This window comes from Mauremys mutica, chromosome 5 (genome assembly GCF_020497125.1).
Source record: "Mauremys mutica isolate MM-2020 ecotype Southern chromosome 5, ASM2049712v1, whole genome shotgun sequence".
Lineage (NCBI taxonomy): Eukaryota > Metazoa > Chordata > Testudines > Geoemydidae > Mauremys > Mauremys mutica.
The window spans coordinates 1,512,033-1,625,486 of record NC_059076.1 but is presented as its reverse complement, the minus strand read 5'-3'; the positions used below and the strand labels follow the sequence as shown (position 1 = coordinate 1,625,486).

General features: G+C 48.0%; 3 protein-coding genes across 3 annotated transcripts; all 3 read left to right on the top strand.

The window, feature by feature from the left end:
• The first annotated feature begins 17,833 nt into the window (after positions 1 to 17,833).
• LOC123371167 (deleted in malignant brain tumors 1 protein-like) lies at positions 17,834 to 47,821 on the top strand. Its single transcript, XM_045018462.1, is given in 11 exon segments — positions 17,834 to 17,860; positions 22,730 to 23,040; positions 24,834 to 24,912; positions 24,914 to 25,145; positions 33,202 to 33,516; positions 35,436 to 35,750; positions 36,829 to 37,143; positions 39,041 to 39,062; positions 44,814 to 45,112; positions 47,324 to 47,379; positions 47,798 to 47,821. Coding segments are annotated over 11 exon segments (1,995 nt in total).
• Positions 47,822 to 47,974: 153 nt separating this feature from the next.
• On the top strand, positions 47,975 to 79,780 carry LOC123371166 (deleted in malignant brain tumors 1 protein-like). The gene is made up of 6 exons (XM_045018461.1): positions 47,975 to 47,999; positions 50,777 to 51,088; positions 54,493 to 54,807; positions 74,437 to 74,751; positions 76,573 to 76,887; positions 79,383 to 79,780. Exons 1-6 carry the CDS (start codon positions 47,975 to 47,977, stop codon positions 79,385 to 79,387), a joined length of 1,287 nt encoding a protein of 428 aa, XP_044874396.1. The 3' UTR covers positions 79,388 to 79,780.
• Positions 79,781 to 86,404: 6,624 nt separating this feature from the next.
• LOC123371165 (kinesin-like protein KIF22) lies at positions 86,405 to 86,854 on the top strand (the record flags this gene model as incomplete). The annotated part of the gene is made up of 1 exon (XM_045018460.1): positions 86,405 to 86,854. A coding segment is annotated over one exon (450 nt), but the record flags the coding sequence as incomplete, so codon positions are not given.
• Positions 86,855 to 113,454: the final 26,600 nt, after the last annotated feature.

Sequence of the window (113,454 nt, the reverse complement as noted above, 5' to 3'; positions counted from 1 at the left end):
GGGAGAGTCTGATGATAGAGAATCTCCAGGTTATAGTCAGGAGCAGAGCACTGAAAAGTATAATGTAAGGGCTGGATCAGATGATAAACAGTCACATAAAAAAGAATCTGGCACATCAGAAAAAGGCAGGCTAATAAACAGGGACAAGTTTCTAAAATGCTTGTACACTAAAGCCAGAAGTCTAAATAATAAGATGAGTGAACTAGAGTGCCTTGTGATAAAGGAGGATATAGAAATAATAGGCATCACAGAAACCTGGTGGACTGAGAGCAATCAATGGGACACAATCATTCCGGGGTACAAAATATATCGGAAGGACAGAAAAGGTCGTGCAGGGGGAGGAGTGGCACTATATGTGAAAGAAAGTGTAGATTCAAATGAAATAAAAATCTTAAGCAAATCCACATGTTCCATAGAGTCTCTATGGATAGAAATTTCATGCTCTAGTAAAAATATAACATTAGGGATCTACTATCGACCACCTGACCAGGACAATAATAGTGACGATGAAATGCTAAGGGAAATTAGAGAGGCTATCAAAATTAAGAACACAATAATAGTGGGGGATTTCAATTATCCCCATATTGACTGGGAACATTTCACTTCAGGACGAAATGCAGAGATAAAATTTCTCAATACTTTAAATGACTGCTTCATGGAGCAGCTGGTACAGGAACCCAGAAGGGGAGAGGCAACTCTAGATTTAATCCTGAGTGGAGCGCAGGAGCTGGTCCAAGAGGTAACTATAGCAGGACCGCTTGGAAATAGTGACCATAATACAATAGCATTCAACATCCCTGTGGTGGGAAGAACATCTCTAAAGCCCAACACTGTGGCATTTAATTTCAAAAGGGAGAACTATGCAAAAACGAGGGGGTTAGTTAAACAGAAGTTAAAAGGTACAGTGACTAAAGTGAAATCCCTGCAAGTTGCGTGGGCCCTTTTTAAAGACACCATAATAGAGACCCAACTACAATGTATAACCCAAATTAAGAAACACAGTAAAAGAACTAAAAAAGAGCCACCGTGGCTTAACAACCCTGTAAAAGAAGCAGTGAGAGATAAAAAGACTTCCTTTAAAAAGTGGAAGTCAAATCCTAGTGAGGCAAATAGAAAGGAGCACAAACACTGCCAACTTAAGTGCAAGAGTGTAATAAGAAAAGCCAAAGAGGAGTTTGAAGAACGGCTAGCCAAAAACTCCAAAGGTAATAAAAAAATGTTTTTTAAGTACATCAGAAGCAGGAAGCCTGCTAAACAACCAGTGGGGCCCCTTGACGATCGAAATACAAAAGGAGCGCTTAAAGACGATAAAATCATTGCGGAGAAACTAAATGGATTCTTTGCTTCAGTCTTCACGGCTGAGGATGTTAGGGAGATTCCCAAACCTGAGCAGGCTTTTGTAGGTGACAAATCTGAGGAACTGTCACAGATTGAAGTGTCACTAGAGGAGGTTTTGGAATTAATTGATAAACTCAACATTAACAAGTCACCGGGACCAGATGGCATTCACCCAAGAGTTCTGAAAGAACTCAAATGTGAAGTTGCGGAACTATTAGCTAAGGTTTGTAACCTGTCCTTTAAATCGGCTTCGGTACCCAATGACTGGAAGTTAGCTAATGTAACGCCAATATTTAAAAAGGGCTCTAGGGGTGATCCCAGCAATTACAGACCGGTAAGTCTAATGTCGGTACCGGGCAAATTAGTTGAAACAATAGTAAAGAATAAAATTGTCAGACACATCGAAAAATAAACTCTTGAGTGATAGTCAACATGGTTTCTGTAAAGGGAAATCGTGTCTTACTAATCTATTAGAGTTCTTTGAAGGGGTCAACAGACATGTGGACAAGGGGGATCCGGTGGACATAGTGTACTTAGATTGCCAGAAAGCCTTTGACAAGGTCCCTCACCAAAGGCTGTTACGTAAATTAAGCTGTCATGGGATAAAAGGGAAGGTCCTTTCATGGATTGAGAACTGGTTAAAGGACAGGGAACAAAGGGTAGGAATTAATGGTAAATTCTCAGAATAGAGAGGGGTAACTAGTGGTGTTCCCCAAGGGTCAGTCCTAGGACCAATCCTATTCAATTTATTCATAAATGATCTGGATAAAAGGGTAAACAGCGAGGTGGCAAAGTTTGCAGATGATACTAAACTACTCAAGATAGTTAAGACCAAAGCAGATTGTGAAGAACTTCAAAAAGATCTCACAAAACTAAGTGATTGGGCAACAAAATGTCAAATGAAATATAATGTGGATAAATGTAAAGTAATGCACGTTGGAAAAAAAATAACCCCAACTATACCTACAACATGATGGGGGCTAATTTAGCTACAACGAGTCAGGAAAAAGATCTTGGAGTCATCGTGGATAGTTCTCTGAAGATGTCCACGCAGTGTGCAAAGGTGGTCAAAAAAGCAAACAGGATGTTAGGAATCATTAAAAAGGGGATAGAGAATAAGACAGAGAATATCTTATTGCCCTTATATAAATCCATGGTACGCCCACATCTTGAATACTGTGTACAGATGTGGTCTCCTCACCTCAAAAAAGATATTCTAGCACTAGAAAAGGTTCAGAAAAGGGCAACTAAAATGGTTAGGGGATTAGAGAGGGTCCCATACGAGGAAAGATTAAAGAGGCTAGGACTCTTCAGCTTGGAAAAGAGAAGACTAAGGGGGGACATGATAGAGGTATATAATATCATGAGTGATGTTGAGAAAGTGGATAAGGAAAAGTTATTTACTTATTCCCATAATATAAGAACTAGGGGTCACCAAATGAAATTAATAGGCAGCAGGTTTAAAACAAATAAAAGGAAGTTCTTCTTCACGCAGCGCACAGTCAACTTGTGGAACTCCTTACCTGAGGAGGTTGTGAAGGCTAGGACTATAACAATGTTTAAAAGGGGACTGGATAAATTCATGGTCACTAAGTCCATAAATGGCTATTAGCCAGGATGGGTAAGAATGGTGTCCCTAGCCTCTGTTCGTCAGAGGATGGAGATGGATGGCAGGAGAGAGATCACTTGATCATTGCCTGTTAGGTTCACTCCCTCTGGGGCACCTGGTATTGGCCACTGTCGGTAGACATATACTGGGCTAGATGGACCTTTGGTCTGACCCGGTACGGCCTTTCTTATGTTCTTATGTTCAATAGAATTGGCATCAGGCTCCCAGAGAAAATATGAAAAAGCAAATAGAAGGGAAAAAGCAGGCTGCTAAGAATGACAAAGAGCATGACTTTTTTGTTGTGCAAAAACCCTAAAACCTTGTCACAGAACTCTCACCATTGCAAACATTCAGACTCGCTTTAACCCTCTAAGTCTGAATAAGGAATGCGCTCTGTTCGGGTTAAGTATAAAGTTCGTAGGAGATAAGACCATTTGACAACTTTCAAAATCTCCACGTCGGAAACAGCACAGTCTGGAATTGCTGAGTAAGACAGTATCATTTGTTCATGTGTTTTTATTTCTGGAATTTCACAAACCTGCTTTTGTTCAATAGGAATATGACGTTAACAACTGCAATGTATCCCTACAGGAAACAGGCAGATCAGACTGGTGAATGGGTCAGATCATTGTGCCGGAAGAGTGGAGATTTATTACAATGGAACCTGGGGAACTGTCTGTGATGATTCCTGGGACCTGGCAGACTCCAATGTTATTTGTAGAGAACTGGGATGTGGACATACCATCAGTGCAACTATCTCTGCACATTCTGGGGAAGGATCTTGGCAGATCTGGCTGGATGATGTAAACTGCTCTGGGAATGAATCCAGGCTCTGGGAATGCCCATCTGGAGGATGGGGTTTGCATAACTGCAGGCACAACGAAGATGCAGGAGTTGTCTGTTCAGGTCTGTTCTGTGAATGCTCTCCTAAGCCCATTTAGCCTGGAATTAATATATGAGGGGAATGTTAACTAAGGATGCATCTACGCTGCAACCTGCAGTATAATTGGATCACAGGTAATACCTATGTTAGCTTTACCTACATAAGCAGAGTTAAAAATAGCATTGTAAATGTGGTACTATGGGCTTCAGCTTGGTTTGTATAAAGACTCTGGAGATGCTGGATAGGTACTCGCATTGCCATCCTGCACTGACCCATGCTGCCATGTCTACAGTGCTATTTTCGCTGTGCTACTGTGGGTAGAATCATAGAATATTAGGTTTGAAGGGACCTCAGGAAGTCATCTAGTCCATTCCCCTGCTCAAAGCAGGACCAATCCCCAACTAAATCATCCCAGCCAGGGCTTTGTCAAGCCTGACCTTAAAAACCTCTAAGGAAGGTGTGACGATGTGGTTCTGGCGGGACCCAACTGAGAGTGCCAATTCAGGACAAATCACTTAAACAGGGCAGTTACAGCCCAGGGGAACTGTCACAGATTGAAGTGTCACTAGAGGAGGTTTTGGAATTAATTGATAAACTCAACATTAACAAGTCACCGGGACCAGGTGGTTGGGGTTTTTCCAACTCTAAGGCAAACCAAACCAGCCAGACAAAAAGGACTTTGGTCTCACCCCACTGGCTAACCACAAGTCACACAAGCAATTTCCTTAGACACTCCAGTTTCCCAGTATCACCACCAGTGCCACTCGTCCTGGGGATGAATGGTTATGAAAACCAACACCCCAGTAAAAGAAAATAGTTCTCTCGATCCCAAAGAATCAAGCCCCAGACCCAGGTCAATATACATATCAGATCTTAACCACAAAACACGCTGTTGCCAATCCTTTAGAATCTAAAATCTATAGTTTTATTCATAAAAGGAAAGAGATATAGATGAGAGCTAGAATTGGTTAAATGGAATCAATTACATTCAGTAAAGGCAAAGTTCTTAGTTCAGGCTTGTAGCAGTGATGGAATAAACTGCAGGTTCAAATCAAGTCTCTGGAGTACATCCCCCGCTGGGATGGGTCATTCAGTCCTTTGTTCAGAGCTTCAGTTTGTAGCAAAGTCCCTCCAGAGGTAAGAAGCAGGACTGAAGACAAAATGGAGATGAGGCATCAGCCTTATATAGGCTTTTCCAGGTGTAAGAACCTCTTTGTTCTTACTGTGGAAAATTACAGCAAAATGGAGTCTGGAGTCACATGGGCAAGTCCCTGCATACTTTGCTGAGTTACAAGGCGTATCTGCCTTCTCTCAATGGGTCAATTGTGTAGCTGATGGTCCTTAATGGGCCATCAAGCAGGCTAGGCAGAGCTAACACCAACTTGTCTGGGATGTCTCCCAGAAGCACAGAACAAATTTGAAATACAGACAGTATAGAGCCAATACTTATAACTTCAACTACAAAATGATACACAGACATACAGACAGCATAATCATAATCAGCAACCCATAACCTGGTCTTAGACACCTTATATGATGCCCTTTACATAAGATTTGGTGCCACTACAGGACCTTGGTTGCAATCATGTTCTATATGGTCCCAGTTTATATCAATAACGTCACAGAAGGAGATTCCACCACCTCCCTAGGTAACCCATTCCAGTGCTTCACCACCTCCCTAGGGAACCCATTCCAATGCTTCACCACCCTCCTAGTGATATAGTGTTTCCTAATATCCAACCTAAACCTCCCCCACTACAACTTGAGACCATTACTCCTTGTTCTGTCATCAGGTACCACTGAGAATAGTCTAGATCCAGCCTCTTTGCATGTAAAACAAGTGTGGTGCAGTCACACATTGGACTGCAGCGTAGACATACCTAAGACTCCAGTTCAGCAAATTATACCCTTTTACCTAAGCACTGAAGTAGATGCTTAGGTTCCATTTAAATCAAAAGTGCACCATGATTCTTTTGAATTCTATTAATAAATAATACAGGGAGTTTATAAATATTTTATATAAAATGTGTATTAACTTATCCAGTGTCAAAACAGTTGTAAACACCAAAAGTTTTCAGAGTCATGGGAGACCACTACTGATGATCATCTCCACATCTCAGTGTTTAATTTCTCTAGAATGCCATCACTACAAAATTGCTCTTTACTGCATCTAGCTCATGAGTCAGTGATCCATCTGTATTCTGAAAAGCACTTAAGCATTTGCTTAACTGTAACTCTGTGTTTGAATTTCATTTACATCAATACGATTTAAGCTTGGGCTTAAAGTGAAACATGCTTACCAGCCTTACTGAATAGGAATAATATGTGCTTAATTTTTTTCTTGAATTAAGACCCTAATCAGATTAACCTGTTTAGCAGAAATTATAAAATGTGACTGTAATGAATTTATCATTTTCAGCATCAGTGAAATAAAACAACCAGTCTCAGAGCTCATACAATCATAGAAGATTAGGGTTGGAAGAGACCTGAGTAGGTCATCAAAGCAGGACCAAGACCAACTAAATCATCCCAGCCAGGGCTTTGTCAAGTTGAGCCTTAAAAATCTCTAAAGATGGAGATTCCACTGTTGCATCGCAGAGGAGCATGGACAGAGTCTGACAACCCATGTGATCATAAGCAGAGAGTTCTTTATTCATTTCCAGCATGCTCTTATATCCCATTATGGCAAGCAATCAGACAGTTGCTAATTGGTTAACAAAATTAACACAGCCACAGCTGTAACCCCATAGGGTAATTATCATCCTAACACCTGTTTGACTTATCATCCTATTTACAGTTAGCTGGCCGATGAGAGCGCGCCCAAGGTCAGCCCTTTATACACAATTCCCAGCGTTATCGGCTCGTCCCAGAAGCCTAAACAATCTCAGCATTTCACATTCTATTCCCAACACTTCCCCCCTCCACCCAAAATCAAAAAGGAGGGAAAGAAAAAAGGGATAAAAACATTAGCAAAACATTTCCAACTTATAACAACATAACACCACAATCTATCACAAGCCAAAATTAAAACTTTATAAAGCCAACCTATATAACCATGCAATTCTTAACATAACCCCAACAACACCAAACAAAAACAAAGCACAACAAATAAATGGTGTAAATTCTACAGGATTCCCCCCTACTCAATAGCACACCAATTTGTGGCAAACTTCTATTACCAAATCATCCCTCAGATGTCAGGCGATCAAACTGACACTGAGGGAGGGGGGGGTCCTAGAAAAAACACAACATAAACCACATAAAACGCAAAAGACAATTCTGGCCAGAAAAAAAAAAAACAAACAAACACCACAAAACAAAACATAAAACACATAACATAAATTTAACTCTGTAAATAAATGCATGGTACATAAAATGCTATGCAGCTAACACCAATTTTCTTAATATCTAAAAAACAAAACAAAACTACCCCTACTGGGCAAGCAATCATTACATACAATATACAAATACCCTTAGTACCATCAGGCAAAAAAAAAGGAAAATTACATCATCAATAAAATCATTTACAGTAATACAATTGCATCCTGACTTACTTCTAAATTCAACTGCTATTCCCTCCAGCAACCACAGAGTTAACTTTGTACTCTGCCTAACATTACTCGCTAGTAGTTAATTACCTTTTCTATCAACTACACCCTCAAGGTTATCAACCAGTATTCCAAGCTTGTTGTCTGTTGCCCGCCGCCTGGGCCCGATCCTTTTTTCCTCTTCAAGTTCTCTATCTATTACGTGCCTGCCTGGGCCCGATCCATATTTCCTCTTGCTAAACCGTACTAGCCCCTACCTTTCTGGTATCTTCTGTGAACAACTATCTGTACTTTCCCACCGTGGGGGCTACATCAAATATCAAACAATCATACAACTGCCAATAATCAGTACATAATACAAAATTTACAAAAATCTAAAAAGGCTAACAAAAGCACTTTACATAAAGGTATTTTGGGTCACATAAATTCAAAGCCATTCTCCCAAATTACCTAAATTTATGCCTACAACTCCCCCCTTCGAGAATACTCAACAAACCTTTAGGCCGAATTTTCTCAAACTTTAAAAACAAAAAACAAATAGGCTCTAAAAAACAGGGGTTAGTAATGGGGGGGGGAATATCATTTACAATCCAATTAGGGAGGGCAATACATGCTAAAAAAAAATTCCACAACACAGGGCGCAGCCTGTAAAATAAACCCCAAAATCCAATTAATACCACATTTCTCAGCAGGAGTCCCAAATTCCTTCCTGCCAGTGTGCAATTCTTCGCTTCTTTACCAGGGTCAGTTCTCAATGCCCTTTTAGTCAGGAATTTCTAGACATTGGCAATATCAATGATGTGAGTGTTTTTACTTCTGTTCCACCACCATCGTGGTTCAAGTTCTACGGGGGAAATTATCAGGACATCATCCTATACATTCAGGCAAAGCAAAAATTATCTCAGTCAATTAAATCATTCAGGGAGGATCAAACAAAAAGAATCCTGGCATAGCAAACAAGCAACTTTCCTCCAGGGGCCCAGGTTGTGTACATCGTGTGGCTCTTTCAGACATTCCATCCACCACTGCAGCAGACATCTCTGATACTAACACAGTTGCAATTGCTTCACTGCTACTGCTTGCAGCCTCAAATCCCGAATGAGCAGTGGTAACATCGTGGACTAGTTCAGGAAATAATATTTCAGGCACTGCTTCTAAAGGCTTTAAAATTTCAGCCGAGGTTTCCATAGGCGTTACAGTTTCTGCAATGATTTGTGCGTCAATTGCTGCAGCTGTAACAGGCACAAATGTTTTTTGAGCCCCAGAGCTTCCAATACTAAAAATGGGTGAGCCAGTATCTGCCAGCTGCACAGCTAAACTCTCTTGCTGCACTGGAGCTGAATAAAATTTATCACCGTTTGCAAGTTCCAATTTTCCAAATTCAAACAAATCCTTTTCCACTTCCGTCCTTAGCTCAAACTTGGTTTCCTTTCGCTGATTGTCATTTGAGCTTGTCGCAGTCAGTAGAAATGTTTGTTTTGCTTCCATAGGCTCCTCTTCGTCTCCCTTTCCACACACAGGCAGTTCTTGAGGACACATGTCGCTCTGTAGAGGGGCCCCATTTACAACTGCCCCTGGGCATTCTGATACTAGGTTAGATGGCGCATCTCCTACATCATTCTGCATGGGGGCCTCAGCTGCAACCGCTTCAGTGGGCTCTGATTCCAAGGTAAACACAGTATCTTCTACCTCTGTCGTCCCAGGTGCCTCAGTTACCCCACTCTGCATTGCATCCCCAATAAAAGCCTCCTGAGTGATTTGCTGCCCATCGGATCCCTGAAGCCGAGCAGTTCGGGTGGGCTTGCGCAAAGTGATGTCCATAGCAAAGGCAGTTTGGGGAGGGCCAGTGGATCCAAACCCTCGAGACCCGCGGTCAATCGGGGTCGATCGGGGCACACATCCCTTGAAAGGTATTAACTGAGCAAGACGTGTACCAGCAGTTATAGTCACAGGGGGACAGAGGGCACGTACCGTTATCCCAATATTCCCCGTATAGTCGGCATCAATAAGGCCAGGCAAAACAAAAATACCTTGTTTCGATGTCGACGAACGGCCAATCAAAAGGGCACTCAGTCCAAATCCTAATGGACCATCGATGTTGGAAGGAAGAACTTGAACCTCGTCAGTCTCCAAAACTACATCTGTCGCTGTGGCCAAGTCCACTCCGGCACTGCCACGGGTTGCTCCGGTGAGGTGTTCCAGGAAGCCGGGTTGGCGGGTGGAGGCACTTGTGTCGTCGCGCTCCTCCGAGGGGCGCTCCGCGATCCGTTTCCCGGCAGCGGTGTTCCATCCTTCGTGTAACGCGCCCAACAGTCGGCAGCGCGATGTCCAAACTTATCACATCGTGTGCAAGCGCCAGTTGCAGCTTCAGGTAACACATCAGAGGCCCGCTGCCCATTTTGCATAGGGCAGTCCCGCCGGAAATGCCCGGGTTTTCCGCAACCAAAACAGGGGCCGGCTGGCCGGGTCGGTCTTCTAGCCCCCCGCTGTCCCCCGAGCAGGGGTTGTAACGCCACGGCCAGTGCAGAGGCCTGTGCCTTAGCATGAATTGCCGCCTTATCCGTCTCCTCAAGCATAGCGGCCCTAGCACATGCCTCAATCATTTCCATCAGGGTCGCAGTCTTGGGCAAGGTGGCTAATATACGGCGGCAAGTGGGATTTGCATTCTGGGTGGCAAGATCAAGTCCAACTGCAGTTCTGGCTTCTGGCGTCAGATTGGGAGATCTATCAATAGCCTCTCGAAGGCGATCCAAAAAGGTGGAATACGGTTCCGATGGGCCTTGTGTAATTTTAGCATAGGGAGGGACCGGCTTTCCCATCTGGGGCACCGCTTTAAAGGCAGCCAAAGCTAGTTCCTGTGATTGCTGCAGGATCCGGGGCTCAAGGCGAGCTTGCAAGTGCGGGTCAACAAAGCGACCGGCTCCCAAAAACATATCAGCAGTGGCCACGCGCCGAGGATCACCATCCGGTAAATCCAAATTGCGGACAAGAGCCAAGTCAACTCTCTTAGCCCAATCATCTTTCCACAACAGTTTCTGTGTAGGTGTAAGAAGCATGTCAGCTAGCTTAATCGCATCGTACGGACACATTGCTTGGCCAGCAAATATCTGTTCAATGATAGACTGTACATACGGATTATCTAGTCCATAAGCCATGATCGATTTCTGTGCCTCACGGATCAACTTCCAGTCCAAAGGGGCCCACCGTCTATGATTAGGGTGTTGAGGGTCTGGCGTAATCACCGGAAAGGCCTCAGGTGTTAGACCTTCAAGGATGGCTTCTCTTAAAACCCCATGCCAGCGCTGTACCGGATCCGGAGGGTCTCCAGTTGGAGGGTCCCCGGGGCCAGGCGGGGCGGGGGGGTGAGTTGAATGAAAGCACTTGTGAAGATGCGACCGCAATGATCCAGGTGGAAAACTTTCCAATTGGTCCAACTTGTCACATATATGCTGCAGCTGTCGACCCTGGCGCTCCATCTCCTTATAGAAGGCATCAGACTGAGTAAAGTGAGTAAACTTAGTCAAATCGGGATATGGGTTCGATGGCACATGTTCCACCCGAGCCTCCTCTGTCCCCCCGCAATCGTGGCACCCCCAGGCCCCGTGGACACGGCATGGCTTTGGAGGGGGTGCATACGGCAAGGCTGTCTCCATAGGCTCGGGCGTATCGGGGGGTAACGGGACCGTAGCAGGATCAATCATGTCGGGGCCGATAGCCACATTGGAGGGTAGAGGGGCCGTAGCAGGGGCAACATCATCCATAGGGTAGGGGTTGGAAGCCAAAGGTATCACCGTGTCCTCACCACCAAAAAACTCTCTGGCTCCAACCGGCAACACAGAAGGCATTCCGGGCGTTGGGCGGCAGAGCTCAGAAAGGGCCGCCTGCACTCCTGCCTCGGCCGCGAGAGTTTCTACTATCTCCTTCGCCTTATTCCATACTGGACTCAGGGAGAAGGCCTCCTTATCGCCCCGAGCCACCGACTTCCAAAGCTCGGAGCCTAGCCGCTCCCAAACAGTTTTATCAAAAATTGTACTTGGTTGAACAGAAAGTCCCCTTCTCCGTCCCCACCGCAGCAGACGGGATAACTTATCAGAGGGGAGCTTCTCTCCCTGCCGCTTCGCGATGCGCATCAAATATTCATGCACCGTCCTTTCTTCCGCTGATGCAGCGGTTCCCATGTTAGCTGCTCACCTCTGGGCTGGGGTGTGCCTCCCTTTTCAGACGCCCTGCGGCTTGCCACTCGACACTGAGCTCAGGTGTGCCCCTCTTTTCGGACGCCCTGTGGCTCCTAGCCGCTCGACACTGAACTCAGGTGCGCCCTTCTCTTCGGACGCCCTGCGGCCGCCGCTCGACACTGAGCTCAGGTGCGTCCCTCTTTTCGGACGCCCTGCGGCTCCTAGCCGCTCGAAACTGAGCTCAGGTGCGCCTCCTTTTCTTCTTTTCAGTTCAGGCCACCAACACTATCCTCATTCGATACGAATCACGTCGGGGTCACCATTTGTTGCATCGCAGAGGAGCATGGACAGAGTCTGACAACCCATGTGATCATAAGCAGAGAGTTCTTTATTCATTTCCAGCATGCTCTTATATCCCATTATGGCAAGCAATCAGACAGTTGCTAATTGGTTAACAAAATTAACACAGCCACAGCTGTAACCCCATAGGGTAATTATCATCCTAACACCTGTTTGACTTATCATCCTATTTACAGTTAGCTGGCCGATGAGAGCGCGCCCAAGGTCAGCCCTTTATACACAATTCCCAGCGTTATCGGCTCGTCCCAGAAGCCTAAACAATCTCAGCATTTCACATTCTATTCCCAACATTCCACCACCTCCCTAGGTAACCCATTTCAGTGCTTCACCACCCTCCTAGTGAAATAGTTTTTCCTAATATCCAACCTAGATCTCCTTCACTGCAACTTGAGACCATTGTTCCTTGTACTGTCATCTACTACCACTGAGAACAGCCTAGATCCATCCTCTCTGAAACTTCCTTTCAGGTAGTTGAAGGCCGCTATCAAATCCCTCCTCATTCTTCTCTTCTGAAGACTAAAAATCCCAGTTCCCTCAGCCTCTCCTCATAAGTCGTGTGCTCCAGCCCCCTCATCATTTTTGTTGCCCTCTGCTGGACTCTTTTCAATTTTTCCACATCCTTCTTGTAGTGTGGGGCCCAAAACCGGACACAGAACTCCAGATGAGGCCTCACCAGTGCCGAATAGAGGGGAGTGATCACTTCCCTTGATCTGTTGGCAATGCCCCAACTAATACAGCCCAATATGCTGTTAGCGTTCTTGGCAACAAGGGCACTGCTGACTCATATCCAGCTTCTCGTCCACTATAATCCCCAGGTACTTTTCTGCAGAACTGCTGCTTAGCCATTCAGTCCCCAGCCTGTAGCAGTGCATGGGATTCTTCTGCTCTGAATTTAGGACTCTGCACTTGTCCTTGTTGAACCTCATCAGGTTTCTTTTGGTCCAATCCTCCCATTTGTCTAGGTCCCTCTGTATCCTATCCCTACCCTACAGCGTATCTACCTCTACCCCTAGCTTAGTGTCATCCACAAACTTGCTGAGGGTGCAGTCCACACCATCCTCCAGATCATTAATGAAGATATTGAACAAAACCGGCCCCAGTACCGACCCTGAATTTGATACCAGCTGCCAACTAGACATCGAGCCGTTAATTACTACTCGTTGAGCCTAACAATATAGCCAGCTTTCTATCCACCTTATAGTCCATTCATCCAATGCATACTTCGTTAACTTGCTGGCAAGAATACTGTGGGAGACTGTATCAAGAGCTTTGCTAAAGTCAAGGTATATCATGTCCACTGCTTTCCCCGTGTCCATAGAGCCTGTTATCTCATCATAGAAGGCAATCAGGTTGGTCAGGCATGACCTGCCCTTGCTGAATCCATGTTGACTGTTCTTGATCACCTTCCTCTCCTCCAAGTGCTTCAGAATGGATTCCTTGAGGACCTGCTCCATGATTTTTCTGGGGACTGAAGTGAGGCTGACCAGTTTGTAATTACCCGGGTTCTCCTTTTTCCCTTTTTAAAAGATGGGCACCATATTTGCCTTTTTACTATCATCCAGGACCTCCCCTGATCTCCACATGTTTTCAAAGATAATTCAAAGATCTGCTATTGTGTGGCCAGGGAGGTTGAAGTGTTCTCCTACAGGTTTTTGTATATTGCCATTCCTAATATCTGATTTGTGTCCATTTATCCTTTTCCTTAGAGACTGTCCAGTTTGGCCGATGTACATAGCATTCTTAAGGTGGCCATCCTCCAGCAAAAAAACTTCAGGACCAGACTTCTAAGAGAAACTGCTGAGCTTCAGTTCATTTGCAAATTTGACACCATCAGTTTAGGATTAAACAAAGACTGTGAATGGCTTGCCAATTACAGAACCAGTTTCTCCTCCCTTGGTTTTCACACCTCAACTGCTAGAATAGGGCCTCATCCTCCCTGATTGATCTAACCTCGTTATCTCTAGCTTGCTTCTTGCTTGCTTATATTTACCTGCCCCTGGAAATTTCCATTCTTGCATCCGACGAAGTGGGCATTCACCCACGAAAGCTCATGCTGCAAAACGTCTGTTAGTCTATAAGGTGCCACAGGATTCTTTGCTGCTTTTACAGAACCAGACTAACACGGCTACCCCTCTGATACTTGACACTACAAGAAGGATGTGGAAAAAATGGAAAGGGTCCAGGGGAGGGCAACAAAAATGATTAGGGGGCTGGAGCACATGACTTATGCGGAGAGGCTGAGGGAACTGGGATTGTTTAGTCTGCAGAAGAGAAGAATGAGGAGGGATTTGATAGCTGCTTTCAACTACCTGAAAGGGAGTTCCAAAGAGGATGGATCTAGACTGTTCTCAGTGGTACCCAATGACAGAACAAGGAGTAATGGTCTCAAGTTTCAGTGGGGGAAATTTAGGTTAGTGTAAGCGAGTGGAGCCGGGGCTCAGTCCTCTCTGGGGGGGGATGAGGGGAGCCACACTGGCTCATTACACTCCGGTTGGTCCGGGAAAATCACCCTGCAGTCCTTGTGGTAGTTGCCCGCCTGGTGGGCAAGGGGCTCAGGTCCTCCGGCAGGGCTGAGTAACAGTACAGTTAAGGCCCGGCCCTAGGTCAGGGCGGGGCAGCAAACACAGAGTCAGAAGGCTCAGGCCCTGGGGCAGGGCTGAGCCACAGTAACAGTTTTAAGGCCCTCCTCAGGCCAGGGAGAGGGGGAGTCTGCCACCCCGGGGTGGGGTGGCAGGGGGGACGCAGGCCCACCCACTCCACTGCATCCCAGCCCGGGGCCCTAGCAGCGGCCAAAGATCCGCTGCTTTGTCAGTGGGGATCCGGACCGCAACACACCGACATAGGCTCCGGTAACGCCGCAGCCTGACTGGGGTCGGCTGCCCCCGGGCTGCTTCTGTACTCCCCCTCGGGGCCTACCTGGGCCCTAACGTCGGCCTCTGGAGGGTCCACGAGCATGGGCTAGTCGCAGTCGGGGCTGGGTGGTAGGTCCGGCAGTTCCTCGGGATAGTCGGCCCAGGGTAGCTCCGGCGGCTCCTCCAGGTAGCAGCGGGCGTGGGGAAGCTCCGGCGGCTCCTCCGGGTAGCAGCGGGGGTGGGGAAGCTCCGGCGGCTCCTCCAGGTAGCAGCGGGGGCGGGGAAGCTCCGGCGGCTCCTCCAGGTAGCAGCGGGGGCGGGGAAGCTCAGGCCAGACTGGGCGGCTGCCCTGGGTCGCAGGAGTTTCCCAGTCTCAAGTTCCCTGGGGGATGTCCACTCTCTCTGATGGCTGGGGCTGGACTGAGCTCTGAGGGCCGGCTTTTATAATTCCAGGTCGCCGCCTGACCCTTTGAGGGGCGGGCCCAGAGCTCCGTAGCTCCGCCCACTCTGGCCTCCGGCTGGGCTCTCCCTCCTCTGGGCAGGAGGGGAGCCACACCTGCTCACTACAGTTAGATATTAGGAAAAAACTTTTTCACTCAGAGAGTGGTGAAACACTGGAATGGGTTCCCTAGGGAGGTGGTGGAATCTCCATCCCCAGAGGTTTTTAAGGTCAGGCTTGACAAAGCCCTGTCTGGGATGATTTAGTTGGGGTTGGTCCTGCTTTGAGCAGGGGGTTGGACTAGATGATCTCCTGAGGTCCCTTCCAACCCTAACATTCTATGATTCTAACACCTGTTGTCACTTTCAGGTGACGTGTAAACAAGAAGTGGGCAGCATTATCTCCTGCAAATGTAAACAAACTTGTTTGTCTGAGAGATTGGCTGAACAAGAAGTTGCAGGTTCTAAAATTTTACATTTGTTTTATTTTTGAATGCAGGTTTTTTGTACAAAATTCTACATTTATAAATTCAACCTTCATGATAAAATTGCACTACAGTACTTGTATTAGGTGCATTGAAAAATACTATTTCTTTTGGTTTCTTTACAGTGACAATACATGAAATCAAAAATAAATATAAATTGAGCAGTGTACACTTTGTATTCTGTGTTGTAATTGAAATCAATATATTTGAAAATGTAGAAAACATCCAAAAATGTTTAAATAAACGGTGTTCTATTATTAACAATTAATTATGTGTAATTAATTATGATTAATTTTTAATCAGTTGATAGCCCTATAAATAATGAAATGCCACTTCAGTTGAAAAGTATAATTCATCTTCCCCACTACCATCCAACAAAGAACCATCCCAACAAGAACTGCTCTTGAGGTTTTTTTGGTTTTCTTTGTCTGTTTCTTTTGTGAAAATAGACTTTGTAATAGTGAATTTCCAGTAGAGCTGTCGGAAAATAGAATTTCTCTTGGGAAATTCATATATTTCTATATTTACTTTCATTCAGAAACAGGACAAAAAGATTAAATATCAATAATTTTCATGTAAGCAAAAGTTCTAAATAGGTTCTATTCAGAAATGTTGGCATGATTTTTTTTGACATTTTTGATTGACATTAAACATTTTGTTTGAATGTGTTAAAATTTTTGACATTTTAGAATGGTGATTTGAAGCTAAATGTTTCATGTCTAAGTTTTCCATTGAGAAACTGGGAAATTTAATTGAAATTGACATTTTCCTGGGGGAGGGGGAATCAACGTTAACAAAATCACATATTTTATTGGGGAAATTTTTCTGTTAAAAAATTTCAACCAGCTTTAAGAATTTAATTAAGTAAATAATAAAATTAGACTTCAATTCAAGAGTATAATTTCCTGTCTTGGACCTCGATTCTGCAAAGTAGGCACACGTTTAATTGTTTTGCAGAATTAGATCCACACTTCATTAACTGGTGACCTGGTGACAGACGCTGCTTCTTTTATCACTGTAGCAAATTCACTACTGTAGACATTTGTTAAATAATTATAATTTCATACCTATAGAATGTATAATTTGTAGTGTACTGTATTAGTGCTATTTAACATATTCACATCACTCCAGAACTCCGGTCTGGTTTGCTCAGAGTGGTGAAAGTTGGTTTATCTCCATGGTGTTCACTGCTATATCCTGGGTGATCTGTGGAACACTAATGATGCCAGGGTGGTGTGCAGGCAGCTACAATGAGGAGATTCAGAGAATGCATACAACAAATCCTGCACGTGTGTCATAGCAAAAATCATCCTTTCAACATGTGAACATTAAGTCATGGCACAACCATTTTTGAAGCTATGTTATAATTCTGACATACTAGATTAAAACAATGTATTAAACCTATTCTGCACTGCACTGGACCTGTCAGTTTTGATCCAGAAGCCTTGTGAAGTAAATGGAAAGTGAATGGAAAGTGTCACACTGACCGCATATGGGCCCGATTGAAAGCGGGCTTAGGGATAGCCAGGTTTCTAAATTCATGGAAGAGTTTAGCTCAGTAGCTGGCTGCTACTGAGCTAAACTCAAAGAGCAGCCATTTGAGCAGTGAAGCAACTTTAAATGTCTTGAATGTTGGCCGAGGGGTTATGGCCATTATCAACATCCTGTCTCACTTACAGTCCTCCAAAGTGTGAATGAGGAATGAGCTATGTGGGAGATGGGAACCAGTCTCTTTCGCAGCACAGTAGGAAATTGCTGAGGATGTTGGTATACTTTGCTCAGCTGTTTTACTTCTGAAATCTCATAATCATCAATTGGTTCCTGTGACACATTAACAGCTGAGATTTAACCCTACAGGAAGCAAACAGATCAGACTGGTGAATGGGGCAGATCACTGTGCTGGCAGGGTGGAAATTTCTTACCAAGACACCTGGGGGACAGTCTGTGATGATTCCTGGGACCTATCGGATGCCAACGTTGTTTGCAAAGAACTGGGATGTGGACGTGCCATCAATGCATCTGTTTCTGCTCATTATGGGCAAGGATCAGGGGAGATCTGGCTGGATGACGTGAACTGCTCTGGAACTGAAACCAACCTTTGGGCATGTCCTTCCAGGGGATGGGGTCAGCACAGCTGCGGGCATCATGAAGATGCAGGAGTGCTCTGCTCAGGTGAGCTCTGTTTCTGCTCTATTTAACTGGGGTAACAGAGAATTATGAATGCACCAATCACAGTTTCATAGTAAAGGTTGAATTCTGTTTTGCACTTAAAGCAGGCATTCAACCTCTTTGTTATGTAGAAAACCTACATCACACCTGCCCCAGAGTTACTACATTTATTCTATGAGCACAGACTTAATTTTCTGAGAATTCACAAGTAAATCCAGTTTTTGAGTTAAAATATCAATTTTGAGTTAAAGTACTCATTTTAAAACAAATTGTCTATCTTTCTTTTGTCCCAAATTTTAATAATGGAATAAAACAGATTCTTCAAACTCTCCATACTGTTAAAATTTATTAAAATTTTGTGCATACACTATATTTCAAGAAATTAGGTTATAATTAAGCTAAGTTATTTTTTTTTCTTGTATCTAATTGTTATGAATATATATGCTACAGATAGGCTCAGATCAACAGCTCATGTAATTCTTTATTGGAATCATGGCAGCATCAGTGGTGACTCAATCAGTCACTGCTCTGCTTATACACCTAAACTGCATGCAATAATTCTGCTGGTTGTAGATGAGTCATTGATATAAGGTAAAATGGGCACATGTTTCTCAGTGGTTCATTACTTGACTACAACTGCCACATGCTCTGATCTATGCTTGAAAGGCTTCCCATGGGATTGCTGCCATGGACCCACTGCACACTACTATCAACACTGCCAAGAGAAATGAGGCAGGAGCATAGATCCCTTAAAGTGCAGTGATATCGGGACCCATGGGCTCCCTTCATGTAGAACCAGTCTCCCCAACATAGCCCTTTGGACTAATAAGTCAGCTGAAAATTAGAGTCCAGGTTCACTAGTACACTTTGGCTGCTTTGTCCTGCTCTTGAGGTACAAAGCAACTGTGAATCTAGATTCACTGCCCTGACTGCTTTTACTAGCCGGATGTATCAGTGAATCTGCCTTTAAAAGTAGAAATAAACAATTATTTAAAGATGATGTTATAAATCTTCAAATCATTACATATACTGAATGGTAGCATTCTCTTGTCTCATATTCTTGTATGAAATGTTTAATAAATAATAGTATTTTTCAAAGGAAATTCCAAGAAAAAAATAAAATCATAGAATCATAGCACTGGAAAGGACCTCGAGGGGCCATCAAGTCCAGTCCCCTGCTCTCATGGCAGGACCAGCACCATCTAGACCAGGGGTGGCCAACCTGGGACCCTAGAGCCACCTACGGCTCTTCAGAAGTTAATATGCGGCTCCTTGTCTAGGCACCAACTCCGGGGCTGGAGCTACAGGCGCCAACTTTCCAATGTGCCAGGGGGTGCTCACTGCTCAGCCCCTGACTCTGCCACAGGCCCTGCCCCCACTCCACCCCTTCCCTCCCCCTCCCCTGAGCCTGCCGTGCCCTCCCTCCTCCCCACCCAGAGCCTCCTGCACACCATGAAACAGCTGATGGGGAGCGGGGAGGGAGGGAAGGCGCTGATTGGTGGGGCTGCTGGTGGAGGGGAGGTGCTGGGAGTGGGGTGGGGGAGCTGATGGGGGCTGCTGACGTATTACTGTGGCTCTTTGGCAATGTACATTTGTAAATTCTGGCTCCTTCTCAGGCTCAGGTTGGCCACCCCTGATCTAGACCATTCCTGACAGGTGTTTGTCTAACCTGCTCTTAAAAATCCCCAATGATGGAGATTCCACAACCTCCCTAGGCAATTTATTCCAGTGCCTAACCACCTTGACAGTTAGGAAGTTTTTCCTAATGTCCAGTCTAAGCTTCCTTTGCTGCAATTTAAGCCCATTGCTTCTTGTCCTATCCTCAGAGGTTAAAAAAAACAATTTTTCTTCCTCCTCCTTGTAACAACCTTTTAACAACTTGAAAACTGTTCACATGTCCCCTCTCGGCCTTCTCTTTTCCAGACTAAACAAACCCAGTTTTTTCAATTTTCCCTCATAGGTCATGTTTTCCAGACCCCCAATCATCCTTGTTGCTCTTCTCTGGACTTTCTCCAATTTGTCCATATCTTTCTTGAAATGTGGCACCCAGAACTGCACACAATACGCCAGTTGAGGCCTAATCAGCACAGAATAGTGTGGAAGAATTTCTTCTCGTGTCTTGCTTTCAACACTCCTACTAATACATCCCAGAATGACGTTTGCTTTTTTTGCAACAGTGTTATATTGTTGACTCATATTTAGCTTGTGATCCACTATGACCCCCAGATCCCTTTCCGCATTACTCCTTCCTAGGCAGTCATTTCCCATTTTGTATGGTGTGCAACTGATTGTTCCTTTGAAGTGGAGTACTTTGCATTTGTCCTTATTGAATTTCATCCTATTTACTTTAGATCATTTCTCCAGTTTGTCCAGATCGTTTTTAATTTTCATCCTATCCTCCAAAGCACTTGCAACCCCTTCCAGCTTGGTTTCATCTGCAAACTTTATAAGGGTACTTTCTATGCCATGATCTAAATCGTTGATGAAAACATTGAAAAGAACTGGACCCAGAACTGATCCCTGCAGAACCTGACTCATTATGCCCTTCCAGCATGACTGTGAACCACTGGTAACTACTCTCTGGGAACGGTTTTCCAACCAGTTATGCACCCACCTTGTAGTAGCTCCATCTCGCTTGTATTTCCCTACTTTGTTAATGAGAAGGTCATGCGAGACTGTATCAAAAGCCTTATTAAAATCTATTTTAGCTTCTGAACCTACCCCATTTTCACTGTTTAAGCAGAGTTCAGGTTGAGAATACATATCAGTAAATTAAACATAAAAATCTGTAATTATCACGAAATTAAAGCATTTCAAACCCAAGAAATTCAGAATTAATTTTATGTTTCTGTCTCTATTATAAAAGTATTAAAAAGATGATACAAATGGAGAATGTACCTGCTTACACATGTCCAAAACTGTGTAAATACATACTCAAAAATTTAATATAAACTCCAAGATAAGCTGTTGGTTGCAAATTTTTCAAAAAAATAAAAAAAAGCTCTCTCCAGAAAATACCAATTTGTTGAAACTGAAACGGGTTGTGGGAAAATAGCAGTTTCAGCTTATTGATTTCACTCCAGAATTTCCAATAGCCTGATTCAGTCAAAGGACTTGAACCATGGTCACTCACATCCCAGACACATGCCCTAATCACCTTGTTACTGGCTTTCTTCATCTCTCCTTTTGGAGCTTTCCCACTTCCTATTAAATAATGAAATATTTATTGGACAAGGGACTTGAACCTGGACCACCAACATGCCCAGTGGGCACCCAAACCATTAGGCTATTGGCTGTTCTGAAGCTATTTTCTTTGTCTCACTTGCTCTCGCTCTGATTTTTCATGAAAAACTTCACAAGGTTTCTGTTTCATCCCAACACCGAATAGGAAAAATTTCAAAATCTTGAAATATTTTGTGGAAAATGGTTTCCTGCCCACACCTATTACTGAGCCAACAGAATGCAAATAATAATAAAGAAGTAATTCTAGATTTAAAAACACGAAAAGGCATGCACCCTCCCAAGAATAACTGTGCATACACTGGTACATAGATCTTAAACCACCCATGTAAATCTAAACTCCTCTTAAGCAAGACCAAAAATAGCACATAACAAAACATGTAGGATTAGGTCTACTGCCTGCCAATACATAGACAAAGATATGTCAGTCTGCACCCTCTGTAGCAACAAAAAATATACCACAGCTGCAGAACGCCTTGGGGGAAACTGGAAGCTTAAGTTCCCCTATTGCCTTCCCCACCAAGAATGTCTCCATTTTGTTCTTACTTTTTAAACAAGCACCATGATAGTGATGTTCTAGTAACAGGTGTTTAAGAATAGGGCATAAATTTGTCAGTAATTCCACTATTTCATTCTTTATTTCCTTTGGAATCCTTTGATAACAGTCATCTAGCCCTTGGAATGGACTGTACTTGAATCCCTCAACACTCAATTCAAAAGACAAATGTATACCTTGAACACCAGCCGTTCCTTTTAGTAATGCAGTGCATAGGGTACTGCAAGCTCTTGTTTAACCATTTATAATTTCATACTTCTGTATAGAACTCCTAATTTCTAAAATACCGTAGTGGGTTTTATTCAGTGGATAACATCATTCCAGAGCATAAGTGATTCTGAACTGTGGAGAGAGTTTAACTAGCATAATCCATTTAATGAGAGAGTTGAGATTTCCGCGCATGAAATGTAGGCAATGTCCCAGATAATTGGTGGGATACCAATAATACCAATTTGGTACGCAAGCAGCTGCAGTGTGGAGCTGTGGAAAAAACTTGTAACTAAGGCTAAATATTTGGAATCAGAAATACACAAAAGTAACAATTTTTGTCAAAAAAACAAAGGAAAAGGAAAAGTCATGGCACATAATATTGTATTAAATTGTTTTGGTAAATTATGAGATGGTAACTTTTTTATTTGACTAGAAAAATGGTTTAAAAGTTTTAAAAATCACTTACCACACCGCACAGAACAGGTGGAGAGCCAAAATTAAAAAAATTCATGACTAAGTCTTGCTCAGTATCAGGATGCCCAGGATGACAGAGCATTATTTATGGGGAAAAAATATCATGGATTTTGTCCCAGAAGTCACGGCCACAACAAACACATAGCGTCACTTTTAACCCCGGTCAAAGTCTGAAAGATGAACAGGCCCAAAAAGTATAAAGAAATACGACTTCTGATGGAGATGAGTCCCTGAATAACAATTTCCACATCTGAGATAGCACAGTAAGGAATTGCTGACAATGTCAGTGTCTCTTACTCTGGCATTTTATTTTTGAAATCTTACAGACATCCTTCAGTTCTATAACGATGACACATTAATAGCTGGCATTTATCTTTACACAACACAAGCAGATCAGACTGGTAAATGGTGCAGATCATTGCTCTGGGAGAGTGGAAATTTATTACAATGGTATCTGGGGAACAGTCTGTGATGATTCCTGGGATATATTGGACTCCAATGTCATTTGCAAACAACTGGGATGTGGACACGCCATCAATGCAACTGTCTCTGCTCATTATGGGGAAGGAGCTGGGCAGATCTGGCTGGACAATGTGAACTGCTCTGGAACTGAATCCAGTCTGTGGGCCTGTCCTTCCAGGGGATGGGGTCAGCATAACTGTGGACACACCAATGATGCAGGAGTTATCTGCTCAGGTAGGTTGTGCAAGTGCTCTATTTTAACCCAAACAATAGAGCAGGGGTTGACAACCTTTCAGAAGTGGTGTGCTGAGTCTTCATTTTTTCACTCTAATTTAAGATTTTGCATGCCAGTGATACATTTTAATGTTTTTAGAAGTTCTCTTTCTATAAGTCTATAGTATATAACTAAACGGTTGTTGTATATAAAGTAAATAAGGTTTTTAAAATATTTAAGAAGCTTCATTTAAAATTCAGTTAAAATGCAGAGCCTGACTGGTGGCCAGGACCCACAGTGTGAGTGCTACTGAAAATCAGCTCGTGTGTCGCCTTTGGCACACGTGCCATAGGTTGCCTACCCCTGCAATAGAGTATTGATAGAGGTGAATTTAACTAATAGAATTTTATTTAAATAAATAAAATATAAACCATAAAATAAAATTAAAAACATATAAATTATATTATAAATATTTAAATAAAGAAAATAAAATGCAGCAATAAAATGAAAGAGTAGCTGAGTATGATAAAGGATAATTCCCATGTGGGATTCATGATTTTTTCTGGCATTCAATCCTGTGGAATGATAAGTAACCTTGCGACTCCTGAGGGAGGAATTCAAATTGATATTTGGCTCAGAAGTGACTCTTTCTTTAATCCCCACTGTTCATGCCACAGATTTTACTATCAATGGCAATTTCTGTGCAAGACAGACACTGGACTAAAGCATTATGATGGCTGAGAGGTTAAATAGCAGGAGTTGTGCCAGTCTAGACAGATGTGTTAATAGAACATAGAGAGCAACAAGTTAATCAATACCTACCCACATCCTAGTTGTGCTATATTTATCCTTTGCACATGCTGAGCATCAGGCTAGCAACAATGACACAGTGCCTGACTATTTATGAGAGTCAGGGTAGGAATATCAAAGTCACAGGTTTTGTCAAGGGAACCATAGCCATGTGTGGCAAATTGCTGTCACTATTATGATGGGTCTCACGCTTTCTCTTCTTTGCGGGGGGTTCAGGGCGCCATTTCTTGCCCCTGAATTGGAATATTAATTGCCCCACTAGTGTCTTTGAGGAGGGGAGTGGAGAGGGAGGGACCTGGGCCCGCCCTCTACTCCAGGTCCCAGCCCAGGGACCCTGAGGATAGTGGTGAACCACTTGAACTGGCGGTTCCTTCCCCTGGGCTACTTCCCTCTCCTGCCCTTCAGCTTGTGGGGGGCTTCCTGCCTTCCCTCTGCACAAGCCAGGTGCCCCTTACCTAGGGTCTTGGACTTCTTAGCCCACCGCAGCACTCCTCCAAACTTTCCTCTGCTTCTCTTCAAACTGTTTTCTGCTCCAACACCAATCTTCTCTGCTCCAACTCCTTCAAACTGTTCTCTGTTCCAATCCTTTCTGCTCCAACTCCCACACTGTCTGATTGCAGCAGGGGTTTTTATCATGTGACTGACTGCAGGTGCTCTAATTGGCGTCAGGTGCTCTAGCTAATCTATAGCAAACTTTCTTCCCCTTACAGGGAATAAGGCTCCCTGCTAACACTCTCCTGCTGCCCTCTGGCCATGCTGTATCACACATGACAAATAAACACCCTCCTAAGTCTAAATAAAGAACAGGTCCTGAGAGGACTGAAAACTATGAAATATGATGGAGGTGAGATCCTGTGTACTATTCTGTGTTACGTCCAAGTCAGAGAAAATACGGTCAAGAATTGCTAAGGATGTCAGCATTATTTTCTTAGTGGTTGAATTTCTGGAACATCCTCATTTTTCAACAGTAATAGAATATATTAATAGCTGAAATTTATTTTTACAGGGAGCAAGCAAGTCAGACTCATAAATGGAGCAGACCATTGTGAAGGGAGAGTGGAAGTAAATTATAGAGGCACCTGGGGGACAGACAATCTGTGATGATTCCTGGGACCTATCAGATGCCAATGTTGTTTGCAAACACCTGGGATGTGGGCATTCCATCAATGTAACTGCTGCTCATTATGGGGAAGGATCAGGGCAGATCTGGCTGGATGAATTGAACTGCTCTGGAAATGAATCCTATCTCTTGGCATGTTATTCCAGAGGATGGGGCCAGCACAACTGTGGACACAAAGAAGATGCAGGAGTTCTCTGTTCAGGTCCGTTCTGCAAATGCTCTGTTTAACCTGATTAATCAGGAATTAATATACATTAATGTTAACAAACCCAAAAGCAACAATATGAGAAGGCTGCTGGTAATGATAAAGGAGAATCTCCCTACTGGTCACAATTCTTGGTAACTTGTCATTCAGATCCTGAGAGTAGTGTTTAAATCCAGGTTTGACTCCGAAGTGAGGAGTCTGGTGACTCTTTCACCAGAATCTCCACTGATCAAAACTACAGATTTCACCACTTAATTCTGCACAACGGCCAATTTCTGCCCAGGAGAGGCAAGAGGCTAGAACAGCATTGGGTGCTATAGATCGGGACTGAAGTGCAGTGATAGAAATGTCTGGTAACGTTAGACTGGAATAGTGTGGTGTGGTCCAGGTTTGGAATGAGGAATGCTAGCAGACCTCGGGTATAGAGAAGAGAAACTAATTAGGGCCAGATTTCCAAAGGCATTTAGGAGCCTAAAGAGGGAGATAGACACCTAGAGATGCTTTTGAAAATCCCACTCGGCACCTGTCTGCATTTTAGGTGCCTACTTGCCTTCTTCAAGTCTGGCTTTTGATGCCTTTGCATGTTTTTTTCCCATTTTAATCCGCCATAGTATAGTGGTAGAATTTATCAGATTGATAAAATAAATACCCCAAGTACTTCTACCTTGTGAAGATGGTGATCTATTTGAAAAGCTGCATGTGCAACCAATAATAGCTCTAGGAGTTGCAGAAGAGGTTAGAGTTAACTTTAATTTAATGGTCATATTCTTGAAACATGCAAAGAGTCATGTGATCATTTGCATGTTTCAAGAATATGGCCATTACATTCAGCTTTGCGAACAGGGGCTGCTAACAGAAAGTTTCGCAAGGGAGTTTGGAAGGGGAGTGGGAAGGGGGCAAGGGCCCCTTGCTGTTGTTTTCATTTTAAAACCTATAAACTAAACTTCAGTCAAAACGTCTTGCTTTTAACAACCCCTTCATTAACTAGGAGACAATGGAGGCAGAAGCCCAGCAGCAGAGTGGGGGCTATCCAGTTTATTGCACTGAGTGCAGCATGTATGGATTACCTGCCCTGTGGGCGGGTGGCGTATGTGTGCATTTGGTGCAAGGAGCTCCTGGCCCTCAGAGACCATGTACGGATTTTGGAGGCCAGAGTGGCGGAACTGGAGGAGCTAAGAGAGGCAGAGAGGTATGTTGATGAGGCTTTCTGGGAGACTGTAGAATGTCCCACCTCTGCTCAGACAGCCCCTGCGCTGTTGAGGAGGAAGAAAGGCCCAGGGAAGCAGAGCAGTCAACGGGAGCAGAGGGAAACCTTCCCATAGTTGGGACCCTCCTTCCAGATGGTGCTGGGGGTGCCTCTCACACTGAGGTTGCCTCTCCGGGGGAGGGAACTCCAGTTACTAGGAAAAGGCAGGTGTTAGTAATGGGAGATTCGATCATTAGGAACATAGATAGCTGGGTTTGTGATGACCGGGAGAACCGTATGGTGACTTGCCTGCCTGGTGCGATGGTTGTGGATCTCTCGAGGCATCTAGACAGACTTATGTGTAGTGCTAGGGAGAATCCAGTGGTCATGGTACATGTAGGTACCAGTGACATAGGGAAGGGTAGGAGTGACTTTCTGGAGGCCAAATTTAGGCTGCTAGGAAAGAGACTGAAATCCAGGACCTCTATGATGTCATTCTCAAAAATGCTCCCAGTTCCACACACAGGGCCAGGTAGGTAGGCAGAGCTTCAGAGTCTCAATGTGTGGATGAGATGATGGTGTAGAGAGGAGGGGTTTAGATTCATTAGGAACTGGGGAAACTTTTGGGATGAGGGGAGCCTATACAGGAGAGATGGGCTCCACTTAAACCAAAGTGGAACCAGACTGCTGGCACTAAACATTAAAAAGGTTGTAGAGCAGTTTTTAAACTAGGAGATGGGGGAAAGCCGACTGCTGCAGAGGAGCATGTGGATTGGACACAGACTTCTCTTAAGGGACAGTCTATTGATAGAGATTCTCTAGGTTATAGTCAGGAACAGAGGATGGAAGAGGATAATGTAAGGGCCAGATCAGATGAGAAACATTCACATAAAAAGCTATCTGACACATCAGAAAAGAGCAGACAATTAAACAGGGACAACTTTTTAAAGTGCTTGTACACAAATGCTAGAAGTCTAAATAATAAGATGGGTGAACTAGAGTGCTTTATGATAAAGAAGGATATTGATATAATAGGCATCACAGAAACCTGGTGGACTGAGGACAATCAATGGGACACAATCATTCCGGGGTATAAAATATATCGGAAGCAGGGGCGGCTCTAGGAATTTGGCCGCCCCAAGCACGGCGGCACGCCACAGGGGGTGCACTGCTGGTCGCTGGTCCTGCGGCTCCGGTGGAGCATCCGCAGGCACGCCTGTGGGAGGTCCACCCGAGCCACAGGACCAGCAGACCCTCCGCAGGCATGACAGTGGAAGGTCCGCCGGAGCCGCCTGCCGCCCTGCCGGCAAAATGCCGCCCCAAGCGCACGCTTGGCGCGCTGGGGTCTGGAGCTGGCCCTGATCGGAAGGACAGAACAGGTCGTGCAGGGGGTGGGGGGTGGGGGGAGTGGCACTATATGTGAAAGAAAATGTAGAATCAAATGAAGTAAAAATCTTAAGTGAATCCACATGTTCCATAGAATCTCTAAGGATAGTACTTTCATGCTCTAATAAGAATATAACATTAGGGATCTATTATCGACCATCTGACCAGGACAGTAATAGTGATGATGAAATGCTAAGGGAAATTAGAAAGGCTATCAAAATTAAGAATCCAATAATAGTGAGGGATTTCAATTATCCCCATATTGACTGGGAACATGTCACCTCAGGACAAAATGCAGAGACAAAATTTCTCGATACATTAAATGACTGCTTCTTGGAGCAGCTGGTATGGGAACTGACAAGGGGAGAGGCAACTCTAGATTTAGTCCTGAGTGGAGCGCAGAAGCTAGTCCAAGAGGTAACTATAGCAGGACCGCTTGGAAATAGTGACCATAATACAATAGCATTCAACATCCCTGTGGTGGGAAGAACACCGCAACTGCCCAACACTGTGGCATTTAATTTCAAAAGGGGGAACTATACAAAAATGAGGGGGTTAGTTAGACAAAAGTTAAAAGGTACAGTGACTACAGTGAAATCCCTGCAAGCTGCATGGGCGCTTTTTAAAGATACCATAAGAGGCCCAACTTAAATGTACACCCCAAATTAAGAAACACAGTAAAAGAACAAAAAAAGAGCCGCCGTGGCTTAACAACCATGTGAAAGAAGCAGTGAGAGATAAGACTTCCTTTAAAAATTGGAAGTCAAATCCTAGCGAGGTAAATAGAAAGGAGTATAAACAGTGCCAAATTAAGTGTAAAAATGTAATAAGAAAAGCCAAAGAGGACTTTGAAGAACAGCTAGCCAAACTCCAAAGGTAATAACAAAATGTTTTTTAAGTAAATCAGAAGTAGGAAGCCTGCTAAACAACCAGTGGGGCCCCTCGATGATAGAGAAAGAAAAGGAGCACTTAAAGATGATAAAGGAGAAACTAAATGGATTCTCTGCTTCAGTTTTCACAGCTGAGGATGTTAGGGAGAGTCTCAAACCTGAGCTGGCTTTTGTAGGTGACAAATCTGAGGAACTGTCACAGATTGAAGTGTCACTAGAGGAGGTTTTGGGATTGATTGATAAACTCAACATTAACAAGTCACCAAGACCAGATGGCATTCACTCAAGAGTTCTGAAAGAACTCAAATGTGAAATTACGGAACTATTAACTAAGATTCGTAACCTGTCCTTTAAATTGACTTCTGTACCCAATGACTGGAAGACAGCTAATGTAACGCCAGTATTTAAAAAGGGATCTAGAGGTGATCCAATTACAGACTGGTAAGTCTAACGTTGGTACCGGGCAAATTAGTTAAAACAATAGTAAAGAATAAAATTGGCGGACACATAGAAGATCATAAATTGTTTGGCAAAAGTCAACATGGTTTCTGTAAAGGGAAATGGTGTCTTACTAATCTATTAGAGTTCATTGAAGGGGTCAACAAACATGTGGACAAAGGGGATCCAGTGGACATAGTGTACTTAGATTTCCAGAAAGCCTTTGACAAGGTCTCTCACCAAAGGCTCTTACGTAAATTAAGCTGTCATGGGATAAGAGGGAAGATTCTTTCATGGATTGAGAACTGGTTAAAAGACAGGGAACAAAGGGTAGGAATTAATGGTAAATTCTCAGAATGGAGAGGGGTAACTAGTGGTGTTCCCCAAGGATCAGTCCTAGGACCAATCCTATTCAGCTTATTCATAAATGATCTGGAGAAAGGAGTAAACAGTGAGGTGGCAAAGTTTGCAGATGATACTAAACTGCTCAAGATAGTTAAGACCAAAGCAGGTTGTGAAGAACTTCAAAAAGATCTCACAAAACTAAGTGATTGGGCAACAAAATGTCAAATGAAATATAATGTGGATAAATGTAAAGTAATGCACATTGGAAAAAATAACCCCAACTATACATACAATATGATGGGGGCTAATTTAGCTACAACGAGTCAGGAAAAAGATCTTGGAGTGATCATGGACAGTTCTCTGAAGATGTCCACGCAGTGTGCAGAGGCAGTCAAAAAAGCAAACAGGATGTTAGGAATCATTAAAAAGGGGATAGAGAATAAGACTGAGAATATATTATTGCCCTTACATAAATCCATGGTACGCTCACATCTCGAATACTGTGTACAGATGTGGTCTCCTCACCTCAAAAAAGATATACTGGCACTAGAAAAGGTTCAGAAAAGGGCAACTAAAATGATTAGGGGTTTGGAATGGGTCCCGTATGAGGAAAGATTAAAGAGGCTAGGACTCTTCAGCTTGGAGAAGAAGAGACTAAGGGGGAATATGATAGAGGTATATAAAATCCTGAGTGATGTGGAGAAAGTAGATAAGGAAAAGTTATTTACTTATTCCCATAATACAAGAACTAGGGGTCACCAAATGAAATTAATGGGCAGCAGGTTTAAAACAAATAAAAGGAAGTTCTTCTTCACGCAGCGCACAGTCAACTTGTGGAACTCCTTACCTGAGGAGGTTGTGAAGGCTAGGACTATAACAGCGTTTAAAAGGGAACTGGATAAATTCATGGCGGTTATGTCCATTAATGGCTATTAGACAGGATGGGTAAGGAATGGTGTCTCTATCCTCTGTTCGTCAGAGGATGGAGATGGATGGCAGGAGAGAGATCACTTGATCATTGCCTGTTAGGTTCACTCCCTCTGGGGCACCTGGCATTGGCCACTGTCGATGGACAGGATACTGGGCTAGATGGACCTTGGGTCTGACCCAGTACGGGCGTTCTTATGATCTTATGATCTTAATTAAATTTGGAAAATCTAGCTGCCTGTTAGGAAATTCCAGAATTAAGGTGGATGGTGCAAACTTACTGATGCCTTCTTATGCATATGCATTATGATGCTCTTTTGTTATATAATCCCATAATACTTTTTCTTCTGGAACTTTTCTCTTTCCAGGCAGAGGATGAGGTTGCTGCTTGGTATTTCTCTTTATACTCATTGTTCAGTGGGCTCCCCAGCCATATTTATTGCAAACCAACAAAACACTCCTCTGAATACAGTATTATCAAATCTGTCAAGAACTTTTCTATGGCACTCACTGCTTTAGTATCTGAATGTCTGACACATTTTAAGAAATTAATCTTCACCAAAGCAAGGATGGGGTGTAATCGGGTGGGGCCCGTGTCCCTCCACCCTCAGCCTCCCCATCCCGGGGCTGGCAGTGCTCCCGTTCCTTAGGCCAAGGGTCCTGCTTTGGTGCTCACCCTGCCTGAGTTCTAACTGCTTGCCACCCCACCCTGCTTGAGGGTCTGGACTTACAGACTGCTACAGCTCTGCCTTGACTATGGGCCAGAGCCCTAACTTCCTGTGGCTCTGCCCGACCTGAGGGAGTCAGAGTTCCTGTGTAGACTGTTCGTAGCTGTCTGCCCAGCCAGGTGGCTGTGGGCTGAAGACTGTTGGGCTTCACCCTGCCTCAGGAGCTGGAGCTCTCCCCTATAAATCTGTTACCTGCGGCCTGCCAGTGCTGAGGCAGTGGGGCCTCCCTCCAGGCCAATCAGAGGGGGGCCAGGAGGCCCATCTGGCCTGGGCTTCAAGCTCAAAGGGGCCTCAAATTTAGACACTTGTTATTTTTTTGGCATTTCGCAACTTGTTTTCCCTCAGTAATTGGTGCATTTGCACAGAAAAAGGCTAGAAAAGCATTTGTTAAATAAAAAAAAATCCACATTAAGTCTCACTCCTTTTTTGGTGCCTTATTTTGTTTCCATGTGTTGTCATTTTTTATTTTTTATTATGGTTAAGGGCCTCAAAAGCTGGAAGTGGCCCGGGCCTCTCTGGACCTCTGAGAGGACCTGCCTCCCTCCCAACTTGTCTGTGAGGGACCATGACAGAGATCAAGACCAACATTTGCAATCTGTTCAATGCCCACACATTTTAGGGGGTTGAATAATTCAAACATCTAGGCCTTAATTTCTCAAAGGCACTGAACACTTGTTTGTACCTTACGCACCTCTCTCTCTCATTGCCCTTCCCAATATTTGTCTGTATCATCTGTTTTGATTATAAACTCTTCAGAGCAGACACCACCTGTTACTATATTTTTGTTTAGTGCCTAGAACAATAAAGCCCTAATCTCTGTTGTCTACAGTAATAACAGTATCACCAACTCTTGGGTGGTTGTTTTTTCTGCAAGGGACAAGATTTCGGAATGGGCTGGAGCTAGTTTGTGAAGACACAAGAAGCTCCAGTCCTTTATGCATGAACCAAACGACTGTCCTTTCTGTCTCTGTAGCCTCCTGCTTGTCCACATCACACCTTCCAATTTCTGCAGGAAATCAGACAGGGATCCTGCAGACAACAGCCTCCTTCACTACATAATCCTGACTCATTCCCTGAACACTATCTATCCTGTGCACTGAATGAGGCAGAAGTCCTGGTGAAATAATAGCATGTGATCGTGTAATTAAAGACAGCATCTTAAAGCATGTGCATAAGAGGGCAAATTAATATTGCATCTTAAGTCTGGCATTTCCTAAATTTTGAATGATTGACTTTGGAACTTTAATAATAGTCTTTTAACATACTTTGTGTGCTTGTATGTGTAATATAAAAATTATTTGCAAATATGCCATTCAGTTCATTAGATATTTTGTGTAAAATGTCACAGAGGAGCTGCATAAGTGTTGGAAGCTATTCCTATTATTCTGTCTATTTCCCATCACTCCAGAGCACAGTTCATTCTGAATTGTTCAGCATGTTGGTATGGGGAGTCAGTGTGACGAGACAGCTAAAGCCTCTATGATATGTGGGGAAGCAAGCATGGTGTGCCGGCAGCTCCAGCGTGGAGATGTGATAAGACTAAAGCTGGTTGTCTGTTGAGGCAAAATAGTTGAAAAGCCATAATATTAGATTTTTAAAAAGGGAAAAACCATGGCACATAATATTATAATAATTATTAAGGTTTTTGTCATCCAAAAAAATTAAGATTTTTTTTTAAACTTTACAAGAAGAAATATGAAACTGTTTTATGATACTTAAACAGCTTAATACCATTTGGAAACACTTATTCCACTGTTCTGGACATATAAAGAAACAATTTTGTAAAAATTCATGGAGGACTCTTGGTCAATGGCAGATTCCCAGAATCACAAAGGTCATGACAGTATAGGAGGGGGAAAATATTTAAATGTCATAAATTTCTGTCACAGAACCCATGGGCATGAAGTACACCTTACTTATAAACCCTCAAATCTAAATGAGGAACAACAAAGCTTTTGACATTTGGAAATATATAGTGTGTTTAGGACATAGCTCCTTTGATGCACTTCAAAATCTCCATTCCTGAGGGAGCACCACCAAGAATTACCATGGATGTCAGCTTGATTAATTGTTTTATTTCTGATAATGTGCAAACACTGACTTCTTGTTCAATAGCAATATGACGTATTAACAGCAGAGATTTATCCCTACAGGAAGCAAGCAGCTCAGACTGGTGAATGGGGCAGATCGCTGCTCTGGGAGAGTGGAAATCTATAATGATGGCATGTGGGGAACAGTCTGTGATGATTTCTGGGACCTATCAGATTCCAATGTTGTTTGCAAACAGCTTGGATGTGGACACACTCTTCTTTCAAATCTCTCTGGACATTATGGGGAAGGATCAGGGAAGATCTGGCTAGATGATCTGAATTGTTCTGGGAATGAATCCAAGCTCTGGGAATGTCCTTCCAGAGGATGGGATCAACATAACTGTCATCACTATGAAGACGTAGGAATTCTCTGCTCAGGTGTGGACAATGAATTCTCTATTGACCCTGATTAAAAGGCAAATAAATCATAGATTCCAAGGCCAGAAAGGACCATTGTGATCTCTAGTCTGACCACTTATTTAAAAAAAAGGACATAAGACTTCCTAAAATAACTCCTAGAACATATCTTTTAGAAGAACATGCAATCTTGATTTAAACATTGAAAGTGATGGAGAATCCACCATGACTTGTTATTTTTTTCCAAAGGCTAAATTCCCTCCCTGGTAAAAAATTATACCTTATTTCCATTGTGAATTTGTCTAGCTTCAGCTTCCAGCCATTGGATCATGTTATACCTTTTGTCTGCTAGACTGAAGAACCCATTATCAAAAATTTGTTCCCCATGTTGGCACTTATAGACTGTGGTCATCACCTCGTAACCTTTTCTTTGTTAGACTCAAGGAGGTCAATCTATTTAGTTTATCAGTAGAGGCATATTCTCCAGTTCTTTAATTGTTCTTGTGGCTCTTCTTTGAACTATTCATTTTATCAGCATCTTTCTTTAATTGTAGACACCAGAACTGGACATAGTATTCCAGCTGCTGTCACTCCAGTGCCAAATATAGTGGTAAAATAACCTCTCTAATCCTATATGAGATTCCTCTGTTTATCCATCCAAGGATGGCATTAGCCCTTTTGGCCTCAGTGTTGCACTGGGAGCTCATGTTCAATTGTTTATCCATTACTACCTCCAAATCTTTGTCAGAGTCACTGCTTTCAAGGATAGAGTCTCCCATCCTATAAGTAAGGCCTACAATATTTGTTCCTAGATATATACATTTAGCCTTATTAAAACACACATTGCTTGCTTCCACCCAGCTTACCAAGAGATCCAGATTGGTCTGTATCAGTGACCTGTCTTCTTCATTATTAACCACTCCCACAATTTTTGCGTCATCTGCACACTTTATATTTTCTTCCATGCAATTGATAAAAATGTTTAAATATCCTAGTGTCAAAAACTGATCCCTGTGGGACACCACTAAAACTACACCTACTGGATGAGGATTTCCTATTCATAATTACTAGGTCTGTCGATTAATCGCAGTTAACTCATGTGATTAACTCAAAAAAATTAATTTTGATTATTTTTTAATCTCCCATTGATATCTCATCATGACAAGAATAGCACCAGAGAGCAAAGCTAATTTATCAAGGAGTTTAGATACTATGGTCAAAAGTGGATGCCTAAAATTAAAGTCCATATTTAGGCTTTTACTAGCCACTGACATATTTCCATCCATCACTTTCACATGGGAGCAGGATGGCGGCTGTGGTTAAAGGACTGCCTTGAGGTTCCCAAGATATAGTTTCCATTTCCAGCTTTGCTATAGGTTTTCTATTCACCTTGGACAAATAACTTAGCTCGAAGTTTCTAAATATATTTAGGTGTTGCTTTGCTCCGTGTTGCAATGCTTAACTGAGTAGGGAGCCTAAGACTCATTTTCAAAAGTGACTTGGGCACTTAGATTTTCAAAGCTATTTAGACCCTAACTCACATTGAAACCAGTAGGAGTTTGGCACCTAAATACCTCTGAGGATCTGGCTCTTAGGCGCTCAAGTGCCATTTGACTCCTAAATGTCTGTCACTTTTGATCTGGATCTTAATCTATCTTTGCCTCAGTTCCCCATCTGTAAAATGGGAATATTAATACTTTCCCCCACCCTTTGTCTGTCTTGTCTATCTAGATTGCAAGATCTTCAGGACAGGGACTGTCTCTTACTGTGTGTTTAGCAAGTATCTAGCATTATGGAGCCTCAGTCTTGATTGGGGCCCCAAAGCAGTACTGTAATACAAATAAATAAAATAATAATAATAATTAATAATTAATAACTAAAAAGTAGCTTGGTTTTAAAAAATTGCTGCACGGCTTACACTGAAAGACTTTTCCTTACAGGAAGCCAACAGGTCAGACTGGTGAATGGGATCGATCACTGTGCAGGGAGAGTGGAGATTTCTTACAATGGCACCTGGGGGACAGTCTGTGATGATTCCTGGGACCTATCAGATGCCAGTATCATTTGCAAACAACTGAGATGTGGACATGCCATCAGTGCAACTGTCTCTGCTCATTATGGGCAAGGATCAGGGCAGATCTGGCTGGATGAGTTGAAATGCTCTGGAACCGAATCCACTCTCTCAGAATGTTCTTCCGAGGGTTGGGGGAAGCATAACTGTGGGCATCATGAAGATGCAGGAGTGCTCTGTTCAGGTCTGTTCTGTGAACACTCTGCTCAACTGATAAACAAGGAATTAATATGAGGGATGAATGTTAGAAAATGGAGATTGAAAATCAGAAGGCAGTTGAGTGTGACGGAGAAAAATCTCTCTGCTGGTCATGAGTCTTTCTGGCATTTATTCCGGCAAAATTATAAATAGTCTTTCTCCTCCTAAGAGCAGAGTTAGATCCATCCCCTTGACTGTAGGGCTTTGTGGGATGGGGACACACCTTCCCCCAAATTGTGTGAACCCCAAAATTTTTCATGTCATCATGATATTACCTATAAGAGGGCCAAAATCCTATTATATGTCACAGTTGGCCACACTTTATTTTACAACCTAACTAATGTTTTAAACTCAGACTGTTGAACAGGGAAATTAAAACTGGGAATGGAGCTGAGACTGAGGCAAGGATACCTGTGGGACGCTAATGATGACATAGCACTGAGCTGTCAGCTACAGTATGGAAATGCAGAGAAAACCTGCAACCAAGCCCTGTTGTCTCTAAAGACAAAAAACAGAAAAGTCATAATTTTAACTTAAAGAAAGAAAAGTCCCAGGACACATTAAGTTATTTGTCACAAGAAATATTATGAGAAATTTAATATTCTTTATTTTACAAGAAACATAATTTGAAACCAACTAATATTTATTTAATATTTTAAACCACTTAAAAACTCACAATCCACTATACGGAACACATAGGGACCCAAATTTGTAAAAATTCACAAAGGAGACTTGCTTACAAGCAGATAAACCAGAATAACAAGGAATATTAATTTGTGGGGGGATGGCAGGGTGGAGGGAATCAAACACCATTGACATCTGTTGTGATCATGACAAACATAAAATTCCACTCATAACCCCATCAAGTCTGAATGTGCATTTCACTACCCTATGCAGTTGCAAAATACATTGTAAGTAGGAGATGGTACCCAACAGATGCTGCAATACCTCCAGATCATATATTCACTGTCATAAATTGCTGAGGTTGTCTTTGTAGCTCAGGTGTTTTCTGAAATTTTACAAAAATCCTGTTCTTCGATAGCATCCGGAATTTCTCCCTACAGGAAGCAAACAGATCAGACTGGTGAATGGAGCAGATCGATGTGCTGGGAGAGTGGAAATTTATTACAATGACACCTGGGGGACAGTCTGTGATGATTCCTGGGACACATCAGATGCCAATGTTGTTTGCCAAGAATTGGGATGTGGACTCGCCATCAATGCACCTGGCTCAGGTCATTATGGGCAAGGATCAGGGCAGATTTGGCTGGATGATGTGAGTTGCTCTGGGAGTGAATCCTATCTTCGGGACTGTTCCTCCAGTGGATGGGGTCAGCACAACTGTGGGCACGGTGAAGACGCTGGAGTTCTCTGCTCAGGTCTGTTCTGTGAATGCTCTATTGAATTTGATTAACAGAATTAATATAAGAGACGAATATTAACTATACAAGATGCAATAAAAGGAGAAGGTAGCTAAGTATGATGGAAAAGAATCTATCTCCCTGATGGACCCAGAATTCTTTCTCACATTTGTTTCTACTAAAATTCTTTGTTTCTGTCCAAAACAGCACAATTAAGTTGGGATAGAATTTTGTCCTTAGTGTTATCACCAGATTTCTCCAACTCACAGCCTCTTTCTGCTCCAAATCATTTGTGGTCTGAGGTTATGAATTAATAATTTAAAATATACTAAGTACATCAGGCTTGGTACTAACCTATGAGGCAGCACAGTATTCATGTATTTTGAGATGCAGCCCTTACTATGATTCTTTGCTTTTTTAGCCCTCGACTTTGTACCATTACAAAACTTTTTCTCTTACTTTGTGGTTATTTTCCTTAATAATTTTTCTGAGGTTTTATTCAAAGATTTTGAAAAATACAAGTAAATTACATCTCTCCACTTTTACCTGCTCTTTTAGTGATATGTGAGAGCAGCCTGTTTTTCCATTCAAAAATGCCTTTTCAACTATATGTACTTAATTTTAGCCATATTGTCGTCACACCGGCCTATATTTAATTAGACAAACAAGCATCGTAACATGTTCCTGCTGAAATACGGATATAAATTACAACAGTTTTCTAGTACGTAAAAATGCTCAATATCTGGAGGGAAGAATTGCAATCTGCTAAAGAATGCACTAATAAAGTAATGCTATCACGTAATCTAACCTATGACAATTTCCCTCTTGGCCAGCACACTGACAATTGAATTACAGAACGAAACACAGAAGCTGCTACAGCTTGAGGTAAAGCTGTCAAGCTTAGGCTGTAACAGACTCATGTCCTCTGTGGATCAGGCACATAGAGGGGGCTGTAACACACTCACCAATGAATTATTCTAATTCATCTCCTGCAGATTTAGAAGGAATGCTCATTACCCAGCAGTCAATATTCTAAGATCTCTTTTTTTTTACACATTAACAAATTTTCCTTTACAGGACTCTGATCAATATTTTATTGTTCTGTTATTTTATTTTCAAGGGCTCGCTGACATTTTTCTCCATTCCATTCCTCAAAAGCTTTTAAATCCTATCTGCCCTACTCTACAGCTGGGTTATCTTCTTGGCACTGTGGCTACATGTACCAAACTCAGAATACTCAAATTTAGCTTCAAGGTGTTGAACTGATACAAATTTCATTTCTAATGTAGCTTTAGGCATGGTGGCTGGTTCTGTAATTCTTGAGATTTAGAGTGAAATCCTCACCCCACTGAAATCAATGGGAGATTTGCCAACAAATGCAAGGGGGCCAGGACTTCACCTGTTAAATATTCATTTCAACTCCCTGCAGTCGCATGAGAGTGAGGGGGGATCTCTACGGGAACTAAAGTATAATGATTCTCATCCTTATCAGAATCATTACTATCATGGATGCAATGGGAGTTTCTAACAAAACTGTAAAACTGTAGCAACCCTTAGATTTAGGCAACCTAACATTTTCCACTATAATTCATTCTTGCAATCTCTTCTTTTTTTTCTTTAGAAGGTCTGACACCTCCATTGTTTGCAGCAGGCTTGGCTATTTAGTAGGGGGAGCTCCCTCAGTGTAGCAAAGTGTCTTTTCTTTGTCCTTTGTGTTGTGTATTTGGTTGTCATGGTTTTTGTTCCTATGGCAACTGAGTTAGATTATTAGGGGATAGCCCAGCCAGCTTTGGCCGGTTAGGTGAGCTCTGTGTCTGTAAATAAATGGTAGTTTTGTTAGCTGTCTGCTCTCTGGCCTCAAGTGATTTCTTCCTAAACCGGCTGCCCCCAAGGATATAACAAGTGGCGACGATAGATGGGATTCCGGTGCTGCTCCAGTAACGGAAGGAAGTAGAAGTCAAGGTAAAGAACAAACAAACAAAAAACCTGCTTGCTTGCACTGACTGTGAAGGTGAAACTAAAAATCATGGCTACTCTGACGGGCCACTGGAACCTTTTGATGAGAATATAGAGCAGTGGCATGTGTATACCGAGCGTTTTGAGCTTTTTGTTATTGCAAATGACATTACAGAAGAGAAGAAGGTGCCAATATTCTTAAGTGTTGTAGGGGCTAAAACCTACTCCCTGCTACACAGCTTACTACACCCTGTTAAGCCTGAGACTAAATCTTACAGTGACATTGTGGAAATCCTGGGGTCCCATTTTTCCCCCAAACCACTGGTAATTGCTGAAAGATATAGGATCTACAAAAGAGACCAAAAAAAAGATGAAACCAGTGTACAATTTGTAGCAATTTTAAAAAAGCTAGCAGAACACTGTGAATTTAAGGAGATGTTAAATGATGCACTGCGTGACAGGTTAGTGTGTGGCCTGTACAGTGAAGCTATACGGAAGTGCCTATTGACAGAGGCTCAGCTTACATTACAGAAAGCTGTTGATATTGCTGTCTCCATGGAACTGGCTACAAGGGAGGCGCAATACATCGGTGCATCCCCTAGGGTGCAAAAAGTGTCACAAGAACCTACCCACAAAACTGTGCAGAGTCAGGAATGTTACCACTGTGGTAAGCCAGGTCACCAGGCATCAGAATGCTGGCGTAAGGACCTGGTGTTTCGACGCTGTGGCAAAAAGGGACACATTGAGTGTGCCTGTAAACAAAAGAAAAAGAGGCCTGTGGTCTGGCTGACAAAAAGAGGAACCCTGCATACCCTAGAGCAGACCCAGGATGATCAAGGTGACACCTCATCGCAAGAGGAAGTGCCACTGCATGTTTTGCCTATGGCAGTGGGCTCACATGAATACTGGGTAACCCCGTTGTTGGATGGCAAACCTATACGCATGGAACGTGCAGCCGTCTCGCTGGTCTCCGAGACTGTGTATAAAGAAAAGCTACAGCATCTTCCGCTTAAGGCAACAAAAACTGTTCTGAAGACGTATACGGGAGAAGCTGTGCCCATGTTGGGCACTATTGATGTTAAGGTGGAGCTCAATGGACAGGCTGCTAAATTGTCACTGTTTGTGGTGAGAGGTAATTACCCAGCCTTAATGGGTAGGTCTTGGCTTGGGAAGATTCAGCTGAACTGGGCAGAAGTGCACCGATGACTAAAGAAGAAACCAGTCTAACTCCTATACTAAGGAAACATGCTGCTGTTTTTGGAGAGGATCTGGGAAGTATGAAGGGAATCACTGTGACATTGAACATTAAACCTGACAGTCCACCAAAATATCTGAAAGCCCGAACTGTGCCATATGCCATCAGGCCAAAAGTTGAAGCAGATCTGGAGCGCCTGGTCACCAATGGAGTCCTAATACCAGTTACCTATAGGCGATGGGCCACTCCTATCATTCCAATAGTGAAGAAAGATGGCTCTCTCCAGATTTGTGGTCATTTTAAAGTCACTGTCAACCCAGTGTTGTGTGCAGAGCAATACCCGCTTCCCCGCATCGATGACCTCTTCGCAGGCCTGGCTGGGGGACAAAAATTCAGTAAGATTGATCTGAATCAAGCATATTTACAGATGCACATCGATGAAAAGTCCCAAGAGCTGTTGACTATTGTGACTCATAAGGGGCTTTATCGATACTGTCACCTACACTTCGGAATAACGTCTGCTCCCGCCCTGTTCCAGAAGGCTATGGACCAGATCTTGTGTGGCTTGTCAGGAGTTCAGTGCTATCTGGATGATATCCTGGTCACTGGAAGGAATGAAGAGGATCACTTAAAGAATTTAGAGGCTACCCTACAAAGACTGGAAGAGTTCGCAAAGACAAGTGTGAATTCTTCCAGCCCTCTGTTGAATATTTGGGACACATCATTGATGCTGCGGGTCTTCATAAGGCCCCTGCAAAACTTAAGGCTATTGTGGAGGCTCCCCCACCTCGAAATGTAAGCCAGCTGCACTCATTTCTAGGACTACTGAACTATTATGGAAAGTTCATCTTGCAGTTAGCCACACTGCTAAAACCACTTCACGAGCTCCTTGGGCAGAACAAGGCCTGGAAGTGGACTGAAGCCTGTGATGTTGCATTTAACAAAGCTAAGGATGCATTGCTAAATTCTGAAGTTCTAACGCACTTTGATCCATCCTTACCCCTACAATTGGCCTGCGATGCCTCCCCTTATGGAGTGGGAGCAGTCGTGTCACACATTATGCCTTCGGGAGAAGAGAGACCTATTGCTTTTGCTTCACACACTCTAAGCAAAGCAGAAACTAACTACGCCCAAATCGAACGTGAGGCATTAGGAATTGTTTTTGGAATTTGGAAGTTTCATCAGTACCTGTTTGGGCGAAAGTTTACTCTTCTCACAGACCATCGACCTCTGACGTCAATTTTTGGACCCTACACAGGCATTCCCCCATTAGCTGCTAGTCGTATGCAACGTTGGGCATTGTTACTTTCAGCACACACATATGAAATCAAATATCGGAAATCCATTCTGCACGGCAATGCAGATGGCCTCTCAAGGTTGCCTTTGCTGGTCAAACATCAAGATAGTGCCCAAAAGGAAATCTTCTACTTTGAACAGGTAGAGAATACACCCATCACTGCTACTCAGATAAAGAAGGCAACTCGCGTTGACTCAGTATTATCCCAAGTTATGGATCTGGTGATGCATGGAAAATCTCAACAAACCTCTCCGGTCTCACCCGACCTTGTTACCTACATGTCCAGGAGGACAGAGTTATCGGTCCAATCTGGTTGTTTGTTGCGGGGGAGACGTGTCATTATTCCACCACCACTGAGATCACAGATGTTAGAACAGCTACATTCCGGTCACTGTGGAATAGTGCGCATGAAGGAAATTGCACGAAGCTATTTTTGGTGGCCTGGATTGGACAGTGCTATTGAAGAGAAGGCAAAATCTTGTATATCATGTCAAGGTGTGAGGAATGCACTCCAGTAGGCACCCCTACACCCATGGGACTGGCCTGAAAACCCGTGGCAACGTATTCACATTGACTTCGCTGGCCCCCTTGAAGGAAACATGTTCTTGGTGGCAGTAGATGCCCATTCTAAATAGCCAGAAGTCTCTATAATGCAGTCCACTACTGCAGAGAGTACTATCCAAAAACTACGGGGACTCTTTAGTCGTTTTGGTCTGCCAGAACAACTTGTGAGCGACAACGGACCGCAGTTCGTCTCTCAGGAGTTTCAAAATTTTATGAAAGCAAATGGGATACACCACATCACTTCAGCACCATATCATCCACCCACCAATGGATTAGCTGAAAGATTTGTGCAGACAATGAAACACGCTTTGAAATCAGCAAGGGGACAACACTCCATTCAAAAGCTTCTGGATACCTTCTTACTTTCCTACAGAAACACACCTCATGCTACAACCCAGGCATCCCCGGCCTTTCTAATGATGGGACGACAGCTGCGCACTTGCTTTGATCTGCTGAAACCTTCTGAACCCCGACAAACTGTGCAACATCAGCAGCAATATCAAGTCATCAGACGGGCATCCAGAGCAAAAGACCAAACCTTTAGCCCGGGACAGCCAGTTTTGGCTTGGAATTATACTTCCAGAGCTAAATGGGTCCCGGCCACAGTCATCACTCAAACAGGACCTGTTTCCTACACAGTACGGACTGCAGAGAATCTTACCTGGCAGCGACATGTAGATCAGCTGTTGCCAGGTCATGCCAGTCCTCGGGACACATCTGCAGTTGAGTAGACTGACTTCACCTCTTCTGGTGAGACACCAAATCACAAATCACCTGTTCCTGACTGTTCTCCTCCATTACTGCCGGCGGCTGAGACACCCCTTTGCCCAGCACGAGCTGATACCACCTCCTCACCCATTCGTGCTGCGAACCCTGAGCCCATGGGACTTTCGGGTGCAACAACACCAGAAGTTTGCCGTTATCCACCTAGAGACAGAAGGCCTCCTCATCGGCTGAATCTTTAGCTAGGGCGAACCCACGGTTATGGGGCAAAATAATCCCCAGGGTTTAGCCGGGAATGGAGGCAGTCTACCCTCCTTCTCTAGTCTAGTGTGTGTTTTATTTAGGGGATGTTCTTATTGCGGGGAGGAATATGTTGTGTATTTGGTTTTCATGGTTTTTGTTCCTATGGCAACTGAGTTAGATTATTAGGGGATAGCCCAGCCAGCTTTGGCCGATTAGGTGAGCTCTGTGTCTGTAAATAAATGGTAGTTTTGTTAGCTGTCTGCTGTCTGGCCTCAAGTGATTTCTTCCTAAACCGGTTGCCCCCAAGGATATAACACTGTGAAATTTCATCCAGATTTAGCTAAGCTGGTGAGTGTTGCAAGTCACCATTTCCCTTCTTGCCCTTGGGTTCTTCAGAAAAATGTCAGCCTTGAAGATTCCGAGGTTGGACTCAGGCCGCTGCCAAAGCAGCAGCAGCAGCTACTGCATTTTGAGCTAGCAGAGCAGCTGCAGCAGGAGCTGGTGGAAAGAGCTCAGCTCCCCCACTGCCCAGCCCTTTTTCCTACTCCTTTCATCCCAACACAGGGTTCCCAACATACCATCCTTCCCCCCTCTGGGGCAACACATAGGCAGGAGGGGAGCTCCCCCAACTACTAGTATTGGTGAGAGAAAGTTGAGCCTGCCTTGTGCAATCCACTTGGATAGATGCATTATAAAACAGTCTTTAATTTCCACAAGACCCCTGCCTCATTTAGTGCACATACTGGATGCATAAGGAAGCAAAAATAATGTGGAACAGGCAACCATAAACCAGGCATTTCCCAATTTTCAGGTGTTCGACTCTGTAACCTACCAATGTTTGTTTGTTTAACAAGTGCTTGTAGGTAATACATATAGCCATTAATGTTATTCACTGAATTTCCCATGACTACAGAGCTCATTCTGATTTTCACAGAGTGCTGAAGGTAGAAAATCAGTGTTCTCAGAGCATGGAGATTTTCTTGCATGGTGTGAAGTAGAATTCTGGATAATAATCTGCATAACACTACTAATGCCAGTACAGTGTGCAGGTATCTGTAGTGTAGAGATAGAGAGAAAGCTTATAACTGACTTTGTTATGGCAAAAGTTTCTAGCCATAATTTTAGGTAAAAAATAAAATCAGCACTCCATAGAATTTTAATTGTTTTTTAAAAATTAGGAATCATGAAAAGTGAAATAATCTGTTTTCATGCAAAATTGATTTGAACCATTTAATAATATTTAACTAGCAGCTTAACACAATTTTAAAAACTTACTCAAACATATTAATTATGTGGGGACCTGTTGAAATCAATGTGATTCTTTCCATGAACTTCAATAGGCTTTGAACCCATTTTAGGTCAATCAAAGGACACGAGTGTAACGTATGGAGAGGACTTTTGTTCAATAGCCAGCTGGTGAGAGTGAAAAAAAATAAATGTCACAAATTCTGAAAAAATATACAACCCTGCTTCTAATCATTCCTAAGAGTGACTGTGGAATGGGCCTATGCAGTCTGAAATGCAAGGAATGTAGGAGATGAAACCCACCAGCCACTGCAATAGCTCCATAGAAGATATTCACTGTTGTAAATTGCTGTGAACATTATCTTCATTTGCCCAGGTGTTCCTGAAATCTTACAAACCTCTTCTTATTCAGTAGGAATGACATTAACATCTGGAATTCCTCCCTGTAGGAAGCAAACAGATCAGACCGGTGAATGGAGTAGGCAGATGCTCTGGGAGAGTGGAAATTTATTACAATGACACCTGGGGGACAGTCTGTGATGATTCCTGGGGCACATCAGATGCCAATGTTGTTTGCTAAGAATTGGGATGTGGACACGCCATCAATGCACCTGGCTCAGCTCATTATGGGCAAGGATCAGGGCAGATCTGGCTGGATGATGTGAGTTGCTCTGGAAGCGAATCCTATTTTTGGGACTGTTCCTCCAGTGGATGGGGTCAGCACAACTGTGGGCACGGTGAAGACGCTGGAGTTCTCTGCTCAGGTCTGTTCATTCTCTATTGAAGCTGATTAGCTGGGGATTAATTTAAGAATTGTGTATTAAGTGACAGAGAGGCAATACAATAAGAAGAGAGCTATGCAGAGTAGAGGAAAATCTTCCTGCTCATCACACGCACATATTACTGTCTGGCATTGTTGAGCCCACTTCCAAATCTGGAATCAGGTGTATTAGCAGTGGTGGTGTACTGAGTAGTGTACTGTGTAGAAGCCTGCACAGTTCCTGCCCATAGTATATTCACGCTATACCTGTCCATTACAGATAGCCAGAGTTAATCAGAGGGTCCAATGAGTGCCTCAGGTACTGCCTAGTGCTAGGAAAACCTACTTTTTGAACAAGCCGTATGTGCTGCAAAAATTGGCTCCCATTACCTGCCTTACTTAGAGCAGTGCAGCAAGAGTGTCAATCACAGATATATCAGACCTGGCACCCTCCACTCCACGAGCACTTCTCCTCTAACTTATAGAGTACCATGCAGCTCTGGCAGAACTTCGTCCTTAATGTAACAGCAAACCTCATCAGCTTGCTATCCCCTGCACCTCCAGCTTGTTAATATCTGACCATATCTGAATGTGTTGTTTTAAATATCTTAAGTAACCTTGGCTCCAGCATAGACTTCTCAAGCATCTCACTATTAAACACTTTCATACCTGCCAACATTTACAGACAAAACCCAGCATGTTCTAATGTGCATGTATTTGTATAAATATTCATTAACATGTATTAGTTTACAGACACACTGCCCATTTGTCCTATTTACACTTTCTCCATACATTTATTGCACACAGCTTGATTGGCATTCATCCTGCACCAACTTTCACTGCAACCCATCTTTCCCCCTACATGTTGGCAATGCACATATTCCCCAGACAAAACTTATTCCACTTCCTAACCCTATTCACTCCACACACACACCCATCCTTCTGCATACACACACACTGAATACATATAGCCACTCATTCTGTACTACCATCTCCGCACTCTATACCTACCCATTCTACATCCACCCAGCTCTACTCCACACATTTCATTTTGAATTCATCTCCCCACTAATTCCACACACACATTTAATCAGTTCCAAACAGTCTAAGCTATGTGAGAAAAGGGACACAGGCCCTAGCATCGATAGGTAAAACCCAGGGGAAGGATGTTTTCTCTGTTTTCAGTGGAAGTCTCATCCCTCCCAGGAAACATCCTTGGGTGCCAGCATTTTCTCTGCACACCCACAGAAAGATCTGAAAACTCATGGTCTATGAGTAAAACTGGTAGAGTTGTAAGGTGTGCACTTTTTAAAAATTAACTAAGGTATTTTATGGCCCCAATCCCCATATAATCCCCATCCCTCCAAATTTTTAAAGAATTTATCATTGCAACACTCTTGTGAGGTAAGGAACTGAGGCACAAAGAATATAAGGGACTTTGTCCAAGGTCACATATAAAGTTTATAACAGAAAAGGGAATTAAGTCCAGGTCTCCCAACTCAGTTCTCTACCACTAGACTTTCTTACCATACTGAGGCACAGCTTTGTAACAGATCAAAAAATGGTCAAAGGCTAGGAAACAAAGAAGCATAGTGAAGGGCTATTTCCCCTTATACCATGTTTGTTTATTTTCTTCAGATATCTTTCTGACAGAACTTTTCCAAAAAAGTCTAGTAAGTTGGAGAATCCTGACTTTTCAATTAAAAAAACTTGTTTGCTTGACCATATCCAGATTTAACTGTTACTCTGCTCTGTCTCCAAGCATTTGCTCTGTCAAGAGATGATAGATAAGACCAGTGGTCTAGCATCAGTGGAATCTCCCTGTTCTCCATTTCCTCCCATTTTATTTATTCATTTGATGTGCTGCCATTTTAAATTCATATGTATTAAATACCAAAACCCACAATGAAAAAACAAAGGCAACAAAAGAACAATATACGTATACATGTTTTGATGAAGAATAAAAGGTCTCAAACCCACTTCGGGTTCTAAAGGTCATGAGATCCAATATCAGAATTATTCATCTTATTACCTTAAACTCCACTAAATATTTTATTGACTATAATAAAAAAGGATTTTTCATCATGATATTTTTCCTGGTCTTTATATAGCATTAGTTTTGCTTGAGAATATTGGTGTCATTTGTTCAGATATCTTCATTCAGAAATCTTCACTAGCAATACGCTATACTAACAGCTGGGATTTTTCCCTATAGGAAGCAAACAGATCAGACTGGTGAATGGAGCAGATCATTGTGCTGGGAGAGTGGAGGTTTATAATGATGGCACCTGGGGCACAGTCTGTGATGATTACTGGGATCTACTGGCTTCGAATGTTGTTTGCAAACAACTGGGGTGTGGACACATCATCAATGTAACTGTCTCTGCTTATTATGGGGAAGGATCAGGGCAGATCTGGCTGGACAAAGTGAAGTGCTCTGGAACTGAATCCTATATCTGGGAATGTTCTTCTAGTAGATGGGGTAAGAATAACTGTGGACACAGAGAAGATGCAGGAGTCATCTGCTCAGGTATGTTCTATGAATGCTCTATTGAATCTTATTAAAGTGGAATTACGAAGGTACCAGTCAGGACTAAATGGTTATAGCTGTCTTGAGATTCTCACTTAAAGCAGGTATTCATCTTCTACATAGGAATATGATATTAAAAGCTGGAATATTTTCCTACAGGAAGCAAACAGATCAGACTGGTGAATGGGGCAGATCGTTGCTCTGGGAGAGTGGAGATTCATTACAATGGCTCCTGTGGAACAGTCTGTGATAATTCCTGGGCCCTTTCAGCTGCCAATGTCGTTTGCAAAGAATTGGAATGTGGACACTCCATCAATGCACCTGGCTTGGCTCACTATGGAAAAGGATCAGGGCAGATCTGGTTGGATGATGTGAGTTGCTCCGGAAGCGAATCCTATCTTCGGGACTGTTCCTCCAGAGGATGGGGTCAGCACAACTGTGAGCACAGTAAAGATGCTGGAGTTTTCTGCTCAGGTCTGTTCTTTGAAAGTTTATTTGAATATAACTAATAGGGGATAAATATAAATGGTGGGTGATACCTAACAGAGAAGCCATAACATGAGAAGAACCTGAATATGAGAGTGGAGAGTCTCCTTCCTGGTCACACAATTCTTTAGATATATATTCCTTTAGAATGGTAACCAGACTTTCCAGCTGTGCCAAACCCAAGTGTTCAAAAATCATGAAATAGGTCCCATAAATCAAGTGTAATTGGTTGAAAATAATGTGATTTAAAATAATGGAATCATAGTGTTAGAAGGGATCTAGTCAGCCGCTGCCAAAATGCAGGATTTTTTGTGTCTAAATCATACAAGACAGATAGCTATTCTATACAGCTTCCTTTTGAAAATCTCCAGTAAAGGAGCTTCCACAACCTCCTTAGGCAGTCTGTTCCATTGTCCTGCTGTTCTTGCAGTTAGGAAGTTTTTCCTGAGATTTAATCAAAATCTCCTACACTGTAGTTTGAACTTATTGTCTTTTGTCCTGCCCTCTGTGGCAAGAGAGAACAAAATGTCTCCATCATTTTTGTGGCAGCCTTTCAAGTATCTGAAAACCACTGTCATGTTGCCCCTTCATCTCCTCTTTTCCAAACTAAACATACCCAGTTCCTTCAGTTTTGGCTCATATGACTTGCATTCTATTCCTTTAATCATCTTTGTCACTCACTGCTGGACCCTTTCCAGTTTCTCTACATCCTTTCTATACATTGGTGATCAAAATTGGACACAGTACTCCAGCAGAGGCCTAGCCAGTGCTGAGTAGAGCAGTACGATCACCTCCCATGACTTGCATGCTATGCCTCTGTTAATGCAACCTACAATTACATTTGTGGGGGGGTTTTGGTTGTTTGTTTTTGCAACAGTATCACATTGCTGACATGCTGCCTGGGGATGTGATCCATCACGGCTCCCAGATCCTTCTCATCAGTGCTGCTGCCAAGCCAGTTAACCCCCGTTCTGTATTTGTGCACTTGGGTTTTCTTCCCTTTGTGTAGCACCTCATATTTGTCCTTGCTGAATTTCTTTTTGTTGTTTATAGCCCAGTTCTCCAATTTATCAAAATTCTTTTGAATGTTAGCTCTGTCCTCCAAAGCATTCAAACTACCACTAGCTTTGTGTCATTTGCAAATTTGATCAGTATGCTCTCTATTCCTACATCCAAGTAATTAATAAACTTGTTAAATAACAGTGCACCCAGAACAGATCCCTGTGGAACCTAACATGAGGCCTCAGTCCAATATGACATTATTCCATTAATAATCAATCTTTATTTGCAGTTGTTTAACCAATTATGTATCCACTCAATGGTAGTTTGGCCAAGCCCGCATTTTTCCTGCTTACTTAACAGAATGTCATGTGGGACTGTGTCAAAAGCCTTGCTAAAGTCCAGTTATATTGTGTGCATTGCATTCCCCCTATCCACCAAACCCCTTACCCTGTCAAAGAAGAAAAGCAAGTTGGCTTGGCATGGTTTGTTCTTAGTAAATCCATACTGGGTGATCACCCCTTCATGCTCCAGGTATTCACAAACTCAATGTTTTATACATTGTTCTAGTAGCTCTCAGGCATCGAAATCAGGCTGCCTGGTCTATAGTTCCCTGGCTTCTCCTTTTTCCCCTTTTTAAAGACGAGCACTACATTAGCCCATCTCCAGCCTTCTGTGACCATTCCTGTCATCCATGAGTTGCAAATATTATTGCCAGTGGAGCCAAATGGCTACACTGGCGATTTGCAGCGCTGGAAAGCCTTCACCAGCGCTGCAATTAGTAAGTGGCCACACCTGCAGGGCACTTCCAGCGCTGCAACTCCCTGGCTGCAGCGCTGGCCGTATACCTCACTCGGCATGGGGAATAAGGATTCCAGCGCTGGTGCTGCAGCGCTGGTCATCAAGTGTGGCCACACACCAGCGCTGTGATTGGCCTCCAGGGTATAAGGTGTATCCCAGAATGCTTTTATAAATTACTCTCTTTGTTTTGTTATGCAGCCTCTCTTTGTTTTGTTGTGAACGAGCTCCGATCGGAGCTCCGGAGCTCCGTTGCCGTTGATCTAAAAAACAAACAGAGCTCCTGTTTGCTGTGATCATCTGTACCTGGCTGTAAACAATCAAATGAGATTGCAGGCAGGGAGGGAATGAAACAGCGGGGAGTCGTGTTGGCTGCTTGCAATTAAGAGTTAAGACTAAGGGGTTGGAAACATATTCTGATTTTTCAAGTCAGGAAGCTAAACACACAGTGTTGGCTCCAAAAATCCCCTCTCTCTCTCCCCCCGCTCCCTGTCACACTAGACCCCACTCCACCCCCCTCTTTTGAAAAGCACGTTGCAGCCACTTGAATGCTGGGATAGCTGCCCATAATGCATCACTCCCAGCAGTGCTGCTAATGCTGCAAATGTGGCCACACACCAGCGCTGGTAGCTGTGAGTGTGGCCACACACCAGCGCTGCTCCTACACAGCTGGATGACCAGCGCTGCAAACTACCAGCGCTGCAAACTGTAAGTGTAGCCATACCCAAGATTTCTTCAGCTAATTCCTTCAATAGTCTTGGTTGAATAGCATCAGGCCCCGCTGACTTGAATTCATTGAGAGTAGTCAGATGATCACAGGAATATGATATTAAAAGCTGAGATTTTTCCCTACAGGAACCAAACAGATCAGACTGGTGAATGGGGCAGATCGCTCTGGGAGAGTGGAGATTCATTACAATGGCACCTGGGGGACAATCTGTGATGATTCCTGGGACACATCAGATGTCAATGTTGTGTGTAAAGAATTGGGCTGTGGACACGCCATTGATGCCCCTGCCTCAGCTTATTATGGGGAAGGATCAGGGCAGATCTGGCTGGATGATGTGAGTTGCTCTGGAAGCGAATCCTATCTTCGGGACTGTTCCTCCAGAGGATGGGGTCAGCACAACTGTGGGCACGGTGAAGACGCTGGAGTTCTCTGCTCAGGTCTGTTCTTTGAAATCTTTATAGGTGGGTGGTAATTAACATAGAAGACATAAAATGAGAAGAAACTCAGTATGAAAGTAGAGAATCTCCTTGCCTGTCACACAATTCTTTTGAGATATATTCCTTTGGAATGGTAACCAGAATTTCAAGCTCTGCCCAACCCAAGTATTCAAAAATCATGAGTTATGACTAAAAAATCAGGAAATTGGTTAAAAATAAAGAGATTTAAATTCATACAATCCTAGAATCATAGTGGCATAGTGTTAAAAGGGACCAGTAGGGTCATTGAGTCTAATCCCTGCCAAGATGAAAGATGAGTTGTGGTTAAACCATCCAAGAGAGATGGCTATGCAGCCTCCTTCTGAAAACCTCCAGGGAAGGAGCTTCCATAACTTCCCTAGGCCTCGGTTCCATTGTCCTACTGTTCTTAAAGTTAGGAAGTTTTTCCTGAGATTTAATCTAAATCTGCTCTGCTGTAATTTGAACCTATTGCCTCTTGCCCTGCCCTCTGTGGCAAGAGAGAACAACTTTCCTCCATCTATTTGTGTCATGCTGACAGAAAGCAGAAGACCGGAAGTCCGAAGTGTAGGCAATGTGATATTTATTGGGATTAGATCAAGCAAGCAATCCATAGCTCTGACACTGCAGAGCCTTTGTCCCAGTGTTCCAGTTCCCCCTTCCTTAGCAGGCATAATTATACCTGTAATGCATGGTGTTGGTCCCACCCCGTACAATTTATGGTCAAGTTCCGTTTTGGAGGGTCTTGAGTCTGGGGGCTTGGTTCCACCTCTTTTGTATCCCATTGGAGAGGTAGGGAGTGAGGTTGTATACTGGCCAATGCCAGGCCTTTCTTTGGCTTTTAGTGTTTCTTATGTCTCTCCCCACCTCCTCTTGCCCTTCCTAACTGGTTGCTTAATCTTGGCTTTAGAGAGGAGCCAGGCAGCCTTCCAGTGTATGCTCAGACATACACCAGCATACCCAGTAACACTTTAACTCTATTTCTTATCTTTTTTCATTGTGCTAAAAGCCTCATTTGGGTGTGAGAAATAGAACACACAGTGTCTTTGGTCTTTGTTCACACATATTAGTAAGGATATAAGAGTATCAAAAATCAAACTCAAAATTCTATCTCAGGCAAACCAACAGGTCTATATACTAACAGCAGCCTTACAAGTATTTTAAGACTGCTATCACTTCCCCACGGACTCTCCTCTATTCCAGACTAAACATACCCAGTTCCTTCAGTTTTTCTCATATGGGTTACATTCTTTTTCTTTGCTCATCTCTGTTGCTTTCTTCTGGACACTTTACAGATTCTCTACAACCTTTCTATACACTGGTGACCATATTGGACACAGTTCTCCAGCTGAGGACCAACCAGCGCCAAGTGGAGCGGTACTGTCACCTCCTGTGATTTGCATTCTATGCCTCTGTCAATGCAACAGTAGCAGGCAGCTTGGAGGGCCAAGCATCCTAGTGGTTAGATTGCCTGGCTCTCAGCCCTTTGATTGGTTGAGTAGCCTCAGTGTTTATGGCCTAGAAGGGTAGTGAGATCCGGGCCCTTCCTTTCTGTTGGGCCCAAACCCAGGTCCCTGAGTATGTCAGCCCCTGAACAGGGAAGGGATCCCTCCCAGCAGAAAGTGAGACTCCTCTTCCATGGGCTACTTCCTACTGGTCTGTTCAGTTTGAGGAATGGCCCCTCTAGTGCAGTTTGCTGGATGGCTTGTTTCCTGCAGAGTTCCCTCTTGGTCTAGGGCAGTGCCTTGCTGCAATCTCCAGCTCCTTCAGGCAGGGCAGCCGCAAGTTGGTGAGGGAAAATCCCACAACGTCTCTGGTTTCCACTCAGTAAGTTACTTCAGGTGCTGGAGGCCCCTTCACAGTCTCCCTTGGTTGTGGAGAAAGTGCTTATTCTGAGTCAGCTGCCTTGGCTGGCCAATGACTGCTCCTTCCCTTCAAGTAGGGAGACAGCTAGCTCCTGGCTCTTCACCAGTCAGCACCAGACTGAGCCAGGCTCTCTTCACCCCTGCTCCCATGCCTGGCGTAGGCTGCAGATAGAACAGGGCTAGCTGGGCCCAAAGGCTCTCTTTAACACTTGCTGTGCCGGCTGGCAGTTTTTCATCAAGCAACCTACAATTGCATTTGCCTTTTTCCCAACAACCTCACACTGTTGACTCACGCTGAGTGTGTGATCCAACACAACTCCCAGATCCTTCTCAGCAGTGCTGCTGCCAAGCCAGTTACTTCCCATTCTACGTTTGTACCTTTGTTTTTTCTCCCCTAAATATAGAACATTACATTTGTCTTTGCTGAATTTCTTTTTTTTAATCTGTAGCCCAGTTCTCCCATTTATCAGGATCTCTTTGAATTTTATCTCAATTCACTGAAATGTTGGCAACCCCCCTAGCTTTGTGCTATCTGCAAATTTGATCAGTATGCTCTATATTCCTCCATCCAGGTCATTAATAAAGATGCTAAAATAACACCAGACCCAGAACAGACCCCTGTAGTACCTCACTTGACACCTCCCTCCAATCTGACATAATTCCATTAATAATCAATCTTTATTTGCAGTTGTTTAACCAATTACGTATCCACCTACTGATAGTTCGGCCAAACCCACATTTCTCCAGCTTACTTATCAGAATGTCATGTGGGACTGTGTCAAAATCCTTTCTAAAGTCCAGGTATATTATGGCCATTGTGATTCCTTCATCCTCAGAACCAATTACCGTGTCTTAGGGCTTGTCTACGCTACCGAGGGGGATCAATCTAAGTTATGCAACTTCAGCTACATGAATAGCATAGCTGAAGTTGACCTTCTTAGATCTACTTACTATGGTGAGTCAACAGCTGATGCTCTCCCGTCAACTCCGCCTGCACCTCTCGTTCTGGTGGAGTACCGGAGTCGACGGGAGAGCACTCAGTGGTCGATTTATTGTATCTGGACTAGATGCAATAAATCAACCCCCACTGGATCAATCTCTGCCCATCCAGCGCAAAGTGCAGACAAGCCCTTAGAATAATATCAAACTGGTTTGGCATGATTTGTTCTTAATAAATCCGTGCTAGTGATCATCCCTTCATCCTCCAGGTAATCACAAATTGCTCGTTTTATACATTTGTATTTTCCCAGGTGTGTAGTCAGGATGCCTGGTCTATAGTTCCCCGTCCTCCTTTTCACCTTTTTTAAAGATAGGCACTATGTTGGTCCCTAGCCAGTCTTCCCAGACCTCTACTGTCATCCATGAATTTGCAAATATTATTGCAGTGGCACCGAGATTTCTTCAGCTAATTCCTTTAGCAGACTAGGGTGAATAAAATCGGGCCCTCCTGACATGAATTCATGCAAATTAGTAAGAAAATCAAAGGAACGTGATATTAATATGTGCAATTTATCCCTACAGGAAGTAAACAGATCAAACTGGTGAATGGAACAGATAGATGCTCTGGGAGAGTGGCGATTTATTACAATGGCACCTGGGGGACAGTCTGTGATGATTCCTGGAACACATCAGATGCTAATGTTGTTTGCCAAGAATTGGGATGTGGACACGCCCTTAATGCACCTGGCTCAGCTCATTATGGGGAAGGATCAGGGCAGATCTGGCTGGATGATGTGAGTTGCTCTGGAAGCGAATCCTATCTTCGGGACTGTTCCTCCAGAGAATGGGGTCAGCACAACTGTGGGCCCGGTGAAGACGCTGGAGTTCTCTGCTCAGGTCTGTTCTGTGAATGCTCTATTGAATCTAATTAATAGGGGGTTAATATAAGAGGTTGATGTTGGATGAAGTTCTGGAACAGCCTTCCAAGGGGAGTAGTGGGGGCAAAAGACATATCTGGCTTTAAGACTAAGCTTGATAAGTTTATGGAGGGGATGATATGATGGGATAGCCTAATTTTGGCAATTCATTTGGCAACTGATCTTTGATTATCAGCAGGTAAGTATGCCCAGTGGTCTCTGATGGGATGTTAGATGGGTTGGGATCTGAGTTTCTACAGAGAATTCTTTCCTGGGTGCTGGCTGGTGAGTCTTGCCCACATGCTCAGGGTTTAACTGGTCACCATATTTGGGGTTGGGAAGGAATTTTCCTCCAGGGCAGATTGGCAGAGGCCCTGGGGGTTTTTCGCCTTCCTCTGCAGCATGGGGCATGGGTCACTTGCTGGAGGATTCTCTGCAGCTTGAGGTCTTCAAACCACAATTTGGGGACTTCAATAACTCAGACATAGGTTAGGGGTTTGTTACAGGAGTGGGTGGCTGAGATTCTGTGGCCTGCATTGTGCAGGAGGTCAGACTAAATGATCATAATGGTCCCTTCTGACCTTAAAGTCTATGAGTTACCTAACAGAGAAGCCGTAAAATGAAAAGAACAGTGGGAAATCTACTTTCTGTCCCACAATTCTTTCGACATACTGTGTCAAGGCACCTCCTTTGTCTCGCCAGAGCTTAGTGCTCCCCCCTCTGGTGATGGTGGGCCTGGGGTTAATTAGCCCCTCTCTGGGCAGGGTTTGCCTTTCCCCTTCTGTGTTCCCTTGGCCATACTTTCAGGGTAGCCCTGACAGTCAGCCTAAGGGGTGATCTTCCACCAAACAAAAAAGAAACAGTCTCCTAAACTAAAACCGCAGTGAGGTACCATTCTCTGCCTCCTCGCTGGCGCAGGGTGTGCCCTGTTGGTTTTCCCTGGGGTCTCCGTCCTTACCTAGCAGGCACTCAGGTTTGGCTATTTCCCCTATGGGAAAGAACACAGCCTCTCACCCTGGAGAAGCTTATTGGCAGCCCTTAATTGGGATCAGGGGCCCCTAGCTGGCTTGGGGTAACCCCCTCTCAGCTTGTAGGGAAAACAGCCTTTAGCATTCATATATTCTTGTGGAATGGTAAAAAGACTTTCTAGCACTTCCATATCCAAGTTTTCAAAAATCTGGAGACGGGCCCAAAAACATTAGGAAATTGGCTAAAAATAATGTGATTTAAAATAATAGAATCATAGCATAAGAAGAGACTGCAATGCTCATATAGTCTAACCCATGCCAGAATGAAGGATTTGTTGTGTCTAAATCATCCAAGACAGATGCCTGTCCAGCCTCCTTTTGGAAACTGGGGAAACTTCTGGGATGGGAGGAGCCTATACAGGAGAGATGGGCTCCACCTAAACCAAAGTGGAACCAGACTGCTGGCGCTAAACATTAAAAAGGTTGTAGAGCAGTTTTTACACTAGGAGATGGGGGAAAGCCGATTGCTGCAGAGGAGCATGTGGATCGGACACAGACTTCTCTTAGGGGAGAGTCTAATGACATAGAATCTCCAGGTTATAGTCAGGAGCAGAGGACGGAAGAGGATAATGTAAGGGCCAGATCAGATGATAAACAGTCACATAAAAAAGAATCTGGCACATCAGAAAAGGGCAGACAAATAAACAGGGACAAGTTTTTAAAGTGCTTGTACACAAATGCTAGAAGTCTAAATAATAAGATGGGTGAACTAGAGTGCCTTGTGATAAAGGAGGGTATTGATATAACAGGCATCACAGAAACCTGGTGGACTGAGAGCAATCAATGGGACACAATCATTCTGGGGTACAAAATATATCGGAAGGACAGAACAGGTCGTGCAGGCGGAGGAGTGGCACTATATGTGAAAGAAAATGTAGATTCAAATGAAGTAAAAATCGTAAGCGAATCCACATATTCCATAGAATCTCTATGGATAGAAATGTCATGCTCTAATAAAAATATAACATTAGGGATCTATTATCGACCACCTGACCAGGACAGTAATAGTGATGATGAAAAGCTAAGGGAAATTAGACAGGCTATCAAAATTAAGAACCCAGTTGTTGCGTTGCAGTGCCTCTCAGGCGGGCCCGGACAAAACCCATCAATCAATGTGATTGGTAGCCAAGTCATTTATTTCTCTCTCCAGCATGCTCTTATATACAATTATAACAGGCAATCAAGCAGTTGCTAATTGGTTAATAAAATACACACAAGCACAACTGTAACTTTCCACCAAAGCAGCATAGGAAAAATGCATCCCCACATCCACATCTCCCCCTCTAGTCCAAAACACACAAAAAGGGGCATGCAAAAAAAAAGCAAAAAAAAAATAATAACAGTAACCAATTAAACAAAACAAAACCAAAACCAAATAATGCTTCCTTAATCTATAGGGCTCATCTATAACCATGCAATTCTTAACACATAACATCAACAGCACCAAACAAACAAACATAAAACACCAAAAATAAAACACATAAATGGTGTAAATTCTGCAGGGTTCCCCCCTTCTCTATTGTACACCAACCTGTGACAAATTTCTATTACCAATCCATCCCTCATGTGTCAGGTGATCAAGCTGACACTGAAGGGGGGGGGATACTAGCAAAAAAAAAAACAAAAACAAAAAATACAACATAAACCGCATAGACATCTTAACAACACCACAACAATTCTGGCCAGAAAACACACACCACAAACAAACATAAAACATAAAACATAAATTTAAACTCCATAATAAATGCATGGTACATTAAATACTATACAGCTAACATCAATTCTCTTAAATATCTAAAAAACAAAAACAAATATACCCCTACTGGGCAATCAATCATTACTTAAAATACACAAATACCCTTATTAATATCAAGCAAAACAGGGGAAAATACTTCATCAGTAAATCATTTACATTAATACAATTGCTTCTGGCTTGCTTCTAAATTCAAAGCTATTCACAGCTTAAGGGTTCTTACTATTAACTTCTACTTTTAAACACTAAAAAACAACATCACCACTATATATGCCCTTAAGCCTAATACAAATCTCAATTACATAGCACTGTATGCATTCTTCAGCTAATACAACAAATTATTCATAGCCAAACAATTACAAACTAATTTCTTCACCTAAGTATTTACAAACATTTCAAAACACCAAAAGCTTTTCTCTTTAGCATTTTTACAAAATTCAACTACTATTCCCTCTAGCAACCACAGAATTAACTTTGTACTCTCCTTAAAAATTACTAGCTTGTCTTCCAACAGCCACCTTTCTCAACTAAATCACCATTCCAAGTATCCCCCAGAATATTTGAAATTCCTAAGCTTGTGCTTAATTACCTGTTCTGTCCCCTGCACCCTCAAAAGTTTCCAACCAGTTTTCTAATCTATTTATTGCCTGCCCGTCTGGGCCCGATCCTTTTTTCCTCAGCAAGTTCTTTGTCTATTGCCTGGCCGCCTGGGCCCGATCCTTTTTTCCTTTCCAAATTCTCTGTCTATTGCCTGCCTGCCTGGGCCCGATCCGTATTTCCTCTTGCTAAACCGTTCCTTTCATGGACACTAACTTATCCCACTATCAATTTAGCTAGAAGGGTGTACTTCTTAACTAGCCCCTACCCTTCTGGTATCTTCTGTGAACAATTATCTGTACTTTCCCACCGTGGGGGCTACATTCTCAAGGATATAACTTTAATTACAACATCTACTTTCAATCTATCTATTTCAATATAGGCTACATCTAGTAACAAGCAATCTTACAACTACCAATAATCAGCACATAACACAAATTTTACAAAAATCTAAAAAGGCTAACAAAGGCACTTTACATAAATGTACTTTGGGTCACATAAATTCAAAGCCATTCTCCCAAATTACCTAAATTTATGCCTAGTAACCTACAACTCCCCCCTTTGAGAATACTCAACAAACCTTTTGGCTGAGTTTTCTCAAACTCTAAAAACAAAAAACAATTAGGCTCTAAAAGACTGGGGTTAGTAATGGGGGGGGGGGGGTAATATCATATACAATCCAATTAGGGAGGGCAACACAGGCTAAAATTTTTATCCAAAACACAGGGCGCAGCCTGTAGAATAAACCCCAAAATCCAATCAATACCACATTTTTCAGCAGGAGTCCCAAATTTCTTCCTGCCAGTGTACAATTCTTCGTTTCTTCACCAGGGTCAGTTCTCAATGTCCTTTTAGTCAGAAATTTCTGGACTTTGGCAATGTCAATAATGTGAGCATTTTTTCTTCTTTTCCACCACCGTCGTGGTTCAGCTTCTATGGGGAAAATTACCAAAACATTATTCTATAATGGTTTTGCTTCTTGAAATTGGTTTTGCCTCTTTCAAAAAAAAATCCAATAACACAATGGGGGCTGCAGCGGACAAGGGAGAGGTTTGCCAGTACGTCACCTTGTCCTTTTTTCCTGCTGTTTAAAAGCACAATGGAGCAAAATATATATATATATATATATATATAGGCCAATCATCAGTAGCAGAATTCTCCTGATGTGAAGGGGTCTCTTTGCAGTAAGAAGCATGGGTCCAGGCAGTCAGTCTCCTGGTTCCAAGAAGTGGGGGGGGGGCTGCTAGGATCTTTGGGCAGCTCTTCCATACCTGTGAGAAGAGACAGCCAACACATTCCATTAGTGCCTGGCAGGGTTTTTTCAGCTCTCATTAGCTTTTTGGGCGGTTTTTCAGCTCTCATTAGTCTTAGCTGTGAGCAATATGTCCTTGACCGGGGCCAGAAAAGAATGAGCTGTCTCCGGTTAGCTCATCCTGTTCCTTTTCTTTCCCTGCTTGGCTTCTTTTAAACTGTAAATCCTGTGTCAGAACACCCAGCTGTTGCTGCTCATACCAGAGAAGCATAACGGTTTTCCCGGCACTGTCCCAGGCTCAGACCAGCCAGCGTAGGACGCCTTCTCCGGGCTCCTGCCAAAACAGCTTACTTACTTGTAGGCCCGACCGACCTCCGGGGCCACGGCACGAGCTTCTGCCTGCGCCATGCACTCCAAAGTTTTCCCGTCCAGGGCTCGCTTCCAGCGGAGCACCTCCTCACGAGCTTCTGCCTGCTCACGAGCTTCTGCCTGCTCACGAGCTTCTGCCTGCGCCATGCACTCCAAAGTTTTCCCGTCCAGGGCTCGCTTCCAGTGGAGCACCTCCTCGTCGTGTGCCCGAAGGGCGGTCCGGAGCCTCTCCAGCTCCCCCTCTTTCCACACTGATGCTGGAAGACCTTGCATTTGATCTAACTTATTATTAATGGCCTGCAGCTGTTGACTCCAGCGCTCCATTTTCTTATAAAAGGCATTAAACTGGGTAAACTGAATAGGCGTAGTCGAATTGGGATAGACCTGTGATGACACGTGTCTTACCCGAGCCTCCTTTGTTTCCCCGCATTCGTGACACCCCCAGGTCCCGTGGACACAGCATGGCTTGGGAGGGGGTGCGTACGGCAAAGCTGTTTTCATAGGCTCGGGCGTATCGGGGGGTAGCGGGACCGTAGCAGGATTAGTTATATCGGGGCCGAGGGCCACATTGGAGGGTAATGGAACCATAACAGGGGCAACATTATCCAGGTCGGAAGCCAAAGGTATCACCGTGTCCTCGCCACCGAAAAACTCCCTGGCTCCAACCGGCAACACAGAAGGCATTTCGGGCGTTGGGCGGAAAAGCTTAGAAAGGGCCACCTGCACTCCTGCCTCGGCCGCGAGAGTTTTTACTATCTTCTTTGTCTTATTCCATACTGGACTCAGGGAAAAGGTTTCCTCATCGCCCTGAGCCACCGACTTCCAAAGCTTGGAGCCTAGCCGCTCCCACACAGCTCTATTAAAAATTGTACTCGGCTTAACAAAAAGTTCCCTTCTCTGTCCCCACCGCAGCAGGCGGGACAACGTATCAGAGGGGAGCTTTTCTCCCTGCCGCTTCATAATGTGCAATAAAGGCTTCTGTGTTATCTTTTCTTCCGCTGATGCAGCGGTTCCCATTTTAGCTGCTCACCTCTGGGCTCGGGTGCGCCTCCCTGTACAGACGCCCTGTGGCTGGCCGCTCGACACTGAGCTCAGGTGCGCCCTTCTTTTCGGACGCCCTGCGGCTCCTAGCCGCTCGACACTGAGCTCAGGTGCGCCCTTCTTTTCGGACGCCCTGCGGCCGCCGCTCAACACTGAGCTCAGGTGCGCCCTTCTTTTCGGACGCCCTGCGGCTCCTAGCCGCTCGACACTGAGCTCAGGTGCGCCTCCTTTTCTTCCTGCCGGGTCAGGCCACCGACACTATCCTCATTCCATTCGAATCACGTCGGGCAAGCACTCCCCGCCTCTGGGCTCAGGCTCCCGACACTTTCATCATTCGATACGAATCACGTCGGGGTCACCATTTGTTGCGTTGCAGTGCCTCTCAGGCGGACTCGGACAAAAACTCAGCAATCAATGTGATTGGTAGTAAAGTCATTTATTTCTCTCTCCAGCATGCTCTTATATACAATTATAACAGGCAATCAAGCAGTTGCTAATTGGTTAATAAAATACACACAAGCACAGCTGTAACTTCATAGGATAATTATCATCCTGTACTACTTTCTAATTTATTATCCTGTTTACTGCCTACTTGGCAGCGGAAAGCCAATCCAAGGCCACTTAGCCTCTAACAAACCCAAACATAACCATGTGCCAAATTCCCACACCCAGTAATAGTGGGGGATTTCAATTATCCCCATATTGACTGGGAACATTTCACTTCAGGATGAAATGCAGAGATAAAATTTCTCGATACTTTAAATGACTGTTTCATGGAGCAGCTGGTACGGGAACCCACAAGGGGAGAGGCAACTCTAGATTTAATCCTGAGTGGAGTGCAGGAGCTGGTCCAAGAGGTAACTATAGCAGGACTGCTTGGAAATAGTGACCATAATACAATAGCATTCAATATCCCTGTGGTGGGAAGAACATCTCTACAGCCCAACACTGTGGCATTTAATTTCAAAAGGGGGAACTATGCAAAAACGAGGGGGTTAGTTAAACAGAAGTTAAAAGGTGCAGTGGCTAAAGTGAAATCCCTGCAAGCTGCATGGGAGCTTTTTAAAGACACCATAATAGAGGCCCAACTTCAATGTATACTCCAAATTAAGAAACACAGTAAAAGAACTAAAAAAGAGCCACTGTGGCTTAACAACCATGTAAAAGAAGCAGTGAGAGATAAAAAGACTTCATTTAAAAGTGGAAGTCAAATCCTAGTGAGGCAAATAGAAAGGAGCATAAAAACTGCCAATTTAAGTGCAAGAGTATAATAAGAAAAGCCAAAGAGGAGTTTGAAGAACGGCTAGCCAAAAACTCCAAAGGTAATAACTAAATGTTTTTTAAGTACATCAGAAGCAGGAAGCCTGCTAAACAACCAGTTGGACCCCTTAATGATCGAAATATGAAAGGAGCACTTAAAGATGATAGTCATTGCGGAGAAACTAAATGGATTCTTTGCTTCAGTCTTCACGGCTGAGGACGTTAGGGAGATTCCCAAACCAGAGCCGGATTTTGTAGGTGACAAATCTGAGGAACTGTCACAGATTGAGGTGTCACTAGAGGAGGTTTTGGAATTAATTGATAAACTCAACATTAACAAGTCACCGGGACCAGATGGCATTCACCCAAGAGTTCTGAAAGAACACAAATGTGAAACTGCACCACTATTAACTAAGATTTGTAACCTGTCCTTTAAATCGGCTTCGGTACCGAGTGACTGGAAGTTAGCTAATGTAATGCCAATATTTAAAAAGGGCTCTACAGGTGATCCCGACAATTACAGACCGGTAAGTCTAACGTCAGTACTGGGCAAATTAGTCGAAACAATAGTTAAGAATAAAATTGTCAGACACACAGAAAAACATAAACGGTTGAGCAATAGTCAACATGGTTTCTGTAAAGGGAAATGATGTCTTACTAATTTATTAGAGTTCTTTGAAGGGGTCAACAAACATGTGGACAGGGGGGATCCAGTGGACATAGTATACTTAGATTTCCAGAAAGCCTTTGAAAAGGTCCCTCACCAAAGGCTGTTACGTAAATTAAGCTGTCATGGGATAAAAGGGAAGGTCCTTTCATGGATTGAGAACTGGTTAAAGGACAGGGAACAAAGGGTAGGAATTAATGGTAAATTCTCAGAATAGAGAGGGGTAACTAGTGGTGTTCCCCAAGGGTCAGTCCTAGGACCAATCCTATTCAATGTATTCATAAATGATCTGGAGAAAAGGGTAAACAGTGAGGTGGCAAAGTTTGCAGGTGATACTAAACTGCTCAAGATAGTTAAGACCAAAGCAGACTGTGAAGAACTTCAAAAAGATCTCACAAAACTAAGTGATTGGGCAACAAAATGTCAAATGAAATATAATGTGAATAAATGTAAAGTAATGCACATTGGAAAAAATAACCCCAACTATACATACAATATGATGGGGGCTAATTTAGCTACAACTAATCAGGAAAAAGATCTTGAAGTGATCATGGACAGTTCTCTGAAGATGTCCACGCAGTGCGCAGAGGCAGTCAAAAAAGCAAACAGGATGTTAGGAATCATTAAAAAGGGGATAGAGAATAAGACTGAGAATATATTATTGCCCTTATATAAATCCATGGTACGCCCACATCTCGAATACTGTGTACAGATGTGGTCTTCTCTCCTCAAAAAAGATATACTGGCACTAGAAAAGGTTCAGAAAAGGGCAACTAAAATGATTAGGGGTTTGGAGACGGTCCCGTATGAGGAAAGATTAAAGAGGCTAGGACTCTTCAGCTTGGAGAAGAAGAGACTAAGAGGGGATATGATAGAGGTATATAAAATCCTGAGTGATGTGGAGAAAGTGGATAAGGAAAAGTTATTTACTTATTCCCATAATACAAGAACTAGGGGTCACCAAATGAAATTAATGGGCAGCAGGTTTAAAACAAATAAAAGGAAGTTCTTCTTAACGCAGCGCACAGTCAACTTGTGGAACTCCTTACCTGAGGAGGTTGTGAAGGCTAGGACTATAACAGCATTTAAAAGAGAACTGGATAAATTCATGGTGGTTAAGTCCATTAATGGCTATTAGCCAAGAAAGGTAAGGAATGGTGTCCCTAGACTCTGTTTGTCGGAGGATGGAGATGGACGGCAGAAGAGAGATCACTTGATCACTGCCTGTTAGGTTCAGTCCCTCTGGGGCACCTGGCATTGGGCACTGTCCGTAGACAGATACTGGGCTAGATGGACTTTGGTCTGACCCGGTATGGCCGTTCTTATGTTCGTTTGTTAAACCTCCAGTGAAGGAGCTTCCACAACCTCCCAAGTCCTCTGTTCCATTGTCTTACAGTTAGGAAGTTTTTCTTCAAATTTAATCTAAATCTGCTATGCTGTAGTTTGAACCCATTGCCTCGTGTCCTGCCCTCTGTGGGGAGAAAGAATGATGTTTCTTTGTCTTTTTTATGGCAGCCTTTCAAATATTTGAAGATCATTGTCATGTGCCCCCTTAATCTCCTCTTTTTTAACCTGAACATACCCACTTCCTTCAGCCTTTGCTCATACAGCTTGTGTTCCGTCCCTTTGATCATCTTTGTCACTCACCGCTGGACACTTTCCAGTTTCTCTACATCCTTCCTATACATTGGTGACCATAACTGTACATAGTGCTCCGGCTGAGGTCCTACCAGCACCAGCTAGAGTGTTACTGTCACCTCCTGTGATTCGCATGCTGTGCCTCTCTTAATGGAATTGTAACAGGTGGCTTGGAGGGCCAGGTGGCCCCGTTGTTGGAGTGCCTGGATCTCTTCCCCCTCATTAGTTGAGCAGCCTCAGTCTTTAAGGCTTGCGGGGACCCAGGTCCTCTCTCTCCACTCCTCCCAGCTGATGCCCCTGTGTATGTCAACCTCTGATGGGGGGCGGGGGGTGGGGGGCAGGGAAGGATGGATCAAAGGAAGTGGAGAAAGCTCTCTTTTCCCTGGATTTTGCTTTGATGGGGATATGCCAATATTCCTTCTTCAGATCCAGGTGGTGACGTACTCTGTTTCCACTGGCCTGTCAGGTAGCTTGTCAATGCAAGGCATCAGTTACACACCAAATTTTGAGACTGTGTTGACTTTTTGGAAGTCATTACTAAACCAGGTGGTCCAATCAGGCTTGGGGACCAATACTACAGGGCATTTCCAGTCTCTGAATGATTTCTCAATTACTCCTAGTTCTAGCATTGATTGGGGTCTCACTTCATGATTCCCCTCAACTCCTGGGGAAGGGGCTGAGAATTAAAAGCCCCAATTTCATTTGGATGTTATGGGTTATGGGTCTGTCTAGGTTGAGTCAAAAATACAAAAGAGAAGACATCAATCATCTGTTGAGTCTGGGGTCTCTGGTCTGGGTGAGATTGTTTCCAGTCTTGACCATTGCTGGCTCTGAGGCCTCGCCAACCTGAGGGCCTAATTCTAATATTGATAAGCTACTGGGCCTTCCAAGGTATTTAAAGATTTACATGGTAGATTTGGTGTACCTTTCACTTGGTCAGTTCTCAGATTTTGTAGTTTACTGGCCCTACTCTTCACACCACCTTATAGGGCCCTTGCAAGCAGGCTAGGAGTTTTAATGTGGGTAATGGTAGTGGGTAATAACAGAAGAACCCAATTACTGGGTTGCAATTTCCAGAGGTGAGCCCTGCTTCCTGTGTGCTCTGGGTATGTAGGTTGTTCTCCCTGGCAAATGAGCCCTGGACACCGAGCTTCTCCCATAGGTCCAGGATGTATTGTACTATGTTATTGGCCTGAGATAGCTGTTCTTTCCACATTTCTCGAATGAGTTCTATAGTCCCATGGGGTTGCCTCCCATATAACAGCTCAAATAGTGAGAAGCTAGTGGAGGACTGGGGGACTTCTTGCCTGGAGAACAGGGGAGGAGGGAGTAACTGGTCTCAGTGTCACATATCCATCTGTAAGGACAAACTTCCAGGGCATCCTCTTTAGTGTTCTATTGAATCTTTCCACCAGGCCATCTGTTTGGGGGTGGTGAAAAGATGTCCTTAGAACCTTGATTTTCAGCAATCGGCAGAGTTGGTTGACCATCTGGGGCATAAAGTTCATTCCCTGATCTGTTGAGCTCTCCCATGGCATCCCATCGCAAGCAAAGATTTTCATGAGTTCAGTGGCCTCCGTTTTGGCATTCATAGAATGTAATGGTTCTGCTTCAGGGTACCTAGTTGCATAGTCTACTGTAACTAAAATGACCAGTAGCCTGAGGCACTGTTCTCCAGGGAGTCGACTATGTCCATTCCAATCTGGCGGAATGGCATATCTACTAGCGGGAGGGAGAGGCTCTCTGTGGGCTGAGGAGCTGTAGTCTGACACTGCAGGCATGAGGCACAGAAATCTGGAACATCTTTGTAGACTCCAGGCTAGAATCTGGGCTAACATCTTCTCCCTCCCTAGGTGCCCTGTGAAGGTTATGAGATGGGTGAGTTGCATCACCTCCCTCCAGTAGAGTTGGGTACCAGAAGCTGATCCCAAACTTCCCCAGTCTGCTGGTCCTTTTCAATGTGGTATAAGTGTTCACCCTGAATTTCAAAGTGTGGGAACAATCCTGCTTCATGGGGCTTGATGGTCTCCCCATTTACTTCTGCCTCTTGAGTGTATGCTTAGCTCAGCATGTTGTCCGCCCGTTATTCCTCTACAAAGTTGGAGAACTGGGTCAGAATATCAGACTCAGGTAATGGAGGAGCCTTCTCCTGATGCTGTGACAGGGCCCTGTTTTGCTGGCTCGGCCCAGATGCATGGAATGTCCCCTCACCTGTCAAAGGTGAAAGTAAGCCGGTACACCGCAGTACAGCATACCAGCAACAGCCAGTGTGCCGTACCAGGACCAGCTTCCCCAGGCAGCAGCTGGAGCCTCCAGCCCTTAAATTGCCACCTGAGCCCTGCTGCTGGAACTCTGAGGTTGCGGCGGCAGCCGGGGCCCCCAGGGCTCCAGCGGTGATTTAAAGGGCCCAGGGTTCCACTGCAGTAGCAGCGGCTGGGAGCCCCTGGTCCTTTAATTCACTGCCGGAGCCCCGCTGCCACTACCCCAGGGCTCCAGCAGCAGGGCTCCACTGAGGATTTAAAGGTCCGGGGCGGTAGCAGCTGCCAGAGCCCCAAGCCTTTTAAATCCCTGCCTGAGCCCTGCTGCTGGAGCCCTGGGGTAGCAGCAGTGGGGCCTCAGCAGGGATTTAAAGGGCCCCGGGGCTCCAGCTGCTGCTACCATCCTGGATCCCTTTAAATCGCCACCAGAGCCCCGCCGCTGCTACCCCAGGACTCCAGCAGCAGGGCTCTGCCGGGGATTTAAAGGGTCGGGGTGGGAGCGGCTGCCAGAGCCCTGAGCCCTTTAAATCCCTGCCTCTGCAGCTGGTAGCTCGGGAGTGATTTAAAGGGCCTGTGGCTCCCAGCTGCCACTACCACAGCCAGAGCCTTGGGCCTCTTAAATCTTGATTTAAAGGGCCAGGGAATTTAAGGCTACACCTCTTCCGGTTGATGTCACACCTCTTCCGGTTGAGGCCCCGCCCCCTGCTCAGGACTCCGGTGTACTGGTAAGTCCTTTAACTTTCACCTCTGGTTGGGGTCTCAGCAGGACCTCTGGTTGGAGGCAGGGAGATCCCACAATCTGAAGGGGGACTCGCAAGCTCCTTTAGCAACTCCCGAAAACAGTTCCAGCCTCAGCCAACAATACCAGGATAGGCAAACACTGGTGCTGTCAAGGCTGATTCCCCACTCTGGCACTTTGAGTACAGAAGGTGGGGGCCTGCAAAGACCTTAAAAATACTTTGCCACTCCAGGCTTGTATTAAACTCCCAAGGTAACAGATTCCCTGGCCTTGGGTTGTATCACTGCTACCACCCAAATGCAAAACCCCTTTGAGAGCCCAGTTAGGTGCACTTGGGAATTCCTTCCTGTGAGGTATCCCCAATCTCTTTCACTCCTCCTCTTCGGGGAAGATCTGGGAAAAGGAAAAGAAACCAGCTGTTGCGACCAGCTGAACCTGGAGCTAACTGAATAACCTGTGCACAGACCCCCTCTTCTTCCTAAGACACAGGAACCAAATCATGTTCTTAAAAAGATGGTTTGTATTTTAAAAAAAGAAAGAAAGAGAACACATCTGGAAAATCAGGGCTGCTGCTAGATGTTAAAAAACAACTGGAAGGATTAAACACCAGGAATTGCTTCCCTGGGGTTCAGCTTAACCATTACAAAAGAACAGAAGTGCCTGTGTTCAGCACAGAGGAATTCACAAGCCAAAATAAAGAGAGAAACCTAATAACATCTATCTAAACATTTCCTGTCCTCCTTACATCTTTCCAAATAAATTATTCTAGGCATGGATGCTGGGAAATTTCCATACCTGGTCCCGAGCGTCTTACAGGAAACCTGCTGGCTTGGTTCCTTCCGCTGAAAGACGAAAGACCAGCTGAGAGAGGCAGGGTTTTTTTTCAAATTTGAAAGTTTCTAGTCTTCCCATTGGCTCTTTTGGCCAGGTGCCAACTCACTTCCTCTTACATAAGCATTTCCATGAGACTTCTTAACACTTTACTGGTAAGGCAAGAAGAGTACAAATACTAAGAAGGATTTTTTTAGCTAACTGACTGGCTGAGCGTCCATAAAAGGGTGTCCCCCAGGAGCAATGCCAACCGACGGGGACTCTGTGTTCCCCTACTGTTGGAGTCACTGAAATGTGTGGATTAGGTTCACATCCCCATGAACACATTGTAGCAGGATGAAGCCACAAGCTGGTCCAGGATTAGGAATCACCAAGGTCTGGACGAGGGTCTGGCCACACCCTTTGTCAACAAGCCCCACAATTTCTATTCCATTCACTTGTACAGGGATGGCCAACTTTGAACGGTCTGCCTTGTTAGCCTTGTCCCCCTAGCGTCCAGATCTTCCCAAAACTGCACTCCATGGAGGGGCAAGCGCGGGACCAGGGCCCGGGACAGTCACAACTGAAATACCGGTCTTGGCCTTTGCTGTGGTAACTGGTGCCACAGCCATGTATTTGAGGGGTCCCTTCCCCTAGGGATCCCTTGAGTTCAGGCTCCAGCCATATCCCCATCTTCACCAAAAATGGCTCAGCAATCTCTCAAACTGAGGTGTGAGTCAATAATCCCAGGTTTCTGAGCCAGACCCTGGACCCTCTGGTGTCCCAGTGAGGTGGGAGTAGGTTTGAGTAGGTTTGAGTGCCTCAAGATCCTGATTTCCTTGGGTGCTCCCTCCTGTGGTTGTGTGTGGCTTTAAGACCCCCCAGACCAATGTTGCAGGGTCATTTATAGGGGTCTTGACGGCCAGGTAATTTTCAGTGAGCTGAATGGTGTCTGCTATGATCTCTTGATGATCTCTAGGTGCCGTAACACCCTCTCCTTTCTCCAAGTGGGCAGTATCTGAGTAAACTGCTCAAGTAGGAGCAGCTTGGCTACCTGAGCCCTCATCCTTGTTTTGGGTTTGAGCCACCTCCAGCATGCATCCTGTCCGTCCTGGGTGACCAGCATGGGGGGCCCATAGCAAAGGGAAGGAAAGGCATTGCCGTTCCACACAGGTGTCGCAGACGCACTGCCAAATGCTGGGACCCTGACGGCCCCACTTCTTCCCCTCCCTGCTTTCCACACTTCGGACGTTTGTTTATGGTTCATGCAGGTTCCCGGGGTGGCTGGAAAGGCTGAGTAGCAGATACTCTCCTCAGCTGCCCCTGAACGGACACGCAAGCTCAAATCTGAAGCCAGGTTATGCTTTCCCAGCTGCTGGCCCCTCCCCCTCCCTGCTCCTGGGTCAGCTAAATGGGCTTCCTCCTGGCGTCCCAGCCACAGCCAGAGAGTCCCCCTGTCTTTGCTCAGCTGCCTCCCGATTGCTCTGTGGGGGTTTCCTCCTCTCCCCCCTCATTCCCCCAGCCCAGCTGCTGCTCACTGGGGTCCTTCTCCCCTGCCCTAGTCCCGCTCTCCCTGCTCAGCCTCCCTACCCCACCCCCTCTTGCCAGTGCCTGGAATGGTGATGGGGGTTTCCCCCGCCCAGCCGCTCCGCACACTCACCGCAGTCCCCTCCCTGCTCAGTCTCCCTCCCTCCCCTTGCTAGTGCCTGGTTGGGGGGTTCCCCATGACTCATGCACCCAGCTGCCGCTTGCACCTCCTGTCCTCCCCTTGCCCTGCAGCGCTTGCTACAGTTCTTCTCCCATCTCCCCGCCCAGCCTCTCCCCCCTGCTGCATGGGCTTCCTCCTCGCCTAACTCTAACCCTGTCCACCTGCTCCCCATGTTCTTCTTCCTCTCCTCTTCCTGCACGTGTTCGGCCCCCGGCCACTCACTCATTGCAGTCCCCCTCTCCCCATTCACTCAGCCAGCCCTCGGCTCCCTCCCACTCACTAGGTGGATTTCCTTCCTACCCCCCACTTCTCCCCATCCACTGCTCTCCTCGTCCTCTCCTCTGTGCAAAGGCCAGAGTGCCCCAGTGCGGTGCACCAGTAAGAGTGGCTGGCTGGGGCAGGGCTCTGGAAGCTGCTGGCTGACCAGTAAGGTTTCTGTCCCGGTGCTGGGCATGGTAGGCTCACCCCTCCCCTTCTGCCCTCCTCCACAGGAGCCCAAATCACCACCCCCCATTGCCCCCTGGCCCCAGCACTGGATAGCCGCCAGGCGGGCGGGGGCGGTGGGCTCGAGCCCTCAGCCCCAGGTGGGCTTGAGCCAGCACCCACAGCCCCTGGGCAGCTTAACCACAGCGCCCCAGGCTCCAGCCCCAGTGCTGGGATGGCCGAGCAGCATGGCTACCGCTGCCCTGGCCAGCCTGGGGGATCTGGCACCTGGACAGCTCCCCACACCCCTGCTCTTAGCTTGCCCACCCCAACCCCCTGCCCGGAGCCACCCTCACTCCATCCCACACTTAAATTTCTTACAGGTACTGTCGTATCACAACCCCCCGCAACCTCCTGCCCTGGGCCCCCTCCCCCTCCCAAGGGGGGTTGTGATAGGACAGCACCTGTAAGAAATTTAAATTACTTTCACCCCTGCCTCTGTGCTCCCCCTGCAACCACCCCCATTGCTCACTGCTCTCCAGTTCCACCCGCCTTCCTCCTCCCTCGCTTGCCCTACCTGAGTTGTTCCAGCGTCAGCTTTGGCTTGGTGTTGAAAGCAGAGCTAGAAATGTGAAGATTAATGCCCCTCCATCCCAGACTTCCAGTGTGACACTGGACCCTTTATTTAAGGCTTGAACTCAAGGGGAGTCTTTCCATTGATGTAAAAAGGCAGTGGACAGGAGACTTAATTAGCCCATGCCTCAGTTTCTCCATCCAAATACTTGCCTGCCTCACAGGAGTTTGTGTAATTTCATTGGTTTCGGTTAGGTGCTTTGAGGTCATCAGATGGAAAGTGCTTAAAAGTGCTACAATTTTGCAAAGTGCTTTTCACAATTCCCAAACCTTTATGCTTTATTCATGCAGTAGGCCCTCCTCTTGGATCACCGGAGAATTTCAGTGTGGGCCTGTATGGGACCATGACGCCTCCCAGAAGTATAATTTTGGATTCACCAGGGTCTAATGCACAATACGTCATCTGTGCTACTCCTGTTAAGCATGGGCCATGCACCACATGCCATTGGTCTCAGGGCAGGGGGCTACTGTGATCACTGGCTCAAAGGTTTCAAGAAAGGCCTCGGGATCATCATCAGGCCCCATCTTGGTAAACCTGATAGGGGCGGCAGCAGGGGCGGCTCTAGAAATTCTGCCGCCCCAAGCAGGGCGGCATGCCGCGCCGCTCGCGCCGACCTTCCCCGTTCCCGCGGCTGGGGCAGAAGTGCCTGCGGACGGTCCCGTGGTCCCGCGGCTCCGGTGGAGCATCCGCAGGCATGCCTGCGGGAGCTCCGTCCAAGCCGCGGGACCAGCACACCCACCACAGTCATGCCTGCGGGAGCTCAAGCGGAGCCGCGGGAAGAGGGGACCCTCCGCAGTCATGCCTGCGGCAGGTCCGCTCGTCCCGGGGCTCGGGTGCACCTCCCGCAGGCATGACTGCAGAAGGTCCGCCGGAGCCAAATGCCACCCTGCCAGGACAATGCCGCCCCACGCGCCTGTTTGGCGCGCTGGGGTCTGGAGCCGGCCCTGGGCGGCAGTCGCAGTGGGGGCTCCACTGGAGTATGTGACCATAGCACCATGCCCATCTGCTGGACCAACTGCTGCTGAATCTCTGAACGGAAGAGGGAAGGTGGGGGGCAGCCCAGCTGGGAGTCAGAATCCGCTGCCCTGGGCTACTTCCTACCACTCTGTTCCGTTTGAGCTTTGGACCCTCTAGTCGATTGTGCTGGGTGGCTTGTTTTATGTAGGACGCCCTCTTGGGTCTTTGGTGGTCATTGAATCACAGAATATCAGGGTTGGAAGGGACCTCAGGAGGTATCTAGTCCAACCCCCCGCTCAAAGCAGGACCAATCCCCAACTAAATCATCCCAGCCAGGGCTTTGTCAAGCCCGATCTTAAAAACCTCTAAGGAAAGAGATTCCACCACCTCCCTAGGGAACCCATTCCAGTGCTTCACCACCCTCCTAGAGAAATAGTTTTTCCTAATATCCATCCTAAACCTCCCCCACTGCAACTTGAGACCATTACTCCTTGTTCTGCCATCTTCTACCACTGAGAACAGTCTAGATCCATCCTCTTTGGAACCCCCTTTCAGGTAGTTGAAAGCAGCTATCAAATCCCCCCTCATTCTTCTCTTCTGCAGTCTAAACAATCCCAGTTCCCTCAGTGGTGCCTAGCTGTGGTCCCAGACAGAAGAAATTTGGTAAGAGTGGACCGCACAATGTCTCTGTGGATTGCTCACTCAGTTACCTCAGGTGCTGGAGGCTCACCTCCTTCACAGACTACCTTGGTTTGGGAGACAGTGCTTACTCCCAGATGGCTGCCCGGGCTGGCCAGCTAGTGGGGAAACAGCTAGCTCCTGCCTCTTCACCAGTTAGCCCAAACTCAGCCAGGCGCTCTTCACCCCATGCTGCCTCCAGGCCTTGCATTGACTGCAGGTATAGCACAGCGGGGCTAGCTGGGCCCAAAGGCTCTCTAACACCCAGGGCCGGTGCAACCATTTAGGTGACCTAGGCGGTCACCTAGGGCGCTGGGATTTGGGGGATGCCATTTTCTTTGGCAGCGACCGCGGCGGCTGGATCTTCAGCCGCCCCGGTCACTGCCGGCATTTAGGTGGAGGCAGGTGGGGCAGGGGAGCACGGGGGGGCGGGGGGAGCAGCACGCAGGGGAACTCCCCGCCCCAGCTCACCCCTGCCCCACCTCCTCCCCAGCATGCCGTGGCTGCTTCACTTCTCCCACCTCCCAGGCTTGCAGCACCTAAGCTGATTTGCACCGCAAGCCTGGGAGGCGGGAGAGGCGGAGAGGTGCCTCAGGTCGGGGAGCTGCTGCAAGGGGGGTGCCTCAAGGCGGAGCGGGGGAGCTGCCGCGGGGCGCCTCAAGGCAGGGGCACTGGCGGGCGGGGGGGTGTGCAAAATGGAAGTTTCGCCTAGGACGCAAAATATCCTTACACCGGCCCTGCTAACACCTACTCTGCAGCTTGGCAGTTTCTCTGCTTCATCACCGCAACCTAAAATTGTACTTCCTTTTTTCCGAACAGCATTGCATTGTTGACTCATGTTGAGGCTGCAATCCATCACAACTCCCAGATCCTTCTCAGCAGTGCTGCTGCCAAGCCGGTTTCCCCCCATTTTGTATTGATGATTTTGAATTTTGTTCCCCAACTTTAGCACCTCACATTTCAATTTGTTGAATTTTGTGGTGTTGTCTTTAGCTCAATTCTACGATTTACCAAGATCCTTTTGAATTATTGCTCAAACCTCAAAATGTTGGCAAACCCCTCTAGCTTTGTATCATCTGCAAATTTGATTAGTATGCTCTCTAGTCCTACATCCAGGTAATTAATAAAGGTGTTAAATGACTTCATACCCAGAACAGATACCTGTGGAAGCTTACTTGAGACCCCCTTCAATCTGACATCATTTCATTAAAAGTTACCCTTTGTTTGCAGTGGTTTAACAAGTTATGTATCGACTTAATAGTAGTTCTGCCAAGCCTGCATTTCTCCAGTTTACTTCTCAGAATGTCATGTGGGACTATGTCAAAAACCTTGCTGAAGTCCAGATATATTATGTCCACTATATTCCCCTTATGCCCAAATGAGTTACCCTGTCAAAGAAGGAAATCAAGGGATTTTGCATGATTAGTTCATAGTAAATTGATGCTGAGTGCTAGTGATCACCCCTTCATCCTCCAGTTATTCACAAATTGAATGTTTTATACATTAATCTAGTAGTTTCCAAGATATCGAGCTCAGGCTCACATGCCTGTAGTTCCCTGGCTCCTTCTTTTCCCCCTTTTTTAAAGATGGGCACTACATTAACCATTCCCCAGTCTTCTGGAAACTCTCCTGTCATCCATGAATTGTCCAATATTGCCAGTGGGCTGAGATTTCTTCAGCTAATTCCTTTAGCAGACAGGGGTGAACAACATTGGGCCCCACTGACTTGAATTCGTTCAAATTAGTCAGAGGAACATAGGAATATGATATTCAAAGTTGGATTTTTTTTCCCTACAGGAAGCAAACAGATCAGACTGGTGAATGGGGCAGATCGATGCTCTGGGAGAGTGGAGATTCATTACACTGACTCCTGGGGAACAGTCTGTGATGATTCCTGGGACCTATCAGATGCCAATGTTGTTTGTGAAGAACTGGGATGTGGACGTGCTATCAAAGCACATGACTCAGCTTATTATGGGCAAGGATCAGGGCAGATCTGGCTGGATGATGTGAGCTGCTCTGGAAGTGAATCCTATCTTCGGGACTGTTCCTCCAGAGGATGGGGTCAGCACAACTGTGGGCACGGTGAAGACGCTGGAGTTCTCTGCTCAGGTCTGTTCTTTGAAAGCTTTATAGGTGGGTGGTAACTAACAGAGAAGCCATAAAATGGGAAGAACCCTGAGTATGGCAGTGGAGTGTCTCCTTGCTGGTCACACAATTTTTTTGACATATATTCCCGTAGAATAGTAACCAGCTCTGTCAAACCAAGTTTTCCAAAATCATGAATCAGGTCCCAAAAATCAGGAAATTGGCTGAAAATATGATTTAAAATCATGGAATCATAGAACATAAGGTTAAAAGGGACCACATGTGTCATCTAGTTGAACCCCCTGCCAAGATGTAGGATTTGTTTTGTCTAACCATCGAAGACAGATGACTGTCCAGCCTCCATTTGGAAACCTCCGGTGAAGAAGTTTCCACAACCTCCCAGGCAGTCTGTTCAATTGTGCTACTGTTCTTACAGTTAGGAAGTTTTTAATGAGATTTAATCTAAATGTGCTGTGCTGCAGTTGTCCTGCCTGTCCTGTCCCGCTCTTGTCCTGCCCTCTGTTGCAAGAGAGCAATGTTTCTCCATCTCTTTTGGGGCAGCCTTCCGAGTGTTTGAAGATCGTTATCACGTACCCCATAAATCTCCTTTTTGCAAACTAAACATACCCAGTTCCTTCAGCCTTTGCTCATACAGCTTGTGTTCCATCCCTTTGATCATCTTTGTCACTCGCCTCTGGATCCTTTCCAGTTTCTCTACATCCTTCCTATACACTGGTGACTAAAACTGTACATAGTGCTCTGACTGAGGCCCTACCAGCACCAAGTACAGCGTCACTGTCACCTCCCGTGATTCACATACCAAGCCTTTATTAATGCAATTTGAAATTGTATTTGCTTTTTTTGCAACAGCATCACATTGCTGACTCCTGTTGAGGTTCTGACCCACCCCAACTCCCAGATCCTTCTCAGCAGTGCTGCTGCCAAGCCAGTTATTCACCATTCTGTATTTGTCCCTTTGGTTTTTTCTTCCCAACTGTAGCACCTTACATTTGTCTTTGCTGAATCTTATTTTGTTGTCTATAGCCCAGTTCTCCAATTTATCTAGATCCTTTTGAATTTTAGCTCAATTCTCCAAATTGCTGGCAACCCCCACAGTTTTGTGTCATCTGCAGATTTGATTAGTATGCTCTCTATTCCTACATCCAGGTCACAAATTAATGTGTTAAGGAACATAGGGCCCAGAACAGATTCCTGTGCAACCTTACTTGAGACCGTCCTCCATTCTGACATAATTCCATTAAAAAGTTACTTTCTGTTTGTGGTTGTTTAACCAATTGTGTATTCTCTTAATGGTAGTTCTGCCAAACTGGCATTTGTCCAGTTACTTGTCAGAATGTCATGTGGGACTGTGTCAAAAACTTGCTAAAGTCCAGGTGTATTGTGTGCACCATATTCCCCTGTGCCCAAATGAGTTACACTGTCAAAGGAAATCAAAGTGGTTTGGCATGATTTGTTCATAAATCCATACTGGGCTCTAATGATCATCCCTTTATCCTGCAGGTATTCACAAATGGAATGTTTTATACTTTGCTTTAGTGGCTACCCAAGTACAGAGGTCAGGCTGACAGGTCTATAGTTCCCCATATTTCTTTTTCCCCCCTTTTTAAATGATGGGCACTATGTTAGCCCTTCTCCAGTCTTCTGGGACCTCTCCTATCATCTCTGAGTTTGCAAATATTATTACCAGTGGGCTGAGATTTCTTCAGCTAATTCCTTTAGCAGTCAGGAGTGAACAACATTGGGCCCCGCTGACTTGAATTCATTCAAATTAGTCAGATCATCACAGGAATATGATGTTAAAAGTTGGATTTTTTTCCCCTACAGGAAGCAAACAGATCAGACTGGTGAATGGGGGAGATCCTTGCTCTGGGAGGGTGGAGATTCATTACAATGGCACCTGGGGGACAGTCTGTGATGATTCCTGGAACACATCAGATGCTAATGTTGTTTGTAAAGAATTGGGATGTGGACACGCCATCGGTGCACCTGGCTCAGCTTATTATGGGGAAGGATCAGGGCAGATCTGGTTGGATGATGTGAGTTGCTCTGGAAGCGAATCCTATCTTCAGGACTGTTCCTCCAGAGGATGGGGTCAGCACAACTGTGGGCATGGTGAAGACGCTGGAGTTCTCTGCTCAGGTCTGTTCTTTGAAAATTTTATTGAATCTAATTAGTAGGGGGGTTATATAAAAGGCGGGTGTTAACTAACAGAGAAGCCACAAAATGCAAAGAACCTGAGTATGACAGTGGAGAGTCTCCTTCCTGTTATATATTCCTGTGGAATGATAACCAGACTTTCCAGCTCTGCCAAACCCGAGCGTTCAAGAATCATGAATCAGGCCCCAAACATCAAAAAGTGTCTAAAAATAATGTGATTTAAAATCAGAGAATTACAAGGTTAGAAGGGACCCCTAGGGTCATCTAGTGGAATCCAGCTCCTTTTGAAAATGAGGAGGAAATGGGCTTCCACAACCTCCACAGACAGCCATCATATTCCATTGTCCTACTGTTCTTACAGTTAAGAAGTTTTTTTCTGAGATTTAATCTAAATGTGCTGTGCTGTAGTTTGTACCCACTGCCTCTTGTCCTGTCCTCTGAGGCAAGAGAAAACAGTTTTTCTCCATCTTTTTTTGTGGCAGCCTTTCAAGTATTTGAAGTCCACTGTCATGTCCCCCCTTAATCTCCTTTTTTCCAAACTAAACATACCGAGTTCCTGAAGCCTTTGCTCATACGGCTGCATTCCATCCCTTTGATCATCTTTGTCTCTCACCTCTGGATCCTTCAAAAGCTGTGCTGAACAGGGAATTAATGTAATGTTGGGTGCAAAACTAAGAGAGAAGTGGTAGAAGGAGAAGATAGCTGTATGTGACACAAGAGAAACACTCTGCTTGTCACATGATTGTTTCTGGCATTTTTTCATTTGGAACAATAACTAACCGTTCAACTCCTGAGGGCAGAGTTCAAATCCATTTTTCAGTCAGAAGTGAGTAGTTTGGTGTTTTTCACCTTAGTCTCCACTGAGTATACCACAAATCTCACCACACAATTCTGCATAAATGGCAATCTCTGCTCAAGAAAGGTGAATAGCTGGAACAGCAGAGGGTTGTAGCAGGCAGAGCTCTTTTGAAAATTGGCCCCTTAGTACTGAGCCTAAATGAGCTCTGTTAAAAAATCTGGTCCAGTGTGTTGATTTTACAAAGTTTTACAAATGTACAAAATAATAAGAATGCTAAGCACAGTCCTCTTTTCTGTCATAATGCCCCTTATGAGCCTTTACTGTGTGCCAAATTCGGTTTCCGCTAGCTGCTCTTTCATTGTGTCGTTCATTGGCCATGCTTTTTCAGGGAAATCTGCTGAAATTAAAACTTTGTAAAATGATGTCAAGTTTAGGATGCAAGTGGTAAACATAGAACATTTTTTTAAAAAGATTTACCTCTGTATTTAATTACACAAAAACTATCTGGTGGACAGATTCCTTTTAAATTGTTCCCAGACATCATTTTCCTCCTGTACCTACCCGAACCTGTCCACACACACTCTGCTAAGTGGATTTCCTCTTTAGACAGGCCCATTACAGCAATTTAGAGGGGAATTTTCACAGGCCCTCCTTTGGATACTCTATTGAAGATTTAGGCACCCACTTTTGGGAACTCAGGCCTGATCTACACACAAAATTTAGATCAATATAGCTCCATGACTCAAGGGTGCAAAAAATTCACACCCCCTGAGCACTGTAGCTATGATGACCTAACCCCTGGTGTAGACAAACTAGGTCTACAGAAGAATGCCTCCGTTGATCTAGCTACCACTGCTTGGGGAGGTAGAGTACCTACAGCAATGGAAAACCCATTCACTGCTGGGTCTACATTAGGGTGATACAATGGCATAGTTATAGCATCCACTGTGATGTTTTCACAGCAGAATTGGAGTGGTGTTTGGTCTTTGCAAACCTACTCTTATCATTGGCATCCAATTTGTCTAGACTTGACAGATTGTCAAACCATTGAATTTTCAAAACCTCACTACTCAGTGGTGCTGTATTCTCCTAGCTCTGATGTTCTCCTTCTGTCTAAGTGTCACAGTTTGTGTACAAACTGCCCTTATCTGTTTTGCAAAGTTTTCAAAAGCTTGGGCAGGATCTTGTTAGAAGGATAAATGTGCTGCCTCTCTTTCCTCTGCCTCTTTTCCCAAAAATGTCTCTTAATGTAGAACCCAAACATGGTGAGGTTCTTTACCACAATTCTCCTTGGTGCTGTCCTCCCATTGCACAATCTGCCAGTAGCCCTCACCCATGAAGCCACCTCCTCCTTCTCTACTCTTAAACCTCTGGTCAATGTATGATATTCATTTTTTGCTTTTAAGTACTTGAGTTTTATACGTGATGTGGTGCAGTAAGTTTTGTCACTCAGGAAATCTAACTAGTGTTTATTGGGATGTACATAAATCTAATGGATCAAAACTTGTCATGGGACCAGTTAGAAGAATAAAGAGGGGATAACATCTTATCCATACTGTAGGTGCACAGCCTTGTTATACAAGTGCATCTAAATATAGAATGAGTAAAATGATTAGAATATTTTTATATATTTATAATATAACATACACATTTAATATATTTAATATAATATTTTCAGGTTAGAATCTGCATTCACTAAGAAGTGAAAATGGCTCTGGGTTGGTGAAAGACAACCTCTCATGACCCAGATTATGAAGAATCTGAACATAGCATCCTTGGATCATCAATATAAGAATAACCAAGTTTAGATAAAATACAACATGAGGCAGCAAACTCTATATGATCCGCTTCTTTCTCTGAGAAAAGCTCAGCTGTGGCACACTGATATAATACTGCTCAGAGAGGCTTCTAAAGTTGCAGGAAATACAAGCACATTTAGGAAAACATTGCCAAATTTCCTCTGTATAATTTTCCATTGGTCAAACTGTGTAGACTTTTCCTGCTTTTTTCTATTCAGGTAATTTTTTCAGCTTGAATTTCTGCTTTTTTCTTATTAAAAGCTTTTTTAAAGTCATACCAAGATTTGATGCTTCTGTCCTGAGATTAATTGTATGGCTTCCCAGGGACAAGAGATTAAACAAAATCACAGAGCAAGTGTCACCTCTGTGAGGAGAGATGAAGGGGCACCAACCACTTGCAGCAGCATCCTCCACCCCAGCACCCCAACCCTAATCACAGCTTAGTGCAGAGGGGAAGTCCCAGGGTGCAAGGAGGATAGAGCTTGGCTGTTTTCTGTGGTGGCAGAAGACAGAACAAGAAGCAATGGTCTCAGGTTGCAATGGGGGAGGTCTAGGTTGGATATTAGAAAACACTATTTCACTGGGAGGGTGGTGAAGCACTGGAATGGATTACCTAGGGAAGTGGTGGAATCTCCATCCTTAGAGGTTTTTAAGGCCCAGCTTGACAAAGCCCTGGCTGGCAGGGGCGGCTCTAGCTTTTTGGCCGCCCCAAGCAGTCATGCGCGGGAGGCGCCCCGGAGCCGCGGGAGCAGCGGACCTCCCGCGGGCATGACTGCAGAGGGACCGCTGGTCCCGCGTGGCTCGGCTGGACCTCCCGCGGCTGCGGACGGCTCGCGGGTCTGGCGGCTCCGCTTGAGGTGCCGCAGTCATGCCTGCGGGAGGTCCAGCCGAGCCGCGGGACGAGCGCCCCCTCCGCAGTCATGCCTGCGGCAGGTCCGCTCGTCCCGGGGCTCCGGTGGACCTCCTGCAGGCATGACTGCGGCAGGTCCGCCGGCTCAGCCTGCCGCCCACCCCGGCAGCAGGGGACGCCCCCTAGATTTTGCCGCCCTAGGCACCAGCTTGTTTTGCTGGTGCCTAGAGCCGCCCCTGCTGGCTGGGATGATTTAATTGGGAATTGGTCCTGCTTTGAGCAGGGGGATGGACTAGATGACCTCCTGAGGTCCCTTCCAACCCTGATAGTCTATGGGCAGAAAAGGACCTGGGGGTTACAGTAGACAAGAATCTGGATATGAGTCAACAGTATGCCCTTGTTGCCAAGAAGGCTAACAGCATTTGGGGCTGTGTAAGTAGGGGCATTGCCAGCAGATTGAGGGACGTGATCATTCTCCTCTATTCAAAATTGGTGAAGCCTCATCTGGTGTACTGTGTCCAGTTTTGGGCCCCACACTACAAGAAGGATGTGGAAAAATTGGAAAGAGTCCAGCGGAGGGCAACAAAAATGGTTAGGGGGCTGAAGCACATGATTTATGAGGAGAGGCTGAGGGAACTGGGATTATTTAGTCTGCAGAAGAGAAGAATGAGGGAGGATTTGATAGCTGCTTTCAACTACCTGAAAGGGGGTTCCAAAGAGGATAGATCTAGACTGTTCTCAGTGGTGGCAGATGACAGAACAAGGAGTAATGGTCTCCAGTTGCGGTCGGGAAGGTTTAGGTTGGATATTAGGAAAAACTTTTTCACTAGGAGGGTGGTGAAGCAGTGGAATGGGTTACCTAGGGAAGTGGTGGAATCTCCTTCCTTAGAGGTTTTTAAGGTCAGGCTTGACAAAGCCCTGGCTGGGATGATTTAGTTGGGAATTAGTCCTGCTTTGAGCAGGGGGTTGGACTAGATGACCTCCTGAGGTCCCTTCCAACCCTGATATTCTATGAGTCTATGATTTTATGTATGTCTACACTACGAAATTAGGTCGAATTTATAGAAGTTGATTTTTTAGAAATCGATTTATACAGTCAATTGTGTGTGTCCCCATTTAAGACCATTAAGACCATTAACTCGGCAGAGTGCATCCACAGTACCATGTCTAGCGTCAACTTCCGGAGTATTGCACTGTGGGTAGCTGTGGGTAGCTATCCCACAGTTTCTGCAGTCTCTGCTGCCCATTAGAATTCTGGGTTGAGATCCCAATGCCCGATGGGGCAAAAACATTGTCATGCATGGTTCTGGGTACATTTCGTCAGCCCCTCCCTCCTCCCGTGAAAGCAATGCCAAACAATAATTTATCATCTTTTTTTTCCTGGGTTACCTGTGCAGATGCCATACCACGGGAAGCATGGAGCCCACTCAGCTCACCGTCACCGTACGTCTCCTGGGTGCTGGCAGACGTGGGCCTGCATTGCTACACAGCAGCAGCTCATTGCCTTTTGGCAGCAGACGATGCATTACGATTGGTAGCCGTCGTCGTCGTCTCCTGGGTGCTCTTTTAGTCGACCTCAGTGAGGTCTGTCAGGGGCGCCTGGACATAAATGTGAGCGACTCCAGGTCATTCTCTTTTTAAGTTTTGTCTCCTGGAGAGTCAGTCTTGCCTGCAGTTGTATAGAACCATCTTCTGCCGAGCACCCAGGAGATGACGATGGCTAGCAGTCGTACTGCACCATCTGCTGCCAGCCTAAGATGTACAAGAGACATGGAGTGGATCCAAACAAGAAAGAGACCAGATTTGTTTTGTATTCATTTGTATTCATTTGCTCCCCACTCCCTGCCTCCATGAAATCAATGGCCGACAATCATTTTGGTGCAGTCAGGGGACCTTGAAAAGTTTAACAGAGATTCAGTCCCACCTGGAAAAGTGGGGGAGGGATAGCTCAGTGGTTTGAGCATTGGTCTGCTAAACCCACGGTTTTGAGCTCAATCCTGGAGGGGGCCATTCTGTGTGACAGTTTTATGTGTTTCTCCTTGATGCAAACCCACCCCCTTTGTTGATTTTAATTCCCTGTAAGCCATGTCGTCAGTCGACCCTCCCTCGGCACTGCTATGGGTCCTTGTTATAGCCTCTGTCCTTCATGCCACTGGAGATTTTTTCAAATGTTTGGGCATTTCATCTTTTGGAACGGAGTTCTGATAGCACGGATTCATCTCCCCATACAGCGATCAGATCCTGTACCTCCTGTTTGGTCCATGCTGGAGCTCTTTTGCGATTCTGGGACTCCATCATGGTCACCTTTGCTGATGAGCTCTGCACTCACCTGCACCTTGTCACGCTGGCCAAACAGGAAATGAGATTTAAAAGTTCACGGGTCTTTTCCTGTCTACATGGCCAGTGCATCTGAGTTGAGAGCGCTGTCCAGAGGGGTCACAATGGATAACTCCCACAGGCCAATACTGTCGAATTGTGACCACACTACCCTACACTACCCCAAATTCGACCCAGCGATGTCAATTTCAGCGCTAATCCCCATGTTCTCTGACATGCTATTTGTCCAAAACCAAAGAGTGGGTAAAGAAATAAATGACACGTGTATGTACGGAATGTGTATGAATATGTACACACACACAAACACACACACACACACACACGCTTTTTCTTGATCTTTGGCCACAAAAAACATACCACACATACATACCTGATGATCACACTAGACGTTCACTACCTTTTACATGGCTAGGGTGTTATGAATGAGAATTAAGCTAGCCTCATAAATTCACAAACTGGAATGTGCGACATGAGCTAAATACAATTAACAATTATATGATTTGGCAATCACTATTGTGACACGGGGTGAGGAAAGAGGTGCATTGAGGATATTGACATATGATGAAACAGGTTTACAGGCAGTTTCTTATCTCTATGAAAACAGGTTAAAAGATAAATCTATTAATAGAATATGTTTTTGTAGCAGAGTGATTACCTGCTCCTGCCCTGCGGGGCTTGAAACCGCCCAGGAGAGGGCTGCAGCTGGGGCAAGAAGCCTGGGCTGATTGGGGGAAGCAGGCTCAGCTGTGACCATGCCCCAATCAGGCCCAGCTGGCCCCTATAAAAGGCTGTGAGCCAGTGGCCCAGGCAGTCTCCCTCTGCCTGTAGAGGGAGAAGGGCCTGTCTGCAAGGTGTCAAGCAGGGAACCTAGATTGGAGCAGGGCTGGGGAAAGGCCTGGGGAGCTCTGTCCTAGGAAAGCCCCAGGCTGAAGGCCTGGTAAGGCCTGTTAGGTATTGGGTTGCAGGGGGCAGCCCATGGGTAGCCAGAGGCAGCAGGTCTGAACCCCCTTTGCCTATGATGAGTGGCTTACACTGCAGTCTGCCCCAGTGAGCAGGGGCTAGATAGGGACAGGCAGTAGCCCAACACTGAGGTGAAGTGGGGATGGTGGGTGGGGGTTCCCCGGGGAGGGGGAGACCCTGAGGCTGGGAGGGGTTACTGCCAGAGGGCAGCACCCCAGGTAAACGGGACACCAGGGTCCTGGGAGAGACATGGGGCCACAGGTAAGGTGGATCACCAGCCTGCAGAGGGCACTCCGGAGGCTGGAGAGCTAATTCCCGGAAGAAACCAGCAGGAGGTGCCACAGGGGTGAGTCCAGACGCTTACAGTTTTCTTATCATTATAAATATATATTTCTAAAAATATGTTCACTGTTAATTTTCCCAGAAATATTCACCCCTGGCTACACGCTTTTAGTCTGATCATTAGAAGGGTATGTGTGGTAATTTTTAATCAGCCAAAGAACAAGAAGCTACAGGATTTAGTCAGCATGGCTGTAGTGTCCAGAAGGGATAAATGTGGAAGCTCCATTTTAAAAATATTTTCTCAATGGAAGTATGTGCATAATGTGTCCTACCTGGTAGCCGATTTAAAAACATGGAGGTGTGTTTTGGTGGGGAAAACTGTCAACCAATAACCAGAGAGTGTGATGAAAACTGCACATTCCTCCTAACCATGTTATGGTTCCCAGGTAAAATGGAGATCCACGGATCCTACTACTGACTAAGGCACCAGTCCCACAAAATTGTCCTTTAATAGACTCAGATTCTAGGACTGGAAGGGGCCTTGACAGGTCATTGAGTCCAGTCCCCTGCCCTCGTGGCAGGACCAAATACTGTCTAGACCATCCCTGATAGACATTTATCTAACCTACTCTTAAATATCTCCAGAGATGGAGATTCCACAACCTTCCTAGACAATTTATTCCACTGTTTAACCACCCTGACAGTTAGCAACTTTTCCTAATGTCCAACTGTAGTCGGTTGCGCCGGGGCTCGACCCTCCTGGGGCAGGAGGGGAGCCACACTGACTCCTTACGCGTCTGCTGTCACCGTGGGCAGTGTAGCAGAAAACGGTATAACAAGCTCAGGCCCTCTGAAGCAGGGGCTGAGCAGAAAAACAGTTCAATAGGCTCAGGCCCTTGGAAGCAGGGGCTGAGCAGCAAAACAGTTCAATAGGCTCAGGCCCTAGGAAGCAGGGGCTGAGCAGCAAAACAGTTCAATAGGCTCAGGCCCTTGGAAGCAGGGGCTGAGCAGAAAAACAGTTCAAGAGTAGGCGTATAGGCCCAGGCCCTTACCTGGGTGAGTGGGAGAACTGCCACCCGTGAGTGGGGTGGCAGGGGGGACACAGGCCCGCCCACTCCACTGTGTCCCAGCCCGGGGCCCTAGCAGTGGCTATCACTGCCGCTGGTCAGTGGGGTCCTGACCGCAACACACTGACATCGGGACCTCTGCCTCTGTAGCCTGACGGGGTCAGCTACCCCTGGGCTACTTTCCATTTCCCCCTCGGGGCCTACCTCGTCGCTTGCACCAGATCCAGGCCAGTCAAGCTGCATAGGCTCCTCGGGACCAGGGCTTGGTGCAGGTCCGGTAGTTCCTCCGGGAAGTCCGGCCAGGTGTGCTCAGGCGGCTCCTCCGGGTAGCAGCAGGGCCAGGGACGCTCCGGTGGCCCCTCTTCGTAGTGGGCGCGGGGGAGTTACAGCGGCTCCTCCGGGTACTGGTAGGCTCCGGTGGCTTCTCATCATAGCAGGCGCGAGGAAGCTCCAGCCAGTCAGGACAGCTGCCTCAGGCCCTGGAGGGTTCCCAGTCAGGAGCTCCCACAGGAACATCTGCTCCCAGCGGTGGCTGGGCTTCAACTGAGCTCTGGTGGCCGGCTTTTCTACTTCCTGTCCCGCCCCTTGACTTCCAGGGGGCGGGGACAGGTGGTGGTGGCTCCGCCCACTTGGGTGTCTGCAAGGGCACTCCCTCTGCTGGGCAGGAGGGGAGCCACACCCACTCACTACACCTCCCCTTGGCCCGGTTCAGGTGTGTCCCCAAAGCCCTCAGCAGCTGACCTTTAACCAGCGGCACCTCCCTGGCCCTGCTTCTCCAGCTAGGCAAACGCTGCCGAGAGGTGGACCGGCCATGGTCTGCTCAGGTGACTGGGGTTGCCATTGTCTTCTCAGAAACACCACTGATGGGGCCTAAGCTCCAGACAGCTTGGAGCCATTCACACCTGTGGGCCAACAGACCTTCTCCCCACTGTGTGATGGTGCAGCATAGAGGGGAAACCGAGGCACACAGGCTTCATCAAAATATGACCCAATTCCCACCCAACAGTCTGGGTGGGGCTGGCAGGTGTATGTGGGGGGTGAACCAGGAGGGAGATGCACCGGTAGGTGTCCCCGTTTGGGGGAGACAAGGCCCTGCACCCCTGATTTCCTGCAATTGACCATGACTCTCAGCCAGCCAGTAACAGAGAACGTTTATGAGATGAGAGGATCACAGTTCAAAACAGAGCTTGTAGGTACAGACAACAGGAGCTGCCTCTGTTAGGTCCATCTTGGCGGGGGGGCAAGGAGGCCAAGAGCCCTATCTGGGCTCCTCTCCATTTTCCCAGCCAGCTCCAAACTGAGACTCTCCAGCCCCTCCTCTCTGGCCTTTGGGGTGTGGGGGGGCTGGGAGCCCTGACGGTCCAAGATAGGGGTGGGGGAGCTGGGAGCCCTGGCGGCCTGGGGTAGGGGGGTGGGGCGGGGGGAGCCTTCCCCTGATGTTCCCCCAACTCAGGTGCTGGACCTGCTGGAGCCGTCCCAGCAGGACCTGCCGATCCGGGAGGACCGGGACCAGAACATCCTGATCCCGGGGCTGACTGAGCGGGAGCTGAGAAGCTTCAGGGACTTTGTGCGGCACTTCCTGCCGGCCAGCCGCAACCGCACGGGAGCCTCCACTCAGCTCAAGGACCGCTCGAGCCGCAGCCACGCCGTGCTGCTGGTGTGGGTGGCACGGAGCCAGCGGGCGCCCCCCCACTGCCGCCACGTGGCCAAGCTCTGTCTCGTTGACCTGGCTGGCTCCGAGGACAACCGGTGCACTGGCAACCGTGGCCTGCGGCTCAAGGAGAGTGGAGCCATCAATGCCTCCCTGCACGTGCTCAGCAAGGTCGTGGAGACCCTCAACCAGGGGCTGCCCTAGGTGCCTGTATCAGGGTGGACCCTGCTCCTGCCCTGAGGGGTTGAAAAGCAGCCTGGCAGGGCTTGAGAGCTGCTGCTCTAGGCTGGGCTGATTGAGGGAGTGGCTGCAGGTGAGGCCACGCCCCAAACTGAGCCACAGCTGGTCCCTATAAAAGGCCAGGGAAGCTAGCAGCCAGGACAGTCTCTCTCTGCATTCAGAAGGACAAGGGCCTGACTGCAGGGAACTGAGATAAGGTACCTAGGGTGAAGCAGGCCTGGGGACAGGCTGAGGAACTGGGGAGCTCCAGCCTAGAAAGCCCCAGGCTGCGGCCTAGCAAAGGGCCAACTGTTACTGGGGTTGCAGAGGGCAGCCCAGGGGTAGGCCAAGGCAGCAGGTCCAAACCCCTTTGCCAGGGATGAACAGGCTGATACTGCAGTCTGCCCCAGGGCGTGGGGGCTAGACAATGACTGGCAGCAGCCATACACTGAGGCAAGGTGGGGCTAGAGGGTGGGGGTTCCCCAAGGAGGGGAGACCCAGAGAGAAAGGAGTTACTGCCAGGGGCAGCACCCCATGTGAAAGGGCACCAGGTCCAGGGAGGGACATGGGGGCCAGAAGACAGGCGGATCACTGGCCTGTAGAGGGTGCTCCAGCACTGGCCAGAGCTAATTCCTGGAGTCACCAGCAGGAGGCGCCACAGGGGTGAGTCCAACCCGTCTGTACAGTGCTGTACAGCGACAGCAAGCTCACCCGCCTGCTGCAGGTGTGCTGGGGTCTTCCCAAGTGTGGGGGAGGGGTGGATGCTGGGGTCCAATCCTTGGGGCAGGGGTGGTGTGCAGACACCAGGATGCTGCCCCGGCTCTGCTCCCACCTGCTGTTCTCCTGCAATGGAGCTGGGAGCTCTTGGGCATCAGAGGCTCAGCATCAAACTCAAACTCTCAGATGTGGGGCCTGGAGCACAGAGAGCCAAGGGGACAAAAACTAGATACGGGGAAGGGACAACGCCAAATGCACAGTCCAATGCCCTGCCCAGCTCTGCCAGCGTGGGGGGACTGGTGCAGGACTCCTGGGTTCTCTCCTGGCTCTGGAAGGGGAGTGGGGGCTGGTGGTTTAGAGCAGGGTGGGCTGGGAGCCAGGACTCCTGGGTTCTCTCCCGGCTCTGGAAGGGGAGTTGGGGGCTGGTGGGTTAGAGCAGGGGCAGCTGCAGGACTCCTGGGTTCTCTCTCTCCGCAGGACTCCCTGAGGGACTTGGCTCACAGTGTGATCGTAGCAAATGTCGCCCCGGAGCTACACTCTTACTTTGACACGCTGAACTTTCTTGCCAAGACCAAGCAGGTGGTGAACGGGCCCTTCACCCAGGAGACGCTGCAGGCCCCAGGTGAGGCAGGGCCAGGCTGGGCTTCATGAGGCTGAGGGATCAATGGGGGGAGACCCCAGCCTGGCCTCACCCTTCTATTCCCACAGCTGCACCTCCCGAGGATCCTGGAGCTGGCAGTGAGGGTGCCGGCCCCGGAGCCAAGAGCCCTCCCGAGGAGGAGCCCCCTGAGGCCAAGACCCTCAGGTGAGGGGTGGGAGCCCTGGGGAGGGGCTGTGGGGGGGAGTCACTGGGCTAATGGTCTCTTTTGTCTCCCCAGCTCCCTGCTGCCCCTGGAGCAGTTGGATCCAAGCCTGGTGCAGCGGCTGCTGGCGGAGGCTGCCGCTGCTCAGCATCCCCAGGCAGGAATGGGTGGCCCTGCAGCCCCAGCTGGAGGAGACGCGCCACGAGGTGGAGGTGGGTGAGCCCCACATCCCTGAGGACTCTAGAGCCCCACCCCATAGCCTGTTCCCACAGATACCCCACAACGCTTCCCTGGTTCCCTCCAGTCTCCAACCCCCTTGTGCCTCCCCACTGACACGGCCTCCCCTGCAGAAGCTGACGGAGAGGCAGAAGGAGCGGGAAGCCGTGGCTCTGCTGGACAAGGCCTGTCACCCCAAGCCTCTGCACCACAGTGAGGCCCTCGCCGGGGCCCAGAAACAGGATGTGGTCCTCCTGCTGCAGCAAGGTAAGGGGGCTCAGGGCCCCAATCCTGGCCTGCTCTAACCACTAGACAGCACTTCCCTGTAGAGAGAACCCAGGAGTCCTGGCTCCCAGCCCTACCTCTAACCACCAGACCCCACCAGTCCTGGAGGTTTTTAGGGGGTTCCAGGGGCCCCCCAGCCCTCTCTCCAGGTTGTTGGGGTCCTGGGGGGGCTGAGGGGGTCTGGGGGGACCCCCCAGCTCTCTCCATGCTGTAGGGTTACTGTGGAGGCTTACAGGGTTCTGGGGGCCCCCACCCTCTCTCCATGCTGTTGGGGTTCCCAGGGGGTTAGGGGGATCAGGGCCCCCCCAGCTCTCTCCTGGCTGTAGTGTCAACGGGGGCCTTAAGGGGATTTGGGGGAACCCCCCAGTCCTCTGTCTAGGCTTTAGGGTCCTTGGGGCAGCTTAGGGGCTTCAGGGGGGCCCCCCAGCCTTGTCTCCAGGCTGTAGGGGTCCCTGGGGGGATTAGGGGGTTTGGGGGGCTGCAGACCTCTCTCCAGGCTGTAGGGGTCCCGGGGGGCTTAGGGTCTTTTGGGGGCCCCTAGCCCTCTCTCCAGGCTGTAGGCATCCTGGGGGAGCTTAGGGGGTTCCTGGGGGCACCCCAGCCCTCTCTCCAGGCTGTAGGGGTCCTGGAGGGGCTTAGGGGGATTTGGGGGACCCCCTCAGCCTGCTCTCCAGGCTGTAGCATTCCTCCTGGGTCTTAAGGGGTTCTGGGGGGACCCCCGGCCCTCTCTCCAGGCTGTAGGGCTCTGGGGGGGGGGGCTGAGGGGTTTTGTGGGGACACCAGATCTCTCTCCAGGCTGTAGGGGTCCAGGGGGTGCTTAGGCAGATCAGGGGCACCCCAGCCCTCTCTCCAGACTGTAGTGGTCCCAGGGGGCTTAGGGGGACCCTCCAGCCTGCTCTCCATGCTGTAGGGCTCCTGTTGGGGCTTAAGGGGTTCCGGGGGGCCCTCCAGCACTCTTCTCATGCTGTAGGGGTCTAAGAGGGGGCAATGTGGTTTGCGGGGGCGGGGTGGGGTATTAGGAGGGGAAGAGCCAAGGGGGGACAGGGCAGCAGGAGGGGAGGAGCTAAGAGGGTGCAGGGCTAAGAGGGGGCACCCTGATTGGCCGGTGTCTGAGCAGGGGCGGGGCTAGTGCCAAATACAAACAGCCGCAGCCTGCATGAGCTGCAGCTTGTGTCGGACCGAAAGAGCAGGAGGCTGGGTGAGCGCGAGGCGAGGGAGCAGCTGGGGGGCGTGAGGTGGGGAGAGAAGATGGGGCACCAGGAGGGGACACAGGGAAGGGCACCGGGAGGGGAAGGGATAGGGGCACTGGGGCGGGGCACTGGGAGGGAGGAGGGGGAGGGGAAAGGGAAGAGATGGGGAAGGGGCAGGGCATCTGGAGGGGGAGGGGAGGAGCCCGAAAGCTGTGGGGGGGGCCATGGGGGGGCAGAGAGCAGCAGGTTCACCCCCTAGCTCAGCTTGGGGAGTGGAGTGGGGGGAGGCCCATTTGCAGTCTCCTAACTCTCCTCCCCCCAGCAGCGAGCTCTCACCCCCCCAGCCCCTGTGGTGGGCACCATGCTGTCCCAGCAGTAAGCCAGCTTGGCCGAGCCCCGCCATGCCAGCCCCCCAGCCCACGTGCAAGTGTGCGTCCGCCTGCACCCCTGCAGCCAGGGGGACCCCTGCATCCGCAGCCTGGATTCCCACTCCGTAGAGATCAGCAATTGGAGGAACAAGAAAGAGACTATACAGTACGAGTAAGTGGGGTGGGGTGTCCCCGGGTGGGGTGTCTCCAGCTGGGGGTGCCCCTGGGCTGAGCTCCTCCCTTGCCCTCACAGCATGCCCTACCCTGTTCTCCAGGTTCGACACCTTCTATGGTGATCGAGCCACCCAGAACAACATCTGCACCGGCTCCGTGCAGCCTGTCCTGCGCCACCTGCTGGAGGGGCAGAACACCAGTGTGCTGGCCTATGGACGCACCGGTGCTGGTGAGTGAGGGGGAGGCTGAGCCCAGAGGCGGGGCAGGGGGCTGTGGAAGTTGAGGAAGTCATTTCTTGCCCCCCACCCCAGGTAAGACGCACACCATGCTGGGCAGCACTGAACAGCCAGGTGTGATCCCACGGGCGCTGCGGGATGTCCTGCAAATGACATGGGAGGCGAGTCACTCACCCGGGGCTGAGGAGTGGGACTTCTCCGTCTCCATGTCCTACCTGGAGATCTACCAGGAGAAGGCAAGTATGGGAGTGGGGAGGACAGGACTAGGGGTGGGGGAAGAATTGTCCAGCCAGCTGCTGGACCCACTGTTGCAGATCCACAGGACGGGTACTAAGACCCCAGCTTTGGAGCAGTCTCTGGGAGGGCCCCCTTCACTGAGCCAGACTCCCAAGGGGTCTAAATCTTCTCGGGGAAGCCACAGGCCCCACCACCTCCTTAGGCTGGAGGAGCCTGCCGCCCCCTGAGTCCCGCTGAGACCCCAGACGAGACTTGTACCATCTCCGGCAGCATTTGCACAGCCCCGCAGCCAGCGCTGGTAACAATGGGTTCATTAGCCGGCTGGACAGTGGGGCAAATCGTTGGTTAGCCAGAGAGGGAAGTTACAGCCCAGCCCATCCTGGTCAGCCCGAGCCCCCTGCTCTGACCTCCCCTTGGCCCGGTTCAGGTGTGTCCCCAAAGCCCTCAGCCGCTGACCTTTAACCAGCGGCACCTTCCTGGCCCTGCTTCTCCAGCGGGGCAAATGCTGCCGAGAGGTGGGCCGGCCATGTCTGCCCAGGTGACTGGGGTTGCCGTTGTCTTCTCAGAAACCCCACTGTAGTGAGGCGGCCTGGCTCCCGTCGGCCCCTGAGAGGGAGGAACCGGAACAGCCACCTCAGTGGGCGGAGCCACTGCCACCTGTTCCCGCCCCCCGGAAGTCAAGGGGCGGGACAGGAAGTATAAAAGCCCGGCCTCAGCACTCAGTTGGAGCCCAGCAGCCGGAGAGGACAGACGCTCCTGATCGGGCTCCTGCTGGACCGAGCCTGCCCCGAGCCAGGTACCCGGACGTGGATGGACCAAGCCTCCCTCGAGCCAGGTATCCTGACGCGGACCGACCGAGCCTCCCTCGAGCCAGGTACCCCGAGGTGGACTGGCCGAGCCTGCCCCGAGCCCGGTGCCCCGAGCCCGGTACCCCGAGGAGCGGCCCGAGCGGCCCCCTGACCCGAGTCCGGAGGAGCAGCCCGACCTAGACCGCCTTCACCACGCCGAGGAACCCATGGTGTGGGACCCCGCTGCCGAGCCCAGCGACGAGCAGGTACCCGAGGAGGGGGAGATGGAATGCAGCCCGGGGGTAGCCGACCCCTGTCCGGCTGAGGGCACGGATGTGCCCATGTCAGTGTGTTGCGGCCAGGATCCCCACTGACTGTAGCGGATCCACGCCGCTGTTAGGGCCCCGGGCTGGGACACAGTGGAGTGGGTGGGCCTGTGTCCCCCCTGCCACCCCACTCACGGGTGGCAGACTCCCCCTCCTGCCAGCACTCAGGCAGAGAAGCCTGCACTTACCGGAGCTTCCTGAGACTGATGCCGCTGCTCTGCTCAGCTCCTGCTACCAGGACCTGAGCCTTGAACTATTGTTTGTTGCCCCACCCTGACCTAGGGCTGGGACTTACTGACTCTTGTGGCTCAGCTCCTGGAACAAGGACCTGAGCCCCTGGGACTATTGTTTGTCGCCCCACCCTGACCTAGGGCTGGGGCTTACTGACTAGTGTGGCAGCTCCTGATGCAAGGACCTGCCCCCTGAGCTCTTATTGTTGCTCAGCCCCTGCTGTGAGGAGCTGAGCCTAGAACTGCTGTGTTTGGTGCCCCGCCCTGATCGAGGGCTTGGGCTTCTTGACTTGATTACTGCTCAGCTCCTGCTTTAAGAACCTGAGCCCGAACTATTACTGCTCAGCCCCTGCCTGAGGGTCTGAGCTAGAACTGCTGTTTTGCTGCCTCGCCCTGACTGAGGGCTGGGGGGGGGCTTAACCTAGTGACTTTGTGTGCTCAGCCCCTGCCTGAGGGTCTGAGCCCTGCCTCTTGTGTGCTGCCCCACCCTGAGCTAGGGCTTGGGGCTTACTGACTTTGTCACTGTTCAGCTCCGGCTGCCAGGACCGGAGCTTAGAACTGGTTCGCTGCCCTGCCCTGACTGAGGGCTGGGACTCGCTGCACTAACCGTGTGCCTTCTGTTCAGCCCCTGCTTGAGGGGCTGAACCCCCAAGACCTTCAGAACCCGGAGACTGATTTGGGCCGTGTAGTGAGGAGGCCTGGCTCCCGTCGGCCCCTGAGAGGGCACGGCCCCAACATCGGACTATTACACCCACTGATGGGGCCTAAGGCTCCAGACAGCTTGGAGCCATTCACACCTGTGGGCCGACAGACCTCCTCCCCACTGCGTGATGGTGCAGCATAGAGGGGAAACCGAGGCACACAGGCTTCATCAAAATATGACCCAATTTCGACCCACCAGTCTGGGTGGGGCTGGCAGGTGTATGTGGGGGGTGAACCAGGAGAGAGATGCACTGGTAGGTGTCCCCGTTTGGGGGAGACAAGGCCCTGCACCCCCAATTTCCTGCAATTGACCATGGCTCTCAGCCAGTCAGTAACAGAACGTTTATGAGATGAGAGGATCACAGTTCAAAACAGAGCTTGTAGGTACAGACAACAGGAGCTGCCTCAGTTAGGTCCATCTTGGGGGAGGGGGCAAGAAGGCCAAGAGCCCTATCTGGGCTCCCCTCCATTTTCCCAGCCAGCTCCAAACTGAGACTCTCCAGCCCCTCCTCTCTGGCCTTTGGGGTGTGGGGGTGCTGGGAGCCCTGGCGGCCTGGGGTAGGGGGGTGGGGCGGGGGGAGCCTGGGTGGAGGGCGGGGGGAGCCTTCCCCTGATGTTCCCCCAACTCAGGTGCTGGACCTGCTGGAGCCGTCCCAGCAGGACCTGCCGATCCGGGAGGACCGGGACCAGAACATCCTGATCCCGGGGCTGACTGAGCAGGAGCTGAGAAGCTTCAGGGACTTTGAGCGGCACTTCCTGCCGGCCAGCCACAACCGCACGGGAGCCCCCACTCTGCTCAAGGACCGCTCGAGCCACAGCCACGCCGTGCTGCTGGTGTGGGTGGCACGGAGCCAGTGGGCGCCCCCCCCACTGCCGCCATGTGGCCAAGCTCTGCCTCGTTGACCTGGCTGGCTCCAAGGACAACCGGTGCACCTGCAACCGCGGCCTGTGGCTCAAGGAGAGCGGAGCCATCAATGCCTCCCTGCACGTGCTCAGCAAGGTTGTGGAGGCCCTCAACCAGGGGCTGCCCTACATGCCGTACCATGAGAGCAAGCTCACCGCCTGCTGCAGGTGTGCTGGGGTCCTCCCGAGGGCAGGGGAGGAACAGATGCTGGGGTCCAATCCTTGGGGGTGGTGCAGACACCAGGACGCTGTCCGGGCTCTGCTCCCACCTGCTGTTCTCCTGCAATGGAGCTGGGAGCTCTTGGGCATCAGAGGCTCAGCTTCAAACTCTCAGATGTGGGGCCTGGAGCAGAGAGAGCCAAGGGGACAAAAACCAGATACAGAGAAGGGGCAGCGCCAGATGCACAGTCCAATGCCCTGCCCAGCTCTGCCAGCGTGGGGGGACTGGTGCAGGACTCCTGGGTTCTCTCTCCACTCTGGAAGGGGAGTGGGGGCTGGTGGGCAGAGTAGGGTGGGCTGGGAGCCAGGACTCCTGGGTTCTCTCCCGGCTCTGGAAGGGGAGTGGGGGCTGGTGGGTTAGAGCAGGGGCAGCAGGCAGGCGCTAATGAACATCTGCTCCCCCCCTGTGTTTCAGCCAGAGCCATGGCAGAAGGTCCCACTCCCCTGCTGGAGGTTTGCCATCAGAAACTCTCCAACTTCTTGAAGGAAGTCGAGTACGAGCACTTGGCCTGGCTGTGGGAAATTGAGGAGGAGGCCATGAAGATGTTCGATAGATAGGACCATCTGGGTGGCAGAAGGGCTCGTTCACAGGCTGTTCTGTCTCTCTCAGCGGTCAGTACTATGGGTCCTTCTGACGTGTGCCACAGGCACCTCCTGAGTCTGGAGCCTATCTGTGCAAATGCGCTCCTGTGAAAAGCAGCCTTTGCTTGATGTTTTCCTCCTACTGTTTTATAGGACTAGACAGTGGGAACTTTTAACCATCGCAATAGAGTTCTTAGGGATTGGTTTATAAGGCCTTCTCAGTGAGATTTAAAACTAAAGGCTACTGGGGAGCCTGGCTTTTCCAGATGCCACTATAGTAAGCGGAGGCAAAAAGAAATATTAGTGATTTACCTTATCTGTATGCTGGGCAGTTTGTTTTAGCCTCTAGTGTTCAGTGTCTGTGGTCTTGCTAGAATGTCCCCAAGCTGCTGATCAGAAAGACTTCATAGAATCATAGAAGATTAGGGTTGGAAGAGACCTCTGGAGGTCATCTAGTCCAACCCCCTGCTCAAAGCAGGACCAACCCCAACTAAATCATCCCAGCCAGGGCTTTGTCAAGCCTGACCTTAAAGACCTCTAAGGATGGAGATTCCACCACCTCCCTAGGTATCTTAGCCTTATTCATTACAGTGGGGACAAGGCCAAGTGATGCCATAACAGGCTGCTGCTCAGGGTTGAACAGCATCATGTTCAGGCAAGGAAATAAAGTCCTTCTCTTGTGTTCTGTTTTTTGAACAGCAACATAAGTGCTGAACCTGAGCTGATACCCAAAACAACACCAAGGAGAAAATCCCGCAGGAAGAAGCGCTCCGTAAGAGAGAAGGACGAGAACAATGAGGGGGAGCAGGTGTTCATTGGCACCTGCCTGCAGCACCCTTCCCCTGGGATGTCACAGCCACCTGCACTTACCCCCAGCTACTCCCCACAGGGGGGCAACGAGACATTGTCTCAGCCCACACTGGAGGCACAGGGCACCCCCCCCCTGCCAGGCCCTGGCGCTGGGCTACGCCCAGGCTCTCAGGGCTCCCCAGCCCTGGCCTGGGGGGCAGGATCCAGCAGCTCCAGCTCCCTGCTCAGGAGGAAAAAGGACCCAGGCATCCTGCCCCCCCCCACCGCCTCAGTCACTGGGGGGGGCGGGGCGCAGAGCCCCAGCTGCACAGCGCGCGCCCAGGCTGGGGAATGGTGCCCCTCCCCCGCAAGTACTAACCGTCCTCCAGCCCACAGAGAGAGCGGCAAGCACCACCCAAGCCTCCGGACGTGTCAAGCGAGCCGCCCATCGAGGTCGTCCGAGATCGCACCAATCGCCATACGCCCTGCCAGGCGGGTTGAGCTAGAACCGGGGGCAGGTCGGAGTGTGCCGGGCCGGAGGGCGGGGGATGAGGAGACAGGTGAACAGGGGGGCAGACAGCAGGAGATGAGCGGGTGGGCAGCCAGGAGAGCAGTGTCAGGGGGGTGGGAGAGGGAGGAGGGGGCAGGCGGGCGAGCGAATGGCAAGGATGAGCGGGGGGAGGGGTGCCGGACGGATGGTGAGGAGACTGAGCAGGGAGGTGAGCAACAGGGAGGAAAATGGGGGGGGGGGAGGGGGGGTGAGGAGGCAACCCGGGAGGAGGCTGATTTGTCCCAGGCCCTGCGCCCCCCTAGGGACAGCCTTGCCAGTGGCCTCTAGTTCCCTCATCCTGGCAGCACATTCCCCCTGGGTCGCGTGGGATGTGTGCGAGGGGATCTGAGCGCTCTGCGTTGATTGATTCATGTGCTGTAGGGGGCTCGCTGCTGTAATTGGGAGCCCGTTCTAGTCTGCCTCAACGAGAAGCAGGGAGGCTACAATTCAAACCTTTGAGACCCTTTGGGTGGAAAGTAGGGGCCATGGGGGATCTTGGGGTGTGATGTGGGCAGAGGATTACCTAGGACATCACCTGTTCCCTTATCGCATGCTGAAGTCTAGCACTGCTGTTGGCTAGTGACAGTCGAACTTCTGTGGTGAATGCAGCATGGAAATCGCAGACAGTGTTTCTTGCCCAACTGCACCCTATGCAATAACATACTCATCTTGGGGTAATGCTTCTGACACACAAGAAGTACCCCACAGTTCCTCTCCTGCTCCTAGAAAATGGGGTGGCTGAATTAGCACTGCTGCTTTGTCTCTCCCATTGCAGCGGGGCTGACCACCTTGCTGAGCCACTGTTTTACTGGGGCCCTTTGTGCCCTGTAGTGAGGCGGCCTGGCTCCCGACGGCCCCTGAGAGGGAGGAACCGGAACAGCCACCTCAGTGGGCGGAGCCACTGCCACCTGTTCCCGCCCCCCGGAAGTCAAGGGGCAGGACAGGAAGTATAAAAGCCCGGCCTCAGCACTCAGTTGGAGCCCAGCAGCCGGAGAGGACAGACGCTCCTGATCGGGCTCCTGCTGGACCGAGCCTGCCCCGAGCCAGGTACCCGGACGTGGATGGACCAAGCCTCCCTCGAGCCAGGTATCCTGACGCGGACCGACCGAGCCTCCCTCAAGCCAGGTACCCCGAGGTGGACTGGCCGAGCCTGCCCCGAGCCCGGTACCCCGAGGAGCGGCCCGAGCGGCCCCCTGACCCGAGTCCGGAGGAGCAGCCCGACCTAGACCGCCTTCACCACGCCGAGGAACCCATGGTGTGGGACCCTGCTGCCGAGCCCAGCGACGAGCAGGTACCCGAGGAGGGGGAGATGGAATGCAGCCCGGGGGTAGCCGACCCCTGTCCGGCTGAGGGCACGGATGTGCCCATGTCAGTGTGTTGCGGCCAGGATCCCCACTGACTGTGGCGGATCCACGCCGCTGTTAGGGCCCCGGGCTGGGACACAGTGGAGTGGGTGGGCCTGTGTCCCCCCCTCCCACCCCACTCACGGGTGGCAGACTCCCCCTCCTGCCAGCACTCAGGCCGAGAAGCCTGCCCTTACCTGAGCTTCCTGAGACTGATGCCGCTGCTCTGCTCCTGAGACAAGGACCTGAGCCTTGAACTATGGTTTGTTGCCCCACCCTGACCTAGGGTTGGGGCTTACTGACTACGGTGGCTCAGCTCCTGCTGCAAGGACCTGTGTCCTGAACTCTTATTGTTGCTCAGCCCCTGCTGTGAGGAGCTGAGCCTAGAACTGCTGTGTTTGGTGCCCCGCCCTGATCGAGGGCTTGGGCTTCTTGACTTGATTACTGCTCAGCTCCTGCTTTAAGGACCTGAGCCCTGAACTATTATTACTGCTCAGCTCCTGCTTTAAGGACCTGAGCCCTGGACTATGATTACTGCTCAGCTCCTGCTTTAAGGACCTGAGCCCTGGACTATTATTACTGCTTGGCCCCTGCCTGAGGGTCTGAGCTAGAACTGCTGTTTTGCTGCCCCGCCCTGACTGAGGGCTTGGGCTTAAACTAGTGACTTTGTGTGCTCAGCCCTGCCTGAGGGTCTGAGCCCTGCCTCTTGTGTGCTGCCCCACCCTGAGCTAGGGCTTGGGGCTTACAGACTTAGACTGCTGCTCAGCCCCTGCCTGAGGGTCTGAGCCCTGCCTCTTGTGTGCTGCCCCGCCCTGAGCTAGGGCTTGGGGCTTACTGACTTAGACTGCTGCTCAGCCCCTGCCTGAGGGTCTGAGCCCTGCCTCTTGTGTGCTGCCCCGCCCTGAGCTAGGGCTTGGGGCTTACTGACTTTGCCACTGCTCAGCTCCGGCTGCCAGGACTGGAGCTTAGAACTGGTTCGCTGCCCCGCCCTGACTGAGGGCTGGGACTCGCTGCACTAACCGTGTGCCTTCTGTTCAGCCCCTGCTTGAGGGGCCGAACCCCCAAGACCTTCAGAACCCGGAGACTGATTTGGGCCGTGTAGTGAGGCGGCCTGGCTCCCGACGGCCCCTGAGAGGGCACGGCCCCAACATCGGACTATTACATGCCCTCTTCCAGGGAGGTTGGAATTGGCTCTGGTTGCAACTGCAAGTTCCCTGGTGTGTTTCTGGCTGCCTACGGCCACCCAAACTGCACCAGAAAGCCGCCCCAGCAGATGGGTATAATCTGAGTTTCCCATCCATTGCAGGAGAAGGAGTGGCAGTGGCTGGAGAGCCTGAGGAGGAAACAGGAGGCCAAGCAACAGCAAAAACAAAAGCTGGAGGAGGAAAAGAGACAGCGCCTGGGGAGATGAAACTGAGTAGCTGTCCCTCCAGCCGCTCCATCTCTGGCTCATCTCAGAATTGCTTCTAACTGGCTCTCTGCGTATCCTACAGGAAATGGGAAGCGCATCTGCGCAAGGTGCTGCAGGCTCGGGAGCGGTGGAGCAGATGGAGGAGGAGAAGAAAAGGCGGATTGAACAGAAACTTGCTCAATTTGATGAGAAGAGTGAGAAGGTAAGTGGAGCCAATCTGACCATGGAGCCTCTTGAGACAGTGGTTTTCTTATGGGAGTGGGTAGGGTGGAGAAGGGGTCACCTCACTTTGGCTCATGTCCTCTCTTGTATAGGGGCAAAGGGGACTGACATTGCTCAGACCCAGGGAACCAATGGGGAAATCTTTCATTAAAGGTCTGACTTGAACCTTGGGGCTAAGGGGGTTTGAGTTCCTGCTTTGTTTTGGGATTATAGCTAATCCTGATAGGAGTCTCTGTTGGCTGGAATGATGAGGGAGAATGCAGGGGAAGGTGCATTTAGGTCAGCAGAGACTCCTTTGTCAATTAGTACCCCGTCTGGTTAATAGCCAAAGAATGTGCGCAAAGAAACCATCTCCCCCGTCAGCCTCCTGTGCCTGAGGGTCTTAGGCTATTACAAATAGGGCAGGGCCGTTCAGATAGGTATGACAAGCCAGAGCAGCCTTGTCTGTGGAGCCTGCTCTCTTCTGTCCCCTTTGCCACCCTGGGCCATGTTCCCTCTTAGGAAACCCTTAATTTGAACCAGATGGAAACTGGCTTACCCTTGGCCTCTGGTTTGCAATGCAGCTGCCAGAATCTCTGCTAAGTGACACTCATTCTATTTCAGATATGCTCTGTGAGTTCTGCAGAGCTTCTCCTCATGTGAGCTGTCCCAGGTGCTGGTGGACTCACTGCACTGGGTGCTGCCTGCCTTTAAGATAAGATAGCACCCAGAGGCTCCAATTGGGATCGGAATCCCATTGAGCAAACCCAGGGGAAGACAAGGTCACTGCCCCAAAGAGCTTATGCTCCAAGAAATATGCACGGACCCCACTGGGCCTCTAGACTCTCTGGTACAGGGATGGGCATCTTTTACCCTTTGGGGAGAGATGTCCCTGACTCCCCGATGAGCTTGATGTGCCAGAGAGGATGTAATACATCTAGGGGAGTTGTCCCATGTGCAACAGCAAGGTCCAGACCGGATGTATGTGTGACTGTCTCAGGTGCGGGAGGAGAGGCTGGCAGAGGAAAAGGTAAAGAAGAAGGTAGCTGCCAAGAAGACGGGAGATGTTGAGGCCCGGCGTAGACAAGAGGAGGAGGCCAGAAAGCGCTGCAGCTGGTGAGCTGTGCTGGGGTCCTGTACGCAGGAAGGAAGGGATTGGGCTGGGGGAATGGGTGTGGTGGGACAGTGCTGCACTCTGCTCTATACATGGCAGGGGAGCAGCCAGAGTAACACTGATCTGTCAGTCCCTGTATGTGGGGAGGAGGCCAGGACTATACAGTGAGTAGCTGAGGGAGAATTCGCCTACAGGAGGGAAAAGTCTTCCATCCCCTAAGGTCCCTCGGGTCCCTTTGGAACTCCTTGTTGCCACCCCATCCTTCCCTTCACTACAGACTGGTTTCTGTGCTTTTCATGAGTTTCTAACCATTTCTTCCACATGGTCCATGAGCTGTTTGATTCTTCTCCGCCTCCTCAAAAGTCAGTGGTTTGGGGAGGTCAGTGCTTGTTAATCCATCTTCCCCAGTTCCTGGGATAGGCAGGATGTCAATGGGGAGATCTCAGATGTCAGATAATCTATAAAGAATCTCAACTGCAATGAACAGAGGATCAGAACTCAGGAACCACTGTGATCATGGGGCTGAGGGTCATTGACATTCAGGGTGATAGAGCTGAGACCAAGTAGAGGTATCACTCTCCGGTGCCAGTGGGATGGGCAGAGCTAAGCGAGTGATTGTGCATCTCAAAGGGAAGCAGAAACTACCCTGAAAGCTTCAGTCCATCAATGCTGTAGTAATGAGCTTCAGAAAGGCATCAGGCAGGCTGACCCTCGTGCTTTTCTGCATATCCCCCTCTTCCCTTGCAAGGTGGAGGTAACCGCTTCCTTTTGCTTGTCAGGAGGAGCACCGACACAAGGAGCGAATGCAGAAGAGGAAGAGCGAGCGAGGAAAATTGCAGAGCAGAGACAGGTGGAACAAGAGAGGGAGAAGCAGCAGAGAGAAATTGAGGAGAAGGAGGAGGAACAGGAGAGGATTCAGGCAGAGAGGTGAAAAATGACCCTCCATGTCCTGAAGCTTCTGCCGTGACTCTGCAGAGAAGAGCAGGGGCTGAATGGCCCAGTGAAAGGGCCTGGCAAAGCCCTATATTCTGTCAGCACAGCCCTGGAGTGGAGGATGAGCGATGAGCAGCCAGGAAGAAGTTCTGGGCCCCATAGTGGGAGATATGCACTGGGCAGCGGGTGAAGGCCCTGGACACGGGGGTGAAGGAGGAAGTTCAATAGGCATCATGGGGGAGATGCAGTCTGCACACTTCTTTCTGAGCGTGACCTGGTGTTTCATTGGTTCCCAGAGGACGTGAGCGGCAAGAGAAGGAGAAGGTGGCTCGCCTACAGAGGGAGCTGATGGCAGCTAGAGAGAAGGAGCGGCTCCAAAAGGAGATGGAAGAAAACGAGAAGAAACGGGTAAGGAGACTCAACGTGTATCTGGCTCCAGCAGCCATTATAACAAGTGCCGTCTCCAGCAGCAGCAACTTGGCCACCAGCCTCAGGTGGGCTGTGGTGCTCCTGGAATAAATTGTCATAGAGTTTAATTGCTGGGAGAGTCCTAGCTCTCCTGTCCATTACAGGCAGTGCTGCTTGTTCCCTGTAGCAGGTGGCAGCCCACCCATGCCACGGAGGGGGTTGGTTACTCCTAAAATCTTAATACTTCCTATGCACTGGTGATTTCTGCTTTAGCAAGAGGAGCAGCGTCTAGCAGAGCTGGAACGGCAGGAGCAAGAGGAGAAAGCCGCAGCTGCTACCAGTAACCATGGTCTCTTTTGTCTCCCTAGCTCCCTGCTGCCCCTGGAGCAGCTGGATCCAAGCCTGGTGCAGCGGCTGCTGGCGCTGGAGCACCTAGAGAAGCAGCGGGGGCGGGGGGGGGAGGCTGCCGCTGCTGCTGCTCAGCATCCCCAGGCAGGAGCGGGTGGCCCTGCAGCCCCAGCTGGAGGAGACCCACCTCCACCTCGCGGCACGTGAGCCCCACATCCCTGAGGACTCTAGAGCCCCACCCCATAGCCTGTTCCCATAGACAGCCCCACAACGCTTCCCTGGTTCCCTCCAGCCCCCTTGCGCCTCCCCACTGACACGGCCTCCCCTGCAGAAGCTGGAGGAGAGGCAGAAGGAGTGGGAAGCCGTGGCTCTGCTGGACAAGGCCTGTCAGCCCCAGCCTCTGCACCACAGCGAGGCCCCCGCCAGGGCCCAGAAACAGGATGTGGTCCTCCCGCTGCAGCAAGGTAAGGGGGCTCAGGGCCCCAATCCTGGCCTGCTCTAACCACTAGACAGCACTCCCCTGTAGAGAGAACCCAGGAGTCCTGGCTCCCAGCCCTACCTCTAACCACCAGACCCCACTCCCCTCCCAGAGCTGGGATAGAAACCACTGTGACAAAGTGGGAAAGTTCTTAATCTTTTCTCTGAATATGATCTTGGTGTCTCAGTGTCCCCTATATAGTTCTTATTACCTAGGTGGTGGGATAAGGGGGTGTGATTGCTGCAGAGCAAGGGGCCAGTGCACCTAAATGCCTGGCACTCTGTCTCCTAGCAACTGATGGCCTAGGCCCCTCCTCTGCAAAGGTGCCAACTGAAGGTGTGGGAGACAGAGGTCAGGTGACGTCCTGGCCCAAGCTAAGGAGCAGAGCAGAGGAGGGAGGGACTGGAGGGGGTTGTTAGTCTGGAGCTGGCTGGGGACTAGGAGTGAGGGCAGACGTGGGGGTCTGGCTCGCCGGGCCCCAGAATGGACCCGGCTGAGGGGTCCGGTTCGCTGTATCTACAAGCTCTGTTTTAGACCCCGTTCCTGTCACCACATAAGCCTGTTTTGCTGGCTGGCTGAGAGTCTGACTGCAAAGTGGGGGGGCAGGACCCTGTGGCCCCCCAGGACCCCGCCAGGGCAGGCTCACTGTGGGAAGCGCACGGAGGGGTGGAGGATGCTGAATGCTCCAAGGTCAGACCCAGGAGGTGAAGCCGTGTGAGTTTCCTGCCCTGCAGACAGTCTGGCCCAAGGGGGAGGAGGCTCCCCAAAGTTCTGACTGGCTTGGTGGGGAGCAGCTCCAGAGCATCGCCCGGTGACTCCGTGACAACCAGGCATCCTGGTTCCCAGCCCCCCACCCTCCCCACTCTAACTACTAGACCCCACTCCCCTCCCAGAGCCAGGACGGAACCCAGGAGTCCTAGCTCCTACCCAGCTAACCCTGCCCCCTGCTCCGCAGGGCAGACCCCCGTTGGGCAGCAGGCCATGCCCAGTGGAGCCAAAGAGATCCTGGCCATGCAGAGGAAGCAGGTGAGAGGGGCTGGGCACAGGGTGCTGGGGGGCAGTAGGGGTGGAAATGTGCCAGGGGGCAGAGTTGAGGGGTGAATTGCTGGGTGCGGGGGCAGCAGGGGCGGCTTGTGGGGCGGGGGCAGAGCTGGGGGTGTCACCACCTGGCCTCGGGCCGAGAACCAGGCCCCGGGCTGGGAGCTGGTGACGCCCCCTGACCTGGTGGCGCGGAGCCGGGAGAACCTGCTGGAGCGGCTCAACGAGGGCGATGCCAAGGAGCTGCAGGCCCTGCGTGGCATGGGGAGAAGAGCCCAGCGCATCCTGGCCTGGAGACAGAAGCACGGACCCTTCAGCCAGGTACTGCCTCCCTCCTGTGGGGTGCTGGGGGGCTGGCCTGTGGGGCACTGGGGGGCTGGCCCACGAGGCCCTCATTCTGCCCCTCTTGCAGGTGGAGGACCTGCAGCAGGTGGAGGGGATGACAGCAGGACACGTGGCCTCTTTCCTGAAAGTGAGTGGAGGGGGGTGTGTCTACTGCTGGGGGGGCTGGGTCAGTGTCCAGCTGGGCGTGGTGCAGGAGAGGCGGGGAAGCTGGGGGGGCCAGGGGAGTAGGATGGAAGTGGTGGGGAGTGTGGTAGGGGAACAGTGGGGCTGGGGGACTGGTGGGGGGGGGGAGATGGAGAAATGGGAGGGGGTGGGGTGGAAGGTGGGGGTGAAGGGGGGCACCGGGGTCCCACCCCTCTAACTGGCTGCTCTCCCCCCAGGCAAACCTGCTGATCGCCCTGGGCTGCGACCCATTCTCGCTCCCGCCCCCTGCTCAATAAAAGTCTGTGTGTCATTCACCCCGACGCCGCCTCCTTCGCCTGCGCGCAGGGAACCCAGGCGTCCGGCTGCCCCCACCCCAGCATGACCATTAAGTGTCGGCCAAACATGGCGGGGGGAGGGCCCTTCCCTTTAAGTGGCTCTGCCCCTTTAAGGGGGACGGGAGGGGGGAGCGCCCTGGGGATGGTGCGGTGTGGGCTGCGCGGGTAGAACCATCTCACCCGGGGGGGGGGGAAGTCAGTTACTGTCCTAGCGTGTTCCTCTCATGGTACCTTCTGCCCTGTGTCGGCGAGAGGTCAATCTGAGCGGCCATTTTGTCAATAAGGGGAGGGGGTAGTTACAAGCTAAGGGGCTAGGGGAGGAAAAGGAAACGACCGTTACCACGGCGAGCGCGCGCCCGGGGGCATCAGCCAATCAGCACCTTGTTCCTCCAACAGTCATCATGCGCACTTGGCGACTGGGTGCTGAGCGCAGAGAGTTTCACCCAATCAGAATGTGCAAGTTACTAGTGACCCCCCCTTAACAACTAGCAGGCGGCCAGTAGGGGGAAGCCGAAGCCTCACATAACATAGTGACCTAAACTTTTTAACTATCTTTTCTCTTCTGCCTCAAAGCAGAGAAATCTTGCTCCAAGCCAGTTTTTACTAAGCAGCTAACAGAAGCACCGGGTTTGATACCCACCAATGAAGCGTTAACACGGCATGGTCTTTGTCTGAAAGTGTATAAAAAGCTTGTGAAACTTGTGTGCAGCAGAGATCTTTGTACCTGAGTACAGAATTCTCCTTTTTTTCTCTGCAGAATAAAGCAATCTTTCCTTATCCCTGTCAGGCTGTTATTGGCTCTCAGCTAGACGGACCCGATATTTCGGTAACAGTTTCTGGCGACTCCAGACGGGATTCTCCTAGCTTGGACATTGGACTCCGGACGGCTGCAGCGAACTGGGAATGGCACCAACGGGGTGATAGGGATTTTAAGGGGTCCCGCTTGCCCCGGACTGTGTCCCACTTGCCCCAAGCTGAGTTAGCTGCCAGACCCCCACCCATAGGGTCAGAAGCAGACTGCGTCCTAACCCCTGCCTTTCAGGCCCAGGCCTGTTAGCAAAACCCAATTGCTATATAGAACAAAGGTTAACTTCTGCAAAACTTGTTTGTCTGTATAACGGGCACGGGGGGGGGGGGGGTGATGAAGAAACCAGAGAAAGGGGAACTGAGGGAAGCTCAGCTAGAAGGCGACAAGAGCCTTATCCAATGCAACCGCAAAGGAGGGGTCTTACAGGCAGGCAGACTACCAACGAAAACCACATTTGGGACAATAACAGGAAAAACCCTAGATGGTGAGGGGCAGTGACAGGCTCACTAAAAGTAAGAAAGTATGCCAAATAAGGAGTTAATAACATATAATGTGTGTGATGTGTAATTATGCTTTGTGGTTTTAGCCTTTATAAGCTTGGTGAAAATCTCTTAAAGACAAGGCAGCTACCCCCACCTTCTTTGTGTGGGGCCATGTTGACCTTCCCTTTATGCATATCGGTATTTTAATAAAGGTGCCTCAGTGTGTCTGACCCAAAATCAACGGTGTGGTCAATTTTTCCACGACAATTTGGGGGCTCGTCCGGGATCCACAGATGACATCCCTGGATCGGAGGACCGCGGGCAGTTCCCTTTCAAACCCCGGGCCCATCTGAGAGGTAAGAGACCTTTTGAAATCTCTAGAGGGGTTTGGGAGAGGACTGGTCCATAGGCTCCGGCTGGGGTAAGTCACACGCTGGATCCAACCTTGGGACAAAGTCAGACACACTTGACACCCTTGTTCAGGCTCCAGTAGGGTTGCCTGTCAGCCTGTCTATCGCTCCAGGGACAGGCTGAGTTTTAGTCTCCGTCTCCGTCTCGGCTGGGTGGGTCCCAGTCTCAGGTTGTGCCGGCCGCCCCAGACCTCGGACCGCGCTCTTTTGGTCCGGAGGAGACTGATCGCCTATTAGAACTGTGCGTTCGGGGTTCCGGAGCCACTAGGTTGGGAGGAACCAGGGGCAGTTTTCGCCCTGGCAGCTGTGCCAGGAAACGTGCCTGTGTGTGTATAAGGACGAGCGGCCGGAGTGTTCTTGGTTGTGGAAAGATGCCCCAGACCCCCTGTGAAGCAATAGCTCGTGACCGGGGGTGTTCTGAAAGCAAGCTCCACAACCCCACTTGAAGAAAGATTGAAAAGCTTCCCTGACTGGCAGCCCTTGGTAAGTGGCTAACCAGTCAGGGTGCTTGTGTGTTCCCCATCCTGTTGTCCTTTACCCCTCCATCCCGGTATCTCTCCTAGGAAAAGGGAGGGGGGAGGAAGCAGGGGGAATGGTTTATTTCTCCTGGGTGTAAGAACTCCATGGATTTGGGGCTCTTGAAATCCCCTAGGATTTTGGGGAAGGACTGTGTCTCAATCCACATATCTGAGTGGTGGCAGCTTACTAGATCTAAACTAGGATTTTAGTTTAGAGGGATATTTCGGTAACAGTTTCTGGCGACTCCAGACGGGATTCTCCTAGCTTGGACATTGGACTCCGGATGGCTGCGGCTAACTGGGAATGGCACCAACGGGGTGTTTGGCCCCTCTTTCTCTGCTTCACCGCAGCCCCTGGGATTCGTGTTCTGATAAGGTGAGCCCTAATAGGATAAGGAAACACTATCTGGTTCTGGTTCTGTTCTGTTTAACCGGTTACTGTTTTTCTGCTCTGTTCATTTGGGCGTTAGGTGTGTGGGCGGAACTGAACTTCTCGTTCGTAATTCCTCAGAGTGAAAGCCATGTGTGCGATGAAGCTCTGAGGTTGTATTGAGATCCTTTTGTCCCGTCCCCTGTAAGTAGGAAAACCTGGATTAGACCGTAATTCCCACTGATCTCAAGTAATTCTCTTGTCAGGTTGAGTGTCAGCAGACAGATGGGTGGGTCTCTGGATAAACCCTCTAAGGATAGCCCTTTGGATAATATGTTAAGTAAATGGCCTTTACCTGGTGTTCAGAAAGGAATGTATAGGCAGAAAGCCATTTGACTATTCTGTGTTGCAGGAGGCTACTGTGGAAAATATCTGGTGTCTCCACCTCCCATGCCTTTTTGCTAGCTCCGGATTCCCCAGTTAATCTGTTGGGCAGAGATCTGTTGTGTAAACTACATGCTCAGATTTTCTTTTCAGATGGTAAAATCATCCTTCGGCTGCCTCAAAACCAACTCCCCCAGCTGTGTGCTGTTCTGACCCAGGCTTCAGAGGACTCGATCCTGCCTGTGGGCCCGATCCTACCCGAGCGACTCAGACAGGAGTATTCCCCTAGATCGAGACAGCTGTGGATAGCTTTGGATCCAGAAGCAAGCCAGAAAGCAACTGTATTAATGCAAATTATCTAACTGATAAGGTAGAAGCCACTGAAACCTGGGCTGCCTATGAAACAAATACAAGAAAATATGGGGTAATTCCTCTGTTTTGCCTGAAATCAAGAAGGGTATTTGTATATTTTAAGCGATGATTGACTGCCCAGAAGGGGTAGACCTCTGTTTTTTGTCTTTCAGATAATCAAAGAAAACTGATGCCAGCTGAACAGCATTCAACGTACCATGCATTTACTGGCACAATAGGAATTATGTTTTGTGTTCTATGTCCTGTCTTGTGGTGGTTGTCTTGTGGCCAGAATTGTTGTGTTGAATATTTTCATAGGATGGTCTAGTATAAAAATCAAACAGAAGGATTAACATGCAGATACTTTGTTTTATTCAACTTTGGAATACAAAGTGTTTAGTATATCACATTTTCCTGATTTATCCAAAGTCTAATACATTTCCTTAAGTAAGAAAAAGAAACTTCATTGGCCAGATTAATTGAAAATGGTTGTTAAAATTTGCATACCAACAGTCTTTGGAAGCAAGGACATGAAAAGTTAACCCACTCCCCATATTGTACATGGGATCCTTCTGGCTACCTCAGACTTCTAGCCAGAGGGCTGGGGATGGTGGGAAGCTATTGGACTAGAGGTTATATTGAGTGAACTCCTCAAAGTGGGTGTGCTTGTCCTGGCTTTTTGCTCCAAAGCTCTGTACTAAAGTTATTTTAGTGGAAGGGTATATGTGGCATACATTGAATAAGACTAATGTACTGTATAACGGCAATGTTTGTGTGTTCATGGTATGGAAAAAGGTGTATGAGTAAAGAGTGGAAGTTTCCTTTGTAGGTTAAAAGAAGCCAAGAAGGGGGGGGGGGAAAGAGAACAGAATGAATTAACTGGGAAAAAAAATAGCTAGCAAGCTCAGACTAAAGATAAAACACTGGCCCCAGTCAAGGACACCGCTCGCAGCTAAGACTTGGGGAGGGATAGCTTAGTGGTTTGAGCATTGGCCTGCTACACCCAGGGTTGTGAGTTCAATCCTTGAGGGGGCCACTTAGGGATCTGGGGCAAAAATTGGTCCTGCTAGTGAAGGCAGGGGGCTGGACTCGATAACCTTTCAAGGTCCGTTCCGGTTCTAGGCGATTGGTCGATCTCCAATTATTACCTTTACCTAAGGAAAAGGGGGGCTTGAATGTGCCCAAGCAGCTATGAGATCTGCAAAACACTGCCAGGCACTAATGAAATGGGTTAGGTTTCTTTTCTCACAGGTAAAGAAGCGCTACCCAAAGACCCTAGCAGCCCTGCCACTCCTTGGAACCAGGAGACTGGATCTATGTAAAGGTCCACCAGCGAAAGACTGCTTTGGCTCCATGTTGGAAAGGCCCTTATTAAGTCCTGCTGACTACCAACACCGCTGTGAAGTGCCAAAGACTGACTGTCTGTACCCCTGATTCTCACTGCAAAAAGACGCCTCCACATCAGGAGAATTCTCCTACTGAGGATTAGCCTATTTCTCCTTCTAGCTCCACTGTGCCTTCTGGACAGCAGGGAAAAAGGACAAGGTGAAGTGCTAGTAACCTCTCCCTTGTCCACTGACAGATCTACTGTGCCTTTGAATTCTTCTAGAAGAAGCAAACCATTACAGGGTGATGTGCTGGTAACCTCTCCCCTGTAGGATGCTGAAGCACGACTCTTTCGGGAAAGAAGACAAAAAAACACACTCCACTGACATTGCCAAAGTTTAGGAATTCCTGACCAGAAAGGACATTGAGAACTGACCCTGGTGAAGAAACAAAGAATTATACACTGCTAGGAAGAAATTTGTGGGGCCCCTGCTTGGGAATGTGATCTTATTTGGATTTGGGGGTTTATTCTACAGGCTATGCCCTGTGTTGTGGATAAATCCTTCAGCATGTATTGCCCTCCCTAATTGGATTTTAAATGACATTGCCCTTATCCAGTTTCCAGATCACTTCTACATACCCAAATTGCTCACAAGGGGCTGTCATTAGATTAGCACAACAGAGAGCCTGGGTTATTTCCTCTGGAAGAAGAGGGAATTGACCAGATCCCTGTGGGCTGGGGCCAATAGTGCAGCAGCCATTTGGAATATTCTTAAAAGCCAAGAACATGATGAGAAATTGGGCCAACTAGAAAAGGCCACTAGCCTTATTTCTGGAGCTCAACTAACCCAAGTACAGGCTGGAGTTGGTGAGTTACATGTCATTTCCACCCTTAGTTCTATGACCCAGAAGTTACGGACAGAGATGGTATTGGATATCACTGAGGCTGGGAAGGCATTGCAGTGGGATCTAGTATGTTTAGAAATTCAGGATTTCCTGAATGACCAGCTGATGGCCATTCAGAATGGTTTTGAGCACCAGACTTGGCCCACTGCCCTTACAGATGCATCAGGAGTACCATCTGATCTGTGGTCATGGAGACCTACTTGGACACTTTCTGGGTGGAAGTGTGAACACTTATAGTGCTCCTTCCAAGCATTTGGACCGGTTAGGGGCGTGTGGGCTCCCACATACCAAATCCGGCCGGGTCCATGGGGAGGATGAATGTGGGACTGAATTATTTACTGAGACATCTGGGAAATTAGGCCACCTGGTATACCTAACTGATTTATAGTCAGTGCCCCTAGAATAACACCTGACATTTTGGTTGTTAGAACCCCTATAGCCTCAGTGTATCTAGAAATTGAAGCCAGGGGAAGTTGTCACTGTTCATGATAACGTTTGCTGGAAGGGTAGAGGACAAGGAACTATGCTGACAGAACCCCTACGTTTCTCAAGTTAATAATAGCTGTGTGTATGTTAAAACCACCACTTACGTACTAAGTGTGATGTATTGTGCTTTGTGACCAAAACTGTATAACAACCCCATTATATTATTGCTATGGAAATATTACTGCTTGTATTGCTATTAGTTAGCTTAGAATTATGTTTTAAAAGATGTCCTGAAAGTAATACCTTTCATGTCCATTCTAATCATGCATTGTCATTACATCCAAGGAAAACCCCTAAGGTTGAAACATCTGCTGTAGAATCTGAAATCTATGGTTAAATACAAATAGAGATTTGAAAATATCTGTTGTACTAGAAGTACAAAAGGGGGCAGTGCGGAAGTAGGGGAAAATTAACAAGGATTTGAAGGGGATCTTAAGGCATGTCAGTCAGTTAGCAAGAGTAAGGCTAGCAGATAGCAAGAGTCAGGCCACACTGTAATCCTAATGACATGGGACTTGTAGAAGCGAGGATCGTGTGAGGCGAGAGGGGAAAGAACTGTATAAGAAGTTATTACAACCTTGCAACTGCTAACCAAATATGTAGACTGGTGTTTCCTAGAAATGAGAAAAATAAAAATAAAAAGAGAACAGGATGGCTTACCTATAAACAAAATGCAGTTGTTGCTCATTGTCGTCTGTGTTATTGCTTGTTGTGGTTTGCAACAAACGTATAAATGCTTGCTGTAATGGCTTAGCGGTTGAGAGACCTGTTCAGGACTGGGGCAACTCTGTGTCCAAGGGCACTCCCACCCTCTACTGTAATTAATAGAGAAATAATAAAGTATTTGATTGTGCTGTACCCAAAGAAAAAGCGAGAACTGAGCTGGTCTCTGACACAGCAGAGACAGAGCTATGCCCCCCCTCAGAAGTCCCTATGCCCTCTGGCACCGCTGTAGCCGGGAGAGAGGGCTGCGGGCCCCCAAGAACACCTTAACCCCCCCGTGGACACCTACAGCCTGGAGAGAGAGCAGGGGACCCCCCCATAAGCCCCTCCAGCACCCCTACAACATGGAGAGAGGGCTGGGGGGTCCACATGAACCCGCTAAGCCCCCACCCCTCTCTCCAGGCTGTAGGTGTGCTGGGGGGCTTAAGGGGTTCCGGGCAGCCCCAGCACTCTCTGCAGGCTGTAGAGGTCGTGGGGGGCTTAAGGGGTTCCAGGAGGTTCCCCAGCACTCTCTCCAATCTGTAGGGTTCCCAGGGAAGAGAAGAGAGAAAAAGAAACCAGCCAGTGAGTGAGGCAGTTTCCTCTTTAGCACATTTGCTTTTTTGCACAATAAACTATAGTGCCAACACGTGACAGCAAGTGGGAACAATGTGGGTGGTCCCATGAGCCCCCACACAACACATCCGCTTTTCAGAAGAAAAGTGCTGCCCAATTCCCTTGCAGGCTGAAACACGGTTTGTTCTTCAATTTAACAAGGCTGTGACAGCAGGATTGATCTGGTTACAGTTTTACTACATTTTATTCTAGGAATACAGGGTCAGATTTTTAAAAGCATATGCACACTGACGACAACAGGAGAAGCTGGGTGTTGAGCAATTGTGAAAATCTGACCCTGGTTCCTACACGGACTTTGGGCACTTATGGACACATAGTCAACACTTCCTCCCCCTGTTACGTTGTTATATTTATGTGAACGGTAAGACTGAATACAAGAAAAGACAAAGGACCAGGTAGCTCTGCTCCAGACATTCAGGAGAACAAAACATTCATAGAAAGTTAAAGCTCAGCCTCTGGGTATGACTCTCAAGATGCACTGTTCCCTGGATATGCCAAGCAGGAAACCTAAGTGCATTCAACAGCCAAGTCCTCCGCTTGGCAGCAGTTATGTAAGGCCTCCCCCAAGGAAGCAAAGCTCAGATTTGTAAAGGTATTTAGCTGCCTAAAGAAGCAGATAGGCACTTTTTGGTATGCCACTAAGTGCCTAAGAACCTAAATCCTGGGTCACACAAAAATTCCATTGATTTGAGGCTGTGGGCCTTAGTTCCTTTGCAAAATCCCACTAGGCATCTAAACACCTTTACAAAACTGGCCCTAAGTGTATTTAGCTCCTTGGACCTACTTGAGAGATGTTTTCCCAAGACAGTCAAGATTTTGCAGTGACAGAAATGTAGAATTATGGAATAATCCACCCATATTGGATGGTTCCTCTCCAATCCCGGCTGCCCAAATTTGGCTCGTGTCCAATGCAGGAGGGTTACTGTCCCTTCCCAATGTCTGGGGGCGATGGGCAGAGAATAAGTCAGCAGTGGTATCTGATTCTCTTTATGCGGTAAAAGGCAAGATGCCCCAGGAGAGCCACCAGCCAGTGGCTTTGCATCCAGTCACATCCCCTCAGAAATCTGCCTTCTCTGGCACAGAGCTGGGAACCTGCATAGTCACAGGGATGTTGGACACCTGACCTGACCCCATCCCTGATGTGACCCCAGTCCTGACCTGACCCCAGTCCCGACATAATCCCTGACCCCCAGTCCTGATGTGACCCCATCCATGATGCCTGACCCCAATCCTGACCTGACCCCAGTCCTGACGTAACCCCCGACCCCCAATCCAGATGTGACCCCACCAGCCCCCGCCCTTGGACTCCCCCAGCCCCGCCCCACCCCGACCCTGTGCCTGCTGTGACCCGGCTTCGGGCCTGGGGGGCAGAGCCCGGTGAGTGGGGCGGGTACCAGAGGGGGTGTCGCCCTCTCCCAGGGAAAAGGGCCCCGCGGTGTGTCCCGCGCCGGGCACCGTCCCGCTCCCGGGACTCACCTTTCCCCAGGGGTCTTCGGGCGAGGCGCCCACCTGCTCCGCCATCTTCCCAGGGACTTGGGTCATGTGACCTCCAGCATCAGCCAATCACAGCAACCGACCATTGCAGCGAAAGGAGCTTCCGGGAGACACCTGCCGCGGGGGCTGCTGGCAGATAACCGTGTCACCGCGGGGACTGACGGGAGTTGTAGTTCCACCGCGGGGACAGATGGGAGCTGAAGTGTGTCCCGGGCCCTGGTCCGCCTGAGCCACGAGGGGGTGCCATGACAGCGAAGATCCTGCAGAGGGAGGCGCCGCGCTCTCACCACGGGGGGTGA

Excerpts from the sequence above, each read along its gene's own strand:
- LOC123371166 (XM_045018461.1), top strand. The coding sequence starts at position 47,975 with ATGGAAAAGGATCAGGGCAGATCTG. Across the intron at positions 51,089-54,492 it reads CGCTGGAGTTCTCTGCTCAG|GAAGTAAACAGATCAAACTG; the intron begins GTCTGTTCTTTG and ends TTATCCCTACAG. Across the intron at positions 54,808-74,436 it reads CGCTGGAGTTCTCTGCTCAG|GAAGCAAACAGATCAGACTG; the intron begins GTCTGTTCTGTG and ends TTTTCCCTACAG.